Source organism: Macrotis lagotis, chromosome 6 (genome assembly GCF_037893015.1).
Source record: "Macrotis lagotis isolate mMagLag1 chromosome 6, bilby.v1.9.chrom.fasta, whole genome shotgun sequence".
Classification (NCBI taxonomy): Eukaryota; Metazoa; Chordata; class Mammalia; order Peramelemorphia; family Peramelidae; genus Macrotis; species Macrotis lagotis.
In genome coordinates, this window is record NC_133663.1 from 57088101 (window position 1) to 57205736 (window position 117636).

A 117636-nucleotide genomic window follows, 5' to 3' on the forward strand; every position below is an offset into this window, starting at 1 on the left:
TGGTGGGACTCTAGAGAAGTATGGAATGAATTACATGATCTGATGCTGAGTGAAGGGAGCAGAACCAAGAGAACAATGAACACATTCACAACAGCATTGTGAGAAGATCAATTCTGTTGGATGCATCTGCTCTCAGCAGTGCAGAAAGTTAGGACAACCCTATTAGGTTGGCTATGGACAAAGCTCTGCTCATGCAGAGAAAAAAACAAAATAAAATTGTTCCGAATCTGATGAACACTGTAGTGACTATGTTTTATTTTTTTTTTTTTTTTTAGGTTTTTGTTTTTTGCAAGGCAAATGGGGTTAAGTGGCTTGCCCAAGGCCACACAGCTAGGTAATTATTAAGTGTCTGAGACAGGATTTGAACCCAGGTACTCCTGACTCCAGGGCCTGTGCTTTATCCACTATGCCACCTAGCTGCCCCTTTAATAAAATCTTTTTTTTTTTTTTAGATTTTTCAAGGCAATGGGGTTAAGTGGCTTGCCCGAGGCCACACGGCTGGGTAATTATTAAGTGTCTGAGGCCAGATTTGAACTCAGATACTCCTGACTCCAGAGCCGGTGCTTTATCCACTGTGCTACCTAGCCACCCAGTGACTATGTTTTAAACAAAATTTTTATTGTTTTTTGAATTTTACAATTTTCCCCCTAATCTCACTTCCTTTCCCCCACCCCCCAATAGAAGGCAGTCTGATAGTCTTTACATTGTTTTCATGCCATACATTAATCAAAATAGAATGTGTTGCGAGAGAAATCATATCCTTAAGGAAAAATAAAATATAAGAGAGTAAATTTCATGCTTTTTTTTTTTAAAAAAAACTAAAGTTAATAATCTTTGGTCTTTGTTTAAATTTCACAATTCTTTCTTTGTTTACAGATGATATTCTCCATCGTAGATACTCTAAAATTGTATTTGATTGTTGCACTGATGAAATGAGCAAATCCATTAAAGTTGATCATCACCCCCATGTTACTGTTAGGGTGTACAATGTTCTTCTGGTTCTGCTCATCTTGCTCAGCATCAGTTCATGCAAATCCTTCTGGGCTTCTCTGACTTCCCATCCCTCCTGATTTCTAATAGAATAATAGTGTTCCATAACATATACGTAGCACAATTTGTTTAATCATTCTCCAATTGATGAACTTTCACCCAATTTCCAATTCTTTATTACCACAAACAGGGCTCTATGAATATTCTTGTATAAGTGATGTTTTTACCCTTTTTCATGATCTCTTTAGGGTATAGATCCAGTAGTGGCATTGCTGGATCAAAGGGTATTGTTTGGACAAAGGATCAAAGTGCACATTTTATTTCCCCTTTGGCATAATTCCAAATTGCTCTCCAGAAAAGCTGGATGAGTTTACAGCTCCACCAACAATGCATTAGTGTCCCATATTTTCCACATCCCTTCCAACATTGATCATTGTTCTTTCTGGTCATATTGGTCAATCTGATAAGTGTGAGGTGGTAACTCAGAGATATTTTAATTTGCATTTCTCTAATCAGTCATGATTTAGAATAATTTTTCATATGATTATGAATTGCTTTGATTTTATTATCTGTAAATTGCCTCTGCATATCCTTTGACCATTTGTCAGTTGTGAAATGGCCAGTTTTTTTATAAATTTGATTCAGTTCTCTCTATATATTTTAGAAATGAGTCCTTTGTCAGAAATACTAGTTGTAAAAATTGTTTCCCAATTTACTACATTTCTTTTGTTGTTTGTGCAAAAGCTTTTTAAATTAATGTAGTCAAAATTATCTAATTTGTTTTTAATGTTGTTCTCCATCTCTTCCTTGGATGTAAACTGCTTCTTTTTCCATAAATCTGAAAGGTAAACTATTCCTTGATCACTTAGTTTGCTTATGAAATTGTATTTTATGTCTAAATCCTGTACCTATTTTGATCTTATTTTGGTATAGGGTGTGAGATATTGGTCTAATCCAAGTTTCTGCCATACTAACTTCCAATTTTTCCCACAGGTTTTCTTGAAGAGAGAGAGAGAGAGAGAGAGAGAGAGAGTTTTATTTCTTCCTTCCCAATTGTAATTCCTTTGATTGCTTTTTATTCTTTTATTGCTGAAGCTAACCTTTCTAACATAATATTAAATAGTAGTGGTGATAAGGGGCATCCTTGTTTCATCCCTGATCTTATTGGGAATGCCTCTAGCTCATCCCTATTGCATATAATGTTATTGATGGTTTCAGATAGATATTGCTTATCATTCTAAGGAACAGTCCATTTATTTCCTGTGCTTTCTAGTTTTTTAGTAGAAATGAGTGCCGTACTTTGTCAAAAGATTTTACAGCAACAATTGATAAAATCATATGATTTCTGACAGGTGTGTTATTTGATCTAGTCAATTAAATTAATAATTTTCCTAATATTGAACTAAGCCTGCATCCTTGGGATAATTCCTTCTTGGTCATAGTGTATTATCCTAGTGATAATTTGCTGTGATCACTTTACTAAGATTTTATTTAAGATTTTTTCATCTACATTCATTAGGGAGATAGGTCTATAAATTTCTTTTTCTGTTTAACTCTTCCTGGTTTAGGTGTCATTGAAAGAGTTAGGCAGAATTACGTCTAACCTATTTTGCCAAAGAGTTTATATAGAATTGGAACCAATTGTTCCTTAAATGTTTGATAGAATTCCTTGTGAATCCATCTGGCCCTGGAGATTTTTTCTTAGGGAGTTCAATAATGACTTGTAGAATTTCTTTTTCTGAGATTGGGTTATTTAGGTATTTAATTTCCTCTTTATTTAACTTGGGCAACTAATAATTTTGTAAATATTTGTCCATTTCACTAAGATTGTCAAATTTTAATAGAGTTGGGCAAAATAATTCTGAATTATTATTTTAATTTCCTCTTCATTGGTGGTGAGTTCACCTTTTTCATTTATGATACTAGCAATTTGGTTTTCTTCTTTCTTTTTTTTTATCAAATTAACCAAAAGTTTATCTATTTTATTGGGGTTCTTTTCATTTTTGTTTTATTTTTACAAGGCAATGGGGTTGAGTGACTTGCCTAAGTTCACACAGGTAGGTAATTATTAAGTGTCTGAGGTCAGATTTGGACTCAGGTCCTCCTGACACCAGGGCTGGGTCTCTATCCACTGCATCACCTAGCTGCCCTTATTGGTTTTCTTCATAAAGTCAACACTTGAATTTATTTATTACTTCAACAGTTTGCTTGCTTTAGATTGTATTAATTTCTCCTTTAATTTTTAGAATTCTTATTTTGGTGTTTAATTGGGGGGTTTTAATTTGTTCTTTCTCTAATTTTTTTAGTTGCATGTTTAGTTCATTGAGTTACTCTTTCTCCAATTTAATCATGTAAGCATTTAAAGATATATTCTATCCCCTGAAAACTGACTTAGCTGTATCCCATAAGTTTTGGAATGTTGTCTCATCATTGTCATCATCTAAGATGAAATCATTAATTCTTTCTGTAATTTGTTATTTGATCCACTTATTCTTTAAAATGAATTTATTTGGTTTCCAATTTGTTTTAGGTCCATGTCCCCCTAATCTATTATTGCATGTAATTTTTATTGTATTATGATCTGAGAAGGGTGTATTCACTATTTCTACCTTTCTGCATTTATTAGACTTTTATGCTCCAGTACATGGTCAATTTTGGGTAAGTGCCATGTACGGCAGAAAAAAGTACATTCTTTTCTATTCCCATTCATCTTTCTCCAAGGTGTATCATGTTTAGGTTTTCTAAGAATGTATTTTCCTCTTTAACTTCCTTCTTGTTTCTTTTATGTTTAGATTTATCTACATCCGAGAGTGGGACATCGAGGCCTCCCACCAGTAGATTTTTGCTATTTCTTCCTGTAACTCCTTCAACTTTTCCTCTAAATATTTGGATGCTATACCACTGGGGGCATACATATTTAGTATTGAAATTACTTCATTATCTATGCTAGGTTTTAAGAGGATATAGTTTTAGTCCTTATCTTTTACACTATTTTTGCAGCTGCTTTGTCTGAGATAAGGATTGCTATCCCTGCTTTTTTCACTTTAGCTGAAGTAAAATATAATTTGCTCCAACCTTTTACCTTTAGCTTGCATGTATTTTTCTTTTTCAAATGAATTTCTTGCAAGCAGCATACTGTAGGATTCTGGTTTTTAAACCAGTCTGCTACTTGCTTAAATTTTATGGGAGAGTTCATCCCATTCACATTCAAAGTTATAATTACTAACTCTTTACTGCCCTCCATGCTATCTTCCCTCTGTTTATAGTTTTCCCCCTTTTTTCACTTTATCCATATTCCCTAGGTTTTTGTTTCTGAATATCACCATCATCAGTGTGTTGCCCTCTTGTATCCAATCCTCCTCCCCTTTCCTCTTTCCCTTTGCCCCTTCTTCCTTCTGTTAGTTCCTTCCCCTCCCCCTTTCCCCTTTTAATACTTGAAAGGTAAGATAAGTTTCTCAACTTCACTAAGTGTTTATATTACCTATAAGACAAATCTGGTGAGAGTAAGATTCAGACAGTTCTCACCTCCTCACTTCTTCCCCTCAGTTGCAAAAGATCCTTTGCACCTCTTCATATAAAGTGATTTACACCATTCAATCACCTCCATCCTCCCATGTCTTCACTGCCCCCCCTTTTTAAGACGATTTGTTTTTAAGGAGATTTTTTATTTATTCTATTAGAATCACAGATCTATCATGAGTGTCCATTGCTTCTGGCTAAGTATACCCTCTCTAATAGAATTATAATTCTTGAGAGTTATGAGAATCTTTCTCCCAGGTGGGGATATAGCCAGTTTCATCTTATTGGATAGAAGCTTTTTTTTCTTTACCCTTTTTTTTTCTACCCTTTCATGTGTCTCTTGAGTCTCTTTTGTGAAGTCCAAATTTTCTATTTAGTTCTGATCATTTTGTCAGGTAAAGTTGGAAGTCTCCTATTTCATTAAATGTCCCTCTTTTCCCCTGAAAGAGAAGGCTCAGTTTTGTTGGATAGTGGATTCTGGGCTGCATTTTAAGCTCCCTTGCTTTTTCAGGATATCTCATTCCAGGCTTTTTTGATTCCTTAATGTTGATGCAGCTAGATGATGTGCAATCCTTACTGTGTCTCCTTAGTATCTAAATTGTTTCTTTCTGGCTGCTTGCAGGATTTTCTCTTTTATCTGATTGTTCTAGAATTTGGCCACAATATTCCTTGATGTTTGCATTTTAGGATCCCTTTCAGGAGGGGATCGATGCATTCTTTCAATAACTGTTTTGTCTTCTGATTCCATGATATCAAGGCAGTTTTGCATCAGTTAATCCTGTAAAATTGAGTCCAGGCTTTTTTCTTTTCAATGTTTTCAGGAAGCCCAATGATTTTTTAAATTGTCTCTTCTAGATCTACTCTCGAGGCCAGTGGTTTTGCTGATGAGGTATATTACATTTTCTTCTATTTTTTTTTAATTTTTTGGTTTTGTTTAACAGATTCTTCTTGTCTCATGAAGTCATTTGTTTCCACAGATTCCATTCTTTTTTTTAGAGAAGAATTTTCTTAATTTCTCTTTTGTAACTCCCTTTCCAATTGGTCAATTCTATTTTTGAAGGAGTTTTCTATTTGCCCAATTGAGGCTTTGAAACAATTATGTTCTTTTTGCATTTTTCCAATTGTATTTTCCAAGGATTTGTTTTCTTCTTGCAAGGTGTTAATTTTCTCTTGTGTTTCTTTTCCCAGTTTTTCCAATTAATTTTTAAACTCCTTCCTGAATTCTCCAAGGAAGCCTTTCTGGGCTGGAGACCAATTCATATTCTCCTCAGCAGTTCTATCCCTGGATTAGGATCTTTTCCTTTATGGTAGTTATCAATAGATTTCCCTTTCTGCTAACCTTTCTTCATTTTCCTAAGATCTTGTGTTGTGGGAGGGCCAGTTTACAGATAATTGGTGTTGAAAATACTAGAGGCTTTGATGACTGGGCTTAATAACTCTGGCTTAATAACTCCATTAATAACTTAACGAACTGGTTGCTTTCTCTGGAGTGTCTATGATTTGAGGGCCTCTCCTTAGGCCTGGAGGGGGTGGAGGTGCTGCTGGATGCTGTGATCCTTGAACAATGTAGTCTGTGTCCTGGGGCAAGGAAGTTAATCTCTTCCAGCTGAGGGAATTCTGTTGCCCATGCCTGAGCCTGGGTAGGGGTGGGGGGGTTATTACTGTGTTTATTCTGGGAAGAGGACTCCCCTAAAGCTATGGAGCTCATGCCCTGAGCCTATGGGATCAATGTCCAGCCACACTCTGCAACTCTCTCTGCTGGAACTCACCCTCAAAACCTACTAGGACTCCCCAGACTGTCACTCCCACAGTCAAAGCCTCCACAGTTTGGGTTGGTCTTCAGACCTGCCCCTGTACTGGCTCTCTGCTCTCTGCACCTGACTCACCAATGCTCCACCGAGACAAACATTGTTGGTAATGTTCTCCTAGCTTCTTTTTCTGTGTTTTGTCCATCAAATTTCTTTTAAGAGGTTTGTTTCATGTTATTTCTGAAAGAAAACCAGGAGACCTTAGCATAGTACCTGACTTCTCTCTGCCATCTTGGTCTGACTATGGTCACTTAAAAAATATCTTATATATTTTTCCCTTAATCAATCCTAATTCCTCATACTGAAAATGACTAATCTCTACACATGCTTAACACAAATGTATATGTTCAATATTAACCTTACTGTTCACTGATGAGAGGAGGAGGGCAGTAAGAGAGGGTGAAAGAAAATTTTGTAACTTAAAAACATACATAGGCATATAGTTGAGGTTGAAAAAAATTCATCTTAATCAAAAAAAGGAAATTGGATATGATTATAAAGATGTTAACAAGATAATTTAGTAGTTGAAGGTTTTACCAGACAGCTTTCACAGCAGAGCTCTGAATTTCAACAAGTATAGGATGTAGGGATAGCTTTTCCTTGAACTATTGGAACTTGTGACATCTGTATTACTACCACTGTAACATAAATGCTTTCACTGTGCAAAACACAGTCTCCTTTCCTTTCTAGAAGAGAAGATAAAGGGACTTGGGGAATGACTCTCTTCATTTCTAACTAATGAAGAAAGATTACATTATCATAAACATTAAAACAAGGAGGGTTTCAATGTGAAAAGGAAGAAGAAAATCTGTTTGAAGAGACCAAGAGGAATCATGGCCTATGCCAGAATATTGAAAAAAATTGGAAAATATGATACAAAGCAAAGAGGAATAAGTCTATAACAACTTGGAAATAAAGAATAAATTTGAAACTCCTGAGGAAGAGGTAGATCTGTATCCTCTGAAGAGGAAGTCAGATTTTCTTCTATAACACAGAGCAATTTCCCAGACTGATAGAATGAACTGGAAAAGTGAAGGACTCAGTTGGTTATGTAGCTAATTGTCTGGGCACTCAGGACCTATTCATTCTTTCTTGCTGTGTGGCCTTGGGCACAATTCTTTTTGCATTAATTTCCTTTTAAATCTGCCTATCAGTTTTTCTAAACAAAAGTGGAAGTTGGCCCCTGGGAATTAAATAATTACTTGAAAACAGATGAATCATTCTTCATTTTTTTTTTTAAAGTAAAAGGTCAGGAATACAAAACTTTGGCATCCAGATCATCATCTAGATTGAAGTTGGAAAGAAGTATCTTCCTGAAGAGAAGTTATTTCCTCTATTTTTAGTTTAGAAAAATAGTGGGATTCTTTTTTGAATAAACATAGGCTTAGCTGACAAAATGAGAATGGGACAAAGCAACAAAGGTTGAGGTTTGCTTAGCACTTTCAAGTTCACCTTATTACTTTCTTGCTATATTCTTGTTGCTGTAGTCCTATATTCTGGATTCTTTTGAATATGACAATGATGATGATGATGATGTTGTTTGTCCTTCATTCTTGAAGATCTTGATTTCAGGGAGGTGATGCCAGGAAATGCACATAAGTGGTTTTGAGTGAGGTGGGCAGTGCTAAGTCACCAGCCTTACTTTCTCTTGTGGAGCCATCAGGATCTAGGATGACTGGAAATGCCCCTGGATATGAGGCAATCAAGGTTAATTGACTAGCTCAAGGTCAAACACTTAGTGTCTGAGACTAGATTTGAATGCAAGTCCTCCTGACTCGGACTGATGCTTTATCCACTGTGACACCTAGCTGCCCTGCCCCACTCTGGATTCTACCTCATACCTGACATAGAACTCCATCTCCTAGCTGTGAACCCCTGGCTTCTGACTGGTGACTAATCATGAGACCTTTCTTCTACCAAGATCACCTATACTACTCCCAGTCCTCTTCACATCTACAATCCAGTGTCCATAAAAGGCAAAAGACTTAAATGTTTTCATTCATTTGTTACAATATAATGAAAAGGATGGTGAAATTAGAATCAGGAGACCATGACTCTAAACATAGCTTGGTTATTTAATATCTGTATAACCACAGGCAAGTATTTTTTATTCTTACCTCAGTTTCCTCACCTGCAAAATATGAATAAATATATTTGTAACATCTCTCTTTGTTTGCTGTTGTTCCCCCCGCCCCATATGGATGGCATTGTCCATCACAGATCTCCCAGAGTTGTCCTAAATCTCTGACCTGCTGAAAGGAACTCTACATCATTCCTAATTGACCAATTCACAATGTTGTTGCTAATAATACCTCTCTGTTGTAAGAAAAGCACTTTTTAAAATATGTATAAGTATACATATTTTGGATATATATTATATATATATATATATATATATATATATATATATATATATATATAAATTAAGTTGTTTTTTCAACAAATCATCATGCAGTTCCAGAATATTAAGACAGTACCTGGGATAAAAAAAGATTTATTGACTGATTGTCAAGTTTAGACAAAAATGATTAATTGGTAGATACCAGTGCTGGGGAGGGATATGGAAATCTGGGAACTAGTTCCAAAAGCAAAACATATTTTTAAATTTTTCTTGTGTTGGTGGTGGTGGTGGTGGTGGTGGTGGTAATGCTAAATTTTATTAGCTGGTATCATGGGAAACAAGACCAATATACCTAAAATTATATATGGTGCATTAACATTCACATGACAAACTCTTCACTATCTTAGCATTTAAATGCCCAAGTCAATTAACTTATGAATTAAAAAACAAAATGCATATAATTTAAGAATAACAGCAAGGAAAATGGTGAGAAATCATTTCAGTCTTACTGAAAAAAAGCACAAAATTGCAGAGGTTTCCATGCTACCAATGAGAAAGGGTACATTGCTCCCTATCCAGTTCCTGATCTAAGACTCCATTTCCTAGTTTTGTTGCATTAGTAACTCACTTTTCCCCATAACTAACATTTTACTTTAACTTCAGGGTAACTATTTATTATTTTCCCAGACAACTTCTGCTTTTATATGCTGCTAGATTGTGCTCAGCAGGTTCGTTGGCACTATCTGTTCCTGTGCTGCCTCTCTGCTGAGGTATTATCATCTACCCACAAGGTCTCTTCTTAGCTAGATAGCTTCTATTATGTTTCCACGATTTCTAATTTCTTTCCCTAAGGGTTAGTCTCCTAGGTCTATTTGATATTTAGGTTGGGGTGAATAAATCCCTTTCCCCTCATATAATTTCTGTAGGACTTAGTGCCAAGTATATGAATCCTACTTAATAAAATAATACTTATATATAGTTTCAAAAATCACTTGAAAGAAGGATATAGCAACACTGAAACTACTGAGAAAACTTTCTTTAGCAATACCTTGAATTCTCTCTTCTTTATATATTGAATTCCTAACACAAATTGAGTTCTTGGAAAGAGATGGAAGAGATAAAGAACAAATGGAAAGTTATTTTTGTAATGTCTGGTTCCCCTTACATTAATCTCTTCTTTGATATGCCATTAGTTTTCTAGAAAATATTGACTGCTGTTTTCTGCTTGAAAGATGACTGCAAATCATTCTTGTATCCTCTGGGGAACCAGCAAGTAATTGGGAATTTTATGTCATCTGCTTTTGACCTACACATTGAGAAATGACATCAATTATAGTGGACATGTTTGTAATTACATTATTAGTTATATTTAGTGATTTTTTTTATAAGAAGAAGAGATAATATCTAATTAAATTAAAAATTTCAGGATATGGCCTGTCAAAACCAATAGATATTGTGTAATTGAATTGAAAAAGTTATTCAAAAAATTGATTAAATTTCATTTAAGATATTCTTTGGGGTGTGAATAAAGGAAGTCTTTGGACACATAGCTTTGAAAACCGTTAAATTTGTGACAACCTATTGGTGAAGTCAAGTATCATAATAAACAAGGTAACCTCTCAACAATAAGAGCTAATGGGGGTGGCTAGGTGGTGTAGCGGATAAAAGCACCGGCCCTGGAATCAGGAGTACCTGGGTTCAAATTGGGTCTCAGACACTTAAAAATTACCTAGCTGTGTGGCCTTGGGCAAGCCACTTAACCCCATTTACTTTGCAAAAACCTAAAAAAAAAAAAACCAATAAGAGCTAATGGAGGAGTACAAAAAAATGAAACATTACCCAATTTGAATCTACTTGTATATTTTCCACAATATAAGTGAGAACTGAAAGTCATCATGTTTTATCCACTTTTATTCACCCTTGCCCTTTCTTTTATAAAGGTAAGTGTATGGCATACAGTTGTCTTGGAAGTCATGAGATTTTTCAAGAAGGAGGAGGAATAGTGGGCATGAGAAAACAATCTTGACTTTCCCTTGGGCTTAGTAGAGAATGGTACTTTTCCATTAGCAGATATACTACCAGCTAATAAGCTCACAGTACAGGTAAACAGTTTAGAATAATCTTCCTAGATGATTGTTAAGCAAAAGAGAAGTGGATGAGATAGAATTAAGGTCCCTGCTGGCATCAGAACTCCTGGCAGTTGCTGACATGAGTAAAAGCTGCATCCTCCCAGCAATCAATGAGCATAGATGCAGACCATGGAAGCTTTCCCTAAGTCCCCAGACTATATGTATTTGAACCCTAAAATAGGAGTCAATGGGGAAGGGGATTCTGAACTGTGGGATAAAAAGAGTGAGGTAGTTTCATTTCATTTCTTAAATACATAGGAACTTGTATAAAGATTCAATCCAATCTAATGAATGTAAGAGATCCTACATGGTACAAATATTATTCTACTATGTTCCAGAGATTAAAAAAAAACAGTCCCACCTTCAGGGAAATTAGAATATATTAGAATATATTAAAATTCAACAAATAAAGAGTTAAGTGAAGTAGCTTGGTGAGGTATAAGAGAACAGAACAACAAGGGATATTAGATAGACTTCCAATAGGAGATTGTTCAAAAGATAACCTGAAAGGAAGTTAGGGATGTAAGAGGTAGAAAAGAACAGAGTATTTTCATACAAAATGGGAAGCCAAAATAAAGACATGGAGACAGAAGATGGAGATTAAATTTATTGAATTGATTAGTTTGGCTATAATAGAGAATGTCCAAATGAACAATGTCCAATAAACCTGGAAAAGTAGGTTTGAGAAAAACTTCAAATGCCTTGAGATTTTATTACATATATATCAGTAAGTTTCCTTGAGAGCAATGAAAGGACAGAAGGAATGGCTTAAAAGGTGGGGGCTTGAACTATGAGATTTATAGTATCAGTCTGTTAAATGTTTCATAAATATTATCTCATTTGTTCTTCACAATGACTCTTTGGGGTAGGTGTTATTATTTTGTGATTGAGGAAACTTAGACAAATAGGTTAAGTGACTTGCTTAGAATCACACAGCTAATAAATGCCTTGGACAGGATTTGAATGCAGGTCTTTCTGACATTCTAATTATGATTCCTCATAATTCCTGTGTGAAAATGGAATTGGCATCATAGAGTTGGAGGAAAATGACATTTTTCTGCCTTCTTAATTTGGGGGGTACATATGTGGCATAGAAAGAGAGAGAAATAGGCTTTGGAGTAATATTATTAATGATGATGAAGGAAATTATAATGTTAAATAGCATTTATAGAGTATATTAAAATTTGAAAAGCATATATATATATGTGTGTGTATATATCTATATCAGTGGTATGGAGGAGATCATTATACTACTATTGGGAGAGGGCTGCTTATTCTCTCCTTTTTCCTAGACCCCAACTTCATTTGTACAGTGGTGCAATTTCTATCCACTTTGCCACTTAAATCCCTGAGCAAACACAAACAACTCTGGAAGATAAGTACTATTCATTATTATTATTATTATTATTATTATTATTATTATTATTATTATTATTATTATTGTTATCATCCTCACCTTCATCATCATTATTATAATCATCTCTTTTGTTTTACACATAAGGATATTGAGGCAGGCAAAGATAATGTGACTTTTTCGGGGTTTTCTTACCTGTGTGACTTTTGGCAAGTCATTCGACTTGGGTGGGGCTTATTTTTACTTTTGCCCATCTCTGAAAGAGAGCGGGGCAGGAAAGAGAGTTGGGGGGAATGAGAGAAAGATAGAAACAGAAACTGAGATAGAGAAAGAGAGAAAACTAAACTAGAAAGTTTTTGATGTCCTATCTAAGTCTAGATCTATGATTCTATAACCAGAAAGAAAATATACCAAAATGAGAGAAAGGAACTAAGGCAAAGTGGTACCACTGTACAAATGAAGTTGGGGTCTAGAAAAAAAGAGGGGATATGCAACCCTCTCCCAACAGCAGTATAATGCTCTCCTTCATACCACTGATGTGTATGTTTATTATATATATATGTATATATATGCATACTTCACTAATTTTTACATACTCTATAAAAGCCATTTATCATTACTATCATTCCTTCATCATCAATATTAATATTATTCCCAAGTCTATTTCCATCTTTCTCTGTGCCATATATGCACTCCCTCAAATTAGAAAGGCAGAAGAATGTCATTTTTCTCCAACTCTTTCATGCCAATTCCATTCTCACACAGGAATTATGAGGAATCATTCTTTCAATTAATCTGGAATTAAATCTAAGTAGCAGTAGACACACTACCCTGGGCAACTAACATTTATATTTGGGTCAATTGTTTGAGCATTAATTCATTTACATTTTGTGTAATAGTACTTGGTGGGAAGGAATCAAACTTTAATATATAAATTTGGGACTTTTTTTAAGGGATAGAAACCAGAAAGGGGTCTTGACCTTAAAAAAATCTCTATACCAACAATATTGAAGGTGAGGGAGATGGGAAGATGGATTTTATTCTAGTCTGAAATCCTTCACTCTGGGTAGTACAGTGAAGTTAACTTCATGGCCTCTTCAAGCAGAAATGAAAGTTTATTTCCTTTAGAGAGGATTAGGCAAGATTCCAAAGATTCATACCCCTTCATAAGGCACATTTAGATAATCTATTATCAGAACTTAAATAGATGACACACACCCTATAGACATATACATATGAAAATTTTTATATGTAAGGTGAATGAATTAGGGAAAAATGAGAGGCTGAGAAAGAATATAGTGAGTAAATATACATATATATATATATTATATATACATACTTGTATCTATTGGCAGCCATCTCTAGTATGGGGTGAAGGGTGAAGGGGAGGAAAGAAAAAAAGGGAAAAAAAAAGAAATTTACATGATAATTTTATTACATATTTAAAAGGATTGGCAAGTTTTCATAATAAATTTGCAGTTTTGTGTGCATTCATCTATTTTATTATATTATTATGGAAATGCTTATTTTATTACATGAAATAAAAAATTTTAACAAAGAAGTGATTGAGAGGAAAGGAAGTAGAGGCACACATTTTATATGATTTTCCCAATAAGTTTAGCCAGGAAAGGGAGGAGAGAGATAGATTGATAGCTAGTGAGGATGGACAGATCAAATGAAGGGTATTTGAGAGTGGGAAAAACATGGTTCTGCTTGAGGGCAGTAAGGATGCAGATAAGAAGAGACTAAATATTAGCAGTAGATTAGATTCTCCCTGATAATATTCTATTGTCATCCTGAGATTCAACTTTAGAGCTCTGAGAGAACACAAAAATGACCTAACCCATCCTTCTTAATTTGTAGGTTAGGAAATAGAGGCCCAGAGAAGTGTCTGATTTACTTCAGGTCCCATAGAAAATAAGAGGCAATCAGTTACTTCTAAATGAATAATTTGAAATCCCATATCTCAAATAGGATTAAATGAGATCATATTTGCTTAGCTGTTCACATAGCATCATAGAAGTTTAATAAATCCTTATTTTCCTCTTTCCTCCATCAAATTATAGAACATTGAGTTCATATAAAGTATAAAAACTTTTCCACCAAACTTTAAAACAGAATAAGTTTATAATTTTATAGGAGTTTTAAATATTAGTAAAAATACAAAAAATGTTTCTATCAATATAATTCCATTTGTAATACTCAATTAGAAATAAGGATTCAGTGCTCAGTCGATGATTTCATTAGTACAGAAACATCCTCAAAGAGATTTTTTCTTTTAACACAGTTTAACAACTTCCCTGTAAATTCTAGGGCAGGTAGCTGGTGCTATGGATAGAGTAAGAGTTAGAAAGAGTCATCCTTCCTGGGTTCTAATCTGGCTTCAGTCACTTAATGAACTATGAGATCATGGACAAGTCATTTAATCTTGCTTGCCTCAGTTTCCCCTTCTGTCAAATGAGTTGGAAAAGGAAATGGGAAGACACTCTAATATCTCTGCCAAGGAAATCCCGAATGGGGTTACAAAGAATTGGACACAACTGAAACTAATGAACAATTGCAATTTCTAATTATAGAATATGGAATAGTTAAGAGGCTTGCCCATGGTCACTTAGCCAGAATTTTTCAGAGACTATCATTGTACCAAGGTCTTCCTGGCTGGATCTTTATCATCTACACAAATTATTTTTTTTTAAAAATTAATTTCCCCTAAGATCACGTTTCATGTTAACATCACTGCAAAGACACTATTGCAATACTGATTTAACATTAATATAGTTTAAAATCCCATCTTACAATTTTACTTTTCTCCAAAGTTCAGGAATTTCTTTTAACTTCATCTAGAAAAAGCAACTTCGGGTTTATCCTTTGCCAGCTATCTCGAGTATTAAAAATCTGAGCCTGAAATGAATATGTATTTAACCATTTTCACACATGGAGTCATTGTGTTTTAATTTAAAACATATATTATTTTTAAGGATATAGCACTTAAGTGTGTGCTAGCAGCTAATGTGGGTAGCTTTTTTGGTACATTTCTAATTAGAATTTATTCTGCCTACAATGGTAAAATGAAAAAAAAATGTAACATACCCTTTTACCTGGAAAACTGGTACCTTCATATGCTGTATTGATTAATACACATGTAATATTAATAGCATATTAATGCTCTGTTGAAGATTAAAACTTGGTGAAGAGATACAAGTACTCAGGATATTTCTTCTAGTTTAGAAGAATATCTATAATTCTAGAACATAAATTCTCAACTGCACTTTGTTCAAGGGATCCCAAAGGACTCTCTCTAATGCTTTTATAGCTACTTTGGCATCCATTCATTTAGCCATCATTCCAATACTGACACTGATTGGTGAACATATCTCTTCTAGATTAATGGATCACAGGATAATAACAAACCGAAGGCTCTCCCAGTGCCATTCAACATTTATAGCTAAAGTTCAAGGTAAAGTCAATTCTATAGAATAAAGTCAATTCTATAGAATAAAGTTAACTGTGATACAACTGTGATAGGCTTATGTTGGTCTTTCCAAATCAAAGTGCAGATACCAAGAGGGAAGGAGAGAGCCTTGACTTTCCTGAAGAGTCTGTTCTTCCTTTTGAGAAACAGAAAATAGTAATTTGCATTGGCTTCTTAGAGCTGTCTTTCCAAGGTGATCAACATGTCATTAGCAACTAACAGGATGTTTTTTAAATGAATGTTCTGCTTTGCCACTAAGTAGCTTCTAGCTCAGCAGGGTCAGCCTGAATCTGGAGCAGATAATTCAACTGTCGTTCAAAACAAGTCATGTGGTGTTTCTAAATTTTTTTCTCAGCATGGAAGTTGAGTTTTGTCCATGGCCAACTTATTATGAATTCTCTGGCATTTTAAAACTCTGTCCATTTAAATAGATGAGTGAATCTAAGAGGTCTCAACAGGGGAATAAAAATAGCCTTTACAAATATCTTAATTCTTCTATTTAATAATATCTGTAAAAAAGAAAAGTAGAGTGAAGAAAAAGTGAGCAAAGCACTGAATACTGGCTGTGTGACTCTGAGCAAGGGACTTTACATAATCTTCTACAAAAATCTCTAAGATTAATATCTTGGAGATGGTTCTGACCCGTCCTAGAGGAGGGCCTTTCCTTACCCAAGAGCTCCTTATACCAATGAAAACATATGTTCCTATTCCTATAAAAATCAGCAACCAATTAAGGGCATTAGATCCAATAGAAATGATTAGATAGAAATGAAGAAATCGAGAGCTTGAGAATTCAAATGACTTGTCCATGGTCACACTGCAAATAAATCAAACTCAGGCCTTCCTGACTCCAAGATCAGCATTTTCTCTGGGTATACAAATTTCTTTACCCTTACAAAAAACTGAGTATTAGCACTATCAAATTTCTCCCAAATTTCTCCCAATCCTTAAACAATCACAACAATTTTGACTCAGTATAGGAAAAACATATTTTGAGCCATAAACATCAAAATAAATTTCAAAAAAGTTTTGGTTTTGATAAAAATGCTACCAACTCAATACAAAAATACATATATAAGGGCAGCTATGTGGTGCAGTGGATAGGGCAACAGCCCTGGACTCAGAAGGACCCGAGTTCAAATGTGGTCTCAGAAAATTAACAATTACCTAGCTGTGTGACCTTGGGCAAGTCACTTAACCTCACTGTCTTGAAAAAAATCACTATTATAAATATATACATATATATATAAATCAATATAAACAATTATATCATATATATATATATATATATATCATTGTTTGTATTGTTACTTTTCACTCATGTCCTAATTTTTGTCACCCAATTTAAGGTTTTCTTGGCAGAGATATTGGAGTGGTTTGCCATTTCTTTCTCCAGTTCATTTGACATGTGAAGAATCTGGGGAAAACAGGGCAAAGTGATTTGCCTGGGGTAGTTACTATTGTGTCTGAGACTCTATTTGAACTCAAGAAGATGAATCTTCCTGACTTCAGGTGTGGCGCTCTATCACTAAGCCAATTAACTGCTAATTTGAGCTATTTTTAGCTTATTCACTTATTTTATCTCTCTTAGATCCAATAATTAGTCTTAAATGGTATGTGGTTTATTATTTCCACAAATGAAAGTTTAGCAAGGTTCAATTACTTATACATTCACACACACACACACACAGATACACACACACAGACACACACACACACACAGAGACACACACACACACACACACACACACACACACACACACACACACACACACACACACACACACACACACAAACACACACCTCATTCCAAAACTCTTCAGTAGTTTTAAGCTTTTAATTAATGGAATCTTTTACTTAAAATCCACATTTTACTTCTAAGAAGTTTCCAGTTTAAATTAAAAAAAAGAATTGATAAATTGATACATAATTTTATAAGAAATACTTTTTTGATTCAGTGTGCCTAATTTTAAAATATAATTATTTTAGAAAAGTATCTTATTTCTCTACAAAGAAAAATCAAGATAGAAATGGTATATATGTGTCATCCAGAAATAAGGATATGACTTCTGTCAGTAATTTCCAACTTAGGCTTTGTCAACCAGAGATCTTTATTAGGCTAGATGCATGACTCTCTTTTTTGAGTATTAATTACTAAGACAGATACATAGAAGCATGTTCAGTATAACTTTTTTTCCTTCTAAGTTTATTTTGGACAGTTTCAGACATTGCCAGTCCAGAGCTTTTCCATATCCAAAGAGTAAACATAAATCTTGATTCCCTAAATGTGACAAGTTCCTTAAAATACACCATAGTTCAAGATTTATTATTGTTGTTGCTGCTGTTGTTATTTTATGTGGGAAAATGAAGAAGATGAAAAGGAGCTAAAAATGACAAATGGGGGACAAACACACAGAGTAAGACAGATTAAGTGAGACAGAAAAAGATTGAGAGAAGTAAATCTCAAGGGACAATGCTGACTAGAGAGCTAAAAAGTTTCTTAGATAGAAAAAAATCCTTCTTGATTTTATAGATGAAGAAACCGAGGCCAGGAAAGAGAGGGGCCAAGTGACTTGCCCAAGGTCAAACCAGTAATTATCAAGAATGCTGAGATTTGATGTCAGAATTTAGAATTTCAAATTCAAAAATACTTTCTAGTGAACCAAGGTAACTCCAAAAGAAAAACACATAGAGCTTAGTAAATCTGAAACTAAGAAAACAACTAATTATTTTTTTCCTTAAATTCTGATAGTTTTAAAAATTGGAAGTTAAAAGGCAAGATTTTTTTTTAATCTATTCTTGCTAAAGATCATTAAAGTCGGCAGGAATGTTTTCACATTTTCATTTTTGTTGTCTTCAGTGCCAAGAACATTTCTTTGCACTTAGTATTTGCTTGATATTTGTTAGATTGATTTGAGAGGTTTTTTTATGATATAGGCAATCCACTTCTAGGTATTTATTAAGTACCTACTTTGTGCCAATTTTTGTCGTTTAGTCATGTTCAACTCTTTATGACCTCAATTGAGATTTTTCTTAGCAAAGATGCTGGAATGGTTTGTCATTTCCTTCTCCAGCTTATATTACAGATGAGGAAACTGAGACAAACAGAATTAAGTGGCTTGCCCTAGGTAAAGAGTTGTCTGAGGCCAAATTTGAACTCTGCTGCCTACAAATATTATCTTCTCCTACTCTCTTCTATGTGGACTATAGAATATTCCTGCATCTAATCTAACCCTAAACTGGATAAAAATCCAGTCTATAATATCAAATCACCATATCCATTTATATGACATGTGAGGCTTTGTAATTCAGATGTTAGAGTTAAGCAAAGCAAGCTGTTTCCTTCAGGGACCAAAGTTTTTGATCCTTCTGCTTTTTTGTTTAATGTTTTTTTGGGGTTTTTTTTGCTGATTTTGTTCCAATGTCATAACAATATAGCCTTCCTTCTTTGTGTAATCTGATGCTGGACAGTTCCAGATATTATCATCCCTATAGTCATCTTTGAAACCTGCCCTTTGTGAAGATAGCTAGAAGAGGAGGGAATAATTTCCTGATTATTGATTATCCATGGAGAGGACAGTTTAATTTATGGAATTTACAATTTGCAATTAGAGACAAACTCTTCAGTTCACTAGCTGTCCAAATGCTGCTGTCATGACAGAAAAAAAATATCATGCAAGTTCTCACAGCCGAGATAATTCAGTTTCATCTAAAATATGATCAAAATTTTCAGATGATCCTGCAAGCATGAAGTGCTAATAAAGTAATCCAGAATCATAATGAGTACCGGAGAGAGCCCTCAGCAGGGAATTTAAAAAATGATTTATTGCTCTCCATTCTTGGATGTCTAGCAATAAAATAAGGGAAAAAAATGAAACTTCTGAATGATTCTTTTTTCCCTTTTCAGAAAGTCTTGCAAACTCCCATCTCAAGGGTATCGAAAATATGCTCTTATTAGCTTGGTTTTCAATTCGCTGGGTAGGAATGATCCAATCAATTTAAATATAAATTTTTATTTTATTGAGTCTTTTATTGTCATGAGGTCATAGCCTGTAAGTTGAAAAATGAAGGATGAATCTTTCTTTTATGGCAATAACAAGATTTTATTAGGGTTAGCAAAGCTGCTTAAGTTTATTTTTTAAGTGATACATCATTACAAAAAAATGGTCATTTTTTGCTTTTTTCATGGTTCAAGAGTAAGCTCCAGGGTGTTTTCTTTAAGTCCTCATTCTCTCTCTCTCTCTCTCTCTCTCTCTCTCTCTCTCTCTCTCTCTCTCTCTCTCTCTCTCTCTTCAGTTCTGACCTTCAGAATTTAAAAGAATGTTAGGCCTAAAAATAGTCTCTGAAAATAATAAAAAAGAAAAAAAAATCAAGAAGAAAATAAAGAGTCTCAATGCAATTTATAGGAACAAGTACACAGAGACTTGAATGGGGTATCAGATTATTGTCAATTCTTAAAAATAACTGAGGGTTAGAATCTAAAGTTCATGTGAATAGTAAATAGAGTTTCACATCTCCATGAGCAAAAATAAAAGTAACCATGGTCAAGCACATGGTCATAACATGATTAATGCTCATTTCTTTGTTGGTGTCTCCCAAATCTATACTTCCATCACATAAAGTCTCACTTGAGTTCAAGTCCTATATTTCTTTATGCCAGCCCTGTCTCAACATTTGTGGTTCCAAAACAGAATTAAGAGTGATCTCTCACAAAAATCATTCAGTTTCTTGTTTTCTCTTCATGGCATCTCCATTCACCCTACCAATTAGGCTCAGGCCATTTGGCTCCTCCTTTTCCTTTATTCTTACTATTCTTGTCATCATTTCTTTTTTATTCTTTCTTCCCAATGTTTGGTCAGATTATTCTCTTCCTTTCCATGTTTATTGACTGACTCTAGTTCAATGTCTCATCATGTCACAATCAGATTATTTTAACAGCCTCTGAGCTGTTTCTCCTACTACCATGCATTTACACTGTACACATTGCAACCAGATTAACTTCCTTTAAACATAGCTTTTATCATATGTCTTCCTTGCTGGAAAATCTTCAGATGTTTACTGCATCTTATTATAAAGGTAAGAGGCAAAGGTAAAGAAATGTGGGCCTTGTACTCAGCAGGGAGGTCAGTTTTGGAAATGCTTGTTCAGAAATTAGCTCCTTGGTCATGGCGCCTAACTGTTAGATGAAGTAAGAATTTAATTACATGCTAGATTTATCTCTACAATATGAATATCTAATTTGAATAGTCTGGGTCTCAAGTTCTTACTTTTCTCTGATAATTGGGTACTAGGTGAATTGACTGAGCAATTTAAACTATTCACCAGCTGAGGTTTCACATGGACTGGAGTCAATATGTAGGGACCTCTTGGGAACACAATCCTATTAAAATTCTCACCCTTTGTTGTCCCTGGGAAATTCAGAAATATGACTTGTTACAATCCAAGTCTTTCTGGTACCCCATTCCTCCGACAAGTGATAAAGCTTACAAAGAAACACACGAAGAATAGGTTATTTAAAAGAGTTGTAACAAAAAAGGCAATAGAATTATACCTTTTGGGCAAACTTTCCTATGAGGTTTGGATAGTTTCTACAAACTCAAAGCTTTGGACTTAGTCATGGTCATCCTCTTAGTTAATAGACTTGAAGGGGGTCAGTGAGGTTCAAAGCTATATATCCTTAAAGCTTAGCTGCATCACACTGAGGTTAACTTGTTCACCAACTCTGCCGGCTATCTGGTGCTTTACTTTCAAGAGGACATTCATAGCAGAAATCAGCTTTTGTGCAGCCACCACATGATAGGTACCTAGACTCTTTCAATATTCAAAATGGTTTAGAACTACCCATTTGATTTGGATGACTCACTTATTAAATGTCATACTGTCTTTATCAAAGAACAAATTTCCTTTTCACTGAACATTCAAACAGATTGCCAGGAAAATTGAATAAATGTTTATTATGAGAGGGTTAGAAGCTTAATAGAGGCATAGAAGTTCTCTTCTCTCAATACTCCACCATTTCACAGTAATACTGCCTAAATGGAAGATCGTATGGTAGCTCAGTGACCACACCAGAAAGGTAAAAGATGGTTCACATATGAATGTTATCTAAGTAAAAATGTCTGGAGTCAAAATTTTTTTAAATGAAGTTTTGAGGTGAAGTCAGTGGGCCCTCAGTCTCAGGACATGATGTAGGAGCATTGCTTTTGATTAGACTTTCAAATGAGGTCTTGTTTTGCCAGACTTCCTTGTTGCAGTCATTGGATCTGTCAATTAACTGGGCTTCATTTTGTCCATGAAGCAAGCAATAATATTCAAATGGAAGTTTTTGGATTTCTGTTATTTATAAGAGAATCTTAGCTGTGATTACCCCCAATTCCCCATTTCTCCATCTTGCTTTGAATTTTACAGGACAATAATTGGTGGAAAGACAAGGTGCTGTTTATTGCCTCTGTTTCCCAAATCTATTCTTAGAATATTTGAAGATATATTTAGAATATAGAATTTTAGAATTTAGAATATATATATTTAGAATATTTGAAGATATATTTCTCCTCACCAACTAACCCAAAGAATCAGGTCATAATATGAACCCATAATTCTTATAAACAAGAAAGAACTCTTTAATTTATAGGAATTCAGAATTGATGAATTAAACACTACTGGGACATAAATAAAAAACCAGAACATTAAATTTTCTTATTCTAATAAAAATTTACTTTTAAAAATAAGATAGGAAAGATACCATGCAACTCTCTCTCTCTCTCTCTCTCTCTCTCTCTCTCTCTCTCTCTCTCTCTCTCCCCTATTTATGGGATTGTCTGTCTATCAGATGTGAATTAAAATTTTCTCTTTGATACTTTGAAAGTTCATATTTAATATTCTGGTCCCCTAAAAGTCAATAAAATATGGAATCAAAATTAAGAGAATTTACCATAGAAAAAGCATTTGTTATCTTGTGAAAAGATGGATAGTTATAGCCTGAAGTTAGAGGAAAGAATCAACTAAAATGAAATTTAGATAATGGAAAAAACTCCAAGTCAAACAGAATACTCATTAGGAAGTTGCTCTACCTTTTGAATAACAGTATAGACAAAACTATCTACTGACCTAATTCTACTCAGAGTTCATCACACTGAGTCCTAGGCTAGATGTGGTTTTGCCTCTGGGTCAGTTTTTGTTGTGATACTCTTTAATTAATTATGTGCTGATATTCAGTAAGTATTACTTCTTCACTCACTCTTCCTTGGGAAGACTCTTAACTTTTAGAATAGAAATACTGATACCAAAATTAAAGACCATCTCTTAGAATCCCTCCATTTTTTTGAGGCTTAATTTATTATCTGTTTCCTACAGGAAGCCAGGTCTGATCTATTTAGTTTCGATAGTTCCTATTCAAATGATCATATATACCCTTATCTCTTTACATATTAACTCTCCACAGGATGACAACAAACAGCAAACTCCTTGATTTTTAACTCATTTTTATGTTTCCAGTATCTAGCACTTAAAAAAATGTTTGATGGATTTGATTGAATTGATTTGGACTGGATTGGGATGTGGTTTCAGGGAAATTCCATAAACTCTTTCTGTCTCATTTTCCCCATCTGTCATATGTGCTGTTGTTTATAGTATCAAGTGATTAATAGAGGAGCACTGGATATTGATTGCTCAAACTTGAAAAATTAGGACAAATTTACAAATGGTGAGTGCAGTTAGGCATAAGTAAAAGAAGCTTTTGTAACACTTGGTTGATCAATTGTTTTGGCAGTTTTCATAAAGCATTGGAAAGGATTGCATGTATGTAAATATATTCATATATGTACACACACTTATATCTACACATATGTATATATGAACATATGCATATATATTTACACAAATACTAATGTACATATGTATGTATGTATATATAAATTCTAACTCTTCCAAACCAGGAAGTATTTAAATGGATAAAACAGTTCCATAAGCTAAGCTTATGCTATATCTGTCTCCTTGGTAGAGGCAATCCTCATGAATCAAATATTAAGTGAGACTATAACTTCTTGCTTAAGGAATATGCTCTGCCTCAGTAGGGAAGAAGAACTATTAAGTATGGTTTGAGAAATAATCCAAATTTTTTTTCCTTCTCAGTTCCCACAAGACAGTGGGGTCTGCTTGGTGACATCTGTGGAAATCAATCTCTAAAAAGTGAGAAAAATAGTAGGGACCTGATGATAGTACCATAAGGGCAATGTCTTACAAATAAACAGATATTTAAGAAGCACCTAATCTGTGCCAGGACTACACTAAGTAGTGGGAATGTAAAGAAGGGTAAAGACAGTCTCCGTCCTTAAGGAGTTTGCATTCTCATGCCAGAGACAACATGAACATAATGCTTTATTTCAAGTCATATACAGAGAAGATACTAGCAGCTGGGGAAACTGAGTTGAGTCTTGAAGGAAATCAGAGATTGTAAGAAGAAAAAGGTAAAGAAGGAAAATAATACTGGCATAGGTGACAAACTTCTGCAAAAGCATTAATATAATAATTGTAATTGAACTACATTTTGTGGAGTGCTTTACAAATATCTGACTTGATTTTCACAACTATGGAAAGTGCTATTGTTATTCCATCTTACAGAAAAAAGAAACTGAGGCAGACTATGATTAAGTGACTTATTCAAAGTAATGTAGCTGATTAAATATCAAATATCAATTTAAACTCAGGTTTTCTTGACTCCAGGAAATATACTTTTTCAACATTGTGCCTCTTAACGCTAAGAAGATAAGAAACAAACAACATAAAGAGCAGCAGGTGGTCAGAACTGCTGCACCAAAGAATATATGGATGATGGAAAACTTTAAGACAACTGAAAAGATAGGAAGGGGTCAGTTTTTGAAAATTTTCCAATGACAAATGGTGGAATTTATTTGATCCTAGAGGCAAAATCCAGATTGCCAAGAATGAAAGATTCATTCATCAGGTAAAACAGTAACTTCTCTAAAATCATGTGTACCAAAATAACATTCATTGTTGTTGGTGTTGTTGACATTTTGGTCATATCCAATTCCTCACGACTCCATTTAGGATTTTCTTGGCAGAGATTCTGGAATGCATTGACATTTTCTTTTCCAGCTCATTTTACAGAAGAGAAAATTGAGCCAAACAGAGTGAAAATTACCTGCCCAAGATCTCCCAGCTAGTATGTGAAGTCAGATTTGAATCAGGAAAATGAGTCCTTTTGACTTCACTCCTGACTTCCTTATAACTGTGTCAACTAATTAGAGGATAAATTTTAAAAGTGTACAACCTCAGGCAAAATTAATGAGTGTTAGAAAGAGACCATTTAGTTTACTCAGTGTGATGTACCCAGATTATCACTCCTCATATTAGCCACAGATTTAACAAGAATGGAATCTAGGCCATCATAACAGTTATTAATAAAAAGTATGGGGTGAAATATTTTCAAGGATAGAACCCTGCTATTCTCCAGTAGAAGTTTATACTGACCTTGATCAGTTAATTATCATTTGGTGTGTTCTGTTGTTTAACTAGTTCGAAATCTATCTAAGTGCATGATAAATCAGTTCATAATTTTCTTCTTTCTCCAAAAATCTATTTTAATTGATTATTTGATATTTTATTTTCCCCATTTACATATAAAAGCAATTTTTAATATTTATTTTTAGCATTTTAAATTTCATTTTCTTTCTCTTTCTTCCTCATTAAGCCCTCTCCCATTGAGTTTAGCAATCCAATATGGATTATGCATGTTTAGTCAAGCAAAGCATTTTCATAATAGTCATGTACTGAAACAAAGCAAATAAAAATAAAAACCTCAAGAAAAATAAAATAAAAACGTATGCTTAAATCTGTAATCAGACCTATTAATTCTTTTTCTGGAATAGCATTTTTTATCATAAGTCCTCTAGAGTTGTATTGCTGAGCATAGCTAATTCAGTCACAGCTGATCATCTTACAATATTGCTGTTACTTTCTTTGCATCAGCTTTTGTAAGTCTTGCCAGGTTTTTCTGTGAGCATCCTGCTCATCATTTCCCATAGAAGAAAAGTATTCCAATGCAAACACATGTGAAATTTTCTTCAGTTGTTCTCCATTTGAAGGTCATCTCCTCAATTTCCAACTCCCAATCACTAAATAAAGAGTTGTTATAAATATTTTTGTACATATACATCTCTTTCCTTTTTTAAAACCTCTTTTGGATACAGACCTAATAGTGCCATTGTTAGGTCAAACAGTATGCATGGTTTCACAGCTTTGGGCATAGTTCCAAACTGCTCTAAAGAATGGTTGAATTAGCTAAATAACTCTGCCAAATGTGTATTAATGTCTCATTTTTCTAACATTTCTTCAAACATTTGACATTTTCTCTTTCTGGCATATTAACCAATTTAATATATATGAGATAATATCTCAAAATTGTTTTAATTTGCATTTCTTCAATCAACAGAGAGTACATTTTTTTCAAATCTGTTATTTATTTGCTTTGCCAAATATATGCAAAAATAGTTTTTATCAATAATTTTTGCAAGGTTTTGAGTTTTACATTTTTCTTTCTCCTTCCCTTTGCCAGAAAGGTTGGATCAGTTCACAACTCCACCAATAATACATTAGTGTCTCAGTATTCCCACATCCCCTCCAGTATTGATCATTTTCCTTTATAGTCATCTTGGTCAATCTGAGAGATATTAGATGGTACCTCAGAAGTATTTTAATTTGCTTTTCTCTAATCAATAATGATTTAGAGCAATTTTTATGACTAGAGATAGCTTTGATTTCATCATCAGAGAATTGCCTTTCCATATCTTTTGACCATTGATCAATTGGGGAATGACTTTTCTGATTTTTTTGTTTGTTTTTTTTTTTGTTCATTAGTTTTATTTATAAATTTTACTCAGTTTTCTATATATTTTATAAATGAGTATTGAGGACTTCCAGCCAAGATGGTGGAAGGAAGCCAGGCACTGTCTTAAGCTCTTCTAGTTTTCCCTCAGAATTATCATGAACCAAGTCTCTTAACAGAATTTAGATGTAGAGAACACAGAGAAGAACCTAGGAGAAGAGCATCTACCAACAAAGTCTGTCCCTGGGGAGAATGTGGTAAGCCAGAGGCAAATAGCAGAGAGCAAGAGCAGGGACTGTGGGGTGAGGCCTGGGGACTAAGCTGAGAACAACAAAAGATTTGACTGTGTGAGCAGTGGGTGGGAAGGCTTCAGTGGAGGGGGAGAGGAAACAGTGCCATGGCAACTGGACATCTACAACTTGACTGGTCTGGAAGACCAGGGTTGTGATCCCTGGTGTTTTCAGCTAAATCACTTTGTTTACAGTTGAGTCCCCTACCCACTATTCCTATGGGAGAAAGTGACTCTCCCCTGAACAAACACAGTAACAGCTACCCCCCCCACACACAGGTGTGGTCAGCAGATTCCCCCCCCCCCCCCCCCCCCCCCCGTGCTGATTGAGGATTAAGTAGATTAGCTATATAGCCAGAGGGCCCAGTCTACATTTCTTGAGGATAACCCACATCCTGCTTCTCCCTCAACCCTATGCCTAAGGAGTAGGGCACTAATCAAAATGACAGACACTCCACAGAAAGGTTCTGGAATCCCCTATTGACCTACCCACTTTAGCTCCTAAGCCCTGTGAGAAAAGACTCTAGGGATCTCAACACCAAAGGTCTGTGAATCAGCCCCTCCCCCAATAAAAGATCCAAGAAAAATGAAGAAAACCCAGCAGAAAACTGGGTCCATTGAATGTATCTTGAAAAAAGATTCTAACTCAGTGAAAACCAGAGCTTCAGAGGAGAATATGAATTGGTCTCCATCACAGAAAGACTTTTTAGAAAAGATAAGGAAGGAATTGAAAAATCAAATGGGAAAAATTGGGAAAAGAAATACAAGAAAAAATTAACACAATTTTCAACAAAAAAACAAATCCTTTGAAAATACAATTGAACAACTGCAAAAAGAAAACAATTCTCTCAAAACTACAATTGGGCAGAAGAAAACTCCTTCAAAAATTGAAATGAGCAATTGGAAAGGAGTTGCAGTAAGTAAATGAAAAGAATTCTTCTATAAAAACAAATTGGAAACTGTTGAAACTAATGACTTCATGAGCCAACAAGAATGTATTAAACAAAAACAAAAAAATGAAAAAAATATAAGGAAATGTAAAATACCTCATCAGCAAAAAACTGACCAGGAGAATAGATCCAGAAGATACAGTTTAAGAATCAATGGGCTTCCTGAAAACTTTGAGTAGAAAAAAATCTTGAACTCCATATTTCAGGAAATAATGAAGGAGAATTACTCTGATGTCATGGAACCAGAGGGCAAAATAGTTATTGAAAGAATATATCAGTCCTCTTCTGAAAGGGATCCGAAAATGAAAACACCAAGGAAGATTGTAGCCAAATTCCAGAGCTATCAGATAAAAGAGAAAAATACCTCAAGCAGCCAGAAAGAAATAATTTAGATACCAAGGAATCACAGGATTACACAGGACCTGGCTGCATCAGCAGTAAGGAATCAAAGGGCCTTGAATATGATATTCTGAAGAACAAGGGAGCTTGTAATATAGCCAAGATTCCAATATCAAGCAAAACTGAACCTTCTCTTCCAGGGGAAAAGATGGATTTTTAATGAAATAGGAGATTTTCAACATTTTCTGATGAAAAAAACAGAGCTAAATAGCAAATTTGACTTCAAGCAAGAGATTCAGGAGATATATGAAAAGATAAAAAAGGGAAAAGAAAAAAAAAACTCTTATTCAATAAGATGAAATTGGCTTCATCCCCACCTGGGAGAAAATATTCTTATATCTCTTGATAATTGTAACTCTATTAGAGATAAAATACTTAGGCAGAAGTAATCTACACTCATGATTTGTTCGTGACTTTGATAGAATGATCCTTTAAATGGGAGGAAAGTAAAGAGATGGTAGGATGGAAATGATAGAATGAAGTAAATTACATCATATGAAGAGGTGCAAAGGACATATTGCACTAGAGAGGAAGAAGGGAGGAGGTGAAAAGCACCTGAATGTTACTCTCATCATACTTAGCTCAACAAGATTAACATACAATCAGTGGAGTTTAGAAACTTATCTTACTGTTCAAATGTTAAGAGGGGAAAGGGGGTGGGGGGAAGAAAAAGATGAACTGACTGAAGGAAAGGAGGAAAGAAGGGTTAAAGGGAAAGTGGAAAGGGGAGGGGGCTGAATATAAGGGGGTAAACACACTGAAGGAAGTGGTATGCAGAAACAAAATACTGAGAAATTGGGATTAGATGAAAAAGGGGGATAAATACAAAAAAGGAACATAAGAAGGAGGGCAATAAAGAGTTAGTAATTATAACTTTGAATGTGAATGGAATGAACTCTGTCATAAAACTTAAGTGAATAGCAGAGTAGATTAAAAACCAGAATCCTACAATATTCTGCTTACAAGAAACTCATTTGAAATAGAGAGACACATACTGAGTAAAGATAAAAGGTTGGAGCAGAATATAATATGGTTCAGCTGAAGTAAAAAGGCAGGGGTAGCAATCTTTATCTCAGGCAAAATAGCTGCAAAAATAGATCTCATTAAAAGACATAAGGAAGGAACTATACCCTCCTAAAAGGATACCTAAAAGATACCACAAACAGTGAAGTAATTTCAATACTAAATATGTATGCATCAAGTGGGATATCATCCAAATTCTTAGAGAAGCTGAATGAGTTAAGAGGAAGACATAGATAGCAAAACTCTACTAGTGGGAGAACTCAACCTCTCTCTCACAGAATTAGATAAATATAAACAAGAAGGAAGTTAAGGAGGTAGCAGAATATTAGAAAACCTAGACATGATAGATCTTTGGAGAAAATGAACAAGGATAGAAAGGAATATACCTTTTTTATGCAGTACATGGCATATATATAAAAATTGTACATTTACTGGGGCATAAAATCCCTTTAATCAAATGCAGAAACACAAAAATAGTGAATACTTCTTTTCAGATCTTAATGCAATAAAAATGATGTGCAATAATGGAACATGGAGAGATAAACATAAAAGTAATTTCAAACTAAATAACTTTATTTTATACAATGACTTGTATCAAACAACAAATTATAGATAAAATTAATGATTTCATCCTAGACAATGACAATGATGAGACACCATACTAAAACTTATGGAATACAGTGAAAGCAGTTATTAGGAGATATATCTCTAAATGCTTACATGAATAAAATAGGGAAAGAGGTAATCAATAAGCTAAAAAATTAAACTAAACTAAACTAAAAAATAGAAAATGAACAAATTAAAAACCCCTAATTAAATACAAATCAGAAATTCTAAAAACTAAAGTAGAAATTAATCAATTGAAAGCAAGAACACTATTGAACTGATAAATGAAATCAAGGGTTGGTTTTGTTAAAAAAAACAATAAAGTAGATATACCTTCAGTTAATTTGTTTAAAAAAGAAAAAATCAAATTACTAGTACTAAAGTATAAAAAATAAACTCATCACCAATGAGAAGAAAAATGTACTAATAATTCAGAACTATTTTTCTCAACTGGTTGCCAATAAATTTATTAATCTAAATATTTACAAAAATATAAGTTGTCCAGGTTAATGAAGAAGAATTTAAATGCCTAAATAACTCTCTCATGAAAAGAAATTCGTTAAGCCATCAATGAGCTCCCTAAGAAAAAATCTCCAGGGTCAGATAAATTCACAAGTGATTTCTATCAAACATTTAAGGAAAAATTGGTTTCAATTCTGTGTAAACTATTTGGAAAAATAGGTGAAGATGGAACTCTGTCCATTACTTCTACAACACCAATATGGTGCTGACACCTGAACCAGGAAGAGTCAAAACTGAGAAAGAAAATTATCAATTAATTTCCCTAATGAGTATGGATGCAAATATCTTAAATAAAATATTAACAAAGTGATTATAGCTAGTTATCACTAGCATAATACACAATGACCAAGCAGAATTTATTCCAGGAATGTGGGGTTGATTCAATATAATTAATTGACTATGTCAATAACAAACCTAACAAATCATATGATTATCTCAATAGATGCTGAAAAAGCCTTTGACAAAATACAGCACCCATTCCTCTAAAGAGTGTAGGAATAAATGGATTGTTAAAATGATAAGCAGCATCTGCCTGAAAACATCAACAAGCAATATATGCAATGGGGATAAGCTAGAGGCATTCCCAATAAGATCAGGGATGAAAATGGATGCCTATTATCACCACTACAATTCAATATTGTATTAGAAATGTTAGTTTCAGTAGTAAGAGAAGAAAAAGTAATTGAAGAAATTAGAATTGAGAAGAAAGAAACAAACCTCTCCCTTTTTGCAGATGACATGATGGTATGCCTAGAGAACCCAAAAAATCATCTAAAAATCTACTGCAAACAACTAGTAACTTAAGCAAATTCGCAGGATATAAAATAAACGTACATAATCCTCAGCATTTCTATAAATTACTAGCAAGATAAAACCGCAAGAGTTAGAAAGAAAAATACCATTTAAAATAACTTCAGGCAACATAAAATACTTGGGAGTCTATCTGGCAAAGCAGAGTCAGAAACTCTATGAAAATAACTAAATGTTTTGACACTTTTTCATGCAAATAAAATCAGATTTCAATAACCTGGAAAATATCAATTGCTCATGGCTAGGTCAAGCTAATAAAAATGGCAATTCTACCTAAATTAAACTACTTATTTAGGGCCATACCAATCAAACTTACAAAATATTACTTTAATGAGCTAGATAAAATTGTCGCTAAATTCATATGGAGAAACAAAAACTCAAGAATATCAAAGGATTTAATGAAAAAAAAATGCAAAGGAATTAGACTTAGCCTTACCAGATCTAAAATTATATTATTTAAGCATCAGTCATCAAAACTCTCTGGTACTCACTAAGAAATAGAGTGTTGGAGCAGTGGAATAGATTTGTTACAAAAGATACAGCAGGAAATGATTATAGTAATCTGCTGTTTGATAAACCCAAAGAATCCAGTTTCTGGGATAAGAATTCTCTCTTTGATAAAAGCTGTTGGGAAAACAGGAAGAGAGTATGGCAAAGACTTGGATTAGACCAACATCTCAAACCCTATACAAAGATAAGATCAAAATGGGTCCAGGATTTAGACATAAAAGACAATATTACAAGCAAATTAGGAGAACAAGGAATAGTTTACCTGTCAGATCTATGGGAAGGAGAGCAGTTTATGACCAAGGAAGAGATACATAACCTCATCAGAAACAAACTGGATAATTCTGACTACATTCAATTAAAAGGCTTTTATACACACAAAACCACTCTAACCAAGATCAAAAGAAATGCAGTAAATTGGGAATGATTTTTACAACTAGTGTTTCTGAAAAAGGAGTCATTTCTGAAATATATAGATAACTGGGTCAAATTTTAAAAAAATAAGCCATTCCCCAATTGATGAATGGTCAAAGGATATGCAAAAGCTATTTGCAGATGAGGAAATAAGCAATCTATAGTATATATAAAAATTGTTCTAAACCATTATTGATTAGAGAAATGCAAATTAAAGCATCTCTGAGGTACCACCTCACAACTCTTAGATTGGACAATATGATCAGAAAGGACAGTGATCAATGGTGGAAGGGATGTGGGAAATCTGGGCCACTGATACATGGTTGGTGGAGTTGTGAACTGATTCAAACTCTCTGGAGAGCAATTTGGAATTACGCCTAAAGGGCAACAAAAATATGCCTACTCTTTGATTCAGCAATACCACTACTGGGTATTTATCCTGAAGAGATCATGTAAAAAGGGTAAAAACATCACTTATACAAAAATATTCATAGCAGTTCTGTTTATAGTGACAAAGAATTGGAAATCAAATGGATGTCCATCAATTAGGGATGACTAGACAAATTGTGGTTTATGTATATGATAGAACACCATGGTTCTTTTAGAAACTAGGAGCTGGCGACTAGGTGGCATTGGGGTGGCTAGGTGGCATAGTGGATAAAGCACCAGCCTTGGAGTCAGGAGTACCTGGGTTCAAATCCGATCTCAGATACTTAGTAATGACCTAGCTGTGTGGCCTTGGGCAAGCCACTTAACCCCATTTGCCTTGCAAAAACCTATAAAAAAAGAAATTAGGAGGGATGGGTTTTCAGAGAAGCTTGGAAAAACGTGCATGAATTGATGCTGAGTGAGATGAGGAGAAACAGAAGAACACTGTACACCCTAACAGCAACATGGGGGTGATGATCAGTATGGACTTGCTCATTCATCATGGCAATAATCAGGGACAATTTCATGGCATCTGCAACAGAATGCCATCAGTATACAGACAAAGAACTGTGGAGTTTAATCAAAGACCAAAGAATATTATCTCTAATTTTTTAAAAAAGTTGTCTTATGTACTACATAATTTTGCAATCTCTAATAATTTGTTTCTTCCTCAAGGAAGAAAATATTTATGTAAATCTAATTCTATTTTGCTCTTTCTTGAGGGAAAGCCCTGGAGATTAACAATGGACCATGTAAATTAAAAATCCCTCCCTTGATAGACAAGGTAGAAGCAGCTTTTTCAAATCCTGCCTTCTGATAGTGGACTTGTACAGGAATTTTCTCCAAAGCTACATTTTGTGGGTCCAGTAGCTGGATCCCTCACACATATGAAATCAGCAAACTTAAAGAAATTTAATATGTTTGTTAACCTAATTATATTTCTTCTTTTTTGAGACCAAACTTTGGAGGCTAATATTTGACATTTACTAGGACAAACTCTGGAAATTAATGTTTAGTTTAGTTTAAATTTAAATTTTCATTGAATTGAATTCTTTATTAAAGTCAAACTCATGATGGAGATCAAAGCTCAACAGGAAAGGTCTTTTGCACTAGGGTAAAAGTAGAATACAGTCCAGCTCAGGTTCATAGGTACAAACCAAACCCCAACAAACCAGGACCAGGTTGAAGGAGCCTCTGAAGCAGTAGCATTTTGTCATTGTAGTCTTCTTCAATAAGGAAGTATAAAAAAACAACCTTTCAGCAATATTGTAAGATAATTAGGTATAAATGAATGACTTAGCTATTCTCAGCAAAGCAAGACTCCAAGAAAACAATGAAGGACTTATGCTGAAAAATGGTGTCCATTTCTCGAGGAAAAAACTGATATGTCTGAATAAATATTGAGCATACTTATGTTTATTTTTTTCTTGAGTTTTTTCCTTCGTTTTCCTTTACATGAAAATTACAGAACCATTTTGCTGGACTACACATTTATAACGTTTATCAAATTGCAACTTTCTCAATGAGGGGAGAAAAGAGGAAGGGAGATAATTTGGAATTCAAAGTTTTCACAATAACTTTTTTGATTTACATTTTATTTTATTTTTCCAGTTTCATATTATAAAAGATCTTCAGCATTTATCCATACACAATTTCCCTCCATCTTCCACAACAGTCTAGTGAATATCATACATGTACATTTTTGTTTTGCATATTTGCATATTAGTCATTTTCTGGATGAGGAATTAAGGCTGAGGGACAAGAAAGAAAACCACTCTTATTAGCAATACAGTGATCAAAGATAATTCTAAAAGATGTGATGGAAAATGCTATCCACATACAAAGAAAACAAATCTGAATGTAGATCAAACCATACTAATTTCACTGATTTTTGTAGTTTGTCTTTTGTTGGTTTTTGCAAGTCAGTGGGGTTAAGTGATTTGCTAAAGTTCACACAACAATGATAATATTCTGTCCTTCATTTTCAAAGAAGACCACAACAGCAGGTAAGCGAGGCCATGACAAGCACAGGAATAGGATTTGAGTGAAGGGATGCTGTGCTAAGTTACCATCCCCACTTTCTCCTCCAGAACCATCTGGGTGCAGTGGCAAGAGATGAATCAGAATGACTGGAGGTGATCCTGGATGTGGAGGTGATCAGAATTAAGTGACTTGCCCAAGGTCACATAGCTAGTAGCAGTTAAGTGTCTAAGGTCCGATTTGAACTCATATCCTTAGGACTCCAGGCTTGGTGCACCATCCACTGGTGCCACCTAGCCTTTTCTTTGATTTTGCCCTTTTGTTCTGATACTTTTTTTTACAAGGTAATTAATATGAAGATTTGTTTAACATGATTGTATTTGTAAAAAAAATTAATAAATGAAGAGGCTTCTACTTCACCCAAAGGAGTGAGGAGGTGGGCAAAACAGGGGCAGCAATATGAAGGAAGCAAACCAACAGGGGCACAGAGGGAGATATGGAGAATGACCAGACCACCCAAGAAAGGGATGGAGTCTCACTTAGAGAGATAAAGACAGCAGAGTTGAGGGAAGGGAGAATGTTGTTCCACCTCAAAGTCGGGGTGGGAGCCAGAATGGCCTGCCCTCGGGGCTGGTGGCTCAGTGGTGGGTGTGGGTGCGCAGGTCACTGGTAAGGGGGTCGTGCTGGATGGTCCGGTGCAGCATCAGGGCCAGGAGGCTGCCCCGACTGGCTGAGGCCTGCCGCACCATTTGCTCCTGCTCCAATAACCCCTCCAGTTTGGTCCAAGCCCGCACCCGCTCCAGATCCAGCTCAGCCCTCTGAAGTTTCTCCCAGGCATAATGCCATCTGCAGCGGCTTTTGGGCAGGGGGCAGAAGGCCCCCGTCAGCTCAAACACATCCCGGGCCAGGGGGCAGCCGCAAACTTCATCTGCTGGCTCCTTGGGGTCCCTGGAGTGCTCTGGACATAGGACCCGCAGCTGATTGCAGTAGAGTTTGCTCTTTGGGTCATAGACATTACAGAAGAGTGGCATGGCACCCCCGGTTTCCATGGGGTACTTTGACCCTAAGCAAGTCTGGCGCTCATACTTGGCATAGCAGAGCTCCATGTGCCTCAGTGCCCCTTTGAGGCTGGTGGGGTGGCCACAGGAGACACAGGAGAGCTGGTGGCTCTGGTGCTTCTTGTCTCCCTCCTCAGTCTCCTGGTCTTCCCCAACTACCTGTTGCTTGGCCCTGAGGATGAGGGCCTCCAGCTCCTGGGAGCGACCCTCCAAGTCCCGCAGGTGCCTCCGAGTTGCCTCCTGCTCCCTTGCAATCTGCTCCAGAAGTTTCCTCCCTTGTTGGTCTGCCACACCTGGGCTTTGTTGCCACTGCTGGAGTTGTTGGGGCAGGATCTTAAAGATGCGATTGGCTGCCAGCTTCATGCCACAGTCAGTGGAGCAGTACTTGGAGCCTAGCTGGGCAGGCTGGACACAGCTGGGACCCAGACACTGGGTCAATGAGGCCTGAACCTTGGTATCTGATGTCAAGGAGGCCTGGGTAATGACATCTGTGGGCAAGGAGGCCCAGGTCTTGGCAACTGAGGTCAATGAAGTCTGGGTTTTGGCATCCATGGGCAAGGAGTCCCTGGTATTGGCAACTCTGTCCTCAGTGGGTTTCCACTTTCTATTGCATCTCTGCTTCTCCCAGTGATGCTTATAACTCTCCTTCTTTGACCTCTTCTTCCGCAGTTTGATGTTTTTCACTTCCACTTCACGTTTCCTTTTCCGAAGTCCTGGGGCCAGGAAAGGGACATCCTCAGGTTCATACAACCCTGACAAGCAGTAGTCATCAAAGACACTAAGACAGAAGTCCTGATCAAGGTCAGGGTCCAGAGGCAGGTACTCATCATAGAGGACCTCAGATGTGGCCAAGGCTTGGGGCAGCATCTTAAACATCTGGAAAGTCTTCCTTCCAGAAAAGGTTTCTATACAGCTGACTCAGAAGGGAAACACCTCTAGGCTTCCCAGGCTAGGAATTGGCACTGTACTTCTGTCTGATTTTACTAGTGTCTGCAGATTTCTTGTTATGGCAGGCACAAGTCACAGTGACCACAATTCTCAGATCCTAGGCAGTCCTCACACTCCCTATACATCTGAGCTGACTGGCACTTCTACTGGATGGGCACCTTTTATAAAGACCCAGGGGTTAAGGAGGTGGGGCCTTGTGGGGAGAGGTGTGAAGCCTTTGGGCTTGGTCTTAGACCCATGAAGTCCTAGATCCCAAGAAGATCTGAGACAACTTGGACTCAGCCTCATGGCCCCCATCGCATTCTAGGCAGGGTTTTTGTTGCTGTTACTGTTTGTTGTTTGTTGCTATGCTTGTGTGTTGGCGATGGATCTCCAACTTAGGGTTCTTTTTCCAGTACTGCAGTCCATACCACTCTCAGGTGACCTTTTCCATATTCTCTATCATCTTATCACTATAACCAAGAACTTGCTCCTTACAATGTCTCAGTCTATCAGAAAGCAGTTGATAGAGGGGTTGAGGCATACACAGTAAAGTGGCTCCATTCTTCTGGAGGTTCTCAAGCTTGGACTCTAGAAGCCCCAAGTTCTAAGTTTGAAACTGCCTCACCTAGGCCCCTCTGAGGTCTAAAAACTCCTTGCAGTCACTAGATTTTCCAGAGTGAAAGATAATGAGATTGAATTCACACTTCTGGATAATGAGTTTGAGTTCACACTTCTAGTTCTTGGTCAGGCGATTCTGCCTCCTCCCCTTTCCCTTCCCCCTTTCCTGCTCCTTTCCCTTCCCCTTATCTTTTTTCCCCCTCTCTTCCACTTTCCTTTTCCCTTCTCTTCTCTCTCTCTCTCTCCCCTTTTCCTTCCCTTCCCCCTTCCCTTTTCCCTCTCCCTGTCTCCCCTTATCCCCTCCTCTTTTCCCCTCCCCTTTCCCTTCCCCTCCCCTCTGATTCTTCCTCCACCTTTCACTTCCCCCTCCCCTCTTCCTTCCTTTTCCCTTCACCCTTCCTCTTTCCCCTCTCCCTATGCCCCCCAATCTTATTTAATGCAAGGTGGGGAAGTCTATTGTGTTCTACTAAAGCTTCAGTGGAGACAGATACCCAAGACTGGGGGTGATCTAAGTCTGATAGAGAATTTGAACTCAGATCCTTCTGACTCCAGGGCCAGTACTCTAACCACAACCTGGCTGCCCCAGTTGTTAACCTTAAAAAAAATTTTTTTTGTTAAATTTCTTAAGGAAGAAGATCCATGACATGTAAGAATGATGGCGTGACTTCCGCATTATGTTGATTATAGTGAGGGAAATGTTGTACAAAGACATCCTTCTCACTGCCTCCTCCAGAACCATTTTCACTCCATGCCCTGATCTAACAGGAAACAGCATTTCTGATCATTGTCTGGGATCTTGGTCCTTTGCATGTGGATCTTTTCCATTTCATTGAGGTAATGCTACCATAGCTCCAGGCAGAGCATTGGTATAGTGCCTTATATGGCTGTGTTTTGAGAATAGAGATACTTTCTCTGACCAAGCATGACTGTTGTCATTCTTTAGGCCCCCACTGAACACTTACTATTGAACACCCCCACCATGATTGTCTTTAGTCTAAGAGAGTCAACCAAACAACCATCCTTTTATTAATAACCTGCTCGCTTCATTAATAAAATATTAAATTATCCAAAAATACCTCTCTCTAATCTTTTTAATCATCACACCAGCTAGTGGCCCCATGAAAGTATATCCAATTGTCAATTGTCTTTACACATTTTATAATTCAAATTGAAAAAACTTCTATAAAATGTGCCCAAATTAATTTCTGCATTCCTTTTACAACTGAAGCTTTCAAACCTTGCAAGTTCAGTGACAAGTCAAAGGGTAAAACAATAAGCATACATATTCCTGGTGACATTAGTATGTAGAGATATAAAATACTATGAACAACTCTAAAATCTGAAGAAGACGAGAAACCTTATTGTAATGTGAGAAGGGTAACAGGAGCCCAAAGTCTTGTTTCTGACTTAATCTGACCTCAGTGCATGGAGGAAATCCTCCAGGAGATTAGGAATACATGAATTTTGACACACCTACCCCTAGGGAAGAACACATTTAATCTACTTCAATTTCCACATCATCTCATAACATAGGTCATGTTGTACTGTCACTTGGGATAACTTTTGATTACAGTTGGCATATGAAGTTCTGTACTATAGATAGACTATACACTACCTGAACATTTTATTTGTCTTTTTATGGTATGTGTATGTGTGTGTGTGTGTGCGTGTGTGTGTATCTGTGTTTTAGTACATTGTTGTGTATAAACATAAGTTATGGAGGCAATCCAGGGGGATGGACCTGAGGGTGATATTGTTGAGTTGATAATTTGTGGGACAATAAGGTGACACAATGGATAAAGTGTAATACCTGGTGTTGGGAAGTTCACATATTGATGAAGACACAAGAGCTGAGTGACTCTGCTTAGGGCACTTAACCTCTGTGTGCCTCCGTTCCCTCATCTGTAAAATTTGGATAATTGTAGCATCAGATTCCCAGAGTTGTTGTGAAATCAAATACAATAACTTTTGTGCAACGCATTGCAATCTTTAAAATTCTGTATAGATTTTAGCTTAAAGAAAACAGTGGTAGTTATATATTTACTGAATATTTCCCCAAGTGACTAGATGAGAAATTTCCTTTGCTGGCTTAGTGAGTATAGTACAATCCTGGCTAGGGGAATTTAAACTACTGAGTACAATAAAGTATCAGATGGAAAAAGGTAGCAGACGACAATCTGTTGTGTGATTTTAATCTGACAGTGACTTCTTGTCATAATTATATTTAGCACCATAATGATCCTAGTTCAAATGGACCAGTGCTGTCCCAGTATTCAACTATCCTTTATAAATTCTCTTGAAACATATTTTTTCAAGTGGAAAAACCATCCATAGTCACATGAAAAATTGCTCTAAATCTTTACTTATTAGAAAAATAATAATTTATTTCTTCAACGATTTTTTTTTCTCTCAACACAATCAGTTTTGATCAATGCATATTATGGAAACAGTGCAAAGATTATCAGATTGCCTTCTGTTGGGGGGAGTGAGGAGCAAAGGGAGATTGGGGAAAATTGTAAAATTCAAACAGAAACGATTGCCAGAAACTACTATTGCATAGAATTGGAAAACAAATAAAATAATTATATAATTAAAAAAAGAAATGCGTCAGAAACACTACTTAGAAAAATTGTTTCCCAACTTATTGCATTCCTTTTCACCTTGGTTGCTGTAGTTTTATTTGTACATACATTTTTTACTTTAATGTAATTAAAATTATCCAGTTTGTTTTATATAATCTTTTCTAAATTGATGCCCTTTGCACAGATCTGACCGGTAAACTATTTTTTGTTCTCCTATTTGCCTTATGATGCCACATCTTATGTTTAAATCCTGTATCCATTTTGGTTTTTTCTTGGCATAGGGTCCAAGAAATTGGTCTATGCCTAGTCTCTGCCATACTATTTTCCATTTTTCCTAACAATTTTTTTTCAAAAAGTGAGTTTTTATCCCATAAGCTGGAATCATTGGGTTTATCAAAAGTAAATTACTATAGTCATTTACCAATATCTCTTTTGTACCTAATCTATTCCACTGATCCACCATTGTATCTCTTAACCAGTATAAAACAGTTTTGATGACTGATGCTTTATAATAAAATTTTAGATCTGGTATGGCTAAGTTGACTTCCTTTGCATTTTTTCATAAATTCCTGTGATATTTTTGATCCTTTGTCCTTTTGTATGGATTCAGTTATTATTTTTTTCTAGCTCACTAAAGCAATTTTTGGAAGTTTGATTGTTATGATACTAAATATATAATTTAATTTAGATAGAATTGTCATTTTTATTGTAATAGCTGGGCCTAGCCATGAGTAATTGACATTTGCCCAGTTATTTAGTGATTTGTGTGAAAAAGTGTTTTATACTTGTTTTCATCAAGTTTCTGAGTCTGCCTTGGCATGCAGACTCCCGAGTATTTTATGTTGTCTGGTTATTTTAATGAGATTTCTCGTTCTATCTCTTCCTGCTTTATCTTGTTCGTAATATATAGAAATGCTGAGGATTTATGTGGGTTTATTTTATATCCTGTGACTTCACTAAAATAGATACCTATTTCCAGGAGGTTTTTAGATGATTTTCTCTATCACCTTCAATAATCTCTATCTCTCACTTCTATCATCATTTCATCTACAAAGAGTTCTGCTTCTTCATTTAAAATTATGATTCGTTCAATTTCTTTTTCTTCCCTAATTGCTAAAGCTAAAACTTCTTTTTTTCTCTTTATTTAATATTTATTCTCATTTTGTACAAGTAATGTTTTTTAGATTAATAAAATATTCTTGTTTAAGAGTAAATGATACCCCTCCCCCCATAAATATAGACTTGCTTGAGTGATAAAGGGGAAAGAAAAAAATTATAATTAAAAAATAAAATAATTGTAGTTATGGCCAGGTGGTGCAATGGATAGATCACCAGCCCTGGAGCCATGAGCACCTGAGCCCACATCCAGCGTACACCCAACAATCACCCAGCTGTGTGACATGCAAGCCACCCCAACCCCAATGCCCTGCAAAAGCCAAAAAAATGGAAAAAAAAAGACCCAAAATAAAATAAAATAGTAATAATAGTAGGGGTGGCTGGGTGGCGGACAGAGGATTGGCCCTTGAGCTAGGAGCACCCAGGTCCAAATCTGGCCTCAAACACCCAACGATCATCCCGCTATGTGGCCCCAGGCAGGCCACTCAGCCCCATTTGCCCTGCACCCCGCCCCAAATAATAATAATTATAAAAAATGTGCTTGAGTCTTTGTTACGACACCAACAACTCTGTTGTGGGTGGATCATATTCTTTATGATAAGTCCATCACAAAAGTTACTTCCATATTTTTCCAAAGTTGCCATTGCTGATTGCAACTCCCTCCTTTCTTATTTCTCCACTACCATGTAGTATATTTTCTCTCTCCTTTCACTCTGACTCTGCTGTAGGGTTGCTGAGTGGCGCAGCAGACAGATCCCTGGTCCTGGGTCCAAGAGGCCCCGAGCCCACATACCACCCCTTAGGCCCAGAATCCACCTGGCCCCATGGTCCTGGGCAGGCCTTCCAATCCCAGCCCCTTGCAAGAAGTAAAAAAGAAAATGTGTTATATCTGACCACTCTCCCCCCATGGTCCATCCTCTCCTCCTTTATTCACATCCCCTGTTCTCCCTGACCCTCCCCTTTTCTTCTTACTCCAGATGTCTATACCCCATTGAGTATATATGCTGTTTCCTCTCCTAACCACTTCTGATAAGAGTGGAGATTCCCTCATTCCCCCTTGCCTTCCCCCTTCCATATCATTGCAATAGCTCATTGTAATAAAGAAAAATCTTATTATATGAACTATCTTGGTTTATTCCCCTTCTCCTTCTTCTTTCTCCCATTACATTTCCCTTTTTTCTATTGACTCCATTTTTACACCATATTTTATCTTCAAATTCAGCTTTCCCCTGTGCTTCAACTATAAAACCTCTCACTACCTGCTCTATTAACTGAGAAGGTTCCTATGAGTATTATCAGTACCATTTTTCTATGCAGGAATACATGTAGTTCATCATCAAATCCCTCATATTTTCCCCTTCTCCTCCAATCTCTATGCTTCACCTGAGTCCTGTATCTGAACATCAAACCTTCTGTTCAGCTCTGGCCATTCCAACAAGAACATTTGAAATTCCCCTGGTTCTTTGAAAGTCCATCTTTTTCCCTGGAAGAGGACATTCAGCCTTGCTGGGTAGTTCATTCTTGGCTGCATTCTAAGCTCTTTTGCCTTCCGGTATATAATATTCCAAGCCCTACGAGCTTTTAATGTAGTTGCTGCTAAGTCCTGTGTGATCCTGACTGCAGCTCCACGGTATTTGAATTGTGTCCTTCTGGCTGCTTGTAATATTTTTCTCTTTGACTTGGGAGATTTGGAATTTGGCTATAATAATCCTAGGGGTTGGTTTTTTGGGATCTCTTTCTTGGGGGATCAGTGGATTCTCTCCATTTCTATTTTGCCCTCTGCTTCTAGAATATCAGGGCAATTTTCCTGTAGTAATTCTTTGAAAATGATGTCAAGGCTCTTTTCCTGATCATGACTTTCAGGTATCACAATAATTTTTAAATTATCTTTCCTAAGTCTGTTTTCTACATCAGTTGTTTTTTCAATGAGATATTTCACATTTTCTTCTAATTTTTCATTTTATTTTTTGGTTTTGAAGTATTGATTCCTGATTTCTGGCAAATTCATCAATTTCCCTGAATTCTATTCTTTGTCTGAAGGATTTGTTCTCCTCAGAGAGTTTTCTTATCTCTTTTCCCATGTGTCCAATTTTGCTTTTTAAAGCATTCTTCTCCTCAATAACTTTTTGAACTGTTTTATCCATTTGACCTAAGCTGGTTTTTAGCATTCTATTTTCTTCAGCATTTTTTTTTTTATTTCCTTGACTAGGCTGCTGACTTCATTTTCATGTTTTTCCTGCATCTCTCTCCTTTCTTTTCCCAGTTTTTCTTCTAACTATCTCATTTGATTTTCAAAGTTTTTTTTTTGATCTCTGTCATAGCCTGAGCCCATTTTCTGTTTTTCCTGGAGTCTTTAGATGCAGGAGCTTGTGCTTCCTCATCTTCAGACTGAGTATTTTGAGACTTCTTGGGCTCATATGCAAAATATTTCTCAGTGGTGTTCCTCTTTTTTCTCTGCTCATTTTCCCAGCCTGAGCCTGGTTTTGGGGTGCTTACTGAGCTTTTGGGATACTTCCACAAGGGTCTCAGTGTATGAGGCTCTGTCCTCCCTCCTGGTCTGTGAATGACCATATACACCCCCTTCTGCCATGGGGCTGAGGTGGAGGGGGCCCTGCTGTTCTATGGTGGGGGGCCTAGACTGCGATCAGGATCTGAATGTGTTCAGAGCCCCAGAGTCCTGCTCCAGGGGCAGAGGACAGAGCTGGGCAGTCTCTCCCTCCATTCCCCTCTGTAGGTTCAATGGGCTCATGCCCTGGGGGCTCCTGCTTACAGGCTCCTGTCTGCTTCTGTTCCTGGATCTGGGCTGTGCTGGCCATTGCTTGCTGTGTGCAATGAGGGCTGGGTTCCAAGTGCTCCCTCTGGCAGAGGTCCCCCGCTGTTCCCCCAATTTGTGTCCAGTGCTCCCCAGGGCGTAGCTCAGGAGACTCCCCTGCTGCTGTGAGCCTTGCTCCCAGCGCCCTGGGGCTGCCTCCTGGAGGCTGAAGTTCTTTCACTCTGGTGGGCCACCCCTCTGGTGTGCCGCCCCTCCAACCCTGGGGAGCAGAGCCTTTCTGCCTTTTTCCAGGTAGGAGAACTGCCTCACTGGGTCCCTCTGTGGGTTCTGTCTCTCGAAAATTTAGTTAGATTCCTTAGCTTATGAGTTTTATGAGAGAGCGCCTAAGACATGTTCTGTTCTTGTTGCCATCTTGGCTCCACCCCCCTAAAGCTAAAATTTCTGATAAAATATTGACTAACAGCGGTGCATTGTTTCACTCTTGATCTTATTGGGAATGCGTCTAGCTTATCCCCATTATATATAAAGTTTGCTGATGGTTTTAGATAGAGACTGTTTATCTTTTTTAAAAAACATTCCATATATTCCTATGCTCTCTAGTGTTTTTAATACAAATGAGTGCTGTTCTTTTTCAAAAGCTTTTTCAGCATCTATGGAGATAATCATTTGATTTCTTTTAGGTTTGTTATTGATATAGTCAATTATGTTGAAAGTTTTCCTAATGTTGGACCTCCTCTGCATTATTGGAAACCAACACTTGGTTTCATTTATTAGTTTAATCATTTCCTTTCTTTCAATTTTATTTTCACTTTTAATTTTCAGAATTTCTAATTTAAGATTTAATTGAGGATTTTAAATTTGTTCTTTCTCTAACATTTTAGTTGCACACTTCATTTTCTTTCTCATTTTATTCATGGAATATTATTCATATAAATAGTTCCATAGTGAATTATCCTATTGATAACTTTCTGTAACCAGTTTGCTAATATTTTATTAAACATCTTTGTATTCACAGTCATTATGCTAATTAGTCTAAATTTTTTTTCCTCTGATTTGACTTTTCCTGGTTTAGATATCAGCACCATATTGTTGTCATAGAAGGAACTTGGTTGAATTCCTTCTTCACATATTTTTTTTCTAATAGTTTATATTGAATTGCAACTAATTGTTACTTGAATATTGGTAGAATTCCCTTTTGAGTCCATCTGGCCCTGGAGATTTTTTCTTAAGGAGTACATTGATGGTTTGTTCAATTTATTTTCCTGAGATAAGTTTAAGTAATTAATTTCCTCTTCTTTTAACCTGGTAATTAATATTTTTGTAAATGTTCATCCATTTCACTTAGATTATCAAGTTTAATGGTATACAGAAGACCAATGTAGTCCCAAATCATTACTTTAATTTCCTCTTCATTGGTGGAAAATTCATGTTTTCTTAATTTTGATACTAGTAATTTGGCTTTCTTCTTTCTATTTTAAATAAAATTAAACACAGATTTATCTATTTTATTGTTTTTTCCTCAAAACCAACACTTGGTTTCATTTATTAGTTCAATAGTTTTCTTGCCTTCAAGTTTATTAATTCCACTTTTAATTTTCAGAATTTCTAATTCATTATTTAATTAGAAATTTTTCATTTGTTCTTTCTCTAACTTTTTAGTTGCATGCTCAGTTAATTCTCTTTCTTATTTTATTCTTAAGTATTTGGAGAAGAAACATTTCTTCTAATAACTGTTTTGATTATATCACATAAATTTTGGTATGTTGTCTCATTATTGCCTTTTTCTTGGATGAAATCATTATTTCTTTCTTTGATTTATTGTTTGATCCACCCATACTTTAAAATTAAGTAATTTAGTTTCCAATTAGTTTTAGGTCCATCTCTTCATGGCCCTTTATTACATTGATTCATATTACTTCATAATCTGAAAAGGATGCACTCAATATTTGTCTTTCTGCAATTGGTTATAAGGTTTTTATGGCCCTAATACATGGCCCATTTTTGTGTAAGTGCCATGAACCACAACAATAAAAGTTATATATCTTTCTATTCCAGTTTACCTATTCAATTTTCTTCAGAGGTTTAGCATATCGAAGTTTGCTAACATTCTATTCAACTCCTTGACTTCCTTCTTGTTTATTGTATGGTTAGATTTATCTAATTCTGAGAGACAGAGTTAAGATCCCCCACCTGAAGAGTTTTGCTGTCTATGTATTTATGTAACTCATTTAGCTTTTCCTGTAAAAATTTGAATACTATACCACTTGGTACATGCATATTTAGTATTGAAATGATTTCATTGTCTATGGTATCTTTTAGGAGGATATTGTTCCCTTCTTTATGTGTTTTAATTGAGATCTATTTTTGCAACTGCTTTGTCTGAGATAAAAATTGCTATCCCTGCTTTTCCACTTCACTTGAAGATGACCAAATGCGTGTCCTGAGCAGTTGCTCTGGAGCTCTCCCAGTCCTTATGCTAGAACTCTCCCAGTCTGTCAAGAACACACACACACAGTAAAGGCTTCCACCCTACCTTCAATGTTCTTGGGTTAGTCCCCTACCTCACCCTGCTACTTGTGTACTGGATCGCTACTCTTTGCCCTGGTCATGCTCATACTCCCCCTTTGTCAGACCTTTTTAGAAAGTATTACCCTCTGTTCTTTTGTGTGTTCTGATAATCCAAAATCTGTTAACAGGCTTAATTCATGTCAGTTCTGAGGGAAAGCCAGGATAGCTTAAAACAGTGCCTGGTTTCTCTCCTCCATCTTGGCTGGAAGTCTCCAAGTGCATATCTTCATATAACCATAGATAGGCTTGATTACTTTATCTGAAAACTGTTCATATCTTTTGATACTTTATCAATAAGGAAATGGCTTTAAATGTTTGAGAAATGAGGCATTTATCAGAGAAACATTCTTCAATATTTTTTTTTCACATTTACTATTACTAATTGTATTTCTCTCCATCTATTTGCCCCCCAATTAATTTATTCTTTAATCTCTCTCCTTTCACCTTATCCCTCTTCAAAAGTGTTTTGTATCTCTGACTACATCCTCTCTCAAAGTCCCCTCCATTATTTCACCCCTTCTTCTCTAATCCCCTTCTTTTCTTACTTTCCTGTTGGGTAAAATAGATTTCTATGCTGACTTGAGCTACATCTGATTATAGGAAGGTTCAGTCTATCATTCATTCGTCTGTCCCTTCTTACCCTCCACTTATGAGAGCTGAATCTTGCCTCTAATGACAAATAATTTACTCCATTTTACTTTTCCCTTTCCCCAAGTTCATTTATCTTTCACCTATTAATTTTTTAAAATAACATTAATTAATTAATTTTTAAAAAATAACGTCCCTTCATATTAAACTCACACCTGTTCTCTCTCTCTCTCTCTCTCTCTCTCGCTCTCTTTTTATACACACACACACACACACACACACATCTACTCCTTACAATTGTCCTAATAGTGAGAAAATTCTTATGCATTAAAATTATCATATTCCCATGTAGGAATATAAAGTTTAAAATTATTAAGTCATGTATATCTTTTTTATGTTTGTTTGAGTCTTGCCTTTGAAATCAAAATTTCTGTTCCACACTGATCTTTTTATCAGGAAAGTTTAAGTCCCCTATTTCATTGTGAGTCTAGATAATTATTTAAGTATTTGAGGTCAGATTTGAACTCAGATCCTCCTGACTCCAGGCCAGTGTTCTATCCACTGTACCACCCAGCTCTCAGAAAGTCCCCTATTTCAATGAATATCTATCTTTCTCCCTGAAAGAGTATTCTGGGTAGTTGGTTTGATTTTAATTCAAATTCTTTGGTCTTTCAGAATATCCTATTCCAAGCACTCTGATTCTTTAATGTAGAAGTTGCTAAAGCTTGTGTTTCTCTGACTGTGGCTCCATGATCCTTAAACTGTTTCTTTCTAGATGTTTGCAAAGTTTTCTCCTTGACTTATGAACTCTAATATCTGGATAAAATTTTCATGGGAGTTTTCATTTTGGGATTGTTGTATGAAGAGTCTGGAGAAGGTTAGTATTGATCCATTCTGGGCTCATGTGGTCCTCTTACAAAAGACTTTCCATGGAACTCTGCTGTCATCACACAGATGTGTCAATACATGACTTCACTTGATAAGCCTTGTACCCATACTTCCTGAACAAGGTTATATCCTGTGCAAGTCTGAGAAATGTCATGGACTTGTTTTTTCTTGTATGCTAATGTTGCTGTGCTATGAAGAACTTTCTGATACTGTGAATAAACTGCACTGCTAGTTGTCCTGCTAACAACCCCACCTGAGCATATATATATTTCATTTCTCTCCTGATCCCTGTCACTCTCCCTGCTGGTCAGGGCAATGCTACATTTGGCACCCTGATGTGGGGCAGGAACTGGGACTTGAAGTCATCCTGAGGCTGAGATAGTTTATTTGAGGAAATCCCTGGTGAGCCCATGAATAGTCCAGGGCTAAACAAGGTAAGGGGAAGTCATTTTTTTTTTGAAAAAACACAAAAATTTATTAAAAGAAGTTACAACACATAGGAAAGGATAAGTAGAGAGAGAGAGGGGGGAGAGACAAAAGAACAGCAATATTGACTGTGGCCTTGAGCAGGAGTACAACCCAGGTTTTTATGTCTTGCCTCTCATCCAGAGGGCAAAAGGTGAACTCCCTTCCCCTTACTGGATCTGAAATTAGGTAGAAGGTGAAGCCTAAGGAGATCAGGACACAAATTTTACATTAAACAATGAATCAATGGTGCATCAAGAATGCTGATCTCCACCCAATTTGAAAAGATTAGCAGCCTTTAAGATTACAGATTTAGTTTCTGCTACATTCATAGTTCTCTATATCTTTTCCATGGTAGTTAATTTACATCTCAAGGGTAGGTGGTAGTCAATTTACACCTCTACCCAATTTCTTTCTGTTACATTCATAATTGTCTTCATCTTTCCCCTCAAAATTATTGACAACCCAGATTCTTCTGGGCCTTTCAGAGTCCATTTGGAGATGAATGTATTACAGTAAGGATTTCATTGAGACAGGGTCCAGAGAACGATCAAGTGGCAAAGCTGGCTGGCATCCTGCAGAGGCTGGTTTCAGAGATATACAGCTAGAGAAACAAAACTCAAGGAAAAAATTGAGCAAGCAAAAACCAAAGATATTGTAACAGAGAAGGCTATATAACAAAGGTCCAATAATTAGGGAAAAACTAGAATGTCTATAAGGGGTTAGGAATTATAAGCCAGGAGGCTGCTAGGTGGCTCAGTAGATAAAGTAATGGCCATGGAGTCAGGAGTACCTGGATTCAAATCCTGTCTCAGACACGTAATAATTACCTAGCTGTGTGGCCTTGGGCAAGCTACTTAACCCCATTTGCCTTGCAAAACAACCTTAAAAAAAAGAATTATAAGCCAGTATCAAAATAACAAAATGGGTTCCAATATAACACAGATTCATTGATGGATGCCACATAAGTTGTAAACAAAAGCTCAAAAATAGTATAAACAAAATGCAACAAAATCTTTTATTTTAGCTTTGGCCATATTTAGAATGAACAAAAATTCTAGTTGAACAATGGATCTCTCCTTTAAAGCAGTTTAAAAGTATACTAACAGGCATTATCCTGATATAAACTGATATCATACTGATATTTCTTTTCCTTAAGGGAACTTTTGGTAAAAGGTCACATCCTATGTTAAAAGGCCGAAATAAAAATACTTGCCAATTATTTAAAATTTAGAAGATAGAATTCCAATGGCTCACTCTCATACTTAATTATGTTGCACCTGGAATGATCATGGCAATTTGCTATTATAGAGCAGAAAGGAACAAGAGGAAATGTTCCCTTAAGAAGTCATACAGCCAATCCTTTTCAATGAGCCAGGTGAGGGATTCCTTTAAGAGAATCCTACCACAGTTGAGGCCAGGGCTGTTTTTTTTCAAAGGTCACTTACTCCATCTGAATATCAAACCCCATAGGACTAAATGGCTTCATTGGTATATTGTCTTTCTATTTTAACATACTGGATGTTAGGCAAACCAATCATTAGTACACTGTAATACAGCAATTATAACCAGTTATAACCAGAGCTTCAGGTAATTTGAGCACTAAGGAGAGATAAGAGTGTGCCAGGCTGCAAAAAATTTCAATGGTTGCTCATGTACCTAAGGACAGTACAGTAAATGAAATGCAATAAACAGATTTCTAGGTGTAAAAACACAATAATCCTAATTTATAATTTTTATAAAATCAATTTTTTTCAATGAACCCATTTAGTTATTAACTATGTTTAAAATAATTAAACATCTCCTTCTGGCTGGGAGGTTGTCCATCTTCCCCATACTTCTCACATAACAATTGGCTAGAGATTGCCACAGAGAAATCTCAAATCATTATTTTATCTTCCTCATGTTACACAGATGCTTTTTATATATAGTTAATATTTATAGCTGGAAACTTCTATACATAAACTTTTAACTACTAGCCATCTTCAAAATACAAATGATTACTTTCAGATTTCTTTAAAAGCATTAGAACATCTTAGGTAACTTTAAATTTCTAACATATTTTATTGATTCTAATGCAATTAAATAATAGTAAAAACAACCAGGCATTTAAGTCAGTTAACATCATGAGTTATTAAATTTTACAAAATAATATTTCCATCATTATATTATGCATGAATCCACAGTTGTATCCCAGAAAGGGTCATAATTTGTGATATTTCCCTTATAACCCCTTCACAACAATTACATGTTAATTCTGGGCTTTAACATTACAGTATTCAAATAGCTTACATGTTCGACTGGTAATATAATTTTCAAAGTTCCAAAAGAATATCATATAACTGATAAATCCATATATATATATATATATATATTCCTTTCCATAAACAAGTGATGATAAATGATAAGAGATAAGGATTAAAAACTTTCTTCCTTTACCAACAAAAAACCTTGTGAGATTGTTGACAATTATCAATATTAATTCAACATCAAAGCAAATCATATTATAAAATTTAGTACAATATTTCTTTCCCAAAAGAAATCAATAAATACATTATATGATTATATAATTATATTTATTCCCAAAATCTTTTACATACAATTTATCCAAATTATATTTTCTTTCTTAGTAACACACACACACACACACACACACAGACACTGCCCACACAAATTCTCCAGACATTACAGGACTTTCAAAAGTGACTAAATTACTCTCATTTAGCTCTCAGATAGTTTCCTTTTTTAAAAACAAGGTGGTGACCTTCTCCTATCAAAGGCCTTCCTTGTCCTCTTTTCAAAGCCTCTTGAGGGCAGGAAGTCTACATTCCCTAAAAGTCTCAATTAACCTAAATTGAATACAACCTTTAATCGATATTAGATTAACAAGAACTTCTTAGCTCATAGTTGAAATCATTTCACAAACTTTGCTACTTACAAACTTTCAAATTGTATAAGGAGATAGGCTCAGATCCCTACTTAAAATTGGATCTTTTCAAGCAATTAAATTCAAAACCCAAACCAAAAGGAGTGACATTTAAATCAGACAACTATTTCAGATCTGAATTACACATGCACACAGACAGAGGAGTTTAGACATAGACACAACTCTTTTGTATAAAGATTTCAAATTTAACAAGTTGAGGTTGTTAGATACCCTGGCCAGTACCAAATCTCAAAATTTAGAAACAGTTTCCCACCTCTCCAGGACAATAGAGAGATTTGAAAATGTCTCATTGATGTTTAAATACACATGTAGACAAATATACACAGATATATTTATATTTTTGAATGTACCAATTAAAACCAGTCAAAAATAATTTTTAGAATCAAACAGAATTTCTTGAGGAACCTCATATATACATTAAGATTTTGAAGTCAACCAATAGTTATAATTGAATGCATTCTTAATTAAGTTTGTAAAGTTCGATTTCAGTTACTCTATTACAGAGATATTAGTTATTAGCACAGGCTTGATTAAAAGATGAAATCTGAATTTCCCAGTCCCAGGAAAAGTTATCCCCCCCCCTTTTTTTCCTTAACTAATTGCCCGTGAGACTTCTCAATCAATCTTCCCATTTCCCCTCCCTCTCCCAAGGGTGGGACCTTCTCAGTCCAAAATGTCTTTAGGGAATGGGGCTTGGAATTGAAAACATGGTCATTGCCCACCCCACCTCCCCAAACCAGGAAGAAGGCATGGGGGTCCTGTGATTTCTAAAACAAGTTGGGGGGGGGGAGTCTTGCATTCCATCTGAGACATAGGTTTGAATTTCAAAGTTCTAAAAAGGATGATTTTCCTTTTCCCTCCCCCCCTCCCCCTGCAGAGGGTCGGGGGTCACAGAGAATGAGAGAGAGCATTTCAAAGAGAAAGAGAGTTCCACCCAAAGATAATTTCGAGGAGCTCAGGTGTTTTGCTTTTGTCAAATCTAATTCCTTCAAAGGAGCTAACACACAGTAAGTTTTCCCCCATATTTTAATTCTCCATTAATTTTTAGGTAGGCAAATACAGTCAATTGGACATACACCAAATGAGTCTTTAACAACCCTCACTCCACAGTGGGGTATAAACCAAACACACCTCAGGACTGCCTTTTCTCCCATTAGTCTGAACAACAGGGCAGACCCACACCAGGGTTTCTGTGAAACAATATATGGGAGCAGATTCGCCGACTCCCCACAAAACTCAACCTTTTTCTGTTTTCCAAAAAAAAAAAAAGAAACACAGAAGGAGGGTTAGATCCAATAATTTTCCTACTTTTCTAAAAATCTAGGATCTATAAAAAGGGGTGTGCTTCTCACATATGGAGCTCAATCCAGTTTCCCAGTCTGGGTGGAGATTTTGATCCTGGCTGGCTTGTCATTATGCAGCCACTGGCTACTTGAGTTCGGTTCTGTCTATGAGGAATTATTATTGAGACTCAGGAAACCAAAGGTGGAAATAAAACAAAAATGTATTAAAAGAAGTTACAATACATAGGAGGGAATAGGGAGAGGGAGGGAGAGAGAAAAGAATAGCCAAGTAGCACTCTCTGGGCCAGCAGGTTAGAGAACACTGTGGCCATAAGGGGAAGTCTTGATGGGAAGCCAGTCAGTGGTGCACTTTTAATTTCATTTTCCAGGTGAGTACAGCAGTTGCTATATGAAAGGAACAAAGAACTAAAAAAGCCAAGACAGGACATAAAAATTTTAAGAAACTGGTTAAAGAGAAGAGCTTATAAATCAACAGCAAATAAAAACAAATAGAAAAGTTCTTACAGATTTCTTATGAATGCTCTCCATGGTTCCCAATGAAGGGAGAATTGAGACAGGAGGAATTTTGAATCTACATTGTTTGAAGAATAGTGTGTGAACAGATAAATGAATAATAATATGATAAAATGCTGTTGACTTTTTCTCTTTCCTGTTTCTTCAGTGTGATTCTGTGCTGCCAAAATGCTTTACCCCCTCCTTCTCCCTCTCCCTTGCTTGTCCACTTACAGTTCTGGCAACATCTCTAAACCTTGAAGTTAGCAGAAAGAGGAATTTAGAAAAAGGACTAGCTAAGAGAGAGAGAGAATTGTTTCATGAAAACTTGGGTAAACAAGTGTTAAAATGAGAATTTATTTGTAGTTAAAAGCAAAAGAAACTTAACCCCATTTGCCTTACAAAAAAAACCCTAAAAAAATAACAAAAGTAAAAGAAAATAGTTTTGCCAGATAGGAAGATATGTTAAATAAAGAAATCATAAAAAGTAATACTATTTTATATTGAGAAAATTTTGAGGAAGTAAATTCTAGAAAGACAAGAGAATCAGGGTAATTCTAAAGTAGATCATTTGAATATAAAGAAATGCCAGAAAAAGGGAATCTAAACAGTTAATCCTGTGCCAGAATGATATGGCAACCTTATAGCTTCATGAGTTTATTAATATAGATTCTGATAATGTCAGTTATTACAGAAAATAATGGGTCAAATGAGGATTTAAGAGTAGAAGATCCCCCCCCCAAAAAAAAGATTTAGGACTGTCCCTTTTTAAAGAAATTATTTCATTTACTCTATTTGATGGGTGGCAGGGGATATTCTAATTAGGCTGTAGGAGTTTTGAAAGGCCGTTGCCTTCTCAAAAGTTAAACCAGGTAAAATCAAGAAGTGTTAAATATTAAAACTTTTGATTGGAAAAGCATATTGTGTAAAGTGGAATCATGTACTAAAGTCAAAAAAGCTAATACAAAAGAATTATGGGACAGTTTATTAAGGGAAAATATAAGTAGTTCAGTCTGAGTAATGGGTTCTGAAAGAAGTGTGAAGAGAAAAAAGGGTTTCAAGGAAAATGAAAAGGCATATAGAGACAATTTGGGTTTTTGAACCATTTGTGAAGTATGGAATCTAGTTTAAGCATGTAGAAAGAAAATATGAGAAGGTTCAACTTTGTATAAGATGGATTTTGGGAACTTTGAAAACTGATTTACAAATCAATGTAAGAAGAGAAGAAAGTATAGAGAGCTATAAGTATATAATGGGAATATGTATTTAGATGATGTTGGGGTATTTTGAAAATTTCATTAGACAGACTTTGGCAATGCCTGGCAGTGAACTGATTGGAAAGTATTAAATTAAATGGTGTGGGTCTGCCCTGTTGTTCAGACTGATGGGAGAAAAGGCAGTCCTGAGGTGTGTTTGGTTTATACCCCACTGTGGAGTGAGGGTTGTTAAAGACTCATTTGGTGTATGTCCAATTGACTGTATTTGCCTACCTAAAGTATTAAAGTTTGATATGAAAGCAATTGCTAGGTAAATGTTAACTGTTTGTTTACATTGGGTAATTCTACAATGTGTTAAATCCTCCATACAAAGTAATCTGAAAATACATGTGACTGAATAAAGGAGCTTAAAAGAATTCATGGAAATGCTAGAATAGATAGTGACAGAATGACCTTGATAGAGGCTGGGAGTCTGCCAAAACCATTGTCAGTACAGACTTTTGAGTTATGTGCTCTTAATCAAACTTTTAATTACTAATAAAGGGGGAGATATAGGTAGGGATAAATCATGCAGGGCCCTAGATAGAGTTTTATACACAATTAACTATTTAATTTTGTATGAAAAGGGTGTTACGCCATGCAAAAATACTTTAAATTAATAGATAAATTTAAGCAAGGAATATCACAGGACATGTGGATTAGGTGGAAAGACCTCAAAATAGGCATATATTGAAGGCCCCATCTCCTGGTAACCTGGGCACAAGGGTATGCTCGTGTATCCACAGGTCACAGCAAAGAAACAGTCTAGGTCCCAGGAAAAAGCATCCAAACTATCCAGAAAATTAAAGGAGATGCACATCCAGAAGTCCCCAAGGAAGCAGCAAAAATGGAGGCTTAGCAGACAACGGAGAAGAAAAAAATCCACTTATACAGCAATTGATTTTGCTCATGGGAGCAGGATACAGGCATAGCAACTTCACTGCCTGTTTTTGGGACAATGGGACTATAATGTATGGTAATGGACTACCAGAACTTTTACCTGTCTGGACTGTACCATGATTGAATATATAGGGTCTGAAGTTAGTAATAACTTTACTGTGTTCATTATCACTAGGCTATGCTTCAATTGTAAGGCCAGTGAAGACAAAGGGTTGGAATTTATGTCAAGCTGATGAAGTGTTTCCCCATCTTATAGAAAAAGGAAATATTGCAGTACAAGTTCATTGGGGGAAAAAAAGATGTGTTAGCTGTATAGTTAAGGGTGTAGTAATGTTGATGAATGTTGTAATGTTCTTTGTAAACATGGCAGTGTCTGTATCTATAGCTCAAAATCAGAAGGTTGAAGCAGAGTTTATAGAAAAGTTAAGTAAAAATGTTACTGAAGGATTACAAATTCAAAGTAGAAATAATGAAGAATTTTATCACATATTAACAGGATTGAGAGATACCCTTGTGGCTTTCAGGGAAAAATTGGATATATATTAGAAATCAGAATGAATAAGAAATGTGATTACCGATACTCTTCTGTGCCTTGGAATTCTTCACAATATAATTGAACAAGGATTAGAAATCATTTGGATGATGTATTGAAGAGTAACTATAGCCCTAGATATAGATGATTTTAATTTTATTATCAATAATATAGATAGAGCCATTTTGTATAGGGAAGAAAATATAGATTTAAGCAAGAAATTGTATGATTTGTTGTCTTCTCCACCTGTAATTGGTACATGGTTAGATGATATTATTTCTGTTTTCAGCTTTGTTTGTCTCTCATTTTTAAAAACTATCTGTGCTCTAAGTAAGAGTGTAGGTTGTACATTCAATATATTAAAAGCCAGAATGGCATATATTGAAGAAGGCTTATAATATCCTAAGATGTACAAAGACCCTCCAAGAATGGTTTGAAGACAGATAAGATGGCTGATGTATTTACTGACCAGTATACTTAAGGTCTTTTATAATATGTTAAAATTATAAAATTTTGATGACACAAGTTAAGAACTGGATGTTATAGGTTGAAGGGTAACTCATACAGTTGTGGGTTATGTATTGAAATAGAAAAGGGGGGGAAGTGTTAAGGCTCCACATGAAGAGTCTGGAAAAGGTCAGTATTGACCCATTCTGGGCTCATGTGACTCAAGGCTGTCCATGGAACTCTGTTGTGATAACACAGCTATTTCGATGCATGGCTTTACTTGAGTGATAAATCTTGTGCCCAAATTTCCTGACGAAGGTTACAAGTCTGAGAAATGTCATGGACTTGTTTTTTCTTGTATGCTAATGCTTGTAGTTGTCCTGCTATCAACCCCACCTGATTGTACATGTTTTGTTTCTCTCCTAAGCTGTGTCACTCTCCCTTCTGGCCAGGGGGCCACGACATGGTATCTCTTTCAGGAGATGTTAAGTGGAATTCTTTCAATTTCTATTATTCCCTCTTGACCTAGTATATCAGGGCAGTTTTCTTTAATAATTCCTTGAAAGATGATTTCTAGGTCCTTGTTTTGACCATGGCTTTCAGGTAGTCCAATTTTCTCTTTTTAAAAGTTTATTTAAGGCAATGGGGTTAAGTGACTTGTCCAAGGTCACATAGCTAGGAAATTATGAAGTGTCTGAGACTGGATTTGAATTCAGATCCTCCAGACTCCAGGGCTGGTGCTCTATCCAATGTGCCACCTAGCTGTCCAACCTGGATCTATATTCCAAGCCAGTTGTTTTTCCAATGAGATATTTCACAGTCTTTTAATTTCTTACTCATTTTGTTTTTGTTTTATTGTTTCTTAAATTCTCATAAAGTCATTCTAAAATTTTTTTAAATTTATTTAAAGCCATGGGGTTAAGTGACTTACCCAAGGTCACCAGCTAAGTAAGTATTAAGTGTCTGAGATTGGATTTGAACTCATGTCCTCCTGACTCCAGGACTGGTGCTCTTTCCACTGCACTACCTAGCTGCCCCTCATAAAGTCATTAGCTCCTATTTGCTCAATTTTAATTTTAAGAAATTGTTTTTTTCAGTGAGTTTTAATATCTCATTTTTCATTGGCTAATTCTACCTTTTAAACTATTCTTTTCCTCAATGGCTCTTTGTATGTCTTTTCCCATTCAGTCTAGTGTATTTTTTAAGATGTAATTTTCTTTAGTATTTATTGTGTCTCCTTTACCAGACTATTGATTCTATTTCCATAATTTTCTTCTATCATTCTCATTTCTCTTCCCAATTTTTCTTCTACCTCTTTTGCTTGATTTTCAGAATCCTTTTGAGTTCTGCTATTGTTTGAGACCAATTCACAATTTTCTTGGAGGCTTTGGATGTAGGCTCTTTGACTATGGGATCTTCTGAGTGTGTGTTTTGATCTTCCTTGTCACCATAGCCACTTTCTATGGTTTGAATGTTTTTTTTTTTCTGTTTGATTGTTTTCCCAACCTATTACTTAACTTTTAAACTAGGGCTCTGCTTCCAGGGTAGAGGGCATTCTGTTCCAAGTTTCAGGGGTTTTGAGCAGCTGTTTTCAGACATACTTCTAAGGACCTGTAAATTTTCAGTTTTTCCATTGTCATATGATCTAAGGAGAGGTGTTTACTACTCACCTGGGTAGTCCTTTGAACTGTGAATGAATAAAAGTGATTTTTGTCCTAGAACTGTGAGGAGGGTCCCCACTCTACTGTGACCTCAAGCTTTGGTGTACTAGTACTTCTCTTTGCACCAAGACTGCCTCCCAGAACTGCATCATATTGGAGTTTGGGAAAAGCATGAGAGTCCTGTTGTAGTGCTACCAAAGAGACCCCTGCAATTTCTTTCTGACTATATGGATGACTCCTTTATTTCTTGTGGGATGAGAGCTCTGGAATCAGCCTCTGCTGATTCACTGACTCCCTAGGCTTGCCTCTACTTTTGCTGAATCCAGGGCTACATTGGCATGGCCTATACTGGACAGTGTTTCATTCTCATTCTGGTGCAAAAGACCTTTCCTGCTGACTTTCTAAGTTATCTTGGGTTGGAACATTGTTTCCCTCGATCTTTATATGGGTTCTGCTGCTCTAGAATTTATTTATACTAATTGTTTAAAGATAATTGGAGGGCTTTGGGGAAGAGTTCCGATGAGTCCTGCCTTTACTCTACCATCTGGGTTCTACTCCCCACCAACTATTTTTTTTTTGCCAAATCCCTCAAGAAATTTAAATGTATTTTCATTTTATTATGCATTTTTGATTATCAAGTTTATCAAAATGCATAATAATGTCAAATATATTGTTAATGAATTATGATATAATATATCATAATTATGATATATCATAATTGGTAAAATAGTGTTAAATATTTTTAGATAATTGCTAAATATTGTTAAATATATTGCTAAATAATTGTTAATGAAAGACGGGCTAGATGGTCTTTAAGATTCTTTATAATTCTAATAATTTCTGAGAAGAAATTCACACCTTTGGGGGCTATATTTCAGATGAAAAATATTTCCCATAGAAAATTGGAAGGGGCAAAGGACAGTTTTGTCAGCTAATTACAATCTTGATCAGATTGCAAATTTTCCTTAAATGTGTCCTTTTTTTATGGTCCTTTTAGAAGTCCCAACTTCTATTATACCTAAAAGGTGGACTTCTTAGTTTTAGCAGAAGTGCCAAATCTATAGGGAACAAACTTCCACAAGCTATCACTTGTCTCTGATTTGCACCTGGGGGAATGTGCAGAGCACGTGGTACTGCTTAGGGACATCTGGAAACATTTAACTTTTATCTCCATAGATCTTTAAATAAAGTCTATGCAGGTAAAGTCAATTATGCATTGACCTATTTTTTTAATCAGAGTATCCTCTAAATCAATAGCAGTCCATATTGAGAAGAAGAGGAGACCAAGAAGGGCTTCCTCTAACCAATGACATCTGAAACAAGCCTTAAACGACAGTAAAGATTCTTAGAAGTAGAAATTAGAAAGCATGGCAGACACATTGTATAAAGGCCACAGATGATGGAAGGGTGGAAGTTTTGGGAAATACAAGTGAACTAATTTGAATGGTTATCACAGTGAATGGAAGAAACTATCATGAAAGACTCAGGAAAAGCAGGATAGAGTCACATCAAGAAGGGCCTTAAAAGTAAAAATGTATTTTGTATATATATATATATATATATATATATATATATATACATTTACATATTTGTTATAATATTATATTTGTTATATTTGTTATAATAGCTTGTTTTTCTTTTAAATTAAAAGACAGGAGAGACAGAAAAGAAATGTTAACTAAAAATGTGATATAAATGACAAATGTTAATTTAAAAAAAAATAGAAGCAATGAGTAGCCACCAAAGCTTCTTGAGCAAAAGGAAGCTATAAGTCCTAAGCTTTAGGTAAATATTTTGGCAGCTGCATGGAGGATAGAATGAAATGGAAGATGAAAACTGTCCCTGTTATAAAGAAGGCTTGAAAAACATTTTTCTATAACATTCATTATGTTTCATGGCTAAGTTCCAAAATTAAAATCATGTTCAATGACTAGGAATTATATAATTTCAAAAATTATGAACTAGGCTCTACCAAAATGGACCCTTTTTGTTCTCACCCACCAGAAGGCACATATTATGGGTCCCCAATAACTATGACATAAATAATTTAAAAACCTAGCATGTTTCGTTTTCTTCTCTATTTCCATTTTAAAAACTTTCCTCTCAAAGACATGGACATCTGCAAAAATACAAGCCAGGGGAGCATACTTTACTTTTATGTACTTATCCATCCCTTCAAGTCACCCTGGTCACCCTGTTAATGTATGGCCTGGAAAAAACATCTGTCAGAAGGTTAATAAACTTTTTGTTTAGCATTTTCTTGTTAAATAGAGGAGTCACTTGATGATCAACAGCCATACTTCTATTTGATTCAATGTCATCCAAAGTGACTAAAGTCACCTTGGAAATAAAAATATGCCAGGGCCTCTGCTTAAGAGAAGTCACTAGAAAGACATTCAACTCTTGAAAATGTTTAGCTAAGTTAAAATTTAGATTTATATTGTATAAACTAAGTAGCAAGAAATGGGAAGAGAACGTTCATCTTAAAATCAGGGAGGTTTGAGTTCAAGTTTTCTCCCTGATGAGATTAATCATTTAACTTCTCTGTTTCCCAGACACATTTCTAAAAGTATAAAGGGAAGAATATTTGTTGATTTTCATTCATTAGAAGTTTCCTATATGGATGAAATCACAACTTAAGGCTCCTTCCAAATTCTTTCTTCTTCCCCATATATATCTTTATGCAAAATTCCAAATGAATGTCTGGTTAAATCAGAGGTGAGATCACTGGACCTGGGATATCAGTAATATAGGCAATATCAAGTTAGGATACTTCTGCCATTGGAAACTGGAGATTTTTTCCTGCACTTTCTAGTCTTTAAATCATGATCTAAGTCAAAGGTCTAGTCATGAAATAGTTAAATTACTTGCTCAACATCACTCAGAATTTATCAGAGGTTCTGTTTGAAGGCAGATATTCTAACTCCAACATGGCTTCTCTATCAACTGGAGTGATAAGGTCAGAATTCAGATTTCAAAATTTTGAGAAGTCACTCTCTGCACTATGGAACTTTCTGCCTCTGCCTTTGTTTCTGTCTTTCTCTCTATGTATATATGTGTCCATGCATGCATGAATTATATGTATATATACAGACATATATATGCACAAATGTGCATATATACATATGAAATAAATTATTATTTCTGTCATAATTAATGACTAATTATTGAGATTACAATTTTTTTCTATTGCCTCATACAGAAATAACAAAACTGGTCTTTGAAGGACATTACTGATCTTGCCCAAAATTATATACCATCTAGACCATTTTATCTAGGTGGAATTATTAATCCATCCAAATAGAAAAACCTTACAAAGAGAGTCTAGGTGAATTTCAGACCATTGTATTGTGATCAGACTTGAAAGTGAGGAATAAAACTTTTATCTAGATTGTGGGGAGAGGGACTGAGAGTAAGAGTGACATAAAGTCATATCCCTATAGCCCCTCATTTACCTCTCATTACAAATATTGAACTTCAAAGTCCACAAAACACCAGAACATTTTCTGGCAAATTGAAATCTGCCTCTCTCATCCTGTAACTGTGAAGACTATTTTGAACATCAGTAGAACTTTACATGTATCTCCATTAAAGTTCATTCTATTAAATTTGGTAAAATATTTGAGCCTATGAAGGTATTTCTAGGTCCTGATTCTACCACATATTATGTTTAGAGGTAGTTTGGCACAAAGGAAAGAATTCATTGTCTTTTTCATTAGAAGCCCTGAGTTCAAATCCTTCCTTTATCAGTTCTTCATGCTTCACCATTGGTAAGGAAAAGGTTCAAAGATGTCCCTCATTTATAAAATGAGTCAGCTGTTCTAGATGGCATTTAAATGCCATTCCAGTTCTTCTCCCAAGTGAAAGAGATCTCTTCTAGCTTTCTGTATTCTTCCAATTTGATAAAGATATTGTCTTTGCTTTGACACAAGTCATTGACTTGTATCATTGCATCATTGACTTATGAGGAATACTTCTTCCTAGTTGACAATGATCATTAAGCAACACTGTTTTGGAACCAATCACCTGATCAGGTTTGATTTCATCCAAGTGTAGGATTCCCTAATCTAAATCACTGCATCTTTTCCACAAAAGAATAGTGAGAGATACTTTGTTAAAAACCTGCTAGAATCTGGGTCAACTCTACCCATAGTAGAAGATGGACCTGTCAATTAAGAAAGTTCATTTGAAGGAAATAAAATTTGTTTGATAATCTAGGGATATGGATGCCAATCCTACATATGCTATTTCTTAGCAGTGACCTTCATGAGTCACTTTAAATTTGAGGGTATCAGTTTCATAATCTGTAAAGTAAGGAGGATAGACTAGAATTTAAATGTCACTACCAATTTCAAATCTTGGATCCTATGTCAATAAGTAAACTAATAAGGATGTATTAATAGTACGTATTAATAGCTAATAGTAAGACAGCTAGATGGTACCATGGAAAGAGCTTTGGACTTAGAATCTGGAAGACCTGAGTTCAAATCAAGTCTCACACACTTAATAGGTGTGTAACTTTGGGTAAGTTCTTTAATTGGTCTGTAATAATAAAATAATAATTAATAATAATAATAATAATAACTTGGGAGATAGGAAGATAGAATGAGATATTTGTAAAATGATTTAGAAGCCTGAAGCTGTTATAAAATGCTTTCTATCATCATAATTATTATAATCTTCATTAATTATCACTGTTTTAAACACTATATTAAGCACTGAAAATACAAAGAAAGGTAGAAACATAGTTCCTGCTCTGAGGCAACACACATTTCAATGAAGGACAATATCTATAAATAGATATATAGAAGATATATAAAGAGTAGAAGGAGGGCTAACTTAAAGGGGAAGGTGGACCTTCAATAGCAAAAGGGACTGGAATTGAATCTTGAATGAAGTCCAGGAAACTATGAAGCAGAGATGAGGGTGACAGAGCATTCCAAGTACCATTGAAAAGGCATTAAATGAGGAGATGTAATGTATGTGAGGAATATTGACTGGGCCAGAAAGTTGGGTCATGCAATTCATGAAAATCAATAAAGCAACAAAGTGAAAAGGCTAGAATATAGGAAAAAGTCATGCTGTGAAGGATTTTTTACAGTCAAATTGAGGATTTTTATTTGATTCTGATTGTAACATGGAACCACAAAAGTGGAACCACAAATAATGGTCATACCTACACTTTGATCACTCAGTAGAGAATGATTTGGAGTGGAAAGAAACTACAGTTAGGGAGACTGATTAGAAGGTTACTGCTACAATGATAGAGGCTTAAAATGGGATGTTGTGATTGGAGAGAAAGGGGACTATATAAGAGTTGTAAAGATAAGGAAAAAATTAGTAATTGATATTGAATAAGTTGTGTGAGTGACAGTAAGAAGCTGAAGATCACACTGAGATTGGCAGACTGAGTGACTCAGGGAATATAAAAGATAGTAGTGCCCTCAAAAGGAACAGGGGCAATTAAGAATACTGAAGGTTTTTCAGCAAAAAGATAACTATATTAGAAATATTAGCATGAGATGACATATAGAATATAAAACCAGCTCAAAGAAACCAGATATTGTAAAAGATTCTTTAAAGTATTGTTTGATTTTAGATGCATTAAGAGTCTAGGGCTATCCAGTGCTAAAAGAAATAAAGAATAAAATGAACAATACCACTGAGAATTATAATCAAGAAGTGTTATTAACTTAGCAGTGAGTGAAGGCTGAATGCACAAAGCATCAATAATTATTATTGGTGTTTTCTCCCTATGGCCACTCACTGCTAACCACAAAATAAAATGAAGTTTCTTGCAAGGAATAAGTGTTGTACTTGGACCTAGAGAGCACAACCAGGAAAAAATGGTAGAACTTGAAGAAGAAAATAGTCAATTCAAAACAGAGAAATTAAAAAGAACTGGGCTCCTCAAGGACATAGTAATTTCCTCTTTAATGGAAATTCAAACAAAATTTGGAGGATCACTAGAACTTGGTGCATCTTCCTTTGTATAGATATAGATTGTTTAAACCAAATGACTCTTAAATCCCCTTTCAGCACTGAACTTTTGAGTATTAATTTTAATCATCTCAAAAAAGGCAATGCTATTTTCCTTTTTTAGAGAAACAAAGGGAAATCCAGTTTAGAATCTTTTCCAAGAAAAACCCAAATGGGGTCATGAGGAGGCAGACATGACAAAAACAACTGAATAACAACAAATCTTCCTGTGAGATCATCCGTGAAATACTGAGAGGCACATAAGAGTTCAAAGAATCATGAGTCAAACAATTTATTACTCATAGGCATGCAAGCAGGCATCTCCTCACCCCTACAGTTCATGAGAAAGATGAACAGTGGTTTAGGAATACTGTAGAAGGCATACCAGGATTGAAAACCCAGATCTGTAGATCTCTGCCCTTATGAAGATTTATAGGAACTGTTTGGAAAGGGACAGTCAATCAATGGGTGTTCTACACTATAACATTTTACCCTTATTCATTAAAATTAGAAAAGTGTGCTAATCTTGCATACTGGGATCAGATAGTTTGCTAAACTGATTATGATCAATAGAGTTTTACATTTCTAGCCTAAACATAGTTGAATAAATCATTTAGTGAATACATAGAAACTTCCCATTATGTAGGTGGGTCAATCAATCAGGTAGGATCTAGCAATAATCATTCCTCAAACTCCTCTGAAACATAGTGATATTCTGGGGGCAGCTAGGTGGCATGATGGATAGAATATAGGCCCTGAAGTCAGGAGGACCTAAGTTCAAATGTGACCTAAGACACTAAATGATTACCTCACTATGTGTCCTTTGTCAAGTCACTTAAACCCATTGACCTGTAAAAACAAAACCAAAAAGAAAAGTGATATTCTCTTACAAGCCCTAAGGAAAGCTTATAATCTTGGTTAAATTGTATGTAAATGCTTTCTCAAAGCAATTTTTAATATTGATTAAAAACAGCAGAATTCACTGAGCTATTATTTGGTTTTTTATGTCTTAGATAATATATGATTCAATAGGATATAATGTAATTCCATGCAATGTGTTATGATATGATGCAATTCAAAGTTATATGATATGATAATGTGATACAACATAATATAATACAACATAAATATAACCATGACATCAAGTTGTTTTAAAATCTATATAAATAGTAATATCCAAGTTTGATGCAGAGTAGGAAGAAGGTAATCCTGGAAGGTTAGGGTGGCTAGTTGGGGCAGTAGATAGATGTCCAGAATGTAGGAAGACTCAATTTTCTGAGTTCAAATCTTGTCTGAGCCACTTACTTGCTGTGTGATCCTGGGCAAGTCATTTAACCCTGTTTGCCTCAGTTTCTCATCTATCAAATGATCTAGAGAAGGAACTGACAAACTACTCTTGTCTTTTTGCCAAAGGTACACCAAATAGGGTCACAAAATGTTGGAAATTGAACAATAGGAAACCTTTGAGGGAAAGTCATTTGTTACTGAGAATTGGGTAAAGGACACCTGCAGAAGGTTATATTTCAGATGATACTTAAAGCAAGTTCAGAATTCTAAGAAATGAGGAGTAAGAACATTTTAGCTCCAGGCAAAAACGACAGCAAAAGTTGAGAGAGAGAGAGAGAGAGAGACAGAGAGAGAGAGAGAGAGAGAGAGAGAGAGAGAGAGACAGAGACAGAGACAGAGACAGAGACAGAGACAGAGACAGAGACGGAGACAGAGACAGAGAAAAGGAAGTTGGGAGGGAGAGAGGAATAGTGAGCATATGTGAGGAACAGCAAATTATCCTGTGAGACTGAATTGTAGAGTAAATGGAAGAAACTGAGATGTGAGAAGACTAGGAAGATGGCACAGAGCTTGGTTATAAAGTAATTGTCAAACAAAGGAGTGTATATTTGATTCTAGGAGCAATTAGAAGTCCTTGAAACTTAGAAAATTTTGCCCTAAAGGCTGGAGGTAGAAAGGCCAGAAACTGTATATTCCACATTCAGATTGACACATTATCAATGTCCATGAGAGATACCCTAAACACAATGTATTTGCTTTAAGAACCCTGGAAATTTCTTTAAAAATAAAATATAGCAGCAAACAAATGAAACCTACTTTTTTTTTTAAATAGTGTATCCTGAGGGATATTGAATGTTTGAAAATTTTTGTGATGGTAATTCTGTTCAACAATTATTTATTAAATTCCTGTTATATGCAAGTTGTTGTGGTAGGTTGTAAGGTAACAAATATTTTTTAAAATGGAAAATCCTCTCCCATAAAGAGTTTTCATTCTAATGAACATATACAGAGAATTTAAAAATATATGTGAAAATTTACATCACAAATACAAGCTAGGCTTTTCTCATTCCAACTTATTTGGGTTCACAGTGTTCAACTGTTTTTCTCCAAATTTCATCTTAGAAAAGGCTAGAAGTCAAATAAAGATCCATTGGATGTAAGCAAAAATTTCTATAGCTTCCCTGAGAAACTATCATGTCAAGTAACAAATATCCCAAATAGTCTTTCTGAAATGAAGACAGAAGCCAGTGATTCAAACTGAGAATGTCTAGACTGACTGATGATTAAGAAGTAAACCAAATAATGAGCATATCCAACTCAAGTATGCTTATAGATCTTATTCGTTAAGGTTAGAATTTTAGAGTCTCCAAAACAAGGACCCAAGAGAGAATCGACTGTGCAAAAGAACAAAGACTAGTTATTAAAATATTTTTTTCTCTTCTTTGTCTTAGGCTAGCAAAATTGGGGTGTCATCAAGAGTCACATAATTTTTAAGTGCCTATAATTTGCCATGTTTTCTGTTTTCTTCCTTTCTTTCTCTCTTTCTTTTTCTTTTTCCCTCTTTCTTTCTTTCATTCCGTCTTCCTTCTTTCATTCATTTTTCTTCCTTTCTTTCTTCACTCTCTCCACCCCCTTTTTCTTTACTCCCTCCCTCTCTTCCTTCCTCTCTTCCATTCTTCTTTCATTCTTTTTCTTCCTTCTGTCAGATTCAGTATTTCATCAATAGAAAAGTCTTCTGCTATAGAAATTCTGTCTACCAATGAAGATTGTCACCTAATCATATAATTCTAGAGAGTTTGAGTTAAGTCTGATAGTCTTAAAATAAGTGGCTCCTGGAGAAAACAAATTTAGTCAAATTTGAAGATTTGTGTTATTAAATAAATACTGGGTCAGCATTACAGAAAACACATATTTGAAGGGAAGACCTTTCCTTTCTCAGGGAGAATTCCTAATACTCAATTCTTTAGCCTGTTCTATTCTACAAGCCCATTTCCTCAAGTAGTTTGTCTTAAGTAGTACCAGCAATTTTATATTTTGTGTTCTGAATTATGTTTGTGATCTTTGGAAATATGAAAAAAGTAGTTGATATTTGAGGAAAATAGTAGAAAAGATTTAAGTTTGAGCACAAAAGATACTATGATGTCAGGTTTAGCTTTTCTAAAATTCTGAGGAAATGTCTGAGGAGAACTTTCCTGACCTCATTTTGATATTCTCACAATGATAGGGTAAATTCCAAAACTGTACAAACGGTCATAAAATATTATCTCACAGGATTCTAGAACATCATGCTTATAGCAGCAATATGTAATATTCTATTACTAACCTTTGAAAAAACACTAAAACAGAGCCAACAGAAGAAAGAAATCATGTGAATTATGTTTTATGCCAAAGTCATAGTCCCAGAGTTATAGTTATTGCACAAACTATAATGCTGAACTCAAGAAAGGCTTCTCATATAATAACTAAACAACAGAATGTGCTGAGGGGAAAAAAGAACAAAAACACATAAACTGAAATGACTCTTAAATTTCTTCTTGAGATTAGAAATATGTGACAAAACCACTTAAGGGAAATAAACTCTCTTGGATAAGAAAACTAAATTCTCAGATTCCATTTCTTGCCAGAAGCATTTCTAGATTAGGCCATTTGGGTGCAGGTTTTTGCTTTCCTCAAACTTCTGTGTCTGATGATTGGCTTTTTTCCCTTTTCTTCACATTGAATTTAGCTCAGCAAACATAAAAACTGTAACATAAAATGTAGGAAAACAGTAGGAAAGCAATCTCCACAGAATTAACCTAACAGTAAAAGAACATGAGAAGAGAGTTAAGATTGATTCTGAATATTTAATAGCAGTGTGTGTGAAGTCAGGAATTAAAAAAAACTCATTTGGTAAGTGTGAATATTACACTTTTAAACAACTTGGAGCAGTACTGGATGTATGTTACAGGGATGGGGCATGTCTTTACCCCTTGCACTTGATAGAAAAACTGCTGCCCACAGCACCGTGTGGAAAATGGAATTTGGATACCTGGATCACAGAATAAAATTTTAAAATGATGTACTGGGATGGCAGGAAATGTAGAAAGGCATGTTGGTTTTACTGTAATTAAATTGTAATTTTAAAAAAATCCCTTGAAATGAAGAGGAAAAGGAAAGAAGGAAAACTGCCTATATACTCAACAAGTTATATATAATAGAATACAATAAATTGCAGAATTGCAATTTAAGAAATAGGTCAATAGGGAAACTTGTAGCTTAAATAATGATTCACAAATGTGCTGATTATGGCCTACAAGCAACATTCCTAATGAAAGGAGGTACATTTGACTCTGTCAAAGTATGAAAGTGAATTTGATTGGATATTTCAATCAATCAAACTATCCCTCGTCATTTAAAGCAAGTTTGCCTATGGATTAAAAACACATCTCAGATAAATGACCAATTGGAATTTTAAATGTGAAAATGTGAAAAATTCTTAGATGAATTGAGATGATGTCGACAACAAAAAAAAAGCAGTTTGGGTAAGATAACTTGGCCAGATCCTGTGGATCATCTATAGAGTAGAACACCAGCTTAGAAGATGAATAATTCAAGAACCTCTTGGAGGAAAGAGCACAAATCAGGAAAGTTCCAGAAAGATTCCTGAGGAACTTTGACTTGGAGGAGAGAGGGAAGAGAGTGCTTTCCGCCTTGCTTGGCCCATGTCTTCTTCCTCTCACCTCACATTCTATTTCCAGAGTGGAACTGTGAAACCCCTTAAAGGACTGGAAGATTTGAGTTTGTAAATCCCCATTGACATTCTAACATCATCCCCAGACAGCAGCAGATGGCAGTAGTTTCTACATTAAGAGCAGAGAAAAACAACTCAATATGACAGTGTAGATCCATGTATCTTTAAGCATCTCAGCAAAGAATACAAACAGGCATAAGGAAAACTTCTTTGGCATCCTATGAGGGAGAGGAAAGCACTTCTCTTAATTGTGAATTACCCTTTTACCACATAAAATCACCTAAATCCACTTTCCCTGGACTTTGTATATACTTTTGGAGGAAGTGGTTTATATCAGTTGTTTATGTTTTACCACCTTAATATAATACAAATTGGTCACTTTCCCCCAAGGTTCCTATTATATCAACACTAATATCTGTTCTTCCCTATTTAGTAGACTCTGATATGAAAAGAAATTCTCTTTGGATTGGTTCTTAAGTTTTTAAAGGATAAAGTTATCACAAAGTCAATTATCAATTAAACCTTTCTAACAATGATTAAAATTGGCTTATTGATATCAATATCAATGATGACATCAACCATACTGGTGGGGGTTTATGATCTAGATATTATTTTAAATATACCCTTGAATTGGTCAGAGTTAATCACTAGGACCTTAAGGTAATGTAGTTCTCATTTCCCTGGGGACCTAATGCATCAGCAAGAGTAGGAGTTGGGATAAATTTTCAGAGCTAAATCACTAAGACTGTATGGATTAAGACCTTTGACCAACTAACTATCTGTGCAGCCTTGGGCAAGTCACTTAACTCCAACTTTCTTGCAAAAAAATAAAAAGAAATTAATTTGAAATTTAAATTAAAAAACCTGACCTTTGATCAGAATGTGAGTCTATATGGGTATCAAATATTCAAAAAATAAATGTAAATAAAAGGCATGAAGTTAGAGAATATTCATGTAAGAAAATATAGAAAACAGAGTTGGATAATATAGAAGAAAATCTATCCTTTGGGTGAAAATCAGCAGAGGAAGAAATAGAAATGATTTTATAATTTGAGTGTTATTACAGTATACTTGAACAGAAAGAGAAAGCAGATGAGGAGTTCAAAAGAGAGATAATACAGATAGGATTTGTTAGTGATAGAGGATTTCAAATATATAGACAATTGTTAGACTACTCTATCAAAACTGGAATAATCAAAACTTTCTGACTTAATAATAAGTTCATTTCTCAAAAAAGTTGAGGAACTGACAAGAAAACTCATTTTGTAAATCTGAAACTCAAAAATGAAGGAAGTAGCTGATGAAGTGGAAGTAATGGAAACTTTGGTGAAGAGTGATCACTCTGTTTTAGAAATTTTTGGTAAGGAAGGAGATGAAAAGAGATTAATTAGTATTAATCTAGAATTACTAGATTTTGGAAGAGCAGATTTCAAGGGGTTCAAAGGAAAGCTCTCTAGGATCCCATAGATCCAACTGATTATCTATGTGAGCAATTCAGGAGTCATCCATCCTTTTCAATTCTTTCTTCTTCATCCCTCATATTTAATCAGTTTCCAAATTTCACCAATTCTATCTATATAACATCCCTTACATTCCATCATCTTTTCTTGACTCATACAATTTCTATCTAGTTCAGACCCTCTTTACTCTGAATGTTTTAATAGCCTCTATATTGATCTCCATCCCTTCAGTCACATCTCTAATTCATTCTTCAGAAAGATACAAATTGTCCTAAAAATAAAGAGCCAACCATGTTATTTCTCAACTCAAAAATCGTGAATGTCTCTCTGTTGTCTCTAGGATAGACTACAAAACTTCAGTCTGGTAGACAACTGTTCATAATCTGGTCCCAGTCTCCTTTCTGGATGTATTTCATATTCCTTATCTTTGTGCAATTTTCATTCCAGTAAACTGCCTTTCCAGTTGCTTCTTGTATGTGACAATTAATAACTATCTCTGTATCTTTCCATAAACTGGTTCCCATATTTGAAAAGCTTTCCTTTCCTTCTGTTTTGGGGAGTCTTGGTATTCCCCTAAGAATAATTCAGGAGCCTCCAGGAGAACTCCTGATTCCCTCCAATTTTTAGCAGTCTCTACTTTTTGAAATTGCTTTGTGATTATTTGTATATAATTTACTTATTGGTAAATGTTCAAGTGAGATATATTCAAGGAACTTTAAAAACTTTAAACCATTATATAAATTTTAGCCATCCTTATTATTAACACTTAATAACACTGTTAATTCATAATAATACTTTGAATGCCCCTAGTAGAATATAAACTCCCTGTTATCAGAATCGATTTCATTTTTGTCTATATCTCCAGTGCATTGTACAAAACCTTCCTGATAGAAGTCATTTTGAAAATATTTATGGACCTGAACTGATTTGATGTGAACTGATTCAAACTGAATTAAAGAGATGGTGAGGTAACATCTGAAAAAGGAAAATGATCACAAAGAGTCAGCATATTGTTATCAAGATTTGGGGGGGGGCTATTAAATTAAAGAGTCCTAGAAATATAGTTTTAAATATCTCTCTATATTTGTACACCCATATGCATGTAAACACACACACACACACACACACATATATACTAAAAGTCTTAACATATGTTATTATTTTGTAGAAAAGATTTAACTGAACCTTATCAAAGACAGGATCATCAAATGAACAATGCACCTTCAGGAATGACTAGAAACAATATTTTTTTTAAATTTAGAAGGAAATCTCCAATGGTGCAACACAGGGATCTATGCTTAGTCTTAAGCTGGCTAACATTGTTTTTTCAATGACTGGGATGAAGGAATAGAAACCAGCCTTATCACATTTAAAGGCAGCGGACAAATTTGAAGAGTGACCATACTGGATGACAGAAGAACATCCAAAAATATTTTGAGAAGCTAGAACATTGACTCAAATAATAAATGTTGTATTATAATAATAATGAGCAGATTTTAACAATGCTAGACAAGGGCATGATCAGACAGCAGTATTTCTGAAAAATATGTGGATTTTTTAAGTAGACATGCAAACTCAACATGAATCAGTGGTATAATAAACCATAATAAACCATAAAACTAAGATTATCTTGGACTTAATTGAACATCTTAGTGCCCAAGAATAAGGAGGTGATAATTCCATTATAGTAGGTCCTGTTCATGCTGCATCTAGTGTATAACATTCTGATCTGAGGACCACATTTATGAAGGGCATCTATAAGCGCAAGTTGAAAGAACTAGATATGTTTATTATGGAGGAAAGAAGATTCCGTCAGGTCTTGATGATTGTCTTCAAGTACTGTTAGGTTCCAGAGAACAGAATTAAATGTTGTAAAGAGGCAATTTGGGCTTTCCAAAATTATTTGAGCTATTCCAAAAATGAGTTATGTAATCAGATAATGGGTTCCTCTCATTATCTTTTTAAGTAAACGCTCAATGATCATTCATTAATGTATTTTATGGGGAGGCTATATATTGAGATATAGGTTAACCTGGAATACTGCTAAGATTACAACCCTGAAATTCAATGATTTACATACTAGTATGGAAACTGAGGCCACAAGGAGGGGTGTGACATATAATCCCTATTTTCAGGGAGTTTGCAATCTAATGACTTTCTTTGGTTTTTCTACTTGAAAAAATATGTTTCAAGAGAATTTATAAAAGTTGAATACTGGGATAGCACCAGTCCATTTCAAAGACCATAATCTTTTAAATCATTTCAGAAATGGGATAGGATTATTATGGTGCTAATTATAATTATGACAAGAAATCACTATTAGATTAAAATCACCCAACAGATTGTTTTCTGCTGTCTTTATCTATCCAATACTTTATTATACTCAGTAGTTTAAATTCCCCTAGCCAGGATTGTACTATACTCACTAAGCCAGCAAAGGAAATTTCTCATCTAGTCACTTGGGGAAATATTCAGTAAATATATAACTACCACTGTTTTCTTTAAGCTAAAATCTATACAGAATTTTAAAGATTGCAATGTGTTTCACAAATATTATTGTGCTAGATTTCACAAACACTCTGGGAATCTAATGCTACAATTATCTCAATTGTATAGATGAGAAAACTGAGGCACACAGAGGTTAAGTGACTTAAACAGAGTCACTCAGCTCTTGTGTCTTCATCAATATGTGAACTTCCCAACACCAGGTATTACACTTTATCCATTGTGTCACCTTATTGTCCCACAAATTATCAACTCAACAATATCACCCTCAGGTCCATCCCCCTGGATTGCCTCCATAACTTGTGTTTATACACAACAATGTACTAAAACACACACACATACACACACACACACACACACACACCATAAAAAAGACAAATAAAATGTTCAGGTAATGTATAGTCTATAGTACAGAACTTCATATGCCAACTGTAATCAAAAGTCATCCCAAGTGGCAGTACAACATGACCTATGTTATGAGATAATGTGGAAATTGAAGTAGATTAAATGTGTTCTTCCCTGGGGGTAGGTGTGTCAAGATTCATGTATTCCTAATCTCTTAGAAGATTTCCTCCATGCACTGAGGTCAGATTAAGTCAGAAACAAGACTTTGGGCTCCTGTTACCCTTCTCACATTACCATAAGGTTTTTCGTCTTCTTCAGATTTTAGAGTTGTTCATAGTATTTTATATCTCTACACACTAATGTCACCAGGAATATGTATGCTTATTGTTTTACCCTTTGACTTGTCACTGAACTTGCAAAGTTTGAAAGCTTCAGTTGTAAAAGGAATGCAGAAAATTAATTTGGGCACATTTTATAGAAGTTTTTTCAATTTGAATTATAAAATATGTAAAGACAATTTACAATTGGATATACTTTCATGGGGCAGCTAGCTGGTGTGATGATTAAAAAGATTAGAGAGAGGTATTTTTGGATAATTTAATATTTTATTAATGAAGCGAGCAGGTTATTAATAAAAGGATGGTTGTTTGGTTGACTCTCTTAGACTAAAGACAATCATGGTGGGGGTGTTCAATAGCAAGTGTTCAGTGGGGCCTAAAGAATGACAACAGTCATGCTTGGTCAGAGAAAGTATCTCTATTCTCAAAACACAGCTATAAAAGGTACCATAACAATGCTCTGCCTGGAGCTATGGTAGCATTACCTCAATGAAATGGAAAAGATCCACATGCAAAGGACCAAGATCCCAGACAATGATCAGAAATGCTGTTTCCTGTTAGATCAGGGCATGGAGTGAAAATGGTTCTGGAGGAGGCAGTGAGAAGGATGTCTTTGTACAACATTTCCCTCACTATAATCAACATAATGCAGAAGTCATGCCATCATTCTTAGATGTCATGACCTTCTTCCTTAAGACATTTAACAAAAAAATTTAAAAAAAAAGAAGTTTAAGGACTGGAGCAGCTAAGGGGTGGATAGAGCACTTGCCCTGAGGTCAGGAGGACCTGAGTTCAAATTTGACCTCAGACATTTAAAAGCTACCTAGCTGTATGACCTTGGGTAAGTCAATTAACCCCATTTTTTTTGCAAATCCCTCCCCCCAAAAAGAAGTTCACACTCAGATCATCCCCAGTCTTGGGGATCTGTCTTCACCAAAGCTTTAGTAGAACACAATAGACTTCCCCACCTTGCATTAAATAAGATTGGGGGGGGGTAGGGAGAAGGGAAAGAGGGAGGGAGAAGGTAAAAGGAAGGAAGAGGGGAGGGGGAAGGGAAAGGTGGAGGAAGAATCAGAAGGGAGGGGGAAGGGAAAAGAGAAGGGGGATGGGGAAAGGAAAGGGGAGGTGGAGGGAGCAGGGAAGGGGAGGAGGAGGAAGCAGAGTTGCCTGACCAAGAACTAGAAGTGTGAACTCAAACTCCTTACCCAGAAGTGTGAATTCAATCTCATTATCTTTCACTCTGGAAAATCTAGTGACTGCAAGGAGTTTTTAGACCTCAGAGGGGCCTAGGTGAGGCAGTTTTCAAACTTAGAACTTGGGGCTTCTAGAGTCCAAGCTTGAGAACCTCCAGAAGAATGGAGCCACTTTCCTGTGTATATCTCAACCCCTCTATCAATGGCCTTCTGATAGACTGAGACATTGTAAGGAGTAAGTTCTTGGTATAGTGATAAGATGATAGAGAATATGGAAAAGGTCACCTGAGAGTGGTACGGACTGCAGTACTGGAAAAAGAACCCTAAGTTGGAGATCCATCGCCAACACACAAGCATAGCAACAAACAACAAACAGTAACAGCAACAAAAACCCTGCCTAGAATGCGATGGGGGCCATGAGGCTGAGTCCAAGTTGTCTCAGATCTTCTTGGGATCTAGGACTTCATGGGTCTAAGACCAAGCCCAAAGGCTTCACACCTCTCCCCACAAGGCCCCACCTCCTTAACTCCTGGGTCTTTATAAAAGGTGCCCATCCAGTAGAAGTGCCAGTCAGCTCAGATGTATAGGGAGTGTGAGGACTGCCTAGGATCTGAGAATTGTGGTCACTGTGACTTGTGCCTGCCATAACAAGAAATCTGCAGACACTAGTAAAATCAGACAGAAGTACAGTGCCAATTCCCTGCCTGGGAAGCCAGGAGTCTGCTGTGGAGAAATCTTTTATGGAGGAAAGACTGTTTCCAGATGTTTAAGAAGCTGCCCCAAGCCTTGGGCACATCTAAGGCCCTCTATGGTGAATACCTGTCTCTGGACCCTGACCTCAATCAGGACTTCATTCTTGGTGCCTCTGATGACCATTGCTTGCCAGGGTTGAGTGACCCTGAGCATGCCCCTTTCCTGGCCACAGGACTTCGGAAACGAAAACACGAAGTGGAAGTGAAAGACATCATACTCAGGAAGGAGAGTTATAAGCACCATTGGGAGACACAGAGGTGCAATGGAAAATGGAAACCCATTGAGGACAGAGTTGGCAAAACCCGGGCCTCCTTGACCTCAGATACCAAGGCTCAGGCCTCATTGACCCAGTGTCTGGGTCCCAGCTGTGTCCAGCCTGCCCAGCTAGGCTCCAAGTACTGCTCCACTGACTGTGGCATGAAGCTGGCAGCCAATCGCATCTTTAAGATCCTGCCCCAACAACTCCAGCAGTGGCATCAAAGCCCATGTGTGGCAGACCAACAAGGGAGGAAACTTCTGGAGCAGATAGCAAGGGAGCAGGAGGCAACTCGGAGGCACCTGCGGGACTTGGAGGGTCGCTCCCAGGAGCTGGAGGCCCTCATCCTCAGGGCCAAGCAACAGGTAGTTGGGGAAGACCAGGAGACTGAGGAGGGAGACAAGAAGCACCAGAGCCACCAGCTCTCCTGTGTCTCCTGTGGCCACCCCACCAGCCTCAAAGGGGCACTGAGGCACATGGAGCTCTGCTATGCCAAGTATGAGCGCCAGACTTGCTTAGGGTCAAAGTACCCCATGGAAACCGGGGGTGCCACGCCACTCTTCTGTAATGTCTATGACCCAAAGAGCAAACTCTACTGCAATCAGCTGCGGGTCCTGTGTCCAAAGCACTCCAGGGACCCCAAGGAGCCAGTGGATGAAGTGTGCGGCTGCCCCCTGGCCCGGGATGTGTTTGAGCTGACGGGGGCCTTCTGCCCCCTGCCCAAAAGCCGCTGCAGGTGGCATTATGCCTGGGAGAAACTTCAGAGGGCTGAGCTGGATCTGGAGCGGGTGCAGGCTTGGACCAAACTGCAGGGCTTGTTGGAGCAGGAGCAAATGTTGCGGCAGGCCTCGGCCAGTCGGGGCGGCCTCCTGGCCCTGATGCTGCACCGGACCATCCAGCACGACCCCCTTACCAGTGACCTGCGCACCCACACCCACCACTGAGCCACCAGCCCCGAGGGCAGGCCATTCTGGCTCCCACCCCGACTTTGAGGTGGAACAACATTCTCCCTTCCCTCAACTCTGCTGTCTTCATCTCTCTAAGTGAGACTCCATCCCTTTCTTGGGTGGTCTTGTCATTCTCCATATCTCCCTCTGTGCCCCTGTTGGTTTGCTTCCTTCATATTGCTGCCCCTGTTTTGCCCACCTCCTCACTCCTTTGGGTGAAGTAGAAGCCTCTTCATTTATTAATTTTTTTTTACAAATACAATCATGTTAAACAAATTTTCATATTAATCACCTTGTAAAATAAAAGTATCAGAACAAAAGGACAAAACCAAAGAAAAGGCTTGGTCACCCAGTTGGATGGTGCACGAAGTCTGGAGTCCCAAAGACCTGAGTTCAAATCGGACCTCAGACACTTAACTGTTACTAACTGTGTGACCTTGGGCAAGTCACTTAATTCTGATCACCTCCACATCCAGGATCACCTCCAGTCATTCTGATTCATCTCTTGCCACTGCACCTAGATGGCTCTGGAGGACAAAGTGGGGATGGTAACTTAGCACAGCATCCCTTCACTCAAATCCTGTTCCTGTGCTTGTCATGGCATCACTTACCTGCTGTTGTGGTCTTCTTTGAAAATGAAGGACAGAATATTATTATCATTGTGTTGAACTCTGGCAAGTCACTTAACCCCACTGACTTGCAAAAACCAACAAAAGACAAACTACAAAAAATCAGTGAAATTAGTATGGTTTGGTCTACATTCAGATTTGTTTTCTCTGTAGGTGGATGACATTTTCCATCACATCTTTTAGAATTATCTTTGATCACTGTATTGCTAAGAAGTGTTCTCTTCCATAGCTGATCATCATACAATATAGCACCCAAGCTTCAATAACCATTTGGCATCGATTGACTTTTTTATTTCATTTTTAATTTATTTAGTATTTTATTTTCCTCCAGTTACATGGAAAAAATTTTAACATTTTTTTCTTAAAATGCCATCCACATCCAGATGAGGGAAAAAAAAACAAACAAGAAATACCACAGACTCTGAATGAACACTATGTTCACTTTTTAAAAATTTCTCTTATGTTTTCCCTTCCTATTACTTGGTTTTTCTTTCTTGCCCCTTAGTCCTGATTCCTTGTGCTGAAAATGACTAATATGCAAATATGTGAAACAAAAATGTACATGTATGATATTCACTAGACTGTAGGGGAAGGTGGAGGAAAATTTTGTATGGAGGAATGTTGAAGATCTTTTATAATATGAAATTGGAAAAATAAAATATAAATCAAAAAAAGTTATTGTTAAAACTTTGAGTTCCAAATTATCTCCCTTCCTCTCTTTTCTCCTCACTGAAAAAGTTGCAATTTGATAAATGTTATAAATGTGTAGTCCAGCAAAATGGTCCTGTATTTATCATGTAAAGGAAAACAAAGGAAAAACATCAAGAAATAATAAACATAAGTATGCTCAATCTTTATTCAGACATAATCAGTTTTTTTTTCTCTAGAAATGGACACCATTTTTCAGTATATAAGTCCTTCAGAGTTTTCTTGGAGTCTTGCTTTGCTGAGAATAGCTAAGTAGTTCACTTACACTTAATTATCTTACAATATTGCTGAATGGTTGGTTTTTGTACTTCCTTATTGAAGAAGACTGAAACGACCACAATGATTCAGAGGTTCCTTCAACCTGGTCCTGGTTTGTTGGGGCTTGGTTTATACCTATGAACCTGAGTTGGACTGTACTCTACTTTTACCCTAGTGTAAAAGACCTTTCCTGTTGACCTTTGACATAAATCATGAGTTTGGCTTTAATAAAAATTCAATTCAATTAAAATTAAAATGTAAACTAAACTAAACATTGATTTCCAGTTTGTCCTAATAAAGGTCAAATGTTAGCCTCCAAAGTTTGGTCTCAAAAAAGAAGAAACGGAATTAGGTAACAAACACATTTATTAAATTTCTTTAAGTTTGCTTATTTCATATGTGTGAGGGATCCAGCTATTGGACCCACAAAATGTAGTTTTGGAGATAATTCTTATACAAGTCCACTATCAGAAGGCAGGATCTGAAAAAGGTGCTTCTATCTTATCCATCAAGGAAAGGATCTTTAATTTAGATGATCAAATGTTAATTTCCAGCAGTTGCCCTCTAGAAAGAGCAAAATAGAATTAGATTAACATAAATATTTATTAATATTTCTCTAAATTCACTGATTATGCAAACATGTTGGGGAGGGACTCAGAGAATTAGATGAAGGAAAGTAGAGCTTTGAAAATGGATTTTTAGACAATTAAACAGGCAGGATTAGAAAAGCTACTTCTGACTGTCCATCAAGGAAGCAGTCCTCAGTTTAGGATGGGAGGGACAGGTTACCAGACATTCTTAAGAGGTGTGTCCAGGAGGACATACCAGGACACATCTGAAACCCAAGATCTTTGTGCCTTATCAATTTTGTTTATAATTAATATAATATAATATAATATAATAAATATAATTAATATAATATAATGTGATATAATATGATATATGATATGATGGTATTATATATATATATATATATATATATGTATATATATATATATATATATGTGTGTGTGTGTGTGTGTATGTGTGTGTATGTATGTGTATAAATCTCCCATTGCATCTAGGGTCATCTCCAGTCATCCTGATCTCTATCTTGCCACTGGACTCAGATGAATCCAGAGGAGAAAGTGAGGATGGTGATTTTACACAGCCCTCCCTCACATAAATACAATTTATTTTCAAATCAAGGCATCACCCTCCTGACATCATAAAGGACAAACAAAAACAATATAGAGACTGGTGACTCTGTCCCCTGAGTCTCATTATCATTGACTTCTCTGTCCTTCTGTGGGAACAGATTCATTTGTATCTGTGAATTGAAGTGAGGGAGAAGAAATGCTGGTGGCAGAGTTGGTGTGAAGCAGGAAAAGCACCAATCTTTCCCCTTTCTCAGAATTTTAGCCTTAACCTCCAGCCCAATAGAAATTGAGAAAAAGAATTGTCCCAGGAAAAAGCAAGGAAGTAAAGCCACTTTAGTAGGTAAAGATTAAGGGAGAAATGACCTCAGTTGGTCCATTTCTCTTTTTCTTTCCCTCTTTTGAAATCTTTTCCTCTCTTATTTCCCTTACAATACTACATTTTTATAGTTCAGTCTTAGTACACTGCATTCCATATCCTTCATTAAATCACAACTTTGTCTTCTAGAACCATCCTCCATTATTAGCAGTCTCCTCTTCTACCCAGGCTACTTCTTCTCTCATTATTTTTTCTATTTTGTGGAGTCACCCTGAAACTGAGATTTCTTCCAAAGATATCATCAAGAGAAAGTGTTTGCATAGAGTGCCCACTTTCCATTGCTATTTTCATACTCCTCTATTAACATATATTTAAAAAGATCACTCCTTCTGAATCTGATCAGCCTAGCTAATGAACTGGTCATTTCACCAGGACAAAAAAATTCACAAAATTCCTTTAATCAAACAATGGTTCCCCTGGATCAAGCAATGCATATGATTGAGATATGAAATCATAGGTAAAGTTTAAAAACTATGCTTCAATCTGTATTCAGACACCAACAATTCTTTTTCTGGAGTTGGAAACCATCTTTTCATTCTAAATACTTAATAGTTGACTTGGATCATCGTATTGTTAAGATAGACAAGTGATTTTACAGTTGACCATCATATAATCTTGCTACTGATTCATTGGCTCCCTCACCCTGTTCCTGGTTTGTTGGGGCATGGGTAGTACTGGTGAAGCCAGAGCTGGACAGTGCTCCACTCTTTCCCTGGTGCAACAGATCTTTCCCTGCTATTTTGATTGACTGTCAAGAACGAACATCATCATCATTCTCATCATCATCATCATCATCATCATCATCATCATCATCATCATCTAGACATGGTGTTTACCTCCAGAGTTTGTCCTAATAAAGGACAACTGTTAGCCTTGAGAGTTTGGTCTCAAGAGAGAACAAGTAGAATTAGGTTAACATACGTGTTTATATCCATTATGTTTAGATAATAAATCTAAATATATTTATATTTATAACTTGAAGGTACTTCAAATATCAACTAGTCCACCCTTCTCATTATGTAGTTGAAGTAGGATTTAAACCCAGGTTGAATTAATTTAAAGTCTATACTCTTTCCAATGTACCATTAAAACTGAATTTCTTGTAGAAAATATATGATTGATATATGATTATTGATTATTAATATATTGATGTAGGATCATTGATACATGAGGAATATATACACATTGCATACCACACTCTACAATAAACATGTGCATACTACATCTATACCTATGTATAGGCACAGACATAATATACACCTATATATTTCTGCACATATAGCCATAAGCCTGGGTATCTGTGCATACTTCTTTTTAGTCCTCCTAAAACCAAATTGAGCTAGAAGAAAAAAAATAATTTGATATATAAAACATCAATCTTTCTGCCTTTTTTTAGATTAAGTACTCATCACACATTAAAATATTTCATTCCAAAGTTACTTTTGAAGCTAGTTATCGTGTATATCCATTACTTTGAATTCATTTGTAAGAAAAATGTAACACAGAAGCGACAGGAGGAATTATAGAATAGTAGTTAATTCAGTTCTACATGATGGCAAATACAAGTGCAGGAAAATTAAGAGTGTGTACTCAAAGGAAAAAGGCAGTCTTGTAAGTGTTTTGATTTTCAAAATAATCCACAATGGCTCTGTGGGACTGTGATTTTTTTTCTTTTGGATCTGAGTGTCTCCAGTTGTTTTGAAAAGTGCCTTATGCTCTACTAATCAGTGTCAAGAAAACATCAAAACAGGACACCAGCAATTTAAGTTAATTGCCTTTTAAAATATCTAATTTAACTTGCATAATCAACTTCTGCATCTTTAGGAGGTTTTGAAAAACAAACATCTCAAGATGGTGGAGTAAAGGCAGGAAGTTACCTGAATTCTTCCCCAAACCCCTCCAAACTCATCTAAATAATTCCTCTAAACAAAATCTATAGAGGTCAAACCCACAGAAAGATGGAGAGAAACAGCAAAGATTACATAATTTCAGAAACTTCTCTATCCTTCCCACATCTTCCATGCTAATGGAAGGGAGGCTACACTAACAAATCCAAGAAGCAGGCATATATGTTGGGACAAAAACCACTCCCATACCTTAGTCCTTGCTCCCTTTTACCAATGTTATGGAGACCTTAGCTTTCAGATGATGATGATGATGATGATGATGATGATGATGATGATGATGATGGCTGTCCTTGACAGCCAATCAAAATAGCAGATGGCAGTCTTTTAGGAGCACAAACCTGCTGGAGCAACAACCCCATAACCCTGGTGTGGCAAAGCTCTGAACTGCCCAAAGGAAGCATGACAGCATGTAAGGACAGGACACTAGGAGAGGAGGAGGTTGCATATCACTCTAATAAGCCTGAGGTAAATAGCAAATCATCCAGCTGTGGCAAAATCGTTGGGACAGACTTGTAGCATGAATTCCCCAGTGTGCGATGAGACTGAAATGCTTTGAGATCCAGTCCCCAAGAAAATAATCACAGGCACAGAGTCAGAAAGCAAATAGGGGAAAGTCAAGGGGAGAAAAAGATTGAAATTATCAAAGAACTCAGGAAGAAGAAAACCCAGGACTTTGAACATTTGCAGATAAATCAACAGATAAAACCTTTACAGAAGGAAATATGGTTTTCAGACCCAGTAAACTAGTTCAGCAGTCTATGAATAAACTGCAAAACACAAAGAAAATGACCCAACACTTGATAAGACAGAGAGCTATATATAATGTGAGAAAATGGAATAAAAAAATAATATTTCTGAGTGTAAAAAGAAATGAGAATCATGAAAATAAAATTTATGGCTTGGACAATGAATTTTGAGTGGTCAGAATTGTTGTGCTCATTCTCTCAGATTTAATGGAGTATTGAAACCCCCCTTTCACCCCAAACATAATATTCTTTCTACTTCCACTGCTCAGAGTTTTGCCACACTGGTCTTATGGCCTTTTGATTTCAGCAGGCTTTTGTTCCCAAGGGGCTATCTATCATCCACCCTATTAGTAATCTACTGATGACCACAATGTGAAATTGTGTACCTCTAACATTGGAAAGAGAGGAGTGCTGTTGCAAGTCCTTTCCTCTGTGTCCAGTCCTTGAATCTCCTAAAACCTATTCATTGAAAGTAATATGGGACATAGGGAATGGTCGCTGGATGAGCTCAGGGTCAGTGAGTATTAGTTCATGTGGTTTTCCCACCTTCTTTTGATTCCAGTTGTATGGGGACAGACGAAGTTAGTTTATTTTTGACATATAATTTATCTTTTGGAGATGCTGTGAAGATCAGAGAAAATATCTAGTCTTCCATCTTGTTGCCCATATAACTCAGAAGTATGATAACTTTTTAAAAAGGCTTTTTAGGGTGTTTTATTAGGTTGATAATTCTTCTGATATTGAACTAATCTATCATGCCAGCTATAAAACCTACATGTCTATGGTGAATGATATTCTTAATTTACCTTCATAATCTGATAGCATTTTATTTAGTATTCTAATATTTAGATTAATTAGTTTATATACATGCACATACACACATGTACATTTCTTCATATGCACATATGCTTTCTCAGTCTTATCTCTACCTGGTTTTAAAATCAATACCATAATTGTCACATTTCTAAATCATTTATGTAGCATAGGAATGTTCTTAAAAGTTTAAAAAATGCTTCTTTCTTGCTATAAACACAGTTTATCCAAATGTTTTATTGTTTGATTATTTTTGTGTTTACTTAAATGATTTATTTCTTGCATTCTTGACAGTTCATATTTTTAGTTGATCTTTTTCCTTAAAATCTCTGAATTATGTTTTTATATATCTACTCAGCAAGAACTGAAAAAAAGTATTCATAATGAATAAATCAAGATGAATTCTTATTAGCTACTAGAAAAAATGCTATGAGCTTATAGATCCTTAGTCAATACTCTTTGTCGAGGATAATGAGGTTAATAATGATAATTATATCTGACATTTATACAGGTTCCAATGTTTGCAAAGTACTTAACATAAATTGTCTTATTTCATATTCACCACAATCCTATGTGTTTAATGTTATTCTTGTTGCAATTGTTCTTATCATAATTTTGCTAATGTGGAAACTGAAGCTGAGTTTCCTTGCCTAGAGTCATAAGATTTAGCTGAAAGGGATCTTGGAGGTTACTGAGTTCAACATATCATAGGCTTAGGAAAGAGGGTTATCGAGCTCCTGAGTGAGGTAAGATTAAAATCCAGATTTTACAGATGCTGTTGAGTATCCTGCTAGAAAACCTAACCACAAGAGTACTTGTGTTTTATAGTGCCCAATAGTATCATCCAATAGTAATTGAGGCAGTTTGGTGTTGCTGTGAGTGGTTAGATGGTCAAGTCTGGAGTGAGGAAGATCCAAGTTCAAATCTATTTTCAGACCTTTACATTTGGAGTGATCCTTGCCCTAATCTGTTAAGTGGGGATAATAACAGTGGTTGTTGTGAGGACAAAATGAAATAATAATTATAAAATACTTAGTACAGTGTCTGATACATAGTAAATGCTATATAAATGTTAGCAATTATTAGTTGTACATATCAAACAAATGTATAGGCAAGATTTTAACCCAGTCCTCCTGGCTTCAAGTGTAGTGATGCAGCAAGAAATCCTCATAATAAAGTGATAAGAGCTGGATATAGACTTTCTTAGATCTAGGGAACTCCGGGATGGAGAAAGGCAGTGTCTTTAAAGTCTTAAATGAGGCTAAAGGACTTGAAGGGCTAAAGGATTTGAGAAGTTAAAGGTCTTGGCTGAGGATTATGTAACCACTCTATGTCAGAGGAAAGATTAAACTTATATCATACTGACTCTGAGGCTGCTATCTATACACAACATCATATTTCCACTCATATAAATCCTTGCATGAAAATCCACAATTTTAATATTTGAGTGAATTCATATACCTTCCCTTCAAAAGTCATAAGAGTTTATTGAGGGAAAAAAATTTATGGAAATAAAATATTCAGCCTCTTAAAGACAAATAAAGAAAGAACTAAATAAAAAATGTGAAAATAAATTTCACTAAAATGTTCTTGATATGAGAAGAAACTTTCTATAGGAGTCTGTAGTTTATAATTTCATAAAACACACTCTGAAGATAGATTACTAGATTTAAAGATCAATCTATAGATGGGATGGATGAATGGATGGATGGATGGATGGATGGATGGTTGGATGGATGGATGGTTGGATGGATGGATGGATGGATGGATGGATAGAGACATACAGATTTAGACATGGATAGAAATATATTTAACTATATGTTTTATATATATATATATATATATATATATATATTGATTCATAGATAGATATAGACAATAGAGATAGATTTAGAGAGATAGATACAATTATCCCTTCCACAATATAGGCATTAGGCATATGACACCCCTGCAATTTGGAAAATAGGTGTAAAAATTTTTGGCCTTCCTTTCATACAAGAGATTAACTCAGAATTTGTTTTCCTTTTTAAAGGGGGCATAGACTATAATTATACACAATTATCCATATATTTTATAATTCTATGATTTTCTAAACGTTTTTCTGTGTCATTTTCTGGCCTTTATGTGTCATCTACAGCTTTCATAACCCCCCCCAAATTCCCATTTAATTTAATATGCCAACTTGAAATCTCATGGGGGGAATCATAATATGGAAGGAATAACTTTCTCTGTAGATATATCTATTTTTATCTATATCTAATCCATCTATAACTGGGATATTCTAATCCTGGATAGAGAAGTCAGAGAGAAGATGAATTTCTATTGGAATATATCATATTGTGGAGTTTTGAATATTATTATAATTCACAATAGTGATAACATGTCATGTCCATCTAGATAGGAGGAAAGAACGGTATAGAGTTATTCTGAGTGACATTTTAGGAAAGATTTCATTTCTAGTTCTCCCCACTGAAGGTCCATTTCTGAGTCATAGAACTCTAGTATTCAGTACTAAAAAAATAGCAAGAGTCAAAATGCATTCAACTGATTTAGTCATATCACTTCTCTGCTATTCTGTCTGTTGATAGCCTAGATTACCTTCTCATTATCCCATTCATGTTATTAGTTGATTGCTTCCTGGTGTGAAGTGACTTGTACCATTCAGGTTCTCTTAGATATTTCAGCTTTCTTCTCTGGATAGGTATTGTTTGATAGTCTCTTTCTTCTGGATCTTCTAGGATCAATTATTTCATCAGCAGCATTTTCTAGCTTTTGCTACATGCTTATACTTATGAAGTCTTGCTCACATGTTCTTGTAGTCTAGTCATAAGGACATATAGAATGTGAATCTGAAGATATGCTGACCAATCTTAGATGTTAGATAAATGGTACTGAAAACGAATAGTATAAAAGTTGAAAGTTCATGGAATGCATTGGATTTGAGTTAGACCTAGAAAGAAAGGTGAAACGTAATTAGGAAATGAAAAGCTAAACAGTAGTTTATTGATTTGACACTGGACCTGGTGTCATAAAGATCTCAGTTCAAATTCTTCCTCAGACATTTATTATTACAAGGTAATCCAAGAATTCCTCTTATAAAATGTGAACAGTAGCACCTACTTCACAGAATTGTTGTGAGAATGAAATGATATAACATGTTTAAAGTGTTGTGCAGGGTGGGGGAAGAGCCAAGATGGCTACAGGAGAAGAGCCTCTCTTAGGTGCTCTCTCTCAAAAATCATAAAATAAGGACTCTAAATAAATTTTTGAGAAACAGAACCCACAGAGGGATCCAGTGAGGCAGTTCTCCAGCCCAAGGTAACCTGGAAAATAGTGGAAAGGCTCCACTCCATGGGGTTAGAGGGGTGACCACCAGAGTGAAGGGCACCTGGAAGCTCCAGCTCATGGCAGTGGGGGAAGCTTCCTGACCTACACCCCAGGGAGCACCAGGCACAACTTGAAAGATGTGGGAAGAGCCTCTGCCAGAGTGAACACGTGAAGCCCAGTCCTCAGGGCACTCAGTGAGCAGCGTGGCAGTGGCAGCCCAGATCCAGGAACCAGAAGCAGGAGCCCACAGACAACTGAGTCTTGAGTACTCAGCCTAGGTAGGGGAGTGGTCTGAGGTCTGTCCTCTGTACCTGGAACAGGACTCTGGGGCTCTGACCACATTCAGAGGCTGACCACAGTTTAGGGCCCCCCCACCTCAACCCCATGGCAGTGCTTGTGGTCATACACAGACCAGGAGGGAAGACAGAGCTTCACACATGGAGATCCTTGTCGGCGGGGAGGAGTGTCATAATAATACTCAAAATCTCAGGAAGCACTCCAAAACCAGGTGCAGGCTGGGGAAATGAGTAAACAGAGTAAAAAAGAGGAATACTATTTAGAAATACATTGTCTATGATCCCAAGAAGGATCAAAATAATCTAGGGGGCAGCTAGGTGGCACAGTAGATAGAGTACCTGTCCTGGAGACAAGAGTACCTAAGTTCAAATCCATCCTCAGACTATAATTACCTCACTGCATGGCCTTGGGCAAGCCACTTAACCCCATTTGCCTTACAAAAACCTAAAAAAAATACTCAATCTGAAGATGAGGAAGTACAAGTTCCTACATCTAAAGAAAAATGGAAATTGGGCTCAGGCTATGACAGAGCTCAAAAAAGATTTTGAAACTCAAGTAAGGGAGATAGAAGAAAAATTGGGAAAAGTAATGAGAGAAATGCAGGAAAAATGTGAAAAAGAAATTAGCAGCTTAGTCAGGGAGATCCAAAAAAGAAATGCTGAAGAAAATAGCATGTTAAAAACCAGCACAGGTCAAATGCATAAAACAGTTCAAAAAGTTTTTGAGGAGAAGAATGCTTTAAAAAGCAGAATTGGCCAGATGGACAAAGAGATAAGAAGGTTCTCTGAGGAAAACAAATCTTTCAGATGTAGAATGGATCTGAGGGAAGCTGCTGACTTTATGAGAAGTGAAGACATAATACTTCAAAACAAAAGAACGAAAAATTAGAAGAAAACATGAAATATCTCATTGAAAAAACAACTGATATGGAAAACAGATTCAGAAAAAATAATTTAAAAATTATTGGGATGCCTGAAAGTCTTGAACAGGAAAAGAGCCTTGACATCATTTTTAAAGAATTTCTACAGGAAAATTGTTCAGATATCCAAGAAGCAGAAGGCAAAATAGAAATTGAGAGAATGCACCAATTTCCTCTACATAGAGATCCAAAATAAACCCCAACCCCCAGGAATATTATAGCCAAGTTCCAGAACTCCCAAGTCAAAGAGAACATATTACAAGGAGCCAGAAGGACACAGTTCAAATATCATGGAGTTGCAATCAGGATTACACAGGACTTAGCAGCAACTACATTAAAGGCTTGTAGGGCTTGGAATATAATATTCTGGAAGGTAAAAGAGCCCAGAATGCAACCAAGAATCAACTACCCAGCAAAATTGAACATCCTCTTCCAGAGAAAAAGATGGACTTTCAAAGAACCAGTGGAATTTCAAATGTTCCTGTTAAAATGGCCAGAGCTGAACAGAAAGTTTGATCTTCAAATACAGGACTCAGGTGAATCTTAGAGAGTGGAGGAGAAGGGGAAAATATGAGGGACTTAATGATGATGAACTGCATGTATTCCTGCATAGAAAAATGATACTGATAATACTTATATGAAACTTCTCATTTAATAGAGCAGGTAGAAGGAGCTTTTATACATGAAGCACAGGAGAGAGCTGAATTTTAAAATATAATATATTGTAAAAAATGGAGTCAATGGCTAAAAGAAAAATGTAATGGGAGTGAGAGGAAGGAGAGATGGAAAAGGCTAAAATATTTTATGTAATAAGATTTTTTTTATCACAATCAGCTATTGCAATGATATGGAAGGGGGAAGGTGAGGGGGAGTGAGGGAACCTTCGCTCTCATCAGAGGTGGCTCAGAGATGAAACAGTATATATATACTCAATAATGGGGTATAGACATCTAGAGCAAGAAGGAGAGAATGGGGACAGGGAAGGGGGGATATGAATGATAGAGGAGAGGGTGGACCATGGCGGGAGAGTGGTTAGATATAAGACATTTTCTTTTTAACTTCTTGCAAGGGGCTGGGATTGGATGGCCTGTCCAGGACCACAGGGATGGGTTGTTGCTGGGCTTAAAGGACTGTAGGTGGGCTCTGGACATCTTGGCCCCAGGGCTGGTGATCAGTCTGCTGTGCCACTCAGCTACCATACAGCACATTTAAGAAGAGGGACAGAGTTAAAGCAGAGAGAAAATATAGTATATGGTAGTGGGGAAGTACGAATGGTGGGAGTTGCTATCAGCAATGGCAAAAGTGGAAAAATATGGAAGTAACTTTATTCATGGACTTATCATAAAGAATGTGATCCACCCAAGACAGAGCTGGAGGTGTTGGAACACAGAAGCACACATTATTATTATTACTATTATTATTATTATGGGGGTTGCAGGGCAAATAGGGCTGGGTGACTTGCTTGGGGCTGCACCGCTGGGTGATTGTCGGGTGTTGTTGTTGTTGCTGTTATTTTATATTTTTTTGTTGTTTTTTGCGGTGCAATGGGGTTAGGGTAGCTTGCCCAGGGTCACACAGCTGGACGATTGTTGGGTGTCTTGGGCTGGGTTTGGGCTCAGGTGCCCCGTCCACTGTGCCACCTGGCTGCCCCTATTATTATTATTTTTTTTTATTTTATTGTTTTCTCTTTCCTTTACTTTATTGCTCATGAGGGTCTATAGTTTTTTTGGGGGGGTTACTATGTTTACTCTTAAACAAGAATATTTTACTAATGTATAAAAAATATCATTTGCACAAAAATAAAAATAAATAAAGTGTTTTAGGAACTTTAAATTGCCACAAAAATTCTAGCTAACATTATTAGGAGATAGGAGACTACATTCCAGCCAGAGATTATAGAAAATGATCTGAATGAAGGCAAGAATATATCACCTATGTTTGGACTAATTAGGCTAGAAAGGTTCATGATGGTGGCCAACATTTTTGGTCTGTTTGGTGCAAAATTCTAATTTTTTACCTTTTTTTTGATAGATCTTAACTATTTTTTAGCTATATATTTAACGTAAATATTTTACTAACACTAAGCAGTTACTTTTTTGCAAATTCTTTACATGTTATATCATTAGTCTTCACAATAGTCCTCTAGAGTATGGGCTATGATTATTTCTATTTTATAGATGAGGAAACCGAATTTTAGCTCAGAGTTGCTTAGCTAATAAATGTCTGAAAAAGAACCTTACCAGATACTAGTCGAACTCTATGTATTATACTACACAGCTGATCCACTATTGACAAGAATATTTATGGTGGTGTTTTATTTTTATAAGTTACTTGAAAAACTTTCAAGTATTTGAGGATTGCTTTCATGTATCCTTTGAAGTCTTCTCTCCTATATATATTACTGATATGGCATTGTTTAGAGATTCCTTGGTTCTTTTCTTCTGTTGATTCCTTCTTTGCTATCAACAAATAGTCAATTAACTAAAAACAGGCAAAAAACATTTAAAGTTTACAATGTACTAAGAACTAAGCTGATCACTGTAGATACAAAAAAGGAAATAAATCAAAATGAAAAATAAAGTAGTCTCTACTGTCCCTCATATCCTAATGTTCTAAAATATGAGCAACCATGTACAAGCAGAAGAGATGTGTATATTTTAGATAATCTCAGAGGGAAGACACTATTATTGTTTGTTTTTTTATTTTTGCAAAGCAATGGAGTTAAGTGACTTGTCCAAGTCAGTAGGTACACACAACTAGGTAATTATTAAGTGTCTGAAGCCGGATTTGAACTCAGGTCCTCCTGACTCCAGAACTGGTGCTCTATCCACTGTGCAACCTAGCTGCCCCTGTGCCACCTAGCTGCCCCTGGAAGACACTATTATTAAGGGGAAAATGGATAAGGCTTCTTTTAGAAGGATTTTAGCTGAGATTCAAAAGAAGACAAGAGAACCAGGAGGGGGAGATGAGAAGAGAGAGGGAATTACAAATATGACAGACAGTCAGTGAAAATACAGTGAGTCTGAAGATGATGAGTTCTTTGAGAGGATCAGTGTGGAGTTCAGTTATATTGAATCATAGATTATGTGAAGGAGAATAAAATGTAAGAAGCCTAAAAAGATAAGAAGGTTTAGGAAAGGGATTTAAAATTCAAGCACAAATTTGTATATTTGATCCTGGAGGTAATAACATTGGAGTTCAGTGAATGGGTGGGAGAAGGTGATATAAGCAGACCTGCACTTTAGGAAGATCACTGATAGCCCAGTGGAAGACAAACTGAGGTAGAGGAGACATAATGAAAGGACATCCATCAAAAAGTTTTGCCTAATCCAATCATTAGGTGATAGAAGTCTGCAAAAGAGAGGTGGTAATCGTGATGATGAAGAGAAGGAGAATTATCAATAGATGGTGTGAATATACAATGAAAAGTACTTGGAAATGAATTGAACATGAGATGTGAGAGAAAGAAAGGAATCAAGTATGATATTTAAGTTGAGAACCTTAGTGCCTGGGAGGATGGGGGAGCCCTTAAAAGTAACAGAGAATTGAACATGGGAGGTAGGGTTGGAAAGATACATAGATCACTTTTGGCTATATTGACTTGAAGATGTGTTTGGGACATCCACTTTGAGATGTTCAAAAGACAATTGGAGAAGGGAAAGGACTTCAAAAGAGAAATTAGGAATGATTCAAAAATAGATCTGAGTAGAATAAAGAAGATAATTAAATTCACAAGTCTGTAAATATATTTAGCAGTGATACATTCTTTTTTAAAAGTCTTTACTCAGGGGTGGCTGGGGGGTATAGTGTATAAATCATGGGTCCTGGAGTCAGGAGGACCTGAGTTTAAATCCGGCTTCAGACACTTAATTACCTAGTTTTGTGGCCTTGGGCAAGCCACTTAACTCCATTGCCTTGAAAAAACCTAAAAAAAATATTTACCCTACCCCAATTAAAGCTATTATCCTTTCTTCTCCCCTTTCATTGCCAAAGTCCTAATATCTACTTTTGATGCCTCTGTTTCCTTATCACCTACTTACTACTCAATACCTCATGACCTGACCCTACCTTTCTGTTGGTAGTGGAGTTAATAGACTACTGGTATGAACTCAAAAAGATCTGATTTCTAATCTAGCTTCACTCATTAGCTATGTGACCTTGAGCAAATCATAGAACTTTTATTTGCCTCAATTTCTTCAAATGTAAAATAGGAATAATAATAGTATTAGGGAATTATTCTGAGGATCAAATTACATAATATTTGAGAATCTCTTAGTATAGTACTTATCAAGAAGAAAATATTATCTATTTAAATACTATCAGCAGCAGCATCATTCATTATTTTTATTATTTGACCTCAAAATATAGTGACCTTTTCACACCACTCATCCTTGCACTAAGAAACATGGACTCCTCTTAGATTCCCCCTTGTACCTTGGTTTCCATTACATTTCTCTCTTCTGGATTTATTCCTATCTAGTTTAGTTCTCCATTTCAGTCTTTTCTTATTCTTCAACTTTTTTTCCTCTATCCTCCAGTTATGGATGCACCACATGGCTTAGTCTTGTACTGTAATGCTCTTTCTCCCTATAGATTCTCTTGGTAATTTCACCAACCCAGTCCAATTTCAGAAAGTGTAAGAGATCAGAGTGTTAATCTGGTCCAAATCCTTCCTGAAAAATTTTTCCTTCTATAATAAACTCAAGAAATTGTCATTCAATCTCTGCTGAAAACCCTCCACAAACTTTGAAAATACCCTGCTCCACTTCTGGAAAGCATTCATTGTCAAAATGCTTCCTCAGATGTTATCTAAATTTCCTTCTTCACAGCTTCCACTCTTTCCTCCTACTTCTGTACTTCAGGGTCAAATAGAACATGTTTAATCTCTCTTCTACATTATACATTCAAATTATTTAAATGCAACTATATGGTCTTCCTGAAGCCTTTTTTTTCTTCCCCAGAATGATTTACCTAATTTTTCAACCATTTCTCATGTGGAATAAACTCAATGCCCTTCATCATCCAGGTTTCTTGCTTCTGAATGATCTCCAGTTTATTAATGCCCTTTTTAAACTGTAATTCCAAGAACTGAAAACAATAAGCTAGATATGTCTTATGAGAGAAGAGTACAAAAGGACTTTAATCTGATTATATTATATAATTATTTTATTCTCATTATAACCTTATTCCTGGAAGCCATGATTGTCTCAACATAACCCAGAATCACATCCTTTATCATTTATTATTTCTATTCAGATGGTTCTCAATTTGCATATCCAGTGTATAAGCCTAGGAATCATTTTTTTCTTCAGTTGTATTTTTTACTTTGTTTTTCCAATTACATATTATGAAAGTTTTTCAACATTCATCCTCAAACATATCTATATTTTTAAGTTACATAATTTTCTTCCACTCTTCCTTCCTATCCTCTCCCCTCAGCAGCAAATAGTCAAGTGAATATTGTACATACCTATTTGTGTTAAATGTTTACAGATTAGTCAACTTTGGTATGAGGAATTAATATTAAGGGAAGAGAAAAAACCCATGAGATAGGAAAGAAATATATGAGAAATTTATACAAGTAAATGAAGTGTTTATTCAGGTTCTATAAGGGTTTTTGTTATCTTGTTTTGTTTTTCTCCCTCTGGATGTGGTCAGCATTATCCTTAGCAGGTCTCCTAGGGTTGTACCAGCTCTCTGAATTGCTGAGAGGAGCTGCACCCAACAAGGTTGATCAGCTCACAATGTTGTTATGGCTCTGCTCCCTTCAGTGAGCCCTAATCTTTCCCTTGAAATCTTATCTCATATTGCCAGATAATATTCCACATGAAGTGCTATATATATATATATATGTGTATATGTATATATATATATATATATATATATAAAATCTCAAACTTAATGTATTCAAAATTCATTTTCTTCTAAATTCACTCTGTACGAAACTTCCATTTTTGTAGAGGATATTTCTGTCCTTTTTTTCTTACCATTAAGTTGCCAAATCTTAAGACATTTGTTTCAATCATATTTCTTGAATTCATCCCCTTTTCCCTACTACTTACATACCATCACCCTAAACCAGGCCCTCTTCAATTCCTGTCTGATTTAATATAATAGTCTCCTAATTAACATCTGGGCTTCTCCCTGTATCCAATTCTGTCTTCTGCACGGATGAGAAAATATTCTTCGTAAAACATATATCTGATCCTATCACCTCCTTCCCCAAGAATATTTGACAGTTCATCATTCCTTCTATAAAAAAACAAAAGATCCTAATTATAGCAACTAAAATTTCCTTTAAACTCATTCCAACTTGTCTTTCCATTTATTTTCCCTATTTTTCCCTTCAAAAACATTGTGACCTAGTCACACTGGATTATAATAACTATGCCTTAGACTCTGTATTCAAGCTCATGAATGCAAGTGCCCATAATGAACTCCTTTCTCATCATTGCTATTTCACAATTCTATAGAAACTTCTTAATTTGCTGCATTTTTCTGTGATAAGAGATTCTCAGAAAATTATCAGAAAAAAGGAAAAACAAGGGATCACCCAAATAAAATCTCTCATGTTTGAAAATGAACTCTTCTAAAACATTTATTTTACTTTTCAGTTAACAAATTGTTTTCTCATATCCATTCCTCTCTTAGTTTCCTAATTCTCTGTACAGAGAGGATAGTGAAAGAAAGTAATGGTGCAATTCAATTCCCATTCCTCTGTTGATTTTCTCTTCTTCTTGAAACCAAAATAACAAGTTCTTAAATTTTACTTTTAAATGTTTCTTCCCAATCCAACAATCAGGTTTATAGACTGTATGGCTTCATATTACATCTCCCTGAATTTAGCTTATCTCTTATTATCCTCTCCCTATTTCTTTCTATTTCCTCATTGAGTTGAATACATTGCTACTCCAAATTCTTAATAGCTTTTTTTATCCTTTTTTGATTTAGATAAAAGAGAAGGTAAAATGATAAAAAAAAAACTTTTCCCCTTCCTTTTTCTTAATTGTATAATTATTGGATGATTATATTATGAGATAATAATATTCATTTTCTCTCTCATCTTTCCTAATATTTTCCTTTTTATTTCCTTTTCCCTTAAAATAAGATCATCAAAACTTAATAACTCTGCTCCCAGAACAGTTTAACCCATTATAATTCAATATTTTATATTTATATAATTTTAAAATAATAATATATTATATTTATATAATTATTTTTACTTATTCTTATTTACTTGTTTTAAAAGAATATCCAACTTGAATCCTATATTTGTTTACTTGAAAATTTCTATTATCTGAGGGTTTTTTTGGCTTATTTATTTTAGATTATAACAATAATCTTTTTATTAGAGAAAACATAAATCCTCCTCCCCCCAAGAAGATGAGAAACCTCAAGAACCGTGAGAGAGAGGAAAAAAATATATACTTCAGTCTGTGTTCATATTCCAATGGCTCTGTCTCTGGGGTGAGTTACCTTCTTTATCATAAGTCCACCAAAAAAGTTGTTTCAATATTTTCCCCCCAAGTTGCTACTACTTTCCCTCCACTCTGTTCCTCCCCACTCTCATTTATTCTGTTCTCTCTCTCCTTTCACCCAGGCCCTGTTCAAAAATGTGTTGTACCCTCTCCCACAATCTTCCCTCTCTTCTATCACCTATCCCCCCCTTCCCTCTGCACATTCCCCCTTATCCCTTATCCCATTCCTTTCTTCTCATTTTTCTCTAGGGTAAGATAGATTTCTATATCCTATTAAGTTATTTACTCTCTGAGCCATTTCTGATGAGAATGAAGGCTCACTCATTCCCCTTGCCTTAACCCCTTCCACTTCATTGCAAAAGTTCTTTCTTGACATTTTCATGTGAAATATCTTAGCCCTTTCTTCCTCTTCTTTCCTTTATCATCCACTGACTCATCTTTATGCCATCTTATATCATTATATTCAACTCCCTCCTGTGCCTTGTCTATATGTGCTCTTTCTAACTACTCTTATAAATGAGAAAGTTCATATAAGTTATCAGTATCTTTTTCCCATGCAGTAATACAAACAGTTCAACAGAATTAAGTTCCTCATAATTAGTCCTTCTCTTCCACCCCCCTCTATGGCTACCTATGGAGATCAAACTTTCTGTTTAACACTAGTTGTTTCAATAGGAAAGTTTGAAAGTTCCCTGTTTCAATGAAAGTCCATGTTTTCTCCTGAAAGAGGATGTTCAGTTTTGCTGGGTAGTTGATTCTTGGTTGTAAACTAAGATCTTTTGCTTTCCAGAATATCATATTCCAAGTCCTACGAGCCCTTAACATAGATACTGCTAGATCCTGTGTAATCCTGATTATAGAGTCATAGTAGTCGAATTGTTTGTTTCTGGCAGCTTTTAGTGTTTTCTCTTTGACTTGGAAGTTTTGGAGTTTGGCTATATTATTCCTAGGAGCTTTTCTTTTGGGATATCTTTCAGGATGAATTCCCTCAATTTCTAATTTACCCTCTGCTTCTAGGATCTCAGGGCAACATTTATAATGCTGTATTATTTCTTGAAAAATGAAGTCTAGGCTCATTTCCTGATTGTGACTTTTAGGTAGCCCAATAATTTTTAAGTTATCTCTCCTGAAGAAAGAGCAAAACAAACAAACAAAAAAGTTATCTCTTCTGGATCTGTTTTTGAGGTTGGTTGTTCTTCCAATGATATATTTCACATTTTCTTCTAATTTGGGGATTTTTGGCAATAGTTTTACTTCTTCCTGATATCTTGCAAAGTCATTGGCTTTCTTTAGTTCCATTCTGCATTTGAAGGAATTGTTTTCTTCAGAGAGAGCTTTTTTATCTCCTTTTCCAGCTAGCCAGTTCTGCTTTTTAAGGCATTCTCCTCATTTGCCTGTTGTGTTGCTTTCTCCATTTGGCCTAAACTGGTTTTTAGCATATTATTTTCTTCAGTATTTTTTGTATTTCTTTCACCAAGTTGTTGACTTGGTTTTCATGATTTATCTGCATTATTCTCATTTCTCCTTCCAATTTTTCCTCTACCTCCCTTAATTGCTTTTCAAAGTCTTTTTGAGCTCATCTATAGCCTGAGCCCATTTTCTATTTCTTTTGGAGGTTTTGGATAGAGAAACTTTGATTTTCTCATCTTCTGAATCTTCCATGGGACCAAAGTGCTTTTCTATGGTCAGATTCTTCTTTTTCTTTTCTTTCCTCATTTCCTCAGCCTGTGATTGATTTACCCAACTTCCAAGGCTTTGGAGGGTTTGGGGAGACCCCACCAGGACTTCAATTCCTCCAAGGCAGTATGAGAAGCTCTGGCTGCTCTCTTGCCTGTGCATTGTTATGTGAATAACCACAGGTGCTCCCCTTTGCTCTGGAGTTGTGAAGAGGGTCCCTGCTTGGCTATGGTAGTATGAGAGCCCAAATTGCACCATGTATCTCAATGTGTGCATACATCAGAGTCTGGCCTCAGGGAAAGCAGAGAGGTTTCTACAGTCTCCCCAACCCCCTTACAGACTGTATGCTGCCCTCTGGATGTGCAGTTTGTTTCCACGATTCCTGCTGCAGGTTTTCACCACAAGGCTGCTCTGAGGCCAGCACTCACTCTGCACTCTCTCTAGTTTGGCAGAGTTCTCTCACCACCCCTTCAAGCTGTTCCCAATGATCCCTGTGCTGCACTGTGACTTGTGTTGTGGCTTTTACCAATCCCCCCAGACCTTTCCTGCAGAAATTCTAAGTTGTCTTGGACTGGGAAATTGTATCACTCAATCTTTCTGTGGGTTATGCCCCTCTAAATTTCGGCTAGTTATAATTTGATGGCTTTTGGAGTTTTTGGGGAATGAGCTTCCAGGAATTCCTGCTTTTATACTGCCATCTTGTATCCCCCCCCCCCCTCTATTCTCTGAGTTTTTTTATTAGATTTTAATTTAAACTTATTTAACCTTTTACAGTATAGTATTCCAATCACACTACTCATTTATGGTGAATACATTCATGTTAGAATACAAATTTTTATGTATTTTAACAATGGCTCTTTGGGAATTGAAGTCTTTTTTTCACCAAAGGAAAATGCAGCAAATTAAATGCTGTATCCTGAAATATATTTTCTAAGGTGTTGTTACTATATTCTCTAGATGAGTGTTGTGTTTTTCAGATATCTTGGGGAAGTTCAGGTCACTGAGCTTCAAACTCTAGTCATCTCTTTCTGATCTAGGGCACTGTCTGTTGCCTTTCCTGTATGAACTTTGAACATTCTTTAGACTTTGGAGTTGAACAGGCAGCACATCAACTGCCTGTTTCATAATGAGAAGTGAAATCTTTATTAGATAAAACTCCGATAATAGAAATCACAGGAGGCTAACTGTGAAAAAATGTTGATAATACAGAGAAAGCTAAAAAGCAACCAACAAATGCTAACAGCACCACTTTTCAAAATTGTACTGTAGAAGTTTCTGTAGTTTTTCTAAAGCTATGGGGAAGATATATGCTTTATCTAAATGATCATTATAGTCTTTGCCTCTTAAAGACAAATTTAGCTGATTAAAAACAGTGACAGCATTTTCTGAGTTTCCTCTTTCTATCTATTATAACTTGTCTGTTAGGTAACTTAATCTCCCTGCATACAGTCCTCAACTTCCTTTCCATCCTGGAACTTATTATATAATTTATCTGTTTATTATTTCAGATGAAGTTAATTCACAGTCATAAAAGCAACCTCTACAGAGAAGTCAATGCTATCTTCTAAATAGAAAATATGCAAACAAAATTATAACTAGGAAAAACAAAAATAACAAGCCCCAAGCTAGATTATATTAATTTATTAGATTCACTCATATTTTTACCTTCCATCCAAACCACACAAGCATGCTTAATATTTTCTCTCTAATGAACAGTTGGTAGCTTAATGAATGTTTTTAAAGGGTTACTTGGATAGGGAACAGCTAGATTGGCTATGAAAACATCTATGAAGTCATTTAATTCCAGGGAACCAGATAATATAAAAAGAAAACTCAGGTACCTGTTTTCCTCACTTAATTTTGTACTGAAATGGCTCCAGGAAATATGCTAAGCAAGAAATTAAAGTTCTAGAAAAACTAAGATTCTTCTATCTCCTGTGACCAATGAAAAACTCTTATCATTTCTTTGCACCATTTGAAAGCAATTATAGCATCCTGCTTTGGGCTACTGTTTACATGACTTTCAATGTTAAAAAAGATAGCTGAATGCTAATAAAATGGCATTGTAAGTGAAATTACTCATCCTGTCATGTTCTCCTGATAATTTTCCTGCTGAGCCACACATCTGTCACTGGAGATGAGACATGGTAAAGGGGGCGCCATCTAATTTTTAGGGAACATAGATGATAAATCACAGATTCCATCTACAGGATGTGGTCCAGAAAGGGCCAAAAGAGGCTGTGTTCAAAATGTGAGAAGAAGATCACTGAATTATCTATTTCAGAGATGAAAGAGATCTCATAGGATATCTATCCCAAACTTTTCATTTTACAGAAAAAGAAACTGAAACCTAATGAAGTTAAATAACATGTCCAGACTCATATAGGTAGCAAATGCTGGGGTTGAGATTTGAACAAGGTCCTCTGGTTCTAAGTTCAAAGTGATGAAAGAGTTGGATGTTTCCAATGGGAATTATAGAAATTGCACCATTCTTTTAAATGAAAGGCCATTATTCATTGTGGCATAGGTGATGAAGACTTTTATAGCAAATACAAATACAAATGGACTTTTTAAGGATCATAAAAAGTGTGTCAATCTTTCACTTTCTCTCTGTCTCTTTCCCTCTTGCTGTTTCTTTGTCTCTCTCCATATACATATATATATATGTATATATATGTGTGTATAATATATACATGTATGTTTATGTTTTTATATGTATATACAAATACAGATACACACACACACACACACATATATATATATATATATATATATATAGAGAGAGAGAGAGAGAGAGAGAGAGAGAGAACTGTTCAGTCATTTTTTTAGTCATGTCCAACTCTTTGCGATTTTATTTGGAGTTTTGGCAAAAAAGCTCATTTTACAGATTAATATACTAAGGCAAACAGGGTTAAGTGACTTGCCCAGGGTCACACAGCTAGTAACTGTTTGATACTAAATTTGAATTCAGAAAGATGAGTTTTCCTGACTCGAAGATCAGCACTCTATCCACCGTGCCACCTGGCTCCCCTCTGCACATACACAGAACAAATATACATATTAGCATATGTGTGCTTGTGTATGATTGCATACACATTCATAAAGACATATAAATGCATATATACACATACAACATTTGTTAAGACACATGTGCATGAATGCATACTTTTATGTGTACCCATACTTGTTTTAGTTCAAGGTACAAAAATGATAAAAAAGTTAAGAAACTGCCAGGCTATCGTTAATTATATACAGAAGAGGGAGCAGAACCATGGAAAGTCTTTCCTTCAGTAAACATGCTGAGTTTAAATAAACACCGCAAGAAACAGCACTAGATATTGGCAATGCCAAGGCATAGAGTCATTTGTTTGGAGTTCTGCCACTTGGTGCCTGCTCCTGAACATTCTCGCCTACACCATTCTGCAGATATGAACATGCCCTGGTAATGAGTATCTTATACTGTTTTTATTTGAAAATTGATTGTTTCCCTTTCTGATTTTCACCAAAAAAAGTTATCTTGGTTGTACTTCAAAGACCATATGATCACATACCCTCTTACTGAAAGAGATTCCAATGTTTTCTGACATTATGGATAATCTTCAAACCCAATGGAAAGAAAATGTATTGAGAAGAAAGACTTGAGTCGAAGCCAAATATGTGAGAAGGAAAGGAGAAAACACTGATACTTCAATGATTTTGAGATCTTATTTTTCTAGGAGCTCTATCTAGCAGATATTTCAATAAAGTCAAGCATTCTTATGCTGTTTGATTCCTGTCCTTGTCCTTCCAGTCATTATCCTTCAAAGAGCAACTCATCAAATTTCTGAGGCATTGTGCTCTGGGGCACATATCCTTTTTTTTTTAGAAATCATGATATTCCATAATTCATTACCAGGGTAATATGGTTAAAAGAATGGTCCTTGATTTAAAGTATTTTCCTGACTGAGACCCATTCTCCTCTCCTCCTGTTCAATCCTTGGTCCAGATTAATTTCTGACCTTTAGTGCCTCTCCAAGTTATACAGTATATCCAAAAGAAATAACTCAATGTATGTCATATGTATGTCAATAGATAATCCATATATATATATATATATATATATATATATATATATATATATATATATTTGTTTTGTTTTTCCTGTAACTCTAAGATCACAGAGCTCATTGAGAAAATCTTCTAAGTTTCCAAGGATCAAGACAAGAATCCTACTTGTGCATCATGAAAGATAACCTCCATGAAAATAGCAAATAATTTTGGTGTCTATGTCTCCCTTTTTAAAACCTTATCTATGATAGATCATGGGGGTCAGGTCTGGTGAGAATATGGTAGGTCTGGAATCAGAAGGACTTTCCTTCTTGACTTCAAATCTTTCCATAGACACATACTAACCATGTGTTACTTAACTCTGTTGGTCTCAGTATCCTCATTTGCAAAATGAACTGGAGAAGGAAATGGAAAACCTCTCCAGAATCTTTGTTGAGAAGACTCCAGATGGGGTCATGTAGGGTAGGATAAGATCAAAATATTGATCCTAAGAGAAAAACAGAATATAGTTTCCTCTATATTTGAACCCATCAAAGGAATCTTGTAGGTTCTTAACATTCCTTGCTGGAAGAGAGATCCTTTAAAGCTATATTTTGTTGTTCATTGTTAATTTTTTGTAGCTGGGGAGGAGAATAAATAAAAAAAACCCCACAGGATCTCATATTCTTTATTCCTTTCAATCTGTTGTATGATGACATGCATATTCTACTCTGGAGAACTATGTGTGAAAGCCCATCTCATATCTCATATTTTTGTAAAAAATACCCCCTTAAGTATACTTATGATGATTTTATAGAGAAAAGGAAGGTAACATTTTAATTAAGTTATTGGTATCTTGATGGAAGCTTTTTTGCTGATAATATTACCTATGAGCTTTACCATTCTCTTGGACCTAGATACTTTGTAAATTGAGCTATCAACCCATGGGAATTTTTTTTACCTCTGGAACTAGTGTCCCAGGTGTATATGTGATCAGGTACAATCCATTTTCCTCACTTTATTTTATTGAATTTTTTTTGTATTTCATACAATAGCACAATACTCAAGACAGTTGTACTATCTTTATTATCCTTCTCTAGTTTACTTTACAGATGAAGAAACTGAGACAAAAAAGGTTAAGAAATTTGTCCAAATGGGGGCAGCTAGGTGGCACAGTGGTTAGAACACTGGCCCTGGAGTCAGGAGTACCTGGGTTCAAATCCAGCCTCAGACACTTAATAATTACCTAGCTGTGTGGCCTTGGGCAAGCCACTTAACCCCATTTGCCTTGCAAAAACCTAAAAAAAAGAAATTTGCCCAAATGAGGCCAGTAAAGCTTCATCATTACTGATGCCATTTCAGTACAAAAAGTCAAACTTGAGGCAGTAGACCAGTCATGTGAATTGGGAAGAGGAAAAAATTAATATCTACATTGTCAGGAAGTCTATATTTGGGTTGGTTCATGATTTTGGGATGTTATAGAAACATGCACTTCCTCAGGACATTCCATTAAAAATCAGAAACAGATTTCCCATCTATTCCATCTATTAGACTATTTACTTCTTCCCCAGGCCATAGAAGAAGTAAAATTCCAAGGCACAGCCAAGAAAGCAACCTCCATGCTCATTGAAATGACTTGGCTGACCAAGTAGCTAAAACCACAGTTTTAATTCCTCAAACTCCTGAGGTAAAAGTGTACAGAAGTATGATCATATTAGCAAATTAATTTAGTCCCAAATGCCAGTCTAAAACCTCTCAACCTAGCAAAAGAAGAGATAGTCAAAGATAGTTTATCATAAACCAGAAAAGATTTCAAATGGAGGGATGAAAACTTTAAAAGAATACAGATCTAAGGGTTGGTCCAAATCAACTTAAAGTACTCCCAAAGAACTTATCCCTCCCTATGATGGAACACCTCCAGTTAATGGAGATCTGAAGAACCAATGGAGTTCATCTGAAAATTATGGCTTGGAGAGATATTCACAGGGCTTCCATCACTCCCTATGAGATGCGTCCCATCTGCTCTAACCATAATGTATAAAAGACAAAACCAGCTTGAGTGCAGTTTTCACTCCCAGATGTTCCTTTTGAAACCTGGCAGTTTGACTTTTCTCCAATTGCTACCTTCCCTTGATTACAAATATGCTTTGGTTATGGTCTATATGTTCCCCTCAGTGAGTGAAAGTATTCTCCTATTGCACTTCCATAAACTCTAGGATAGCAAAAATCCTCTTAATAAAAAAAAAAACATTCCATTTTTTTGGGGGGGATCCCTAAAGAAATACACAGTGATAGAGATAGTCATTTCACAGGAGCTTCAGTAACTAAGCTGCTTTTATCCTCACCAGTTACTTAGATAATAACAGGATACCTCCAATACCACTATACCTGTGGATGGGAAACAAAGCAGCTAAAGACTCCCTCTTGCAGTACTGTATTGGGTTGGCACAGAAAATATCAAAGATATATCACAAACTGACCAAAGAACTCAACTCCCTTAAAAGTAAAAATGACCAATTGAAAACATAATGCAACTCATCAAAAAACAACCTAGACCAACTGGAAAGGCAATACAACTCTCACAAAATAAAATTGACTAACTTTAAAGGGAATGTAACTCTTCAAAAAGTAAAATTAATCAAGGAGAAAAGGAAATACAAAAGATAATTGAAGAAAATAAAAAGCCTAAAAATTAGAATTTAATATATAGAAACTAATGACTCTATGCAACACCAAGATTCCATCAAACAAAATAGAAAAGACTGAAAAAAATTGAAGAAAATATAAATTAGACATCTGATCAAGATAGCGGAGAGAATTGTCCTAAAGTCTCCTGGCTTTCCCTCAGAACTAAAAAGAAGCAAGCTTCCTAACAGAATTTAGATCCACTAAATCCAGAAAATAAAGGAGAACATCTACCAATATGGTCTGTCTCAGGGGAGCCTCTTCAGAGAGAGCTAGAACTTCTGAGGAGAATATAAATAGGCATCTAGCCCAGAAAGACATCTTAGAAGTGATCATGAAGGAATTTAAAAATCAATTAGAAAAAAAATGGGAAAAGAAACTCAAGAGAAAATTAACACATTGCAAGAAGGAAACAAATCTTTGGAAAATGCAATTGGACACCTGCAAAAACAAGATCATTCTCTCAAAACTACAATTGGGTGAATGGAAAAGTCCTTCTAAAATAGAATTGACCAATTGAAAAAGGAGTTGCAAAGGTAAAAGAAGAAAATTTTTCATAAAATAATAGAGTGTAATCTGTGGAAACTAATGACTTATTAAGACAACAAGAATCTTTTAAACAAAACTAAAAAATTGAAAAAATTGGAGAAAATGTAAAATACCTCATCGGCAAAATGACTAACTTTGGAATAGATGCAAGAGAGACAACTAAAGAATCATTGGACTTCCTGAAAACATTGAGAATAAAAAATTCTGTACTACATGCATCAGGATTTAGTGAAGGAAAATTACCCTGACATCATGGAACCAGAGATCAAAATACAATTTGTGTTCAGATTCCAGAGGCTCTGTCTCTGGGATAAGTTGCCTTCTTTATCATAAGTTCACTAGAGAAGATGTTTCAATACTTTTTCCCCACAGTTGCTATTACTAACTGCATTTCTCTCAACTCTATTCCTTCCCAATTGCTCCTACCCCTTCCCTCATTTATTCTATTCTCTCTCTTCTTTTATCCTGTCCCTGCTCAGAAGTGTGATGTATCTGAGTAACCTCTCCCACAATCTTCCCTCTAGTCCATTATTAACTCCTACCTCCCCTGTCCCCCTTATCCCATCCCTTTCCTTTCATTTTTCTCTAGAAAATGATAGATTTCTATGCCCTTTTGAGTGTGCATATTATTTCTTCTCTGAGCCATTTCTGATGAGAATGAAGGCTAATTCATTCCCTCTTGCCTTCCCCCCCCTCCACTCCATTGAAAAAAGCTTGTTCTTGATTCTTATGTGAAATATCTTAGCCCCTTCTTCCTCTCCTTTCCCTTCCTCACAATAGTTTCCTTTATCACCTCTTGACTTCATCTTTATACCATAGTATATCATTATATTCAACTCCCTCCTATGCCGTGTCTATATATATGCTCCTTCTAACTATTCTTATAAATGAGAAGGTACAGGTGAATTATCAGTATCTTCTTCCCATGCAGAAATACAATCAGTTCAACATTATTAAGTTCCTCATAATTAGTCCTTCTCATTCACTCCCTCTATTTTTCACCTGAATCCTGTACTTGAAGGTCAAGCTTTCTGTTCAGCTCTGGTTGTTTCAATAGAAAGTTTGCAAGTCCTCTGTTTCATTGAAAGTTCATCTTTTCAATAAAAAAGTCCATCTTTTCTACTGGAAGAGGATGTTCAATTTGGCTGTTAGTTGATTTTCCATTGTAAACCAAGATCTTTTCCTTTCCAGAATATCACATTCCAAGCCTTATAAGATCCTTAATATAGAAAATGCCAATAAAGTCAAGGTAGCTGAATTATTTGCTTCAGGCAGCTTTTAGTATTTTCTCTTTGACTTGGGAGTTCTGGAACTTGCCTATAATAATCCTGGGAGTTTTTCTTTGGGGAGCTCTTTTAGGAGGTGATCAGTAAATTACCTCAATTTCTATTTTATCCTTTGTGTCTAGGATACCAGGCCAATTTTTATTATGCTGTATTATTTCTTGAAAAATAAAGTCTAGGCTATTTTCCTGGTCATGATTTTCAAGTAGCCCAATAATTTTTAAATTATCTATGTTGGATCTGTTTTCAAAGTCAGTTGTTGGGACCGCTAGGTGGCAGAGAGGATAAAGCACTAGCCCTGGAGTCAGGAGTACCTGAGTTCACATCCAACCTCAGGTACTTAATAATTACCTAGCTGTGTTGCCTGGGGCAAGCCACTTAACCCCATTGCCTTGCAAAAAAAAAAGCTTAATTAAAAAAAAAGTCAGTTGTTTTCCAATAAGATATTTCACATTTTCTTCTAATTTTCATTCTTTTGATATTGGTTTATTGCTTCCTGATTTTTCACAGTCATCACTTTTCTTTAGTTCCATTCTACATTTGAAGGAGTTATTTTCTTCAGAAAGCCTTTTTATCTCCTTTTCCAGCTGGCCAATTCTGCTTTTTAAGACATTCTTCTCATTTGCCTTTTGTGTTGCTTATTTCCATTTGGCCTAAACTGTTTTTTAATATTTCAATATTTCATATTTAATAATCAAGTATTATTTTTATTTCTTTACCAAGCTGCTGCCATGGCTCTCATTTCTCCTCCCAATTTTCCCCCTACCTTCCTTAATTGCTTTTCAAAGTCACTTTGAGCTCTATTGTCTGAGTCCATTTTCTATTCCTCTTGGAGGTTTTGGCTACAGAAGCTTCAAGTCTGTTATCTTCTGATTGTGTAATTTTGATACTCCATTGGACCACAGTAATTGTCTATGGTCAGATTCTGCTTTTCCTATTGTTTGCTAATTTCCTCAAGCTATGACTTATTTCCACACTTCCAAGGCTTTGGGAGGGAGGCTTTCAGACACCCCACAGGGTCCTCAATTCCTCCAAGTTCTTATGAGAGGCTCTGGCTGCTCTTTTGCCTATACTCTGGACTGTGAATGACTGCAAGTACTCCCCTCTGCCCTGGAGCTTTGAGGAAAGTCCCTGGTAGTATGGGAGCCCAAATTGCAACCTGTATCTGAGTGTGGGCATACAGCAAAGTCCAGTCCCAGAGAGAGCAGAGAGACCTCTGCAGTCTCCCCTAATCCTCGTACTATCTGTGGGTCTGGAGTTCTGGAAGTGTTGGGTTGCTTTGGTGATCCCTGCTGTAGATTCTCAAAACAGGGCTGCTTTTATGCTGGTGCCCTGCACTCACTCTGGTACTGTAGAGTTCTCTAACCACCCCTTCAAGTTGTCCCCAGTATCCCTGGGCTAAGAGTTCTGGAAACCACCCCCTCTGCTATGGACCCAGGTACCCTCAGAGACCCAGGCATCCCACGGGGTGTTCCTGGAACACTAGAGCTGGTTTGCTCTGCCCTCCTGTGCTGAGACGGTGCTGTGGCTCTTTCCAACCCCAGGTTCCCGTGAAACAGACCTTTCTTGCAGAACTAAGTTGTCTTGGACTGGGAAATTGTATCACTCAATCTTTCTGTGGGTTCTGACCCTCTAAATTTTTACTAGAGTCATAATGTGATAGCTTTTGGAGTTTTGAGGGGGGAATTAATTTCTGGGAATTCCTGCCTTCACGCCACCATCTTGGCTCCTCCAAGATGGCTCCCTCTTAAAATAGTTATTGAAAGAATACATTGATCCACTCCTGAAATAGACCATAAAATAAAAACATCAAGGAATACTGTGGCCAAAATCCAGAACTATCAGATAAAAATGGAAAATCCTGCAATCAAACAGAAAGAAACAATTTAGATGCAAAGGAGTCACAGTAAGGATTACACAGGATCTGGGTGCATCAACGTTAAGGGATTGAAGGGTCTGGAATATGATATTCTGAAGAACAAGGGGGTTTGGAATGCAGTCAAGAATTTACTATCCAACAAAACTGAGGCTTCTCTTCTAGGGGACAAGATGGGCATTTAATAAAATAGGATATTTCCAACTATTCCTGATGAAAAGGTAAGAGTTAGGGGCAGCTATGTGGTGCAGAGAATACAGCACCAGTCCTGGAATCAGGAGGAAAAGACCAGAGCTAAATAGAAAATTTGGACTTCAAACAGGAACTCAAGGGACAAATGAAAAGGTAAAAAAGGAAAAGGAAAAAAAGAAATAGCTATCCAATAAGATGAAACTGGCCATATCCCCACCTGGGAGAAAGATTCTCATAATTCTTTTTTTTTTAATTTATTTTTTATTCTCATTTTGTACATTTTTCTTTACATTAATAAAATATACTTGTTTACAAGTAAACAAAATACCCCTCCCCTCATGAATATAGATAGACTTCCTTGGGCAAAAAAGTAATGGGGGGAGAAAAAAAATTTAAATTAAAAGAAATAATAGTAATAATTGTAGCTATGGCCAGGTGGCGCAATGGACAAAGCACCAGCCCTGGAGCCACCAGCACCCGAGTCCTTATCCAGCCTTGTAAACCCAATAATCACCCAGCCATGTGACATGCATGCCACCCGATCCCCACTGCCCTGCAAAAACCAAAAAGAAGAAAAAAAAAGACCCAAAATAAAATAAAATAGTAATAATTGTAGGGGTGGCTGGGTGGCAGACAGAGCATTGGCCCTTGAGCCAGGAGCACCTGGATCCGAATCCGGCCCGACACCCAATGATCACCCTGCTATGTGGCCCCAAGCAGGCCACCCAGCCCCACTTGCCCTGCACCCTCCCCCAAATAATAATAACAAAAAATGTGTTTCAATCTTTGTTCCAGCACCATCAACTCTGTCATGAGTGGATCACATTCTTTATGATAAGTCCATCACAAAAGTTACTTCCATATTTTTCCAACATTGCCATTGCTGATCTCAACTCCCTCCTTTCTTATTTTTCCACTACCATGTACTATATTTTCTCTCTCCTTTCACTCTGACTCTGCTGTAGGGTTGCTGAGTGGCGCAGCAGACAGATCCCTGGTCCTGGGGCCAAGAAGCCCTGAGCCCCCATACCACCCCTTAGGCCCAGAATCCACCTGGCCCTATGGTCCTGGGCAGGCCATCCTATCCCAGCCCCTTGCAAGAATGTGTTATATCTGACCACTGTCCCCCCATGGTCCATCCTCTCCTCCTTTATTCACATCCCTACCCCTTCCCCCTGCTCCCCCCTCTTTCTTACTCCAGTTGTCTATACCCCATTGAGTATATTTGCTGTTTCCTCTTCTAGCCATCTCTGATGAGAGCAAAGGTTCCCTCATTTCCCCTTGCCTCCCCCCTTTCATATCATTGCAATAGCTCATTGTAATAAAAACAAATCTTATTATGTGAAATAGCTTGGACTATTCCCCTTCTCCTTTTTTCTTTCTCCCATTCCATTTCCCTTTTTTTCTTATTGACTTATTTACACCATATTTTATCTTCGAATTCAGCTTTCTCCTGTGCTTCAACTATAAAAGCTCCCTCTACCTGATCTATTAACTGAAATGGTTCATATGAATATTATCAGTATCATTTTTCTATCCATGCAGTTCATCCTCATTAAGTCCCTCATATTTCCCCCCTCTCCTCCAATCTCCATGCTTCACCTGAGTCCTGTATCTGAAGATCAAACCTTCTGTTCAGCTCTGGCCATTCCAAAAGGAACATTTGAAATTCCCCTGGTTCATTGAAAGTCCATCTTTTTCCCTGGAAGAGGACATTCAGCCTTGCTGGGTAGTTCATTCTTGGCTGCATTCTAAGCTCTTTTGCCTTCCGGTATATTGTATTCCAAGCCCTATGAGCTTCCAATGTAGCTGCTGCTAAGTCCTGTGTGATCCTGACTGCCGTTCCACGATATTTGAACTGTGTCTTTCTGGCTGCTTGTAATATTTTCTCTTTGACTTGGGAGTTCTGGAACTTGGCTATAATATTCCTGGGGGTTGGTTTTTTGGGATCTCTTTCTCTGGGGGATCAGTGGATTCTCTCCATTTCTATTTTGCCCTCTGCTTCTAGAATATCAGGGCAATTTTCCTGTAGTAATTCTTTGAAAATGATGTCAAGGCTCTTTTCCTGATCATGACTTTCAGGTATTCCAATAATTTTCAAATTATCTTTCCTAAGTCTGTTTTCCATATCAGTTGTTTTTTTCAATGATATATTTCACATTTTCTTCAATTTTTCATTTTTTTGGTTTTGAAGTATTGATTCCTGATTTCTGGTAAATTCATCGATCTCCCTGAAATCTATTCTTTGTTTGAAGGATTTATTCTCCTCAGAGAGTTGTCTTATCTCTTTTTCCATCTGGCCAATTTTGCTTTTTCTCTGTTGTAAATGGCACCTACACAAAAATTGACCTTATACTAAGGCATAAAATCCTCAGAATCAAATGCAGAAAGGTAGAAATAGTGACTACTTCCTTTTCAGATGATAATGCAATAACAATCATGTGTAATAATGGATCATGAAGAGACAGGCCTAAAAGTAATTGGAAAATAATTAACCTCCTTTTTAAAGAATAAGGGGATCAAATAACAAATTACAGATAGAATTAATTATTTCATCCTAGATCATGATAATATCGAGACAACATACCAAAACTTATAGGATACAGTCAAAGCAGTTATTTGGGATATATTATATCTCTAAATGCTTACATGAATAAAATAAAGAGGAAATCAATGAACTAAGCATGCAACTAAAAAAATAGTGAAGGAACAAATTCAATACCCCCAATTAAATATCAAATTAGAAATTCTAAAAATTAAAAGAGAAATTCATAAAATCAAAAGCAAGAAAACTATTGAACTAATATATTAAATCAAGAGTTATCTTTATAAAAAATAAAATAAATAAACCCTTGGTTAATTTGATTTAAAAAAAGAAAACCAAATTACTGGTGTCAAAAATAGAAAGTGTGAACTCACCACCAATGAGGAGGAAATTAATGTAATAATTTGTAATCATTTTATTTAACTATATGTCAATAAAATTGATAATCTAAGTGAAATATATGAATATTTTTAAAACTAGTGTTTCTGACAAAGGACTCATTTCTAAAATATATAGAGGAAATTAAATACCTAAATAACTCTATCTCAGAAAAAAGAAATTCAACAAAGTCATTAATGAGCTCTCTAAGAAAAAAATCTCCAGGTCCAGATGGATTCAAAAGTGAATTCTTCCAAACATTTAAGGAACAATTGGTTCCAATTCTATGTAAGCTCTTTAGAAAGATAGGTGAAGATGGAACTCTGCCTAACTCCTTCTATGACACCAATATGGTACTGATACCTAAACCAGGAAGAGTCAAAACAGAGAAAGAAAATTATAGCCTAATTTCCAAGTATAACCCAATGAATATGTATGCAAAAATCTTGAATAAAATCTTAGCAAAACAATTATAGCAAGTTATCACTAGGACAATATGCTATGACCAAGCAGGTCAAGGTTGGTTCAATATTAGGAAAACTGTTAGTATAATTGATAATATCAATAACAAATCTAGCAGATACCATATGATTATCTCAGTAGATGCTGAAAAAGTCATTGACAAAATACAGCACCCATTCCTATTAAAACACTAGAGAACATAGGAGTAAATGGATTATTTCTTATAATGAGAAGTAGTGTCTAACTGAAACCATCATTAATGGGGATAAGCTAGAGACATTCCCATTAAGGTCGGGGGTGAAATAAGGATGCCCACTATCACCACTACTATCAATATTGTTTTAGCAATATTGGCTACAGCAATAAGAAATGAAAAAGAATTTGCAGGATTTAGAATTGGGAAGAAAGAAAATTCTTACTTTTGCAGATGATATGATGGTATACCTAGAGAATCCTTAAAAAATCATCAAAAAAACTACTAGAAACAATTAGCAACTTTGGCAATGTTGTAGGATACAAACTAAACACACATAAATCCTCAGCATGTCTATATAGTAATAGCAAGATACAACAGCCAGAGCTAGAAAGAGAAATGTCATTAAAAGTAAATTCGGACAATATAAAATACTTGGGAGTCTACCTGCCATGGCAGAGTCAGAATCTCTACAAACACAACTGTAAAACACTTCCCACAAATAAAATCAGATTTATATAAATGGGAAAATATCAACTGCTCATGGATAGGTAGAGCTAATATAATAAAAATGGCGATTCTACCTAAATTAAACTACTTATTTAGTGCCCTACCAATCAAACTTCCAAAAGATTACTTTAATGAGCTAGAAAAAATTTGTAACTAAATTCAAATGGAGAAACAAAAAGTCAAGAATATCCAGGGATTTAATGAAAAAAAAAGTGCAAAAGAAGGTGTCTTAGCTTACCAAATCTAAAATTACAGTATAAAACATCAGTCATCAAAACTGTCTGATACTGCCTAAGAAATAGAGTGGTGGACCAGTGGAATAGGAGGTGCAAAAAGACAGTCAGAAATGGTTATAGTAATCTGCTGTTTGATAAACCCAAAGAGTACAGTTTCTGGGATAACTCTATCTTCACTAAAACCTGTTGGGAAAATTGGAAGTCAGTATGACAGAAACCTGGATTAGGCCAACCTCTCACACCCTACACCAAAATAAAATCAAAATGGATATAGGATTTAGGCATAAAAGATAATATTATAAGCAAACTAGTAGATCAAGAATAGTTTACCTTTCAGATCTATGGAATCGGAAGTAGTTTATGACCAAGGAAGAGATGGAGAACATCATTAAAAACAAACTAGATAATTTTGACTACCAGTAAATTAAAAGGTTTTGAACACACAAAGCCACTCTAACAAAGATCAAAAGAAATGTAGTCTTTGGTGATGGTTTAAACTCCACAGTTCTTTCTTTGGATAGAGATGGTATTCTCCATTGCAGATACCCTAAAACTGGGAAAAAACCCTAGAAATTTGGAAATAAATTTTACAATTAGTATTTCTGACAAAGGACTCATTTCTAAAATATATAGAGAACTGAGTCAAATTTATAAAAAAAAAAAACCCATGCCATTCCCCAATTGACAAAAAAGTCAAATGATATGCAAAGACAATTTACAGATGAGGAAATCAAAGCTATCCATAGTCACATGAAAAATTATTCTAAATCATTACTGATTAGAGAAATGCAAAGTAAAGCATCTATGAGGTAACTGCCATACTTCTTGGATTAGCCAATATGACCAGAAAAGACAATGATCAATGTTGGAAAGGATATGGGAAATCTGGGACCTAATTCATTGTTGGTAGAGCTGTGAATTGATCCAACCTTTCTGGAGAGCAATTTGGAATTGCACCCAAATGACAATAAAAATGTGCATATTCTTTGATCCAGTGATACCTCTACTGGGTCTATACCCTGAAGAGATAATGAAAAAGGGTAAAAACGTCACTTGTACAAAAATATTCATAGCATCCCTGTGGTGGCAAAGAATTGGAAATTGAGGGGATGTTCAACAACTGGGGAATGGCAGAACAAATTGCGGTATATGTATTTGATGGAACACTATTATTCTATTAGAAACCAAGGAGGTATGGGAATTCAGAGAAGCCTGGAAAGGCTTGCATGAACTGATGCTGAGTGAGATGAGCAGAACCAGAAGATCATTATGCACCATAACAGCAACATGGGGGATGATTATCAACTTTAATGGACTTGCTCATTCCATAAGTGCAATAATCAGGCACAGTTTTAAGTAAATGCAATGTAGAATACTGTCTCTACCCACACAAAAACTGTAGTTTAAACAAAGATCAAAGACTATTACCTTCATTTTTTAAAAAAAAGTTTGCCTTATGTACTTTTGCTATCTCTAATATTTTATTTTTTCTCAAGGATATGATTTTTCTTTTGACACATTCAATTTTAATCAATGTATAGCATGGAAACAATGTAAAGGTTATCAAACTGCCTTCTGTGGGAGGGAGGGAGGAGGGAAGGGAAGGGGAGAGAAAATGGTAAAATTCAAAATCTTACTAAAATGATACATAGAAACTACTATTGTACATAATTGGAAAACGAATAATATATATATATATATGTATATATCGATACACATATATGTTGATTTAATTTAGGGGAATTTTTTTCAAAATCTTAACTATTTTATCCATAGACACTGACACAATCATTTCCATGGTAATCACTTTATCTGCACTTATAATAAAGATGACAAAATGACCAAGAATACTATATAATGATATTAATCTTTGCCCTTTGAAAATTGAAGTAAAAAGGATATGAAAGATTTTATATTTTCCTTGAAAACTAAAATCACTGAGGAATGTGGTAGTGTGTGAAAGATTATAACATCAAAGACCAGAAATGGGTTGTAATCAGATGTATACAGAACTGGCCTTGGGGTCAGAAGACTAGAGCTCATGTCATGCATCTGACAAATATTGGTTATGTGACATTGGGCTAGTCATAGAACTCCTGGTGCCCCAAGGCAATTTCTAATATTTTAGACTATAAAATATTGCTGATATGCATTAGTAGAGTGAGTTTTTCTGACCAGGAGCCAATTACATGTATGAAATTATAGGGAAAAAAAACCAAAAGAGAGATTGCTGACTGATGGCAATGACAGAAGTGTCCAGAAATGGGAAAAATGATTAAGATAGACTTGGCCAGCTAAAAGAGGGGTGAGCATTTGAGCAATCAACTAGATACCTGGAATCCTCATGGTCTCTGTGTTTCCATTTATCTAAAGATAAGGAATATGTCTGAGGAAGACGATGAAAGAGAGTTTATTAATAGTGGAATGATATTCAGGGCATAATAGAAGGGGAAATAAAGACAGAATCAAGAGGAATAAGGGTGAGGTGACTAGGGAAGAATGGAAGAGGAAAGACAGGAATTATTTCTAGGGGTGTATGTCATGATAATAGGGATTGGGGAAAGGATGTTGGTAGCTAAGGGGAAGGAATGTATACATCATGGGATAAGAAAAGTGCTAAATAGGCAGTAATAGTTACTGGAGAAACTGTTTCTTTACTCTGAAATATGTATTTCTGGATAATTAACTTTCTTAGTAATACTATATATTTTATTTTTCTGCATTTAAAACAGCACTCTAAGGTGTCCAAATGAGTCCATAAAACTGTCCAAAGGGTCTATGACACAAAAGCAGTTAAGAATCCCTAGTTTAAGGATGAGTAACCTCTAAGATATATTTAGATTGTTGCTACAACAGTGTGTTGCCATAATCTATGGTCTTCAATATCTTACTCAAAGGGATGGCTTTACCAGGAAGCATAAAGAAAAGAAGGGGGAGTATAAACTTTTATATGGCTCCTTCTATGTGCTACATACTGAAAAGAATTATCTGTTCGGATTCACACAACAATTTGATTGTATAGATACATTTTGGGGGGGGGGGTAAGGAAATGGGGTTGACTTGCCCAAGGTCACACAGCTAGGTAATTATTAGTTTGCTAGTTCTGGATTTGAACTCAGGTCCTCCTGACTTCAGGGCTGATGCTTTATCTACTTGGCCACCTAATTGCCCCTATTATTATCTTTATTTTACAGTTGAGGAACCTGAGGTAAAAATGAGGTTAAATGATTTGTTCTCTGTCAGTCAGCTAGTATGTAAATTCTGATTTGAACTCGTTTTCCTGACTCCAGGCTGGATGCTCTATTCACTGCTTGCCTCTCATAGGCATCTGCTTATGATTTTCTTAAATATTTTGAAGATCCTCCTACCCCAACATTTTCCATTTTCTATGGCTTTGAAGTTTCCTGAAGATTCTACCATTAGAAAATTTTTCTTTGGTCTGTAATCAAGAGTGTTTCCTGGTAAAAATTTTTTAAAAAGAAAAAAAAAACCATGAGAGAACACATACAAAATTATATCTATATATACTTACATGCAAATTTTCAGATCATTTCCTGATGGGCTTTCATAGTGAGGAGAGTGAGGACAGTTTGAGCTGGAGTGATGGAAAAGGCCCCAAGTAGAAGGAATAAAAGCACAGAAAGAGAAGACCAGGTACACTAAACTCCAATGATTTTAGAATTTCTCCCAATTCTCAATTGTAAAAAAACAAAAACAAAAACAAAAAAAACACCAGGCTCAGGCAGTCATACCACTTGAATTGCAACATGGATTGTTTCTCAGACAGTGTTTTGCTTTTTTTCTTGCTGTTTTTTTAACAAAGCAATAGGGTTAAGTGACTTGAACAAGGTCACACAGCTAGGCAGTTATTAAGAGTCTGAGGCCACATTTGAACTCGGATACTTCTGACTCTAGGGCTGGTGCACTATCCCCTGTGCCACCTAGCTGCCCCCAGAGACTGTATTGCTTTCTTAAACACACCCTAAGCCTTTAGCTTCTCCTCCACTTTCTGAAACATTGCCTTCTACTCCCTGCTTCAGGCCTGTCTGTGCCCCCTCCTCAGAGCTTCTCTACCAGCTGATGGGACAGGTAGAAGCTCATTCTCCCAACCCCTCCTGCCTTCCATGTGAACTCAGGTCAGTCACTGGGATCATCCTGGGGCAGTCAGGGTCAGAGCCTCCTCCCAGGAGGTTTCTGAGGGCAACCAGGTCACAAAATGAAATGTCAGACACGTCTTGCCCTTGGGCCACACAGGAATATTAAAAAGTGCAGAATCTTTGATTCTCTTCTCCCCTCCCTGGGTTGGTTGGGAAGAATAGTTAGAAGGAGCATATATGGGGCTGGCCATCTCCTCCCCAGTCAGGCCCTATCTGCCATTTCTAGAAGGGTCTGAATCACAGAGGAGAGCATATCAGTAGAGACCCCAGAGAATGGAAGCAACTGATTGGAAGACCCCTTTATTTAGCTGAGGGATGACAGTGAGGAACATCAGGTAAGGCAGAGCTGAGTCTCACCTCTGATTGCAAAGGGTTGAGTCATACACCTGGCTCAGTTTTGGCTCACCTGCAGCCCCCTCACCACATGGCCCATTGAGCTCTGTTCTGAGGAGTAGCTGCATAATGCAGTGGATATGAGCACTGGGCTTGGAGTCAGGAGAACAGGTATTTGAACCAGTCTCAAACACTCGACTTGCTGTATGACCTTGGGCAAGTCACTGCACCCTGAGTGCCCAATATCTGGGTCATCTCTAGTCATCCTGATTCCTATCTGGTCCCTAGATCCAGGTGGCTCTGAAAGAGAAAGTGAGGCTGGGGACTTCGCAGAGTCCCCCCCCCCCCCACTCAAATCCAATTTATGTGCTTGTCATTGATCCCCTCCATGATGTCCTGGTCTTCTTGAAGGACAAAAATACAACATTCTTGCAATGAAATCTGACCTAGTGCATGCTGTTCCATTGGCATGTTTCTTAAGTTTGATTCACAAAAACTTGGTCTAACTAGATCAACTAGGGACAAGTGGGTCAACACCCTTCCTAAGACTTCTCTCCTAAAATCCCCCCCACTGATTCCCTCCCCCATTCCTTCACCCCTTCAGCCCCCACCCCAGCTAGGGCATGTACCTCCATTGCTAGGCAGGAGGATTTTGACTGATGATCACTGTCCCCCAGGTCCCTGAGACCACTGTCCTGTCAATGCCTGTGACCCTGTTTGATACTCCTGTCCCAATAAGTTTTCTATTAACTAAATAAAATTCTAGCAATAAAGCTGAAAAAAAAACCTAGCCACAAAACTAAATCTCATGACTTATGACTTTACACTTGAAAATAAACCACAGGGGTGTCTAGGTGGCTCAGTAGATGGAGCACCAGCCCTGGAGTCAGAAGTACCCAAGTTCAAATCCAGCCTCAGACCCATAATAATTACCTGGCTGTGTGGCCTTGGGCAAGTCATTTAACCCCATTTGTCTTGCAAAAAACTAAAAAAAACCCATAAAGTAAGATGGATGAAGGATTAGTTATGAGATTCTTCATATTTCAAAGTTTTCTGTTTGGGTCATTTACATTTGTGATGCAACTTCTAATATTATATTCCCTCTCCTCTGTTACCCCCCTTCTTCTTTGCCTCCTTTCTCCTTTCCAGTCCTCCCCACTCCTCTCCTCTCTTATTCTCATCCTCTCTCCTCTCCTCCACCCCTATCTCCCCTTCTCTTTGGATTCTTTTTTTTTCAGTCATTACATCAACTACGCCACCACCCAGTCCTATGAATTGCAGCATTTTTTTTCAGATCTATCCCCAATGGATAGTGGAAGTTTTTCAACCTTTGCCATATTTTAGTGCTTCCTATTGGTATTGTGACTAGTAAAGAAAACAAAAGAAGAAAATGGAGCTTTTTATCCCACATGCATGTCCAAATAGGGTAGGGAAGATGAAATTCAATTGATCCCTGAGAACTGCATCTTTAGCACATGGCAGACCTAATTAGCAGCTTTGATACCTGTTACCAAACACCTAGTAGTGAGGAACAATGGAAATAACAGTAGACTTGTAATTTGAAGACCTGTGATGCTGTCCTTCCTCATCTTTGCCTCCTGGCTCCCTTTGGGTATAAAGTCTCACCTTCAGCA

General features: G+C 36.1%; 2 pseudogenes; one reads left to right on the forward strand and one right to left on the reverse strand.

The window, feature by feature from the left end:
- Positions 1 to 35023: 35023 nt before the first annotated feature.
- LOC141492126 (CXXC-type zinc finger protein 1 pseudogene) lies at positions 35024 to 54988 on the reverse strand (annotated as a pseudogene).
- A 16722-nt stretch (positions 54989 to 71710) lies between these two features.
- On the forward strand, positions 71711 to 76300 carry LOC141492128 (CXXC-type zinc finger protein 1 pseudogene; annotated as a pseudogene).
- Positions 76301 to 117636: the final 41336 nt, after the last annotated feature.